General features: G+C 42.5%; 2 protein-coding genes across 9 annotated transcripts; both read left to right on the top strand.

The window, feature by feature from the left end:
* Positions 1-39,859: 39,859 nt before the first annotated feature.
* On the top strand, positions 39,860-92,123 carry SLC22A16 (solute carrier family 22 member 16). The gene is made up of 8 exons (XM_054491726.2): positions 39,860-39,967; positions 60,251-60,730; positions 69,842-69,959; positions 74,073-74,604; positions 78,005-78,132; positions 80,884-80,993; positions 85,552-85,651; positions 91,725-92,123. Exons 1-8 carry the CDS (start codon positions 39,915-39,917, stop codon positions 91,935-91,937), a joined length of 1,734 nt encoding a protein of 577 aa, XP_054347701.2. The 5' UTR covers positions 39,860-39,914; the 3' UTR covers positions 91,938-92,123.
* Positions 92,124-100,987: 8,864 nt separating this feature from the next.
* DDO (D-aspartate oxidase) lies at positions 100,988-128,583 on the top strand. Of its 8 annotated transcripts, none has more exons than XM_054490474.2 (6): positions 101,077-101,315; positions 103,317-103,492; positions 108,457-108,565; positions 111,945-112,121; positions 123,563-123,698; positions 128,072-128,583. In XM_054490474.2, the coding sequence occupies exons 1-6, from the start codon at positions 101,155-101,157 to the stop codon at positions 128,108-128,110; spliced, it is 798 nt and encodes a 265-aa protein (XP_054346449.2). In that variant the 5' UTR covers positions 101,077-101,154; the 3' UTR covers positions 128,111-128,583. The 8 variants fall into 8 exon arrangements, with proteins under 8 accessions (XP_054346452.2, XP_054346449.2, XP_054346451.2 ...); XM_063666492.1 differs by lacking the exon at positions 128,072-128,583 and adding an exon at positions 106,316-106,384 and having other exon boundaries at positions 101,079-101,315; positions 123,563-125,112; XM_054490476.2 differs by lacking the exon at positions 111,945-112,121.
* Positions 128,584-144,179: the final 15,596 nt, after the last annotated feature.

Below are 144,179 nucleotides of genomic sequence, written 5' to 3'. Positions count from 1 at the left end.
CAATTAAGGTGCCTCTCAAGTATTAAAGCATATTATTATATAAAACCAGAATAATTTATGTAGCACAGTGCTGACATATTATAGGCAGCTTGACGGAACAAGGTATAAAATCCTGAAATGCATATCAGACATCGTTTATGATATATACTGTTGTTTTGCAATATGATAACGGTGCATTTCAAATACAGAAGGAAAAAGTGGATTACTTAGTGGAAGTGAGACAAATCAGATACTCTCTGGAAATAAGTTGAATTCATATTTTACATCTTATACCAAAATACATTTCAGATGGATCCAATATTTAAATATACGAAGTAAAGAGAAGTAGAAGAAAATATGGAATGTTTTTATCATGAAATGGGGAAGAAATTTCTGAGCATAATATGAAACCCAGAAGAAAAGAAAAGAAAAATTTGATCAATTGGACTATATAATAATAAAATAATTCAATATGACAAAAATAACCATAAGGAAAGTGAAAATTCAAATAACAGACTGGGGGGATGTATACAATTTCCATCATATATAAAGGTTTTATATTCCTTATATAAAAAACTCCTACAAACAGTGAAAAATACCAACAACCAACAGAAAAATGAAAAAAAAAAAAAAAAGAGATGTGAACTGTAGAAGAAAAACACAATACGGTCTTAAGTATATGTAAAGATGCACAATTACATACATAAGAAAGTATGAGAAAATACAAACTATAAAGTAGTAACATTTTACATGCCAATTTGGCAAATCTCAAAAGTTTGCTAACATACTGTGTAGGTGAAAGTGAGAGAAAAATAAACAGTATTACAACATACTGAATGGAGTGTAAATTGGCACAATGACTATGAAGAGTAATTTTGCAATATCCATCAAGATTATAGATATAAATATACTTTCACCCAGCAACTCACTTCTGGGAATTTACCCAACAATAGCTCTCATATGTGCAAATAGCACATATTATTATGGCAAAATTATTCATGGTAGCTTTATTTGTAATTGTGAAAGACTGGAAACAATCCAAATGTTCAACAATAGAAGTTTGGTTACAATGTTTTTGGTTACTGTTTCTTTTTTTAAATAATGGAAAAATATTGTGCAACTATTCAGAAAGAGAAATATAGTGGTTTGAACTGTCCTCTAAGAGAGTAGAGCGAGTTGCAGAACCATTTATGTAAAACAAGGAAAGAAACAAATATATTGATTTTTTTGCTTATTTATGCATAAAATATTTCTGAAAGGATACCCAAATACCTTAGTTAGCTGGGGCTGCCATAACAAAATACCATAGTCTAGGTGGTGTAAACAACAAAAATTTATCTTCTCACAGTTCTGGAGGCTGGAAGTCCAAAATCAGGGTGCCAGCATGGTTGGGTTCTGTTGAGGGAGAGAGCGTATGAAAGCTCTTCAGTCTTTTCTTCTTCTTTCTTCTTTCTTCTTTTCTTCTTCTTCTTCTTCTTCTTCTTCTTCTTCTTCTTCTTCTTCTTCTTCTTCTTCTTCTTCTTCTTCTTCCTCTTCTTCTTCTTCCTCTTCTTCTTCTTCTTCTTCTTCTTCTTCTTCTTCCTCTTCTTTTCTTCTTCTTCTCATTCTCCTCCTCCTCCTCCTTCTTCTTCTTCTCCTCCTCCTCCTCCTTCTTCTTCTTCTTCTTCTTCTTTTTTGAGATGGAGTTTTGCTCTGTCACTCAGGCTGGAGTGCAGCGGCGCAATCTTGGCTCATTGCAACCTCCGTCTCCTGGGTTCAAGCAATTCTCGTGCCTCAGCCTCCTGAGTAAGCTGGGATTACAGGCGTGTGCCACCACACCTGGCTAATCTTTTGGTATTTTTATTAGAGACCAAGTTTCACCATGTTGGCCCGGCTAGTCTGGAACTCCTGACCTCAGGTGATCCACCTGCCTTGGCCTCCTAAAGTGTTAGGATTACAGGCGTGAGCCACTGCACTCGGCCCAGTATCCCTTCTTCCAAGGGTACTAATCCCATCATGAGGGTCTCATCCTCATCAGCTCATCCAAACCTAATTACCACCCAAAGCCTTCATCTCCAAACACCATCACATTGTGAATTGGGGCTTCAACATATTAATTTGAGGAGGACACAATTCAGTCCACAGTACCAAGTATTTGATCATAGCAGTTGCTGCTGGGCCCAGGGAGGAAAGCAAGATGTAGGAGAATAGAATTGGAAAGGTGATTTTTCACTGTTTGCTCTTTGTACCTCTGTAATTCTCTATCTGATATCAACCGAGTGTCCAACAACTCAATTCAATTCTGACCCACTGTGTTACTGACCACATGTTCTTAGACTCTCAATAGAAAGTGACATGAGGCTGAAAGAGTTTTTCCAGATAAGACTTCATTGGAGCTTATGCCCAGACAGGAAGGCAGCATGAGAGACAGAGAGAGACATTGGGGTAGATTATGCAGGTTGAAGGGTAGGGTATGCAGGTCAGCATTATCTGCTCAGGTTGGTTATCTTGAGTAATAGACCACCTGGTGGTCTGGCCAGCAGCAACAAGGCTGTAATCAATTGTTCAGCATTCCTTCCCAGGTGCGACACTCCACAACCTTGGTTTGATATGTAGATTTCCTAAGGGCAATTCCTAGAATTCTTTAAGTAAAAGGCATAGTTCAACATTATGTAGGAGGAGCCACATCCCATTCCTATTCTATCTCATATATACTTAGGGTTACTGTCAGATTCCATAAGCTAAAGAGCTCAGCCCCACAAAACCGCCCCAACTTCAGATGCTGGTCTTAAGTCATGGGCCACTCATACCTTTATTTTATTTTATTTTTTTTTGAGATGGAGTCTCTCTCTGTTGCCCAGGCTGGAGTGCAGTGGCATGATCTCAGCTCACTGCAACTTCCGCCTCCCAGGTTCAAGCGATTTGTCTGCTTCAGACTCCCAAATAGCTGGGATTACAGGCATGCACCACCATGCCTGGCTAATTTTTGCATTTTTAGTAGAGACAGGGTTTCACCATATTAGCCAGGCTGGTCTTGAACTCCTGACCTCGTGATCCGCCCATGTCGGCCTCCCAAAGTGCTGGGATTGCAGGCATGAGCCACCGCACCCGGCCCCATACTTCTGACTAGCTATAGATTGGTGATTCCCATGAATCCCTCCTCAGTTTGAGTATTTTGCTAGAATGTCCCCCAGAACTCAAGAAATCATTTTACTTATGTTTACCAGTTTATTATAAAGGACCCAAGTGAACAGCCAGAGGAAGAGGTACAGAGGGTAGGACCCAGCAGGGTCCCAAGAGCAGAGGCTTCTGTCCTGTGGAGTTGGAGCCAGCCACCCTCCTAGCGTGGGTTGGATGTGTTCACCAGCCCAGGAGCTCTCCAAACCCTGTTGTTAAGGGGTTTTTATGGAGTTTCTTACATAGGCATGATTGATTAAATCACCGGCCAATGGTGATCCGATTCAATTTCCAGCCCCTTTTCCCTTTCTAGAGGTTGGAGAGTGAAGGTTCCAATCACCTAATCAAGACTTGGTCTTTCAGGAGAAGGGCCCCTATCCTCAAGCTATCTAGAGGTCCTCCAGGAGTCACTTTATTAGCATAAACTCAGGTACAGTTGAAAGGGGCTTGTTATGAACAGTAAAAGATGCTCCTATTTTCCCTATCACAGAGGAAAACTCCAAGGGTTTTAGGAGCTCTGTGTCATGAACCAGGGACAAAGACTCAGTATATATTTTCTCTTATATTTTACCACAGTGTTAAGGAAAAGGGGTCCTGATCAACACCCAAAGAGAGGCTTCTTGAATCTCATGAAAGAAAGAATTCAAGGTGAATCCATAGAGTGAAGCAAAAGTAAGTTTATTAAGAAAGTAAAGGAATAAAAGAATGGCTACTCCATGGCAGAACAACCCTTGGGGCTGCTGGTTGCCCATTTTTATGGTTATTTCTTGATTATATGATAAACAAGGAATGAATTATTCATGAGTTTTCTGGGGAAAGGAGTGGGCAATTCCTGGAACTGAGGGTTCTTCCCCTTTTTGGACCATATAGGGTAACTTCTTGATGTTGCTATGGCATTTATAAACTGTTATGGCACTAGTGGGAGTGTCTTTTAGCTTGCTAATGCATTATAATTAGTGTATAATGAGCAGTGAGGATGACTAGAGGTCACTTTCATCACCATCTTGGTTTTGGTGGGATGTGGTTGGCTTTACCACATTATTTTATCAGCAAGGTCTTTATGACCTGTACCTTGTGCAGACCTTCTATCTCATCCTGTGACTAAGAATGACTAACCTCCTGGGAATGCAGCCCAGTAGGTCTCAGCCTTATTTTAACCAGCCTCTATTTGAGATGCAGTTGCTCTGGTTCGAATGCCTCTGACAACAGTACCTTTTGAATTTTGACCTATGTATACAAACACACACACACACACACACACACACAAACACAGAAGTATTAATACTGAGTAATACTGAGAGTTGGGGGGATGCTCAGAAAGACTGAGTTACCCAAGTTCACATAATTTGCCACTGTCAGAGATGGACCTCAGGTTTTCTTACTTCTGTTTGAAGGTTTTTTCCAATATGCTGTGATTACTTTCTCATCTCTTTGAAGATGTTTACTGCTTTCATGACTTCAGAATGTCTGCGTATTCTAGTTTTTAATATTTAAAGGGGAATCCTTTAGATTTAGGGGCATGGGGGCCACTTGTGGGAGGTCAATGATGTTTCCTCACACATTAATGCAATTTTTCTCCAATATTCAATGCAAGATATGGTATATAGAGAGGCAACCATGTATATCATGCAAATTGAGAAAGACTTGGAAACTGTCCCATCCAAAAGTACTCATCTATTAATCTGCTCAAAGAAATATGAATGAAAACTTAGAAGAAATCCCACTACTGTGTAGTATCTCTTAAGTAAATTGCAAATATTTCTGGGAGAGGTACTCTTGAAATGGGAGAGTTCCCTGACCACCCTTACAGGACATGCAACAGGGGTGTGGCTCATGTGTTCGGTCGTCACACACTCAAACCCCTAACAGGAGTGGGAGCACACAGAGGGGCAGGAGAGGGAGCACACAGGAGCTGGGGTGAGTGCTTTGAGGCTCCAGCCCCATAGCAGCATCTGGAGTGGGTGCTTGTGACTCCCAAAACCCAAGTGGGCATGGCATGTGTTACAGTGTGCTCTTTTAGCTTTGATGTCCACAGATGGTGTAAGTGTTAACCAGCTCAGTGGATCCTCTGCCTTTTTGCAAGGGCAGAGGGCCAGTGTGACAGCTTACTGTATCCCAGGCTCCTGTCTAACATCCCGGAAGAATCAGGTCACACATGGACTTAAAGAGTAGTGAGTGTGGGGGTTTTATCAGGTGGTAGAGGTGGATCTCAGTGGAATGGATGGGGAGCTAGAAAGGAGATGGAGTGGGAAGATGATCTTCCCTTGGAGTTCAGATGCTCTTTCTCTGCCACACCATTCTGCTGTTCTTCTGCTCTTCTGTTCATCTTCTCATTTCCTTGTCTGCTCATCTGCTTCTGGAACCTGAGGTCTGTGGTTTATATGGGTACAGGATAGGGGGGTCAAAAGACAACTTTTGGGGCATGAAAACAGGAATGCTGGTTCCCATTTAGGGCCATGAGTATCCAGGCTTGAGGATGGGGCCTTTGCTGGGGAACCACCCTCTTCTACCCAGTATTTTTCTGTCTCCTGTCCATATCACTCTTACACTGTCAACAACTATTATTAACTCCTGAAAAAATGAATTTATCAAATTCCTACTTGCAGGTCAGATTCTAACAGCAGGCTCCTACAGAAATGGGACAAGTGGTTGATGAAGAGTCACATTCTGTAAAATATTTTAAGAGATTTATTTTGAGCCAACTTTGAGTGACCATAGCCTATGAAGGAGCTCTCAGGAGGTCCTGAGAACATGTGCCCGAGATGATTAGGCTGCAGCTTGGTTTTATATATTTTAAGGAGACATGAGACTTGAATCTAATTCATTTAAGAAATACATTGGAGGCCAGGTGCTGTGGTTCATGCCTGTAATCCCAGAACTTTGGGAGGCTGAGGTGGGTGGATTACCTGAGGTCAGGAGTTCGAGGCCAGCCTGGCCAAATGGTGAAACCCTCTCTACTAAAAATACAAAAATTAGCTGGGTGTGGTGGTGTGTGCCTGTAATCCTGGCTCCTCAGGCTGAAGCACAACAATCGCTTGAACCTAGGAGGTGGAGGTTGCAGTGAGCTGAGATTGTGCCACTGCACACTCCAGCCTGGGCAACAATGTGAGACTCTGTCCCCACCCCCCACAAAAAAAAGAAATACATTGGTTTGGTCCTGAAAGGTAGGATAACTTGAAGCAGAGGTTTCCAGCTTATAGGTAGATTTTTAAATTTTCTGGTTGGCAGTTGGTTGAGTTTATCTAAAGACCTGGGATCAATAGAAAGGAACGTTTGGATTAAGATAACAGGTTGTGGAGGCCAAATTTCTTACTGGCAGAGGAAGCCTGCAGGTAGTAGGCTTCAGAGAGAATAGGTTGTAAAATGTTTCTTATGAGACTTAAAGTCTGTGTCGATATTAATGCTGGAGAGGTATAATGAGCCATGTCCAACCACTACTTCCCATCATGGCCTGAAACAATCTCTCAGGGTAAATTTTAAAAGAGCCCTGGCTGAGTAGGAAGTCCATTCAGGTGGTTGGGGGGTCTTGGAATTTTTTTTTTTGGTTTACAAAGGGATAATAAATTTTGATTTAAAAAACAAAACACCTGAGGGGTGGGCTCAGTGGCTGATGCCTGTAATCTCAGCATTTTGGGAGGCCAAGGTGGGAGGATCACTTGAGGTCAACAGTTTGAGACCAGCCTGTGCAACATAGGGAGACCTTGTCTCCACACACACACACACACACACACACACAATCTGAGGATCTTCGTTGTCTTTTTCTTCAAAGACAGAGTCTTACTATGTTACCCAGGTTGGATTTGAACTTCTGGACTCAAGGGATCCTCCCATTTCAGCCTTCCAAGTAGATGAGACCACAGGCATGCGCCACCACACGCATTCTCTCGGTTTTGTCATCTGTAAAACGAGTGAGCTGGACCAGTGCGTCCTCAGATTTCCTCTGTCCTTCAGAGCTCTGTTCTGGCTAAATGATTTTTCAAATCCCTTGTCTCACTTGCATCCCATGGAAAACCTGGGAAGGGCAGGAAGGACAGGGGAGACTATTTTTCTTACTTGTCAGATAAGGAAGCCAAGATTCAAGAGTTCCGTGATCACCAGCTATCTTAATCCATTTGAGCTGTTATGACAAAATGCCACAGACTGGGTAACTTATAAAAAATCAGAATTTATTTCTCACCGTTCCTGAGGCTAGGAATTCAAAGATCAAGGTGGCAGCTGATGAGGTCTCACTTCCTCTGCTTCCAAGAAGGCACCTTGGGGCAGTATCCTACAGAGGGGATGAATCCTGTCCCCTCACATGGTGGAAGGGAGAAGAACAAAAAAGGACTGAGTGCTACATGGAGCCTCAGGGCTTTAATCCCATTCACAAAAAATAATCACCTCTTAAATGTTACACCTCTTAATACTATCACAAGAACCATTACGTTTCAACACATGAATTTTGGAGGAGATCACTGAAACCATAGCACCAGGCAAGGAGCCTGTTTAGCATGGGCACTTAACTCCAAGTATAGTGGCCTTTCCACTGTATCATACACATTCATTCATCTTTTGAGTACAAGGTATTATGCTGTGTGCTGGGGATGCAAAACCAAAAAGATAAGCCTCCTGCCCTCTGGGGGCTGACAGTGGCTGGAGAAAATGAATGCTTAGAGAGCCTCATGGTCAGCTCCCTGCTGGACACAGAGATGGAAGAAGGAGGACAAAGAGTATCGGGGACAGAGCAAGTTTCCTGGGAGAGGCCCATCACTGAAGCTGAATGAGGAAGGATGAATAGGTATTTGGTATAAAGAAAGGGAGGGCCTGTGCTCTCAGGAGACAATACTTCATCCTTAAGTGGGATACTTAGGGTGCCATGTCAGTTGTCTGTGGTAGACTGGGATACAGAAACTTTTGGGTAGAGGAGTCTTTCAACCCTTTTTGGTCAAGATTGTTTGTCACTGCTGAGACCAGCTCAGTCGGGGAGAACCTAACCCAGTGGCGCTAGAAGAATTAAAGAGACAAACACACACAGAAATATAGAGGTGTGAAGTGGGAAATCAGGGGTCTCACAGCCTTCAGAGCTGAAAGCCCAGAACAGAGATTTACCCACATATTTATTAATAGCAAATCAGTCATTAGCACTGTTTCTATAGATATTAAATTAACTGAAAGTATCCCTTATGGGAAACGAAGGGATGGGCCAAATTAAAATAATAGGTTGGACTAGTTAACTGTAGCAAAAGCATGTCCTTCAGGCACAGATCACTCATGCTGTTGTTTGAGGCTTAAGAATGCCTTTAAGCGGTTTTCCACCCTGGGTGGGCCAGGTGTTCCTTGCCCTCATTCCCATAAACCCACAACCTTCCAGCATGGGTGTTAGGGCCATTATGAACATGTTACAGTGCTGCAGATATTTTGTTTATGGCCAGTTTTGGGGCCAGTTTATGGCCAGATTTTGAGGGGCCTGCTACCAACATGTCCCCCTTCTCTGATTTGCAAATCAATAAACTCAAAGGCAGCTTTGTCATGGTGAGCTACTTCTTGCAGGAGTCAGGATCCACATCTGCAGACTATACAAAGACAAACAACACAGATTAAAAGCACAATCATCATTGAAATCACAGAGCTTCCAAGTGTTTTTAATCAATTTTCAGCTCCTTTAAGCACTCCAGTTCCTGGCATTAAGGTCACGTGTGCCTGGGATGCTTTAAATATTTGTTCTTTTAATTTTAAATCCTTATGCTAAGCTCCTAGAGTGGGCCATATCTTTTGAGGTTGAGGTGTCACTATACTGCCATGGTTCTAGATAATAGGAACTCTTGCCATATTATTATATCTACCATCTGACCGTTTTGTTCAGACCAGCTGAACATAGTGTGGCCATGGCACGCAGACTGAGAGATGCAATTCGAGCTGAACATCCCCTTAGGGGACCAACTAATAATGATTCCATAGGAATCATTGTGCAGCACCTCTGCCTGTTCTGCAATGCAATCTTCCTAAACAAGTATGTTCATTTTTTCTAACTGGGTCCAATCCTGTTTACAAATAGGTTTTTGAGGGCAGTATGCCTCAATTATAGGAGCAGATTGATTATGGTAAATACTGAGATCAGAAAGCATGTGTAACTGTGTCATAAAGTGATTGCATCCAGGCATTATTGCCAGCCAAGATTGATAAATATACCCAATAAGTATAATTGTTCTCTGTGTCAGCCCTTATTGAAGGAATACTCATGACAGTGGTGATAACCACTATCATAGCTACCATTAAATTATTTGTTGTGACTGGTTGTCCCGCTTTCCTCAAGTTTCCTTCCGCCATCTGTGACAGCTTCTTGATCTGTCCCCAGGTGGGTGACTGTGTTCAATGGGAGTTGCTCATGACAGTTGGGTCCTCCTCAGTGTCAGCCTTGACATGGCTGCAACCGGGGGGTCCTCGGGATCCTCCCGGAATCTCTTCCTCAGCATCTGGCTCATGGTAAGGTTTCGGGTGTCTTGATGGTATCCAAATTTGCTGTTGATTTTGGCCTGTACCCCAAGTTATTATTTTACCTATTTCCCAACTTTTTGTTATCAGATCTCTCCACCAAATCAGTTGTTCTGTTTCTGTCTTTGCAGCTGGTTTCTGTAGATGCTGTTCAGCTGCTGATAACATCTGGCCTTTGAGCAGGCTCAAAAATTTTAAAGTTAATAATGCTAGGTTCAGTTGCATCTGTGGGGTTCCATATTGTCTGTCTCCCCCTTTCTGCTTTTGCAACTTCTGTTTTAGGGAGAGATTCATTCTTTCCACTATGGCTTGTCCTTGAGAATTGTATGGGATACTAGTAATGTGTTTAATATTCCACATAGAGAAAAATGTAGCTAGAGCTTGGCTAGTATAGCCTGGGGCATTATCTGCTTTAATAGAAGCTGGAATGCCCATCACCGCAAAACACTGCAAAAGATGACATTTAACACAGGCAGAAGACTCTCCTGACTGGCATGTAGCCCAGACAAAGTGAGAAAAGGTGTCCACACATACATGTACATAAGCTAGTCTCCCAAACAAGGGAACATGTGTGACATCCATTTGCCAAAGTGAGTTAGGTTCCAGTCCTCGAGGATTAACTCCTCCTGTAAAAGATGAGGAATGTACCATTTGGCAAGTTGGGCATCGCTGGATAATATTTTTAGCTTCTTTCTAGGTAATGCTGTATCTGTGTTTGAGACCAGAGGCATTAACATGGGTTAAATTGTGAAAGTGTCTAGCATTAGATATTGCATTAGCAACTAGGTGATCAACCATTTGATTCCCTTCAGTCAAAGGTCCTGGAAAAGCTGTATGAGCCCTAATGTGAGTGATGTAAAAAGGGTGCATTCTACTCCTAACTGCTGTTTGCAATTGGGTAAATAAAGTCATCAGTTGTTCATCTGTATGAAATCGCAACTGAGCATTTCAATTAATTTTGTGGAATGAACTACATATGAAGAATCAGAAATCACATTAATAGGTATATCAAAAGCAGTCAATACCTCAATTACTGCTACAAGCTCTGCTTTTTGAACTGAAGTATAGGGCATCTGGAACACTTTATTTTTGATCCAGAATAAGAAGTTTTACCATTACTAGACCCATCTGTAAAAACATTCTCAGCACCTTCAATTGGTTTAAATTTAGTTATTTTAGGGAGAATCTAATTAGTTAATTTCAAAAACTGAAACAGCTTCATTTTAGGAAAATGATTATCAACAATACCCACAAAGTCAGCTAAATGGGTTTGCTAAGTAAGACTATTTATAAAAGCTTGCTGTATTTGTGCCTTCATGAGAGGGACAATAATTTTTCCAGGATCATATCCATGTAATTTAACAATCCAAGTTCTCCCAATCCCTATCATAGTAGCGATTTGATCTAAATAAGAAATTTGAGTCCATGAATTAGTATGTGGAAGAAAAAGTCACTTTACTAAGTCCTGTTCTTGGACAAAAACACTAGTAGGTGAATGCTGAGTTGAAAAAAAAAGCAAATCTAGAGTCTTCTCTGGATCTATTCTATTTATTTGAGCTTTATGGACTTGCTTCTCAATCAATTGTAACTCTGCCTCAGCCTCCTTTGTTAATTGCCAAGGGCTAGCGAGACTAGGATTTCCTCTAAGGATAGAAAACAGATTACTCATGGCATAGGTAGGAATGCCTAGAGCAGCTCGTATCCAATTAATATCCCCTAGTAATTTTTGAAAGTCATTTAATGTTTTCAGTTGATCCCTATGTATGGTTACTTTCTGTGGCACAATGGTAGTGTCATTTACTAAGGTCCCCAAGTAGGAGTAAGGAATAGTAGTCTGAATTTTGTCGGGAGCTATAATTAAACCAGCATGAGAAATCAAATTTTGCAAGTGATCATAACATTGGAGTAATATTTCCTGAGTGGGGGCAGCACAAACTATATCATCCCTATAGTGAATAATTTAACACTGTGAAAATTTTTTACGAGTAGGTTCAATTGCTTGCCCCACATAGGCCTGGCAAATTGTGGGACTGTTTAACATGCCCTGTGGCAACACTTTCTAATGAAAGCGCTTGCAGGCTGCAGGTTGTTTACTGCAGGAATTGTAAATGCAAACCGTTCACAGTCTTGCTCAGCTAAGGGGATAGTAAATAAACAGTCTTTTAAATCTATGACTATTAAAGGCCAATTTTTTGGAATTATAGCAGGAGAAGGCAATCCTGGCTGTAATGCTCCCATAGGTTGTATAACTGAATTGATAGCTCTTAAGTCAGTTAACATTCTCCATTTACCTGATTTTCTCTTAATTACAAAAACTAGAGAATTCCAAGGGGAAAATGTTGGAGCTATGTGCCCATTTTCTAATTGTTCAGTAACTAATTTCTCTAAAGCCTCCAGTTTCTCTTTACTTAGTGGCCATTGTTCTATCCAAATTGGTTTATCTGTTAACCATTTTAAAGGTATATATTCTGGAGGCTTAACAATGGCAACCATCAAAACTTATTTCCTAATGTTTGGCGGGAAGTTTGATTTTCCGCTTGAAGTGGTTCTTTCAAAACTTGCAGATTTTTTTCTAGTCCCATACCAGGGACATACCCCATTTCATCCATTGTATGTTGACTTTGAGGGCTACATAATTGTTCTGGAATTATAACTTGTGTTCCCTATTGTTGTAATAAATCTCTTCCCCATAAATTTATAGGTACAGAGGTTATACTTTGTTGAATAGTCCCGGGTTGTCCATCGGGCCCTTCACAATGCAAAATATAACCACTTTGATATACTTCAGGGGCTTTACCAACTCCAACTATGTTAAATTGAGTGGGTTGAATTTGCCACGCGGATGGCCAGTGCTAAAGAGAAATGATCGAAATGTCCACTCCTGTATCTACCAAACCTTTAAATTTCTTTCCCTGAATGGTTATTTCATAGGTAGGATGTTTATCAGTAATTTGATTTACCCAATAATCTGCTTTGCCTTGTTTATTTGTGCTTCCAAATCCTCCTGTTTGTTTAATTTCACTTTTTCCCATTCCCACATACGGCACGATCAGGAACTGTGCTATGTGCTCTCCCGGCTCTGCTTTCCAGGAAACAGAAGTAGATATAATAATTTGAATTTCCCTATTGTAATTTGAATCAATGACTCCTGTATGTATTTGTACCCCTTTTAAACCTAAACTAGACCTTCCTAAAAGTAATCCTATTGTCCCTGCTGGCAAGGGTCCACAGACTCCTGTTGGGACCTTTTGTGGGGGTTCCCCAGGCAGAAGGCTTACAGCTTTTGTGCAGCATAAATCTACTGCGGCACTACCGGCTGTGGAGGGGGACAGACATTGTACAGGGGTGAGGGAATGGCCTGAGCCGGAAATGCCCAGGTTTAGAATGGGGCCCTGGATGGGCACCTCATGGCGTTTCCCGAAATCAGGTTCCCTTCTTTATTAAACTTAGAGTGACACTGATTAGCCCATTGTTTTCATTTTTTACATTTTGGACATATTTCAGGATCAGCAGTTTTCCTTTTTCCCCTATCTGACGGCCTGACTCGCTGATTTTTTCTACATTCTTTTTTAGTATGACCATGCTTCCCACAGCTAAAACAAGCTCCAGGAAATGGAGTATTTCCTTTATCCACTCTCAGTCCTGCCATTGCCTGTGCTAGCAGAGTAGCTTTATGCAGATTACCTCTGATACCATCACAGGCCTTGATATAATCAACTAAATGTGCTTTCCCTCTGATAGGTTGCAGAGCAGCCTGGCAATTGGGATTAGCATTGTCAAAAGCTAATAACTGCAGCACTATATCCTGAGCAGCCAAATCTGCAATCATCTTTCGAAGAAACTCCTGAAACTGAGCTATAAAATTAATGTATGGTTCTCTTGGTCCCTGTTTTATAGCACTAAAGGAAGGGTATTGTTCTCTACCTGAAGTGATTTTTTCCCAAGCTCTAATGCACACTCCTGTAAGCTGCTCTATGGCATCATCCTGCATGACCACTTGTGAATCTAAACCAGCCCAGCCGCCAACCCCCAAAAGTTGGTCTGCAGTTATATTAATTTGAGGTTGGCCCTGGGCATTGTGAGCAGCCTGAATGGTAGCTTCGTCTACCCACCAAGTTTTAAATTGTAAGAACTGAACAAGAGTTAGACAAGCTGAAGTAAGAGCGTCCCAGTCAGTAGGGATCATCTGACTGGAAACAGCAACATTCTTTAACAGTTCCATTAAAAAAGGAGAACGTGGTCCATACTGATTTATAGCTTGTTTAAATTCTTTGAGTAATTTAAAAGGAAAAGGCTGAAATATAGCTACAATATTTCCCTGTTGATCTGGGGGCTGTATTCTAACAGGGAACTGCCAAGCCTCTAAATCACCCTCCCGTCCAGCTTACTGGATTCCTGCCTGAATAGAACTAAGAGCGGTCGCTCAAGGCACTGCTCAAACAGTCACTGGGGCAACTACTTTTCGCCCAGTGTCCTCTGGAAAAGAAAGATCTGGAGGGTCATTTTCTTCAAAATAATAAGGAGGGGGTGCAGAAGTGTAGGGATGAACCTCTCCCTCCTTTGCCGCTTTAGCTTTAGCTGGTAAATAAACATGCTCTGTAACCTCTTCTGTTACTTTGCTATACTCTTGTTCCTCCTCCTCATCAGTGTGAAAAATTTCCAAGATGAAACGAACCAGACCCCACATCTGTCCCATCATTACCCTGAAGCTTCTGAGCTCCCCTTCTTACTCACCATGGGGATTGCTTTAAGAGTACTCGGGTGTCCTCCAGCTAGTTTTCCATTCCAACTGTTGCTCTGGCAACCCTTGAACCTAGATTTGAGCCCCCACAATGGATGCCACTTGCTGAGACCAGCTCGGTCAGGGAGATCCTAACCCAGTGGCACTAGAGGAATTAAAGACAAACACAGAAATATAGAGGTGTGAAGTGGGAAATCAGGGGTCTCACAGCCTTCAGAGCTGAAAGCCCAGAACAGAGATTTACCCACATATTTATTAACAGTAAACCAGTCATTAGCATTGTTTCTATAGATATCAAATTAACTAAAAGAATCCCTTATGGGAAACGAAGGGATGGGCTGAATTAAAGGAATAGGTTGGGCTAGTTAACTGCAGCAGGAACATGCCCTTAAGGCACAGATCGCTCATGCTATTGTTTGTGGCTTAAGAATGGCTTTAAGTGGTTTTCCACCCTGGGCAGGCCAGGTGTTCCTTGCCCTCATTCCCGTAAACCTACAACCTTCCAGTGTGGGCATTAGGGCCATTATGAACATGTTACAGTGCTGCAGAGATTTTGTTTATGGCCAGTTTTGGGGCTAGTTTATGGCCAGATTTTGGGGGGCCTGCTCCCAACTGTTACTACCGTATTAATGTCTGTATCAGATTTTCAGGGTCATAGGCGCCTTCTAACTTGCTGTTCTGCCATCCCCTATGTGGTCTTTATGCAAGAGGCTACGTTGTGAAAGATTGAAGCTGGCAGACAAATAATAGGCCATGCCATAACTACTTCTTTGGGTGGTTTATAGTTGGTTTTACTTCCCAGATTATGAAGAGGGGCATTAGCATTCCTGTTGAGATTGTCAAAAGACTCAGTAACACACCGAAGTTTCAAAGGTGAAACACAAGAGCAAATTTTCATCACTGCTTTAAAAAAATGTATTGTGGCTTCTGCCTGGGCTGAGGGCTCCCTGGAGCAGGGACAGGTTGCTTCCAGGTAGCTTCAGTGCATCACATTTTGCAACCCTCTGCTTCACACCCCAGCCCCTTAAGAAATACACTTTGGAAGCAGAGCTGGAAAAATTTCTCTGTTGCCTTCATCAGACCTGCTCCTTATTTTTTGATAACTTTGGTCAGTGTCACTGTGAGAAGAAGCTAGCTATCTCGAAGGTGTTAGTTGTTATTCTTCAGCTCCTCGAAGGTGTTAGTTGTTATTCTTCAGCTCACTCACAGACCTGTAAACACACACACACACAGATGCACACACACCTTGCACCTCTCTACTGATGCTGGCAGAACCCATCTTCTGCTACATTCTTTGCATTTCTAACATCAACATGTTATAACATTCAAGGTTCCTAGGCCAAAATTTTATCCATTTCATGTTCTTTGAAAGAGACTGATAGTAGCTGTTCCAGGTCTTTTGCACATTCTACAGATCCCCTGTTTGTTTCTTTTCCTTTTATGCTAAGAGGGAAAACATTTCATTCACTGGAACCTTTCTTAATTTGCTGCATTTGTTTAGGAACCAATCCTTTCAAAACTGCTCCAGGTAGAGCCCTCAGCAGGTGTGCACGTGAAATGCATCAGAGAAAGACTGTGCTGTCCAGGATAAGAGGGAAACATGCATCATTTTGAAAGAGAGTGGGGAGGGAGGCAAAGGTGGAAAAGAGGGAGGAGGAAAGAGAGAAGCTGGAAAGGTCAGACCACCATTCTCTCAGACACTCAGGCTTGTAACCTCCTCTCCCCTCCTCACATTTATTTGCCGACCCCAGGGAGTAGGTTCCCATAGCCTGTCATTCTTCTCCATCATTGAGTGAAGCCCTTTATTCTGTGTCTACTATCATCTCTTTAACCTGGATGCTGAATACTAAGCTCCCAGAGGATCTTTCTGCCATCAACTTCTCCACCCTCCTCCACTCTCTGCCACACCCCCATTATCAGACCAATCTTCTGACAGCACCACTCTGGACAAAACCTTCAGTAAGCTCCCCACTGTCCATTAACTAAAGCTCAGTAGTCTTGGCCTAGAATTCAAGGCTCCCCTCCTTGTGGCCCCAACTTTATTGAGCACTTATCACAAGCCAGGTACTCTGTTAAAAGCGTCTAAATGTTAATTTGTCCATCTAAAATCCTTTTCCAGGAATGTGCTTTCTCCCCCACTTCCTCTCCCACTCTCTGAAGTGTTGTGCTGCTATTGAGGAGAGATGAGCATATGATGCAGGCCAGCCAGTCAGAGCATTTCACAGCCTGGCCACAGGCCAGCCAATCAGAACCCTTCACAGCCTGGCCATGCGCCAGCCAATGAAAGACTTTCACAGCCTGGCCACAGGCCAGCCAATCCGAGCATTCTACCGTCTGCCACCCCACCGCCACTCTCAGCTTTCTTTCTTTCTTTCTTTCTTTTTTTTTTTTTGAGATGGAGTCTCGCTCTATCGCCCAGGCTGGAGTGCAGTAGTACTATCTTGGCTCACTGAAACCTCTGCTTCCCGGGTTCAAGCTGGTCTCCTGTCCCAGCCTCCCGAGTAGCTGAGATTACAGGCACGTACCACCGCGCCCGGTTAATTTTTGTATTTTTAGTGGAGACAGGGTTTCGCCATGTTGGTCAGGCTGGCCTCGAACTCCTGACCTCAGGTGATCTTCCTGCCTCAGCCTCTCAAAGTGCTGGGATTACAGGCGTGAGCCACCGCGCCCAGCCCCATCCTTAGCTTTCTGAAATGTGATGTGTAGGTGTGGTGGAGAGGGGGCTTCTCTCATCTGGGTTTGAAATCTACACAGAGAAGCAGAGAGGAGAAGTGATGGAGAATGAGAGAGAAGGGGAGACCTGATGACATTGTCTCTCTGGATCCCATGGCACGTGGGGCTCGTTCCACCTCTGGACTTTTCCCAGAGGGAGTCAAAAACGTCCGTTGTTTTCTTCTGCCTGTTTGAGTTAGGTTTGCTGTTACTTGCAACTGAAGCCATGAAGAAGGTTTCGGGGGCGGGGACGAGCAACGACTATCTGGACAGGTGGCGGGGAGGTAAAAGAATTTACCAAGACAGTCCGGGTGCGATGGCTCACGCCTGTAATCCCAGCACTTTGGGAGGCTGAGGCGGGCGGATCACCTGAGGTCAGGAGTTGGCGACCAGCCTGACCAACATGCAGAAACCCCGTTTCTTCTAAAAACACAAAATTAGCCAGGCATGGTGGCGCATGCCTGTAATCACAGCTACTCGGGAGGCTGAGACAGGAGAATCGCTTGAATCCGGGAGGCGGAGGTTGCTGTGAGCCGAGATTGCGCCATTGCACTCCAGCCTGGGCAACAAGAGTGAAACTCCGTCTCAAAAACAAACAAACAAACAAAATTTACCAAGACAGTTGTAGGTAGAAAAAGGCAGATTCATTAGAGAAAGTATGAAAATACCTTTCAAGGAAGCAACGGGCAGGCTCAGCAGAAGAGGCGCAGACTGCAAGGAAACAAAGGCTTGCTGGAGGTTTTATAGGTTGGTTCTGAGGCTGCAGAGTGCCGCACTCAGTACTGATTAACGCCAAGGTTGCAGGGAGCTAACTTGCATTTTATCGTATCAGCTGAAGGTCTGGTGATAGCTGGATCTAGGAAGATTGCGAGTTATTTGTGCAGGAGGGCTCTGTGTCCTGGAGCACATAGAAAGGCAGACTTGTAGCTTATCTGCTTCTTTTTGCTTTCCCCTGCTGCCACCAGCCTGACTCCCTTTCCCTAATTAGGACGCCAGAGAGAGCACTTAAGAGGGCCTATGTCATTTGATCCTCATGACCACCATGAGGCAAGACTGTTAGTTCACCATTTTGATGGGGAAGTGACACCTGAGAGATAAGCCAGTGCCCAAGGCCTCACAGTTTTTAAGTGGTAGAGACGGAATTTACAGCCAGGCCTCTGACTCCGAGGCTGCTCTCTTAACGATGAGTTCCAAGGCCTTCCAGGAAAATGTACCCGGTATTTCCTATGTGCCAGGCACTAGGCTAAGTGCCATACACTTGTCCTTTCCTCATCTGCTGCTGTTTCCAGCATGTTCCACACGCCCCTCAAACAGGCCCTGGGTTTTCCCACATCTGCCTCTTTACCTGGAACATGCTCTTTGCCCCACCTCTGCCTGGCAATATTTACTTATCTTTCCAATCTTGGATCAAATGTTGAATCTTTCTGGAAGTCTTCAATACCATACTCAGAAGCAAGTACTTCCTCCCTGGAGTCTTAAGGCTTTTGATTTAACCCCCAGGCCAGTCGGCTGCCTTTGAGCGCTGATGGTGCAGGAACTTGTAGGCATTTCTTAGGGAGAGTGGGGAACTGACAGTTTGAAGTTACCAGATTTAGGTTCTAGTTATTTTGGTGGCATCTCGGCAAAACACCACATTTTTCGATAACAAGAAATGCCACTGTCATGGAATGGGCTGGGTTTGAAGCTGGCTCTGCAACTCTAGAGCTTGGGTGACATTAAAAAGATTACCCATTCTCTCTGAGTCTCATTTTTCTTATCTGAATATGAGGATGAGAGCAGTGTTGATCTTAGAGAGTTGAGAGAAGTAAATGGGATAATGAATGCTAAGGGCTTAGCACAGTGTCTGGTGCCATTTATGTATGTTTTTACATAAGGGATTACATCTTAAACTCATTTTTGCCCCTGCACGCAGAGCAGATGCAGGTAACACACATACTTATTAAATGAAGAACCAAATCTTATGAATATCCCTCCTTTAAACCTCCTAGTCTTTGATAGCAACTGGCCACCTGTAGTTGCTTAAAGAAGCTAAAGAGAATTGGAGCAGCAAGATGGAAGAGAGGTAGAGGGAAATGGGAGTCAGAAAATAAACGTCCTTTTAAGAAAGGCTATCATAAGAGCAGTGCAGGTGTTCCAGCGAGGCAAGAACCAGGATTAGCTTTGTTCCTTAGATGACCCACGCTTCATTCCTTACTTTGTCTTTTCTTAGAGGACACCAGGTGAGATGACCAATGACATAGGCTGCATTGTTCCTTTTGGAATTGTGCAGTGTTCCCAGTTCAATCTTCCTCATGAGCGGGCGTGAGGCAGTGGTGCAGTGGTGGTGCTGCCATGGTGGTAACAGCAGCTGCCCAGCAGCTTCCTGACCTCGGGGTTGAAACTCTGGTGGTGTGACCTTGAAACCAGTACTCATGTTATGACCCTTGACTTCTCCTCCAGCCCTTCCAACAATGCTGAAAGCATATAATTATTATCTTTCTTATATCCCTCTCTGCTTGAAATACTTGGAGGGGTTTCTGTGTCCACTACTTAGCTCTGATTAATACACATAGCATATAAAAACAAGCATATTAAATATTAGCTTTAAATTGGGTATGGTCACACTCCTATAGTCCCAGCTACTCAGGAGGCTGACGTGGGAGGATTGCTTGAGGCCAGGAGTTTGAGGCTGCAGCAAGCTATGATTGCACTGTTACCAGTGGAAAATATCAGAGTTACCGGTGAATCTGTACGGGTCTGCAGCAACCTCAGTTCTTCCTTTCTCAGAAGAAAGAATTCAACCGAGGAGCATAAGGCAGAAAAAGAAACTGAAGCAAGTTTCAGAGCAGTTTATTTAAAAAGGCTTATTTAAAAAAAAAAAAAAAAAAGTCTTTAGAACAGGAAAGAAAGGAAAATTCACTTGGACCCAAACAGGTACCTGAAGGTCTAGTGCAGTGTTGAACCTTGATCCTAGGACTTTATAGGCTGGCCCGTTTCCCATGATTCTTCCCTCAGAGTGGGCTGCCCGCATGCACAGTGCCCTCCTTATCTTTGGGAGATGAGCATTCGCAGTGCTTAGGAAGTTGTACACATGCCCATCTGAAGCTTTCTTCCCTTTCCTGGTGGAGTGCCCTCAGAAGGTCATCCTTTGCCATTTTGTCTCTCTCTCTCTTTTTTTTTTTTGAGACGGAGTTTCACTCTTGTTGCCCAGGCTGGAGTACAGTGGCATTCTCTCGGCTCACCATAACCTCCGCCTCCCAGGTTCAAGTGATTCATTCTCCTGCCTCGGCCTCCCGAGTAGCTGGGATTACAGGCACGTGCCACCACGCCTGGCTAATTTTGTTTGTTTTTTTTTTAGTAGACATGGGGTTTCTCCATGTTGGTCAGGCTGGTCTTGAACTCCCAACCTCAGGTGATCTGCCCGCCTTGGCCTCCCAAAGTGCTGGGATTACAGGCATGAGCCACTGTGCCCGGCCTCCATTTTATCTCTTAATGCACATGCCCAGGAAATTGTGTCTCCCTGGTGACTGCACTCAATTAACACTTCAGTGCAACAGGTGTGGGCCATCAGGGAATGGCTTCTCCCTGGTGCCGGCTGCCAATGTATCACTTTTAGAGAGGCAATGTGATCATTGCCAAAACATCACCTGACATTCCTAGCGGGTAGGGGAAGAGCCCTCTCCAGCCCCACTCATGCTTGTCTAACTACCTGTAACAGCGCTGCTTGCATTCCAGCAGCCTGAGTGTCAGAGCAAGGCTCCATCTCTTTTAAAAAAAGAATTTTTACAATGTGAGTCAATTTATTTAGAAAATTATAGAGATATGACAGATACAAAGGTGGTCATCAGTGGTGGGATGCTGAAGTGTGGGAAACACTGGTCTTATTTAATAATCATAACCAGGTAGGCACTATCGTTACCTTCAAGAGAAAGAGAGGCTAAATGAATCCCTCAGGATTACATAGCTGTTAGGTAGTGTTTCTGACTCCACAGCTCACTTTCTGAAGCTGGAGAAAGGAGTTGGAATTTTATCTGGTTGTCCTCAGAGACCAAACATCAAGTGGCACTGTAACTGCGTCCTGAAGAATGAATAGGATTTGTCCAGTGAGGTGGGGAGGGATTTCCAGGCTGACAGGCTGACATGGACAAAGGTGTGGTGGTGTGAGTGGGCACCATGCGTCATGGGAACTGACGGAGCCCTGCAATTCTAGAGCAGAGGAGTTGTATGGGAACGTGACTGGAGGTGATACCTGAGAGGGGAGCAGGAATCTAGTCCTGGGAGTCCTTCAAAGCTATGATGAGGAGATGACACAATTCTGAAAGCCAAGGATCCATGGAAGGATGTTAGACAGGGTGACCTATTTGCATGGGAATCTTAGAGAGGTTACTTCATCCAGTGGAGAGCTGGGGCTTAGGATCTAAGCCGATGAGGAAGAGGTGGGCTGAGGAGCCTGTAGGTGTGTGAGGAGAACTGAAACTATTTCCCTCCACACAGCTGGCTGTCTACATTGACATCATTTTACTATTGCGCTGTCTTCATTAACATGACTTTACTATTCCAGGAAACTCTTTCCCAGAAAGATATAAGTTACGAATACCTTGTGGTTCATTTCAGGAACTTCCCAAACTCATTTAAATGAATATCAAGGGTTAAACTTTTCAGTAGAAAGTGTGAAACAACAGTTTGCTCCCCAGAATCTTTTGAACCCCTTGCCTCAAAATCCCCACCTCACTGTGTCCTCCAATCCTAAACTCATATCAAGATCGTCATCAAACCCCAATCCAGCCCCTCCATTGAAATACCTGCCTGGAACCAGACTCCAAAACATCATCTCCTTTCGTCCTCTGCTTTCTGAACACTATTAAGACTCTGGCAAGGTTGTTTTCCCTTACTGCTGTGAGGCTTGGCTTTATCAAGCAGTAGTGAAACCGCCTTTGCAAAAATTATGACAGTGAGAGAAATCTGATGTAGCTGGCGTCATCTGGCTTCTAGCCTCACAAGCTAATCCCCTTTGTTAACTTTAAAACAAAGAGAATAACAGCCTCTTCTAATAACAGCGAAAACTAATATTCTCCTTGCCCAGGAACTGAAACAGTCTTTGTAAGACTCCTGAAAGTCTCCAAGGTTAGGATTATGGGAGGGGCCTGAATTCTGCTAAAATGTAGGCATAGTTAAATGATTACCAGCTATTGTTCCCTAGCTTGCTTTTCTGTAAGTCCTTACAGCTCAAGAGTAACGTAGCTGGTAGTTGGAGGGCACAAGATTTGTAACTTCCTCAATCCCAATTGCTCCTACAGATAACGTCATTATTGTCAAAACCTAAAATTGATCTTTGAGATATTTTTCAGACTTTTGTATTCTGGCAACCAACTGACTCCACCTGGACCCGTGACTCATATCAAGGAATGTGACACCCACACAGAAACTCCCATCCAGAAACTAACTCAGCATGCGAAGACACTTCGGACACTAATATATTTCATTCCCAATCAATCAGCAGCACCCATTTCTTAGCCCCCTGCCTGCCAAATTATACCTAAAAACTCTAGCCTCAGAGCTTTTGGGGAGGTGAATTTGAGAAATGTTTCCTGTCCTTCTGCTTGGTTGGTGATAATTAACTTTTTTTTTTAACTTTTTTTTTTTTTTTTTTTTTTTAGACAGGTCTCACTTTGTTGCCCAGGCTGGAGTGCAGTGGTGCAATTTTGGCTCACTGCAGCCTCAATCTTCTGGCCTTAAGTGATCCTCCTTCCTCAGCCTCCCTAGTAGCTGAGACTACAGGTGCACGACCACCATACCTGACTAATTTTGTTACCGGAAAGGGGTCTCAACCCAGACCCCAAGGGAGGGTTCATGGATCTCACACAATAAAGAATTTGAGGTGAATCCATAGAATAAAATGAAAGCAAGTTTATTAAGAAGGTAAAGGAATAGAGAATGGCTACTCCATAAGCAGAGCAGCCCCAAGGGCTGCTGGTAGCCCGTTTTAATCATTATTTCTTGATTATATGCCAAACAAAGGGTGGATTATTCATACCTCCCCTTTTTAGACCATATAGGGTAACTTCCTGACATTGCCATAGTATTTGTAAACTGTCATGGCCCTGGTGGGAGTGTAGCAGTGAGGAGGACCAGATATCACTCTCACTGCCACCTTGGTTTTGGTGGGTTTTAGCTGGCTTCTTTACTGTTTTATAAGCAAGGTCTTTATGACCTCTATCTTGTGCTGACTTCCTATCTCATCCTGTGACTTAGAATGCCTAACTGGCTGGGAATCCAGCCCAGCAGTTCTCAGCCTTATTTTACCCAGCCCCTACTCAAGATGGAGTTGTGCTGGTTCAAACATCGCTGACATTTCCTGGCTTCCTTTTATAAGAGAACCCTTAATCCTAAGGGTTACAGAGGGATGAAGATCTATCTTCTGTAACTTCATGCTGAATAGGTGTGATGATATTTCTGCCTAACTATTAGGGTTTCTTGTATTTGGGGTAGACGGGAGCTCAGTCAGAAAGTGTTGGTATGGCAAGAGTCATTTGTAACCTTTAAGTTCTGACAAAAGGTGATATCCAGAAGACTAATAAGTGTTCAGTTTAAGAGATCATTGTGTAAACTTATCCTGCACGCCTACACATAGAGTACAACGGCAATATATTCCACAAGAATAAAGCTAAATAAGCAAAATTATCCCAAGTAAATGAAATAAGAAGCCTTCCCATGAACTGGGCAACTGTTGAAACCAAGCTGATATGATATGGTGTTGCTAGATGATTCCAGTATGTGCCCAGAATTAGAATATTGTTCCAGATTTTTACATTACTCATTCCTCTTGTTTCTTCTGAGCAGCAGCCACAGATCACTAGTTGGTTATATAAGTAGAGTTAATCTAGATTGCAGAAAAAAAAACCCTCAAAAACAACTGATGAGGCTAGAATCTAATAACAGGTGTACCATAGTTCTTGAAAGATAATTTTTTCTCTTTCCAGTCTCTCATTTTTACTAAAGATGAATCATGGTATGACTGATTTGCTTTATTGTATTTGGCCTGATTATTTGTATAAAGTATAGCAAGAATAATTTTTCCCATAGGCTTTTAAAGTTGGCTTTGTTCCATAAGGAATCTCACATAAGATTTCTTTTTAAAGCTGAGCCCAGCCATGGGTTTGTACCCTCAAATACCTATGAGTTGGGTAAATTCCTCTCCTCTTGAGGTTCCAAGATAACTTGGGGCTCCAAGGCCTGTCAGAAAGTGACATTCTTTACTTACCACAGGTCAGGAACCCTATATAGGGGCTGTGTAGACAAGGTATGAGGTCAGTTTTCCCAAGGGCTTTTATTGGCTCTGTAAGTCGTTTGATTCCTTAAAGAAAAGCATGCCATTCCAGTCAAAACCTCAGTAAAGTAACCAGTTTCTCCAATTGTGTCCTGTTAGAAATGAAAATAGACGCCTATTGCACTTCTGCAAATAACTATATTGCCATAAATTAAGAATACTCACAAACAATCTTCAAGTTCTGCAGAAATCAGGTAGAGAGAAACAAATATGCTCCAAATTTTGTTCACAGGAGTATACCTTACTCAATTGTTAAAAGCTGTAAATAGCTCAAAGGAAAAGTTTTCTTGACTCTGAAAAAGAAAACAAAGAATCAGCAATTTTTAAAGCAAAAAGTCAAAAAAGATTCCAGTCTTCTATTAGTTCAGTCTATTCAGTTAACTCCTGTTCTGCTTGATATTCATGAACATTTCAGTTTTTCATGAGTCCTGAAAGTTTTTTCCTCTATCCTAATGTCACAATCTCCAAAGTTGCCAGAAAATGTACATTTAAGAACATCTTTTAGAGTTCTATAGTTGATTATAAACCGCCTTCTGAAGAGGATTAAAACAAGACAGCAGTTGTCTGTGAATGACAAAAAGCCTTAGGGCAGCCACAGTCAAAAACACAATTGAGGCCGGGCGTGGTGGCTCATGCCTGTAATCCCAGCAGTTTGGGAGGCTGAGGTGGGTGGATCACTTGAGGTCAGGATTTCGAGACCAGCTTGGCCAACCTGGGAAAACCCCATCTCTATTAAAAATACAAAATTAGTCGGGTGTGGTGGCTTGTGCCTGTAATCCCAGTTACTCAGGAAGCTGAGGCAGGAGAATCACTTGAACCTGGGAGGCAGAGGCTGCAGTGCCAAGATCACACCATTGCATTCCAACCTGGGCAACAGGGCAAGACTCTGTCTCAAAAAAACGAAACAAAACAAAACAAAAACAAAAACAAAAAACCACGATTGATAAAGAAATTTGTTACCTCTGTGGCACACAATAATTTAACGTAAGAGTTATTACTGATAATGTATACTAAGTCCAACCAGAATTATAGGAGTTTCACATAACTTTTGAACACATACCAGTAAGATATTTATACAAATACAGCCCAAAGAAAGTCAAACACTGTTTCATATTTGACAATGCTTCCTGTATAATTTTTATGCCAAATAAGCCAAATTATGTTATTTTTGGACTTTAGGAAACCTAATATCTTAAAAGATTAATTAGGTCAGAAAAAGACATAATTTATAATTTTTGTTAAAGAGCAGATCGGTGCTCTAAGAAAAACCTGTTGTGCTTTTATTCCAATATTCAATTTACTGAAAAACTGAATATTATTCCTTTAACTTTAGCCAGTATGTTCACACACGTAATTTCTTTTGCAAGACCAATTTTTCAGAAACCTTCCAAAAAGTCAAAGAAGCAGTTCATTACCTTAAAGCATTTAGCAAACCTAATATATGACCTGCATAATTTAGACCAAATGTCTACATTTTTGAAGATATTTTTATTTCACCAATAATCTTTAAAACCATTTTTATTTCTCAAAGATTACTCAAGTCATGTGAACTAAAATGCATCATACTTTTTACTTTTCTGACAAAATATTTGCCTACCTAGTTACTATACACCAAAGCTCTCTCATAATGGGAAGTAATTTTTAATACCCCCAAAAGTAAAAAATGTCAGTTAATGCAATGCAAAACAGTACAAAGCCTTAGATTTTGAGAGGAATCTATCCACTTTTTAATTCCTGGGGTTCCATGAGGAAAACAGAGGTTTTTCCCAAAATGGGATCTGTGGCTCCTCCTATGTTTTCTCCAAGGATTTCCAGGCTGTTAGAGCTTGAATAAGCTGACTTAATCACAGTGCTCTTTTAAAAAGTCCTTTTAAATCTCGTATCACCAGACTTTAGCCAGGCCAAATGGCCAAGATTCCTGGCTTTTGAACTTTAACAAAAGCAACCTCACAGGTGAAACCAACAAGTCTTAACTAAAGTTATGGCTTAATCACGAGTGTATGAGGTATTTTCAAAAAAGGTGGTAAGCAGTTTTTACAAGATCTAGAATCTCCAGTGGTAGCTAAAAGAAAGGAAGATTCAAGAAGGGAACCAGAAATTGTACATGGAGGGGAAGAGAACCAACAAATGTTAAAGGTCATGCAGAAATCAAACCAGAAAGGAATCATCTCCTAAGCTGGAATTGAACCCGGGCCATCATTGTAAAATGGTGGAGACCAAGAGACAGTACTGCCACATGGTTACAAGGTCAAGCTCCCAAGGACATGAAACAAGATGAGAGGGAAACTTTATCCAGTTTTTTTGGTTTCAGAGACCTGCAGCAAAATTTGTAACTGACCAGTTTGCTGGACCATCTTGAACAGTGGGTTTACAGGGGTCCTAGGCTTGCATTCTATACTACGGTACCCATCTTTATGACAGAACAATACAGAAAGACACACAAAGCACACCAGATTTGCTACAGCATAAGATTACCCTCACAAATCCTTTTTCTCATTAATCAAAACTTTGCAGAAGATAAACAGAGATTTTTACCATTCATTCAATCAGTTTGAACAGCAAGAGAGAGAGAGAGGCCAGAAGTCTGACTGGTAAGAAATTCTTACTCTTTTGCCAGCATGCCAGGCTTCTGGGTTCCCTTTCCCTGAGTGGCCCTAGTGACCTGGCTTGCTGCACCATAGCCCTGGGGGCCAACCCTCAACACAAAGGAAAAGTATCTTTTTCCATTCTGGCTGGAGCAAAATACGTGTGACAAAATACAGACATCAGCCACTCTGCTTAGCACCCAATATCAAACTGGCAAAGCTCAAACTTGCCCCCAGTTGGCCCCGTAGTTGTTAATCCAACCTCCAACCAGGAGTTTCAATTTGTGGTGTCTGGGCAAGATGGTAGCCCTGGGTAATAGAAAAGATAAGAAAGAGAAAGGAGAGAAAAGGAGTGAAGCATAGTCTGCAGTAGGGTGGGGAAGGTGAAGAGCTCAGAGAGGCCAGAGAAAAACCCACCCATCCCAGTGATGCTGAATCAAATTTCAGGTGGCTGCTTGTCAGTCACGAAGGGATCTTTTCCAGCAGTTTCACCAGCTCTCAAGTTTCCTCCTTTAGGGAGGAAAAAGCTCCCCATGTCCCATGATCCTGTACATGACTAATTCTGTCACTCACAGCCATCAACAAAGAGTGCAAGGCAGACTTATCCAAAGAAATAGCAGTTACCATCCTGTAGGGCCAAACCTGTTCTTAGCTGAGAGGGACTTTTTACCAAGACAGGCCTCCAACCCCCTAAATTTTAGGAAGGACTCTAATCTTCCTAAGTTGGGCCGTGAACCCAGGTTTGGTCAAGCATCCTTGCCTTTTCTTAAGAGGGGTCTTTAACTCTCTCTGTCTTAGGAGAGACTCTAACTCCCCTAAGTTGTGTCTCTAACACAATCCCATCCTTTACCTGGGTACTCCACCATGTACCCAAAGTCAGCCAGTCAGTGCTAGTCTATTTCCTTTGGGCCAAGAGTCTCCTCAGTATAGTCTCTTCATGGCTCTCAGAAAGATGTTACTGGAAAGGGGTCCTGATCCAGACCCCAAGAGGGGGTTATTGGATCTTGTGCAAGAAAGAATTCAGGGAGAGTCTATAAAGTGAAAATAAGTATATAAAGAAAGTAAAGGAATAAAAGAATGGCTACTCCATTGGCAGAGCATCCCCAAGGGCTGCTGATTACCCATTTTAATGGTTATTTCTTAATTATATGCTAAACAAGGGGTGGATTATCCCTGCCTCCCCTTTTTAGACCACATAGGGTAACTTCCTGACATTGTCATAGCATTTGTAAACTGTCATGGCGCTGGTGGGAGTGTAGAAGTGAGGATAACCAGAGGCTACGCTCATGGCCATCTTGGTTTTGGTGGGTTTTAGCTGGCTTCTTTATTGCAATCTGTCTTATCAGCAAGGTCTTTATGACCTGTATCTTGTGCCAACCTCCTATCTCATCCTGTAAATTAGAATGCCTAACCAGCTGGGAATGCAGCTCAGCAGGTCTCAGCCTTATTTTGCTCAGCTCCTATTCAAAATGGAGTTGCTCTGGTTCAAACACCTCTGACAATTTTATTTTTTGTAAAGATGAGGTTTCACTATGCTGCCCAGGCTGGTCTCAAACTCCCAGGCTCAAGTGATCCTCCTGCCTTGGTCTCCCAAAGTGCTGAGATTACAGGTGTGAGCCACCATGCCCAGCTGATTAAACTGTTTATTTGCTGCAACACCTGATGTTCTTAGTGCATTAGCTTTTCTGGACAGTGGGCAAGACGAACCCATTAGGTTGTTACAGTTTGGGTGGTATTTTCTGGGATCTGGACTTGGAGAATCTGCTCAATCAGAAGCGGGAGCCAGCCATGGTGGCACAAGCACCTGTAGTTCCAACTACTTAGAAGACTGAGGCAGGAGGATCACTTGAGCCCACGAGTTTGAGTCCAGCCTGGGCAACATAGTGAGACCCTGTCTCTAATTTTACGAAAAGAGAGAGAGAGGAAATAGGGGAAGAAGAGCCAGGGATAAGAAATGCAGGGGACGGCCGGGTGTGGTGGGTCACGCCTGTAATCCTAGCACTTTGGGAGGCTGAGGTGGGCAGATCATGAGGTCAGGAGTTTGGGACCAGCCTGGCCAGCGTGATTAAATCCCGTCTCTACTAAATATACAAAAAAAATTAGCTGAGTGTGGTGGCATGTGCCTGTAATCCCAGCTACTTGGGAGGCTGAGGCAGGAGAATTGCTTGAACCCAGGAGGCAGAGGTTGCAGTGAGCCAAGATCGCGCCATTGCACTCCAGCCTAGGTGACAGGGTGAGACTCTATCTCAAAAAAAAAAAAAAAAAAAAAAGAAAAAAAGAAATGCAGGGGACATCAACATTCAAAGGCAGTGGGGGAGCCAAGGTAATTTTTTGACAGAGACTCCAGTGTTAGCCTAAATTCCATCTAGATTCACAGGCCCCGGAAAGCAGGACTTTGAGAGATGGAGAGGAGGTAATTTGGAACCAGGAGCCTTCAGATGGGTAGAACACAGTGAGTGCTAGGTACGGGTGAGGGTGGCAATTAGAAACCAGCCCCAGCCTGGTGCATGGTGGGACAGAGGTGATGGGGTGTCTGGAATTGGAGAGAAGTGTGGGAAGTGAAGTGAGAGGGTGCTGAGACAAACTTGACTCTGGAATTTCCCCAGGCAGGCTCTGACTGGGCTCTCCTGAGGAAGGACTTCGGCTTGGTAGCTGGAGCAGGCTCCCTGGGCCAAGGGGAGGACAGGGTGGGGCAGAGCCTATGAGAATGGCTGCAAGACTCTTACTGCAAGAACTCAGTGAGCTGCCATCGTCCCCCTCCCCCACCACACAAACTCCCCTTCCCGCTTTGTTGATGATTTCTTAGCTCTGGATGCTTCCGGTCCATTTATAGCTAACCTTATAATCGGATGCATACTTGTCATTTTATAAGTATGGCTCTGGGTCACTCTTTGCCCATCAATTAACTCAATTATGGTGTTTGTTGTCTGTCCTATTTCTACTTTCTGGATACCTTGTATGGACCTAGATGTGGTTCCAGGGACACTTTGAATAGAAAGGCCAGGCTGAGATGAGGGTTGGGCCTGGAGGCCCCTTGGACCACAGGACATCAGAACATTTACTCACGTGCCAGGGACTCTAAGTCACCCAACTGAACAACTACACCTTCTAGATTTAGAAGAATGCACATACATAGTTTTCTCTCAGGCCCCTGCTTTCTCCCCTCCCTCTCTTCCCACCTCCCTTCCACTCACTGGCAGAAATATATCCACCCTGTATTGTGTTAAGATGACTTTATTGTATTTCTAAAGGGCAAGTGTGTTGTTGATAGGCTCCCTTTTAGGAAGCCGAAAGGCTTGCCTGAGTGTTGGGTGGGGTTAGAACCAGGCCCCCAGTCTTCTTCAATTCATGTGTGGAGAAACTGCTTTTAGGAAATTGCTTACATTTTGTTTTATTATTCCCTATGCTTGGACTATGTCCATTCATTCATTTATTCAACATGTATTTATTGAGCACCTATTATATGTCAAAATGCTTGCTCTCGTGGAGCTCATATTTGAGAGTAATGATATCAGAATGCACATATTATATATGTATTATATATGAATGTATTACATATATATAATTAGGTTGAAGAAAAACAAAACAAGGTAGCATGGTAAGGGGCTAGAAAGTGATGAGGACTGATATTTTAGGAGGAGCAGAGAACAGTGACCTGACTGAAGTGAGGAAATGAGCCACGTGGCTCTCCAGGACCAGAAGTTTCAGGCAGAGGAATAGCACATGTAAAATCCAGAGACAAGGGAGGTGGGTGTTTATTGTGTTTGCTGTCTTTGAGGATGAGCAAGGATGCCAGGGTGGCTGGAGTGGAGCAGGAGTTGAGAAAGAGTGGTAGGGAGGTGCGTCAAAGAAGCAGCCAGAGCTGTGGCCGGACTTTGCATTTTGTTCTGAGCATGATAGGAAGCAGCTGAGCAAGGGAGGGACTTGATCTGGATTCTATTTCTGATGAGCACTTTCCTGCTATGTGGGGTGAGGGAGGAAGCAAGGAGAGCAGCTGGGAGAGACGGAGTATAACAGAATCAGGGTCTATTATAAAGGAAGAGCAACGAGAATTTTCTAATGGAAAAGGATATGGAGTGTGAAAGCAAAAGAGGAGTAGTAAAAGACACCAAGGGATTTGGCCTGAGCAACTCAGGGACAGGGGTGTCATTTACCGAGATGGGAAGTGCTGGAGAGGAACAGGAGTGAGGGTGGCCATGGTGAAATGTGGCTTTGGGATGTGTGGTGGAGATGTGGAGAAGGTGGAGGTGTTAACAAGTCTAGAGTGCTGGGATGAGGTCAGGTTGAACATGTAAATCTGGGGATTATCAATGTGTATTTTGAAAGCCATTAAGATTGTCTGTAAAGAACCAGATGGTAAGTGTTTTAGGCATTGTCCCAACCACTCAACTCTGCCATTATAATATGAAAGCAGCCATAGACAATATGTGAATGAATGATCATGACCATGTTCCAATAAAAGTTGATTTTAGAAAGCAGATAGTGGATCAGATTTGGCCCATAGGCTATAGTTCGCCAACTCTTAGACAAGGTGGTATTACCTAGGTAGACTGTATAAAGAAAAGAGAAGAACTCAGAGCCTTGGGGCACCCAACACTTAGAAATTGGGAAGAGGAGAGGGATCTAAGAGAATGAGATATAGCAAGCAGCAAGGGAACAGGCAAATTAAGAGATTGGGGTGGTATGAGAGATGGAAGATGTTTCAAGAAGGACAAACCAATATTATAGTGCCAATAAATGTTGTGAAATACACTGAAATGGACAAAAAAATTGAGTATTCTGTCTAGTATACCCTTCAGGGTTATATTTATTTTTCATTGCTTTTGAGCTATTTTACAACTTTTTAAGTTGTAGAAAACTGACAATAATGCAAATGATTCTTGTCTATGAAAACAAATTATGTCCAGTTCAATGCAATTAATTGCACTGGTGGAATTGGTAGAATGCAATTACCCTGTGAATAAACCAGTTTTGCATCTATAATCATGTGATGCTTGACCACAAGGATATGTTCTAAGAAATGCGGTATTGTTAGGCAATTTTGTCATTGTACAAACATCATACAGTGTGCTTACACAAACCTAGATGGTATAGCCCACTACACACCAGGCTGTAGGGTAGAGCCTATTGCTTCGAGGCTACAAACCTGAACAGCATGTTACTGAACTGAATACTGTAGGCAATTAGAACACAGTGGTGAATATTGCTGCATCTAAACATATCTAAATATTAAAAAGGCACAGTAGAAATACAGTAAAAAAGATTTGAAATGCTACATGTGTGTAGTGCACTTACTACGAATGGAGCTTACAGGACTGGAAGTTGCCCTGGGGGAGCCAGTGAGTGACAGATAGTAAATGTGAAGGCTTAGGACATTATTGTACCTGATGGTAGATTTTATAAACACTGTACACCTAGGCTACACTAAATATATTTAACGTGTTTTTCTTTCTTTAATAGTAAATTAACCTTAGATTACTGTAACATTTTTATCCTATGAACTTTTAAATTTTAACAATATTGTTGACTGTTTTCTAATAATATTTAGCTTAATACACAAACACATTGTACAGCTGTACAAAAATATTTTTTCTTTATATCCTTATTCTATGAACTTTTTTAGTTAAAATTTTTTTTTTATTTTTTAAACTTTTTCGTTAAAAACGAAGACAGAAACACATACATTAGCCTAGGCCACACAGGGTAAGGATTATCAATATCACTGCCTTCCACCTCTACTCCTTGTCCCACTGGAAGGTCTTCAAAGGCAATAATATCCTTGGGGCTGTCATCTCCTATGACAACAATGCCATCTTCTGGAGCACCTCCTGAAGGACTTGTCTTAGGCTGTTTTACAGCTAACTTTTTTTTTTCTTTTGAGACGGAATTTCACTTTTGTTGCCCAGGCTGGAGTGCAATGCGTGATCTTGGCTCACTGCAACCTCTGCCTCCCGGGTTCAAGTGATTCTTCTGCCTTAGCCTCCCGAGTAGCTGGGATTACAGGCACCTGCCACCACGCCTGGCTAATTTTGTATTTTTTGTAGAGAAGGGGTTTCTCCATGTTGGACAGGCTAGTCTCAAACTCCCAACCTCAGGTGATATGCCCGCCTCGGCCTCCCAAATTGTTGGGATTACAGGCGTGAGCCACCAAGCCCAGCCTACAGCTAACTTTTTTTATAAGTACAATGAGTACACTCTAAAATAATGATGAATGTACAGTATAGTAAATACGTAAACTAGTAATACAGTTGCTTATGATCATTATCAAGTCCTATGCACTGTACATAATTGTATGTGCTATGCGTTTATACAACTGGCAGTACGGTAGATTTGTTTACACCAGCATCACCACAAATACATTGCGTAATGCATTGTGCTATGATGTTAGGACAGCTATGATGTTACAAGGCAACAGGAATTTTTCAGCTCCATTATACCCTATGGGAATACCAACATATATGGGGTCCATTGTTGACCAAAACGTTGTTTTGCAATGTGCGACTGTATTTGTAAATTTAGAATAGCATTCCTTATTGCTTTTGTATGTGAGATTCATTAACTTCTTTAAACTGGTTGTAACATCTTACCGGTTCCCTCATTAGTGAGTAAAATAAAATCATTTACATGTGTTCATTTTATATTTGTACGTGAGCCATGATTTCACTTTTTGAAATAATTATTATTTGACAGTGGAGATTGAGTAAAATAAATATTAAGAATTAACAAAATTGGCAACATACAGATCATGGTGACTTTGATAAGAACTATTTTGGAGTAGGAAGGGTGAAAGATTGATTGGAGCAAATTGTATAAAGCTATAATAATAAAGACAAATGGGCACAGGGGTAAATAAATAGACCAATGGAACAGAGTTAGAGATCCCAGAATAAACCCACACATAAATAGAAACCTTATAGACAGCAGAGATAGTAATGCAGGAAAAGGATGGAGTAGTCAATAAATGGGGCTGGTACAATTTGTCATCTATATGAGAAAAAAACAAAACTGGATCTCTACCTCAAACAAATCAGTCTGTTCCAGTGGATTTAAGATGATATGGTTTGGATCTGTGTCCTTGCCCAAATCTCACGTCGAATTGTAATCCCCAATGTTGGAGGTGAGGGCTGGTGGGAGATGACTGATCATGGAAGGGGATTTCTCATGAATAGTTTAGCACCAACCTCTTGGTGCTGTTCTCCATGATAGTGAGTGAGTTACTGTGAGATCTGGGCATGTAAAAGTGTGTAGCACCTCTTTACCTCTTGCTTCACTCTGGCCATGTGACGTGCCTGCTTGCCCTTTGCCCTCTGCTATGATTATAAGTTTCCTGAGGCCTCCCCAGAAGCTGAGCAGATGCCAGCACCATGCTTCCTGTAGAGCCTACAGAACAGTGAGCCAATTAAAATTCTTTTCTTTGTAAATTGCCCCATCTCAGGTATTTCTTTATAGCAACGTGAAAAGGGACTAATACAGACTTTTAGAAGAAAATAGAAGGGAATATTTTTGTGGCCTCATGGTAATGAAAAAAGTTTTAAAATAAGACACAAAATCACAAACCTTAAAGGAAAACATTTATGAATTTGGCACCATTAAAATTTAAAAAACTTTTGATTGTCAAAAGACACATTAAAGAGATTGAAAATACAATTACTCATAACACTTAACTGACAAAAGATAGGTATCCAGATTCTGCAAAGAACACTTACAAATCAATATAAATAAAAATAACTTAATAGAAAAATGTGCAAAAAATATGAATAAACAATTATCAGAAGAGAAAACTCAAATGATCAATGAACATATGAAAAGATGTAAAACCTCACTACTAATTACGGAAATGCAAATTAAAACACCAATATAATACTATTTTACATCTCTTTAATGGACTAATCTTTAAGAGTCTGATGATCCAAGTATTGGCAAAGATGTGGGGACATTAGAACTTTTATACTGTCTTGATTGGAAGGTAAATTGTTATAATCACTTTAGAAAGCAATTTGGCAATATTTAATATTTTAAGTTTTTCTAAGCAGTTTTCCAGGAGTTGTTGTGTTACAGGGTATACATACAACACAGCAACTCCTGGAGATATACCTTAGAAAAACTCACAAATATGTACAGAGGGACAGTTTATAGCAATGTTGCTGTAGTAAAATTTTGGCTATAACCTACCTGTCCATCAATAAGAAAATGGTTAAGTAAATTGTGGTTTATTGGGACAATGGAATACTATGTAGCAATGAAAAAGAATGGATTAGAGCTGCATGTATCAATATGGATGAATTTCACAAACAGATGTTCAAGGGAAAGAGCAAGTTGCACAATACATGTTCATACCTAGTTTTCAGTGTACAGATCTTGCACATTTTTGCCAGATTTATCCCTACGTATATTTTTAGTGTTATTGAAAATAGTATTTTAGGCTGGGCCTGGTGGCTCATGCCTGTAATCCCAGCATGGCTTTGGGAGGCTGAGATAGGAGGATTGCTTGAGCCTAGGAGTTCAAGATCAGCCTAGGAAACATAGTGAGACCTCCACTCTACAAAAGAAATAAAAATAGCCAGGCACAGTGGATCATGCCTGTAATCCTATCATTTAGGGAAGCAAAGGTAGGGGTATAGCTTAAACCCAGGAGTTTGAGACCTGCCTGGGCAATATAGTGAGACCATGTTCTCTACAAAAGGGGGGAAAAAAGAAAAAGAAATAAAAATTTACAAAATTAGCTGGGCATGGTGGTGCATGCCTGAAGTCACAAATACTCAGGAGGCTGAGGTGGGAGGATCACTTGAGCCTGGGAGGTTGAGGCTACAGTGGGCTATGATCATTCTACTGCAGTCTGGCCTGGACAACACAGTAAGACCCTATATCAAAAAAAAAAAAAAAAAGAAGAAAACAGTATTTAAAAAATTCCAATTTCTAATTGTTCCTTACTAGTATATAGAAATACAGTAGACTGTTGTATATTAATCTTATATCCTGTAACTTTGCTAAAATCACTTATTCTAGTAGCTATTAAAAATATATTCCATCAGATTTTCTCTATATTTGACCATGTCATCTGTGAATAAATACAGTTTTATTTCTTCCTTTTCAATCTGAATGCCTTTTTTTCCACCTAATGCTCTGGTTAGAACCCCCCATACAAAGCTGAATAGAAGCAGTGAGAACAGACATCTTTGTCTAGTTCCCAATCTTAGGGAGACAACATACAGTCTTTCACATGAAGTATACTGTTAGCTATGGGTTGTGTTTTGGAGATGCCCTTTATGAGATGGATATAATTCCCTTCTATTCTTAGTTTGTTCAGCGTTTTTATTATGAAAAGGTGTTGGCTTCTCCCAAATGTGTTTTTGCATTGACTGGGATAATCATGTTTTTTCATATGGTCTGTTAGTATGGCAAATTATATTGCTTGATTTTCAGATGTTAAATCACTCTTGCATTCTTGTGATAAATCTCATGTGCTCATGATGTACTGTTCTTTTAAATATAAAGAGACATCCAATTTGCTAAAGTTTTGTTGAGAATTATTGCATCTATGTTCATATAGGTATATTGGTGTATAGTTTTCTTGCCTTGTAAGGTCTTTACCTGGTTTTGATATCAGAGTAATGCTGGACCATTCAGTGATTTGGGAGGTATTCACTCCTCTTCAACTTCCTTGAACAGTTTGTGCAGAATCAATATTATTTCTACCTTAAATGTCTGACTCTGGGGCTTTCTTTCTTTTCTTTTTCTTTTTTCTTTTCTTTGAGGCAGGGTCTCGCTGTGTCACCCAGGCTGGAGTGTAGTGGCCCAATCACGGCTCACTGCAGCCTCGACCTTCCAGGCTCAAGTAATCCTCCCACCTCAGCCTCCCAAGTAGCTAGGATAACAGGCGTGCACCATGATGCCTGGCCAAATGTTTTGCATTTTTTATAGAGATGAGGTTTCACCATTTTGCCCAGGCTGGTCTCAAACTCCTTGGCTCAGGCGATCCTCCTGCCTCGGCCTCCTAAAGTGTTAGGACTACAGGTATGAGCCACTGCACGTGGCCAACCCTGGGGTTTTCTTTGTGGAAACATGTGTTAGTCTATTTGCATTGCTATAAAGGAATACCTGAGGCTGGATAATTTATAAAGAAAGGAGATTTATTTGGCTCATGGTTCTGCAGGCTGTACATGAAGCATAGTGCCAGCATCTGCTTCTGTTGAGGGCCTCAGGAATCTTCCAGTCATGGCAGAAGATGAAGTGGTGCCTGAGTCACATGGTGAGAGAAGGAACAAGAGAGAAGGAGGAGGAAGTTCCAGACTCTTTCAAACAACCAGATATTGTGTGAACTCATAACTGAGAATTCACTCATTACTGGGGAGGATGGCACCAAGACATTCATGAAGGATCTATGATACAAACCCCTCCCACCAGGCCCCACCTCCAACATTGGGGACTACATTTCAACATGAGATTTGGAGAGGACAAACATCCAAACTATATCAGAAGGTTTTTAATTGCATATTCAATTTCTTTAATAGATGTAGGCCTATTTTGGTTATCTATTTCTTCTTGAGTGTTGTTAGATTGTATTTTTCAAGTAATTTGTCCATTTTATCCATATTGTGACATTTCTATCTGGTGTAATAAGAATAGTGTTCATATCAAAGTTCAGTTTCTCCGTATCTTTTCCAGGTAACTCTCCCTTTGGTGCTTTGAAGCAATATGGCATCTTGACTGGCTGCCATGGGCCCCACCTTTCCTCCTAGGCTCAGCCCTTGACATAACTACTCCTCACTACCCTCTCATCTTCCCCCCACCTTGTATCCCTCCAGCATACCTCACCTGAAGAACTTAGGCTTTCTTAAGTCTCTTTAGTTAGCAGGAAACTGTGTAATTTAAAAACCCTCTCCAAGTTGTTTATTACTTAAGGGATTAGTCCTTCCAAGAGTATTTATGTTTCAGAAGAGAATGTCTAGATAGGATTGTGCATAACAAAAATAAGTCAATTTTTAATGGTGTTATTGTAGGCTCTGTGACAAGTAGGGGAGGGAAGCACTTTGGGAAATAGACTCTCCTCTCTTTCAAATACCATTCAAGTACAAGTTTGCTCCTGTTACTCTTCTGCTTTAAGACTGTCTACAGGGAGTTCCCTTTGTCGTTTGGTCAAAATAAAATGTTCAACACAGCCTTGCAAGATCCTGCCGCTTCTCGGAGCCATCAGACCCACTCTTGATGTTCTGCTCTGGTGGAGCTCTATCCTGGCCCTCAAACTGTTGGACTTCTCTGAGAAAGCGATATGTGTGCTCATATTTTAAGGATGAGGTGGAGAAGTTCAAAGAGAGGGCATTTGCTATGGAACTGAGGCTACCAAAGTGACGAAGAGAACACATCCCTGTTCTCTAGGAGCTCAAGGTTTAGTGGCCTCAGAGAGTGGAATAGCACACCAACAGTGGGGCCAGTGACTGCCAGGCTGACTAGAGAAGGCAACTCTCACTGTGGATATAGTCGGAAACTGGCTTTTCTGCTTCAGCGCTGTGGACCAGCCATTGACCTTTCTTCCCTAAAGTTCATTCACCTGATACCTTCCAGAAGGAAAGTCACCCCCTGCCTGGGTTGGCTATGGGCCAAACCCCTGCTCACTCCAAAGTGTGGCTTGGAATGACGTGGTCTGCTTATTAAAAATCAGATTTCGGCAGGCTAAGGCAGTTGGATCACGAGGTCAGGAGATCGAGACCATCCTGGCTAACACGGTGAAACCCCGTCTCTACTAAAAATACAAAATATTAGCCGGACGTGGTGGCGGGCACCTCCCAGCTACTTGGGAGGCTGAGGCATGAGAATGGTGTGAACCCGGGAGGTGGAGCTTGCAGTGAGCTGAGATTGCACCACTGCACTCTAACCTGGGCGACAGAGCGAGACTCCGTCTCAAAAAAAAAAAAAAAAAAAAATCAGATTCCTGTTCCCTAGGCATCCTGAATCATCAGGGATGGAGTCTTGAAATAAATGTACATTTATTTATTTTTTATTTTTGTATAGACAAGGCGTCGCTATATGTTGCCCGGGCTGGTCTCAAACTCCTTGGCTCCAGCAATCCTCCCGCCTTGGCCTCCCAAAGCACTGGGATTACAGGCCTGAGCCACCGCGCCGGCCTAATTGTACTTTTTTTTTTTTGAGACGGAGTTTCACTCTTGTTGCTCAGGCTGGAGTGCAATGGCACGAACTTGGCTCACTGCAACCTCCCCCTCCGGGGTTCAAGCGATTCTTCTGCCTCAGCCTCCGGAGTAGCTGGGATTACAGGCATGTACCACCACGCCTGGCTAATTTTGTATTTTTAGTAGAGACGGGGTTTCTCCATGTTGGTCAGGCTAGTCTTGAACTCTCGACCTCAGGTGATCCGCCCGCCTCAGCCTCCCAAAGTGCTGGGATTACGGGCGCGAGCAAGTGCGTCCGGCCTTAAATGTACCTTTTAAACCAAGTTCTGCAGTAGATTCTTAGGCATTAAAGTTTGAGAGCTGTTTCTGAGGGGCGTCATGCTGAAGGCCATATATTCTTGCGGACCCCGGACCGAGCCCAGCCTTTGCATTCCCACCCTGGGCTCTCTCTCAGTGACAACTTTTCCCAGGCGTCGGGGCTTCCCTCGAGCGTGGCGATCCCGCGGACACGGTGCCAAGAGCCAGGCTGGGCGGCGGGGCGGGTGGGAGAGCGGCGGGGCTAGGGGCGCGGGCACCATGCGACCGCGGGCGCCGGGACCACAGCGCGCCGGGGAGGAGGCCGAGGCGGCGGGAAAAAGCCGAAGATACTTGTGGGGACCGAGAGGCCAAGCGACGGAGGGAGAAACAGAATACAGCCTCGCGCTGGTCCCGAGCACTAGGACGCGCGGGGAGCGCAGGAGGCCGGGCGGGGAGGTTCCGGGCGGGGCGGGGCGGGGCGGGGCGCGCTACCCGCAGCCCCCGGAGCTCGGCTAACTCGGCGCCCAGTGCACTGCCGCACCATGGGGTCCCGCCACTTCGAGGGGATTTATGACCACGTGGGGCACTTCGGCAGGTATGGGGGCGGGGTGGGGCGCGCCACGCGGGAGGCGGCGCCGAGGGGTCTGTTTCTTTCCGTTGCGGCGGGGTTCTCGCGCGGCGCTCGCGATCCGAAAACATCTCCACTCCCTCCTTCCCCCGCGCCGTCGGGACACAGGCGTCCAGACGCCGGCCCCGAGCTGGGCTTCTCCTCTACGCCTCTGGCAGCGGGACCTGGCATGGTGAGGAGAGGCGCTGGGCTCGCTCGGAGTGCGCCTGCTGCCGGGCAGGAGCGACCTGGCGCGTGCTCTCCGCGGCAGCAGATGCTGGAGGCCCCCCTCGAGGGGCCAGATCTCACGCGTAGGGGTTGCCTGTGCCTGGCCGCCCGTTTCTCTAATCCGCCGCCACTTCCCTAGACGGCTGCCTTGGGGCCTCCCTCTGTGCCTGGCAGGTATTCCCCAGGGACAACCGTTAGTCAGAGTTGGTTGCCGTTTATTAAAACCTAATACGTGCCAGGTACACTGTACCTGGCGCTTACACATAGTTCTTCATTTGCTATTCACCGGGACCCTGCAAAGGAGGTGTTCAAATCCTTATTTTAGTAATTGGGAAACAAGCTGGCGGGGTCAAGGACTCATAGCCAACGCATGGTGGAACCACGTTTAACCTTCGTACACCCTCTTTTCATTTGTCAAATTGATTTAAAAATTTTTAAATTATTCATTCGTTCTTTCACTCATGGACAGAGCTCCTCTATCTGACTTAGAGTGTTTTGAGAGGGGAGGTAGCCGGGTGAGGGGCCATGCAGCGTGATGGCCGGAGATTTGGAGCTGCGTCTCAATCCTGGCCTGCTACTTACCTCTGATATGATTCAGGAGATACTTTGTGTCTCAGTTTCCTATCCAGAAAACGGGAATCAGGCTTAGCGAAGAGATGATGTGGTGCTGTTCTTCAAGGTGGAAGGTTGCATGCGTTTTTGTTTTGATTCCCAGTGTCTGCAAAAAGGATAGAGGAAAGGGGCAGGAAGCCCCAGCTGTTTCCTGCTTCCTCTGCTTGCATCATTGAACGCTGCCTTGTGCCTGGCTCGGTCATAAGCCGTTGGTACATGTTACTTCCTTTAATCTTCACTACAGCCTTATAAGGTTGGTAGTATCACCCTCTTCTCACAGATGAGAAAACCAAGGTTTCTGCCTAAGCACAAATCTAATACTTAGCAGGGCAGAATTGGATGCCATTGGATGCCCATCACCTCCACAGCCCACACTCTCAACCATGATGCACTCCTGAGCACGGTTAGGTGACGGCTCCTTGGCTGGGCCAAGCTCTTTATGTATGATCTCATTTCATCCTTCTGGAAGCAGAATAGCACAGAGGTTAAAAGATCAGTTTTAAGGCTGGATGTCTAAGTTCCCATTCTGGCGCTACCACACATTAACTATATGGTCTTGAGCATTTTATTTACCACTTTCTTATCTGTAAAATGGGGCTAATAATAGTACAAATGTTTTCAAATAGGAGTAGTGAAAATGTGTATATGAGGACTCTGCATGCAGTTTCTCATCCTTACAGTAACTCAATGAGGTAGGTGGTGCTAACACCTTAGTTCCCCTGTGTTTTTTAGGGATTAGCTGAGGTAATTATATTAGTTGGTGTTTGACTAAGGTGCCCTATCAAACAGATTCCTCAAATGGAAGTTTATACCTCTCCAGTAACTGCCCACAGCAGGATCTGTGCCACGAGGCCATTCAGGGACCCTGGCAGGTGGGGCAGCTCTGCCATCCACTGCATGGGGCTCCCTGTCTGTGCCTGGAGCAGCTGCTCACCCATGGTGACAGCTCACTACGGTGAAGAGGGGGCAAATGGGTTTGAGGAGACAGCTCTTAGCTGGCCACCATAATGTATGCAAAAGTCTTATTATTCAGTAAGTTCTCAATAAGTCATGGCTATTATCGTTACCTGAGTTCCCATATTGGTGGTCAGGGTTGACTCGTGAAAGCAGCTTACAGGAGGGAAAAGGGTAACAAACCACTGCTTATATAGCAGAAGATGAAAACAGTGTGACTGTAACACAGTACCCCATTTTTCTCAGATATTTGTTCTAATTGGTCTCTATTCTTTATAAACAGAGGAAAGTTATTGTGATGATTATTTAGTCCTCTCTTTAAGGGAGCCTAGTGAAAGTATTAAGTAGAGCAGTGGTCCCCAACCTTTTCAGCACCAGGGACTGATTTTGTGGAAGACATTTTTTCCACAAACCTGGTCCCTAACCTTTTTAGCACCAGGGACTGGTTTCATGGAAGACATTTTTTCCACAGACCTGTGGTGGGGTCGGGAGGATGGTTTCAGGATGAAACTGTTTCACCTCAGATCATCAGGCATTAGATTCTCACAAGGAGCACTCAACCTAGATCCCTCGCATGTGCAGTTCACAATGGGGTTCACGTTCCTATGAGAATCTAATGCTGCCGCTGATCTGTAAGGAGGTGGAGCTTAGGAGGTAATGCTCGCTGGCCGCTGCTCACCTCCTGCTGTGTGGTCCGTTTCTAACAGGCCATGGACCAGTCTGGTCTACGGCCCGGGGCTTGGGGACCCCTAAAGTAGAGAACCCTGATTACCTCTCATTTCTCATTGGTCATTTCTAGAATAAGGAAGCAGTATTCTAGTCACCTTTAAAAGGGGAAAACAGGCCAGGTGCGGTGGTTCATGCCTGTAATCCCAGCACTTTGGGAGGCTGAGGCAGGCAGATCACGAGGTCAGGAGCTCGAGACCAGCCTGGCCAAGATGGTGAAACCCCGTCTCTACTATAAATACAAAAATTAGCCATGCACAGTGGCAGGCGCCTGTAACCCCAGCTACTCCGGAGGCTGAAGCAGGAGAATTGCTTGAACCTAGGGGGTGGAGGTTGTAGTGAGCCAAGATCGCCCCACTGCACTCCAGCCTGGGCGACAGAGCGAGACTTTGTCTCAAAAAAAAAAAAAAAAAAAAAAAAAGCTGGGCGCAGTGGCTAACGCCTGTAATCCCAGCACTTTGGGAGGCTGAGGCGGGCAGATCACGAGGTCAGGAGATCGAGACCATCCTGGCTAACACAGTGAAACCACATCTCCACTAAAAATACAAAAAAATGAGCCTGGCATGGTGGTGGAGGCCTGTGGTCCCAGCTACTCAGGAGGCTGAGGCAGGAGAATGGCGTGAACCGGGGAGGCAGAGCTTGCAGTGAGCCGAGATTGCGCCACTGCACTCTAGCCCGGGCGACAGAACAAGATTCCGTCTCAAAAAAAAAAAAAAAAAAGGGAAAACAGGATACCTGAGAAGAACTAAAATACCATTCGAGGATTTCTCCTGAAACCATATCGTAGTTCCATAAACTTCACAGCTTAAGCTCTATATGAAAAGAAATTGAGGAGACTGAAATTTAGGCACCTGTGTTGGGAGGATCTGAACCTGGATCCCTGAGTTAGTTGTCCTGGGATAAGAGGAGAGACGGTTTAAAAGTTTAGAGTTGAAATGTGGAGCCTGTGGCAGACCCTCATCGATGGATAGAGGTAGGGTTTTGTTTTGTTTTGTTTTGTTTTGTTTCAGTATATAGAGTTTTTCTGGCTCTTTTTTGACTTCAGCGTATGAACATCATAACATCTATCATTTATATACAGCTACGGTGTGTCATACAGTGCTTTCCACGTGTTAACTCATTTCATTCCCATAAAGCCCATAGTTTAGATGAGGAAACTGAGGCACAGAAAGGCTAAGGATCTTGCTCGTGGTCCCTGGTGGTAAGTAACAGGGCCAAGATCAAACCTTGGCAGTCTGGCTCCAGAGTCCATGCTCTTAGCCACAATGGGCTCCACCAGTTACGCTTTTATACAGAATGGTATAATCTAGGACTGAAAGCAATTTTCTTCATCCGTCACTCAGACTGCATGGGTCCATTCCCTGGGGCTTCTGGCCGCCTTTGCTTTTCCTCGCCTCTGGGTTTTCTGCCGATTGTGTTTGTGTGATTATTTTTCCATTAGTGTGTCATATCTATAAGCCTGTTGTCCTGGTGGACCCCTAGGTTGGGTACATGCATGACACCTCTGAGGGCCAAGAATCTTCGTAAAAGAGAGAGTGATGTGTTAGAATGCTAGACGCCTAAGGAAATGGGGTTTGGTTTTTTTTCAAGAGGTTATTCTTGCAAAAGGGAAAGGGAAATTTGAATTGAAGGAGTGCTTAGGACCTTTCTAGCACATGGAAAGCGCGTTTATGTGAACTAGCATGGCTTGATTGGGGGCCACTTAGTGGTTTATTATTTTGGGGGTATAAAGTATGAGAGTGAGAGAGGCAGGAGGTAAGCTTACAGTCATCTCCACGAGTGTTTTTGTAGGTCATGCTGCAGAGTTGGGGTGTCAGAAGATTACTGTGCAGTGCAGAAGGTGGATTGGAGGGTCAGCGAGTGGGGCAAGGGGGCCGGTGAAGACCTAGATAAGAGCCCAGGTGAGAGAGAAAGAGGGTCTGGAGAGTAGGAGTATGGGCAGGGAGAACCAGACAGTTTTCGCAGGTGGAGTTGATGGGACCTCTTGGCCCTAAGGCATGAAGGAGAAGTGAATGGGACCACATGCCCCTCCTAGCCCACCCCATGTCCCATGCCCTGGATTTCTAGTTTGTGTGGGTGACGGTAGCCTAAACTCAGACAGTTACCCTCCAGGCGGGGCAGTCCTAGATATCGAGCTCAGTTTGAGATTGGTTTACCTTGAGTTCCTTGTGGGAATTCCAGGTGGAGGCATCCAGTAGGAAGTTGGGTAGATAATCTCTCGCTCAGGGAAAATGCCCCCTTGTCAATATGGATCAGGTGGCCACCCAGGGCTGCAGTCCAGCTGGCCCAGTGCCTCGTGGACAGATTAGGCATGCCTGGCATCTATTCCAGCTGTGCCTCAGAAGGGGCGTTGCTGAATACTTTTCCCTCTCCCTGGGCCCTGTAGATAGAAAACTTTTAAATTGATATATTACATATATGCAGAAAAGTGTCCACCATAATCTACAACCTGATGAGTTGTCATACAGTGAACACACCTGTGTTAACCCCACCCAAATCATCTCCTCTTATGCCTTCTCCCAAGCCCTACTCCGTCCCTGTCCCCCAAGCTCACTACTGTCCTTACATCAACCATACTAAATGTTACATAAGTGGGGTAAAAGGCACTTGCCCTTTGGCTTCTTTTGCTCCACACTGTGTTTGTGAGATCCACCCATATTGTGTGTCACAGAGGTTAGTCGATTTTCATGGCTACATAGTATTTAATGGCACAAATATTTCACGGTTCATTCATTTACTGTCAACAGACGTTTAGACTGTCTCCAGGTTGGGCTTATATGAGTTGCCTTTCTTGCATTTGTCTTTTAGGGTAGGGTTATATGTTGCTTAACGACAGAGATACTTCTGAGAAGTTCATCGTTAGGTGATTTTGTTGTTCTGCAAACATCACAGATTATATTTACACAAATCTAGATGGTACAGTCTGCTACACACTTAGGCTCTATGGTATAGCCCACTGCTCCTAGACTACAAACCTGCACAGCATGTTATTGTACTGAACACTGTAGGCAATTGTAACACAATGGGAAGTATTTGTGTACCTAAACATGGAAAGGGTGTGGTAAAAATATGGTATTAATATTATTATCTTATGGGACCGCTGTTGTATATGTGGTTCATCATTGACTGAAACGTCATTTTGTGGTATGTGGCTCTACTTGTGTATGCATTTCGCTGGGTAGATACCTAGGAGATGCTGTCACAGGCGGTGCATGTGGTCAGCTGCCAGAGAGTTTTGCCAAGTGGTTATAACAAATGTCACCCTCACAAGCTGTTTATTGGTTTTTCAGTTGCTCCACAACAATTGTCCAGTATTTTGAATGTCAAACCTTGTACCAGTACATAGTTTAACCAGAAAACTAGATATCCTGGGGCAATGTTTTCATCCGTATCAGCATCTCCTAAGAAGCTTCTTAAGCTTGTAGAGGCCTTGACCCCACCTTAGACCTCCTGAATCACAATTGCTAAGGGGGGGCAGAAAAGACAAATCCTAGCTTCAGAGGCCTGCCAGGGTGGGTGCTGTGTTGGGGTGTGTGTGTGTGTATGTGTGTGTACAAGAGAAAAAGAGACAAAGAGAGAAGGAGAGGGGAAGAGAGAGAGAGAATAGTTCTCGTGATGACTGTGGGGGTCACTGGCTGAGGAAGAAAAAAACTTGAGGCCAGGAAGGTGGAAACAAACCGAAGAAGCTGGTAGGATCTGAAGACTGGACGTCTGAATGGTGCTGGAAATGGGGTCAGTGGGAAGGACGGGGGAAGTAAGAGGGTGGGAGGTCATGCTCAGAATGTGAGCTTTTCAGTGGTGGAGCTGTTCCAGGTAGAGACTAGTTAGGGAACAAACCCAAATGCCTCAGGTAAATTTTAGGCAAGTTAAACATGCCTGCTGTTTGCAGGGGCTGTGTTGTCATTTGCTGAGTTGAAATTTCAGGGATGGGAGTCAAATAATTATAAATATGTGCACCATACATACATGATTTATGTTCTATTTCCAGTCATGTTCATCTGGGATTGTTATTATAAGGTGCTCCTTAGGCTCTCAACAAAATTTAGTTTCAAGAGGACGTGATTTTCATGCCCCTTATTGCCATGGTGTCTAGCGGGTAGATGCTGGTCCACCACAAGCCACACTGTAATGATCTGGATGGGGTGATTCTCAGACTAGGAATACTCCTTTAGTTAAAAACTACATGCTACCCTTTCCCTCTGGGATCTCCTAGGAGTATCTATACTTTTATCATACTTTCACTATAATTTCTTTAACCAGTCTCCTGTCAATGGACATTTCAGTTTTCTATGTTTTGCAGTTACAGACAGGGCTGAAAATAAAATTTATAAATTAACTTTGGGAGAGTTGATATCTTTGTGATGTTGACTACTGGTTACTTTTAGGGAAGTCAAGTTTTATTATTAACAAGAGCAGACAGTAACACCCATTAGTGTAATGTCTTTTAGCAAAGCAGAGACACCTAGGTGCTTGATTTTACAAAAAATTAGTACATATGAACTGTATTCTTAAGCAAGATTAGTTTCCCATTTTATTTACATCAGCGATTCACTAAGCAAAGATTTTTTTTAGTTTGTCAGCTGGCTCACAAACTCTGATGTATGTTGGGATGATTAAATGAGATAATGAGTGTGAACATGCTTTAAAGTATGATCCAATGTAAGGTGTTAGTATTTATTTATTTTTGATACAGGGTCTCTCTCTGTTGCCCAGGCTAGAGTGCAGTGGCGTGATCTTGGCTCACTGCAACGTATGCTTCCAGGTTCCAGCTATTCTCCTGCCTCAACCTCCTGAGTAGCTGGGACTACAGTCGCCTGCCACTACCTGGCTAATTTTTGTATTTATAGTAGAGATGGGGTTTCACCATGTTGGCCAGGCTGGTCTTGAACTCCTGACCTCAAGTGATCCGCCTCAGCATCCCAAAGTGCTGGGATTATAGGCACGAGCCACTGCGCCCAGCCTAAGATGTTAGTGTTATAGAGTATGCACAGTGACCAAGACAATGCTGAATAAGCTGCTATGTACAGCACAGGCAGGAGTGAACAGAGTAGAGTGGAGAGGGGAGAATTGACTTCTGCTGTGTAAGATGAAGCCCATCTACAATCTGTGCAATAGAAGCAGACTGGATGGCACTGTAGGGTCAAGGAGTCTCTTAAGAGAGCCATTCTTATTGACTGGAAGATGCTTCTTGAGAAAATGCCAGGGAAGGAAGAAACACCTCCTGAATGGACAAGCCTGTTTCCCAAGGGCAGGTGACCCACCAGCCATGCTAGGTGCTCACACCCATGAGGCCACAGGCAATATAGCAACCCCAAGGCTCTGTGGTGACATGGCAGCCAGTGCAGGGGCTGGGGACGAGGGATTCTGACCTGCAGATGTGAGGGTCAGCACCACTCATCTTCAAGCCAAGATGTTAGCCTGTGGGGTCTTTTGAGCAAGAGCATCACAGGCCTGTCTTCTCAGCCTACTGTTCCTGCCCAACCCCTCTGTCTAGGATGGACTGAGGCTGATTTCTTTTTTTCTTTTTCTTCTTCTTCTTCTTCTCTTTTTTTTTTTTTTTTTGAGACAGAGCCTCGCTTGCTTACCCAGGCTGGAGTGCAGTGTTGCGATCTTGGCTCACTGAAACCTCCACCTCCCAGATTCAAGCAATTCTCCTGTCTCAGCCTCCTGAGTAGCTGGGACTACAGGCACGTGCCACTATGCCTGGCTAGTTTTTGGTATTTTTAGTAGAAACAGGGTTTCACCATGTTGGCCAGGCTTGTCTGGAACTCCCAACCTCAGGTGATCCACCTGCCTTGGCCTCCCAAAGTGTTGGGATTACAGGCATGAGCCACCATGCCTGGCCTGATTTCTGATCATTTTACTACTGGCAGGGACATATTAATGTTTTTGGAAAAAACAGAGCTAGCTCCCATTAGCCCATCAAGCACTGGGGCTCCAAGCTCTTCTCTTGGCTGCTCATCCCAAAGAAACCCTAAGAATAGGAATTAGTGTGTTCTTTCTCATCCTGGAGCTAGAAGAACACTACTTATTTCCCGCCTGCATTTTGCTTTGTAGTTTTCTTTCGTGGACTAGCTAGCTACAAGGGCCAGTGCCATAGATAGAGTTAAGTTTTGAAACTGTGGCCAACATGACCAGCCTGTGGTGTCCTGATAGCCACAAGACTTGAAATTCATTCCATTTAACCTATTATTTATCTACATGAGGTTCTATGAGAAGTGAGGAATGGTGGCTACATGCCAGCCTGGCAGTTATCTGTGAGGACTTGGAGAGGTCACTAGGTTGTGATAGTCTCCAAAGTGGGGTGTGTTCACCAGTGGGCGGTAGAGATGATCCCTTGGACTGCCACCAAAAAACACCCATTTTATATATGAATGTGTGCATAGAAGTCAATATGTACAAGTGGAAGTTTATATTTCAATATACATAATATGTTAATTTAGCATTATATGAATATGTGTGTGTATATATGTTCACTTTATATGTCTACATGCACATCTGTGCACACATACACTTTTTAAAATTTAACTGATGGGGGACCCAGGCTAAATTTTTGGATACACTGGCCTGTTGAACATCTCTCTTTAGCAGGGTACTGAGCATGAGTCAATTTCAGCACTGTTCGTTTTCAGCCCAAGGTATTCTCCAGCATTCTATAGCCACTGCACTACACACTGTGCTGGGTGCTACAGGAGATACTAAAGTGACTGAACCACAGTTTCTGCTCTGATGAGACTTTAACTCAACCTTTTATAGGACTTCTGTCGTTGGTTTGGTAGAGAAATAGAAAACATTCACCTGGTGTTCTTTAAAAAAATCAACATAAGTAACAGAATGGTACTTCAGCTGCATATTGTGTTCATAGAAGAGAAGGAAGAGAAGAAAAAACGGGGACTAGAAAATGCATAAACGAGTGAGAATGGGAAAGGCGGAAGCAAGTAAAAAGACAGGACTGAGAGAAGCTGGCAGTGAAGGATAAAGAGACTGAAAATTAGGCATTTAGGTTGGAGGGGAAAAAAAAACGTGGAGAGAGAGGAGTATGAGAGGAACAGGCTAGACCAGCAGGTCTCAAAACGTGAGAATTCTTGTAGGTCTTTGAAGTCTGCAAGGGCAAAACTTTTTTCTAGCAATACTAAGATATTAGCTGTCTTTTTAGAAACTCTCATTCTCTCATGAAAGTACAGTAGAGTTTTCCAGAGGCTAGATGATGTGTAACAACGCATCAGATTGAATGCAGATATGTATATATATCACATTTTCTTTATCCAGTTAACCGTTGATGGACTCTTAGGTTGATTCCTTGGCTTTGCAATCGTGAGTAGTGCTGTGACAAACAGACAAATGCAGGTGTCTTTTTGATATAATGATTTCTTTTCCTTTGGGTAAATACCCAGTAGTGGGATTGCTGGATCAAATGGTAGTTCTATTTTTGTTCTTTGAGAAATCTTGATAATGTTTTCCATAGGGGTTGTACTAATTTATATTCCCGCTAACAGTGTATAAGTGTTCCCTTTTCTCCACAGCCTCGCTAATATCTGTTATTTTTGACTTTTTAATAATAGCTATTCTGAATGGTATGAGATGGTATCTCATTGTGGTTTTAATTTGCATTTCTCTGATGATTAATGATATTGAGCATTTTTTCCTGTTTGTTGGCTGCTTGTATGTCTTCTTTTGGAAAATGTCTGTTTATGTCCTTTGCCTACTTTTTAATGTTTTTTTTTTTATTAATTTGTTTGAGTTCCTTATGGATCTGGATATTAGCTCTTTGTTGGATGCATAGTTTGGTTTGCAAATATTTTTCCCATTCTGTAGGTTATGTACTCTATCAATTGTTTCTTTTGCTGTGCAGAAGCTTTTTAGTTGAATTAATTCCCATTTGTCTATTTTTGGTTTTGTTGCATTTGGCTTTGAGGACTTGGTCATAAATTCTTTGCCTAAGCTAATGTCCAGAAGAGTTTTTCCTAGGTTTTCTTCTAGGACTTTTAGAGTGTCAGGTCTTACATTTAGGCCTTTAATTCATCCTTAGTTAATTTTTGTATATGGTGAGAGATAGGGATCCAGTTTTATTCTTCTGCATATAGCTAGCCAGTTTTTCCCAGCACCATTTATTGAATAGAGAGTCCTTTTCCCATTGTTTATTTTTGTTGATTTTGTTGACAATCAGTTGGTTGTCGGTGTGTGGCTCTATTTCTGGATTCTCTATGTTGTTCCATTGGCCTGTGTGTCTATTTGTGTACAAGTTCCATCCCGGTTTGGTTACTATAGCCTTGTAGTATAGTTTGAAGTCAGGTAATGTGATGCCTCTGGCCTTGCTCTTTTTGCTTAGGATTGCTTTGGCTATTTGGGCTCTTTTGCAGTTCCATGTGAATTTTAGAATAGTTTTTTCTAATTCTGTGAAAAATAATGCTGATTCTATAGGAATTGCATTGAATTTGTAGATTGCCTTGGGCAGTATGGTCATTTAAATGGTATTGATTCTTCTAATCCATGAGCATGGGATGTTTTTACATTTTTTGTGTCACTTCTGATTTCTTTCATTAGTGTTTTGTAGTTCTCCTTGTAGAGGTCTTTTACCTCTTTGGTTAAGTGTATTCCTAGGTATTTTGTGTGTTTGTGTGGCTATAATAAATGCGATTGACTTTTTGATTTAGTTTGCAGCTTGAGTGTTGTATAGAAATGCAACTAGTTCAACCCTTGTGGAAGTCAGTGTGGCGATTCCTCAGGGATCTAGAACTAGAAATTCCATTTGACCCAGCCATCCCATTACTGGGTATATACCCAAAGGACTATAAATCATGCTGCTATAAAGACACATGCACATGTATGTTTATTGCAGCACTATTCACGATAGCAAGGACTTGGAACCAACCCAAATGTCCAACAATGATAGACTGGATTAAGAAAATGTGGCACATATACACCATGGAATAGTATGCAGCCATAAAAAATGATGAGTTCATGTCCTTTGTAGGGACATGGATGAAATTGGAAATCATAATTCTCAGTAAACTATCGCAAGAACAAAAAACCAAACACCGCATATTCTCACTCATAGGTGGGAATTGAACAATGAGAACACATGGACACAGGAAGGGGATCATCACACTCTGGGGACTGTTGTGGGGTGGGGGGAGGGGGGAGGGATGGCATTGGGAGATATACCTAATGCTAGATGACGAGTTAGTGGGTGCAGTGCACCAGCATGGCACATGTATACATATGTAACTAACCTGCACATTGCGCACATGTGCCCTAAAACCTAAAGTATGATAATAATAAATTAAAAAAAAAAAAGAAATGCAACTGATTTTTGTACGTTAATTTTGTTTCTTGAAAGTTTACTGAAGTTGTTTATGAAGTCTAGGAGTCTTTTGGAGGAATCTTTAGAATTTTTCTAGGTATAAGATCATGTTATCAGGGAACAGAGAAAATTTCACTCTTTTTTTCAGTTTGGATACATTTTGTTTCTTTCTTTTACCTAATTGCTATGTTTAGGACTTCTAGAACTGTGCTATTTAGGAGCTGTAAGAGTGAAATCCTTGTCTCGTTCTCGTTCTTAAGAGGAATGCATTTTACTTTTCCCCAATCAGTATGATGTTGGCTATGGGTTTGTTATATATGGCTCTTATTATTTTGAGGTATGTTACTTTGATGCCTAGTTTGTTGAGGTGTTTTTTTTTATCATGAAGGGATGTTGGATTTTATCAAATACTTTTTCAGCATCTATTGAGATGACCTTATGTCTTTTGTTTTTAATTTTGTTTATGTGGTGAATGACATTAATTGACTTGCATGTGTTGAACCATCTTGGCATCCCTAAAATAAAACTCATCTGATTGTGATGGATTATCTTTTTGATGTGCTGTTGGATTCATTTTGCTAGTATTTTGTTGAGGATTTTTGTATCTATGTTCATCAGAGATATTGGCCTGTAGTTTTCTTTTTTATGTGTTCTTATCAGATTTTGGTATCATTATGATACTGGTTTCACAGAATTATTTATGGAGGAATTCCTCTTCCTTAATTTTCTGGAATGGTTTCAGTAAGATTGGTTCCAGCTCTTTGTACATCTGATAAAATTCAACTGTGAATCCGTCTGGTCCTGGGCTCTTTTTTTGCTGTAGTTGTTATATTTTTTTGTTACTGATTCAATTTCATTACTCATTATTGGTCTGTTCAGAATTTCTATTTCTCTTGAGGGGTTGTATGCTTCCAGAAATTTATTCATGTACTCTGGGTTTTCTAGTGTGTGCACTTAGAGATGTTCATAGTAGTCTCTGATGATCCTTTGTGTTTCTGTGTTATCAGTTGTAATGTTACTTTTATCATTTCTGATTGTGCTTATCTGAATCTTCTCTTTTTCTTTGTTAATCTAGCTAGCCGTCTAACAATTTTGTTTACCTTTTCACAGAACCAACTTTGTGTTTTGTTGATCCTTTGTATGATTTTTTTGGTTTCAATTTAATTGAGATCAAATCTGCTCTGATCTTTGTTATTATTCTTTTCTTCTGCTAGCTTTGTGTTTGGTTTGTTCTTGATTTTCTAGTTCCTTGAGGTGTGGCATTAACGGTTGTTAATTTGAGATCTGTCTTTTTGATTTAAGCAGTTAATGCTATAAGCGTTCCTCTTAGCACTGCTTTTGCTGTATCCCAGAGGTTTTGGTATGTTGTGTCTGTTTTCCTTCATTTCAAAACATTTTTTTGATTTCTGCCTTGATTTTATGGTTTACCCAAAAGTCATTCAGGAGCAAGTTGTTTAGTTTCCATGTACTTCTGTGGTTTTGAGAGTTCCTCTTGGTATTGATTTCTAATTTTATTCCACTGTGGTCCAGGAAGATCCTAATATGATTTTGACTTTTTTTTTTTTGCATTTATTGAGACTTGCTTTATGGGCAAGCATATGGTGAATTTTAGAGAATGTTTTATGCACAGATGAGAAAAATGTATATTCTGTGGTTGTTGGGTGGAATGTTCTGTAGGTGTCTCTTAGTCCATTTGGTCAAGTTTATATAATCAAATCGACAGATCAAGCTCAATGATCTGTCATCATTGACAGCTTATTGCTGTCAGTATGGTATTGAAAGTCACTCTCTCTTTTATACGACTGTCTATCTCTTTTTGTAAGTCTAGTAGTATTTGTTTTATAAATCTGGGTGCTCTGATGCTGGGTGCATATATATTTAGGATAGTTAAATCTTTTTGTTGAATTAGACCTTGTATCATTAGATAATGCTGTTCTTTTTTTTTTTTTTCTGTTGTTACTTTAGAGACTGTTTTATCTGATATAAGAAGAACAACTCCTGCTCCTTTTTGTTTTCCATTTGCATGACATATCTTTTTACACCCCTTTACTTTAGGCTATGGGTATCTTTTCATATTAGGTGGTCTCTTGTAGGTAGCAGATTGTTGGGTCTTTTTAAAAAAAATCCATTTTGCTAATCTATATTCTCTAAGTGGAGCATTGAGGCCGTTTACATTTAGGGTTAATAATGATATGTGAGGTTTTGTTCCTGTCAGAGTTTTGTTAGCTAGTTGCTTTGTAGTCTCAATTGTGTAATTGCTTTATGGGATCTGTGAACTTTGTACTTATGTGTGATTTTACGGTGGCAAATATTGTCCTTTCATTTCCGTGGTTATAACTTCTTTAAGCAGTTCTTATAGAACTGGTCAAGTGGTGATTAATTCCCTTAGTGTTTGCTTGTCTGGGAAAGACTTTATTTCTCCTTCCTTTATGAGGCTTATTTGGCAGAAATAAAATTCTTGGGAGGCTTTTTTCTTTTTTCCTTAAAGAAGGCTAAAAGTAGGCCCCCAATCTGTTCTGGCTTGTAAGATTTCTACTGAGAAGTCTCGTTAGTCTGATAGGATTTCTTTTATAGGTGACCTGACACTTCTCTCCAGATGCCTTTAAGATTTTTTTCTTTAGCATTAAACTTGGATGGTATGATGACTATATGCCTTGGTGACATTCATCTTTTATAGTATCTCCCAGATATTCTCTGAATTTCTTGCATCTGAATGTCTACCTCTATAGCAAGATCAGGGAAATTTTCCTGAATTATTCTCTTAAATATAATTGCTTACTTTTTCTTCTTCTCTCTCAGGATTACATATAAGTCATACATTTGGTCCTTTTACATAATTGCATATTTCTCAAAGACTTTATTCATTAAAAAATTGTTTTTTCTTTATTTTTGTTTGACTTGTTTAAATAGAAAGATTGGTCTTCAGGCTCTGAAATTATCTTTTCTGCTTGGTCTAGTCTTTTACTATAGTTAAAGTTTAATATATCTATTTTGTCTTTCATGTCCTAAGTTTTTGGGGGTTGATTTTCAACTTTCTTTTGCATCTCAGTGAGCTTTCTTACAATCCATATTTTGAATTCTTTATCTGTCATTTCAGAATTTTCATTTTAGCTAGGATCCATTGCTAGAGAGCTAGTATGATCCTTTGGAGGTGTCAAAACACTTTGTCTTTTTGTATAGCCAGAGTTTTTATGCTGATTCCTTCTCATCTGAAGGAGCTTGATATAGTTTGGTTCTGTGTCCCACCCAAATCTCATCTTTTAACTCCCATAATTCCCACGTGTTGTGGGAGGGATGTGGTGGGAGATGATTGAAACATGGAGGCAGGTATTTCCTGTGCTGTTCTCGTGACAGTAAATGGGTCTCACAAGATGTGATGGTTTTAAAAATGGGAGTTTCTCTGCACAAGCTCTCTCTTTGCCTGTTGCCATCCATGTAAGATGTGACTTGCTCCTCTTTGCCTTCTGCCATGATTGTGAGGCCTCCCCAAGCTTGTGGAACTGTAAGTCCAATAAACCTCTTTCTTTTGTAAATTGCCCAGTCTTGGTATGTCTTTATCAGCAGCATGAAAACGGACAAATACAGAGCTGTTGCTTCCTATTTTTGAATTTGCCAACATTTGAATGAGACTTTTAAAGTTTGTATTCTTTTTTCGCTTGAGGCTGTGGCTGTAGTATATATTGTGTATGATTGTTTGGCTTTGTTTCTGGGTGCTTTCAGGGGGCCAAGGGTCTCTATGGGTTCCTTGGTTATGGATATCATTTGTGTGGTGGCTTTCCCAGATGCTGCTTGTTGTAGTGATGTGTAGGGTGTATGAGCTGACACACTATCTTCTGTAGGGCTAGGAGTGTGGAGGTCTCAGGAAGCTTATCTCATACACTAGCACTGTGCTCTTCTGACAGCAGGTTTTTTGTTTGATGATGCAGTTCAGTCTCTAGTCCAGTAAGTGACGCTTGAGGGTAAGAAGAGCTAGCTCACCCTCAGGTCATCCGAAGGTGAGTGGAAGCCCCTTCCTTGATGGGGGGGCTGAGGTCTCAGGGGTAGGGGCCAGCAGGGGCTGCACCAGCTCCTCATCCTGGGCAGGCAAGAACATGATCCACTACCTATCATGCCCCTTTCACAGCACTCATAACCCTCAGTTCTTATAAACACTGTACTTTGGCTCCTGGCCGCTCCTGAGGTCTGTGAGAAGGCTTCGATTATGGCTACCACCAAAATGGCCTCGGGTCAGAGCCTCTTTCCCCAGTCCAGAACAGTCAACTCTGTGGCTTGTCTGTCCTCTGTTCCAGGGACATTGCTACTTTGTGTAGGGAGCGGTAGATGGGCCCTGCCTTTTCTGAAAGGCCAGGCAGTATCACCTCACTTTCAGTGGGGATGCAGCCACTGTGAAAAGTGCTAGAAAGCCTTTCTTCAATTGCACAAATGCCAGCTCCCAGCAGGGAAAGCCTCTGCTGCATCTGCAACAGTGAATGGGTGGAGTAGGAAATAGTCCCGTCTCCATGTCCCTTCCCAGCTACTACTACCGCCCCTTTCAGAGATTGGTCCTGTGCCTGCATTTCCTTTGTCCCAAGGAGCACTTTGGTGGGCTGTGCTCCCCCCTCCCCTAGAAGCAACCTGCACTGAGGACTAGATTTCTGGGGTTCCTGCAGCTCCCCAGGGTCCTGCTGGTCCCCCATGGTTGCCAAAGTCAGAGTGATTATGGGGTATGTTTCTGGGGTATCTGGTGATACAATATCACAAAGGCTGAGGTTGCTTGGGCAGGGCAGTGGCTCAGAACAGGTGCACAACCGGTATGGTGCCCACTATCTGAGTTCAAGCCTGAGGGGAGTGCCAGCACACCTGCATGAGTTGGTCACCTGGTACTCTATTCTCAGAAAGTTCCCAAATCACCACTGACAGCATTGCCCAGGGTCATGAAGGCAGAGGGGCTCTCCCACAATTAGGTAGTCAGCAGTTTGTTACGGGGGTGAGGTGAGAAGGGATGCACCCCATCTGCCCTTTCTATAAGACTCCAGGCTCCCCAGGGGCCAGTCTCTGCCAGATTCTTGCTGTTTTCCTTTTCTCTGCCCCAACTTCTTCCTGTGGGCTCCCTGGCAGACCCTGGCTCTCTTTCCTCCTCTCCTTCTCCATTTTAATTTCTAATACATAAATGGTGATAAATATGATCCACATAAAGAAAGGCCTTTTGGAATCTTCAAAATTTGTAAAAATATAGAGGCTCCTGAGACCAAAAGATGTGAGAACTGCTGAGCTGAGGGATGGTCAGAAGCATCTTCCAGTGACAGGGAGCATCAGGATGCAGTGGGGTGGGCAGGTCTGCAAAGGAAGAAGGGCGATGGACATCGCATGTATCAATGGTGCAATTTGACCTCAGTTTGATCGGACAGGACCTATCTCCTACCTCCTGTTTTAATGATTTTATAGGAATGTTGGTGATTGCCTGAACTGATTCTGTTTTCAATCTAAATAATTAAGTCACCTGTTCAAAGGTCTGCTATGCCTCTTAATTTCAGGGGTTGGAATTTTGTGGGGTAATCCAAATTTTATCTGTTCTATCCTGCTGTCCTGTGGGCATAATTGTCCTTATGAGGCAATTTTTTATTTCAGAAAATATGTAACTATTGGTTTGAGTCTATAAATTTGGAGACTGTATTTTTTTAAATTTTTAAATAAACTTTTTATTTTTTGATAATTTTAGATTTATGGAAAAGTTACACAGATAGTACAGAGTCCCCATATGACCCTCACCCAGTCTCCCCTATTGTTAACATCTTACATTACCATATTTGTCAGGACTAACAAACTGATATTAATATGTTACTATTAACTAACTATATACTTCATTTGAATTTCGCCAGTTTTTCCAAGTGTCCTCTTCCTGTTCCGGGATCCAGTCCCAGAGCACCACACTGCCTTTAATTGTCTATAGCAGTTTCTCAGTCTTTCTTTATTTTTTGTGACCTTGGCAGTCTTTAGGTATATTGGCCAGGTAACCTGTAGATGACCCCCAATCTGGGGTCTTTTTTTAAATTATTAAACTAGGGTTATGGTTTTCAGAAAGAAAACAACAGAGATGAAGTGCTCTTCTCATCAGATCATAGGAGGGATACAGCATATCCACATGACGTCACTGGGGATGTTAACCTTCATCACTTGGTGACTTTAGTGTTTGCAAGTTTCTAGGTTTCCCCACTGTAAAGTTACTATTTTTCTTCTTTTCCTGCTTTGTTCTTTAGAAGCAAGTCACTAAGCCTAGCCCACCCTTTAGGAGTAAATTGCAGGAATTAAACTGTACTTCCTGGAGAGAGGGAATGTCTACAGTTAGTAACTGAATTCTAATGTAAGAAAGATTGGTCTCTTCTCCCCCTTTTATTTTTTCATTTATTTATTTATATGAGTATGGTGTATTGTATTTGTCAGGCTTCTCCAGAGAAAGAGAACAAATAGGATACACACACACACACACACACACGTACATATATATGAGATTTATTATAGGAATTGGCTTACATGATTATAAAGGCTGAGAAGTCTCATGACCTACTATCCGCAAGCTGGAGAACTAGGAAAGCTAGTGGTGTAATTCAGTCCCAGACTGAAGGCCTGGTGTAAGTCTTCATCTAATTCCAAAAACCCAAGAAACAGGAGCTCTGATATTTGAGAGCTGGAGAATATGGATGTCCCAGCTCATGCAGAGAACAAATTTGCTCTTCCTTCCCCTTTTTGTTTTATTCAAGCCCTCAAGTGATTGGATGATGCCCACCTCAATTGGTGTGGGTGATCTTTACTTAGTCTACTGATTCATATGCTAATCTCTTCCAGAGACACTCTCACAAACACACCCAGAAATAATGTTTTGCCAGCTATCTGGGCTTCCCTTAACCCAGTCAAGTTAACACATAAAATTAACCACACAGTATGGATTCATGTATATTTATTTTATGCTTTGGGATATACTATGCCATTTATTTTGTTGCTCAAATTGTTTCAGCTTCCAACTGGCTGTAGGGGCCAGCCCTACAGGGTCTGTGGGTTTTTCTCCCCATGTGCAGAGACGAGAGATCGTAGAAATAAAGACACAAGACAAAGAGATAAAAGAAAAGACAGCTGGGCCTGGGAGACCACTACCACCAAGACACAGAGACTGGTAGTGGTCCTGAATGTCAGGCTGCGCTGTTATTTATTGGATACAAGACAAGGGGGCAGGGTAAGGAGTGTGAGCCATCTCCAATGATAGGTAAGGTAACGTGGGTCACGTGTCCACCGGACAGGGGGCCCTTCCCTGTTTAGCAGCCGAGGCAGGGAGAGAGAGAGAGAGGAGACAGCTTATGCCATTATTTCTGCATATCAGAGACTTTTAATATTTTCACTAATTCTGCTACTGCTATCTAGAAGGCAGAGCCAGGTGTATAGGATGGAACATGAAAGCGGACCAGGAGCGTGACCACTGAAGCACAGCATCACAGGGAGACAGTTAGGCCTCCAGATAACTGCAGGTGGGCCTGACTGATGTCAGGCCCTCCACAAGAGGTGGTGGAGTAAAGTCTTCTCTAAACTCCCCTGGGGCAAGGGAGACTCCCTTTCCCGGTCTGCTAAGTAGCAGGTGCTTTTCTTTGGCACTGACGCTACCTCTAGACCATGGTCGCTTGGTAACGGGCGTCTTCCCAGACACTGGCATTACCTCTAGACCAAGGAGCCCTCTGGTGGCCCTGTCCGGGCATAACAGAAGGTTCACACTTGCCTTCTGGTCACTTCTCACCATGTCCCTTCAGCTCCTATCTCTGTATGGCCTGGTTTTTCTTAGGTTATGGTGGTAGAGCTAGGATTATTATAATATTGAAATAAAGAGTAATTACTACAAACTAATGATTAGTGATACTTATATATAATCATATCTATGATCTATATATATCTAGTATAACTCTTGTTATTTTATATATTTTATTATACTGGAACAGCTCATGCTCTCGGTCTCTTGCCTCGGCACCTGGGTGACTTGCCACCCACAGCTGGCCACTGGGAACTTTTTCAGGTTGCTACTTGGGCCCCTTTCATATGCCCTTATCCTTTTGTTATTTGAGTATTTCCTTACTTTCTGGTATTGTAAGATATTCCAGGCTTATTTTGTATTCTTCTTGTCCTGGCTTTAGAATCAGCCACTTTTGCTGGCTCCTGTCATTGGAGAATGGTATTTAGAAACTAAGATCTGGGCAATGGGTGTGCTTGCTGCTATTGGGATGTCATTGCTTCTAGGACTTCTCAGTAGATGGAGCTAGGTAATATATTTATATATACTAACCCATAGATATAAATACATCTATAATTATTTCTATATTTATCCATTTGTGTATATGTTAAGATAAACATGACGGAGACCCTTCAAATTTGCTTATGTTCTTTTTCAGCCTATAGACCAGATATAATAATTAGCTTTTCTTCTCTTGCAGATTCCAGAGAGTCCTCTATTTCATATGTGCCTTCCAGAACATCTCTTGTGGTATTCACTACTTGGCTTCTGTGTTCATGGGAGTCACCCCTCGTCATGTCTGCAGGCCCCCAGGCAGTGTGAGTCAGGTTGTTTTCCACAATCACTCTAATTGGAGTTTGGAGGACACTGGGGCCCTGTTGTCTTCAGGCCGGAAAGATTATGTTATGGTGCAGTTACAGAATGGTGAGATCTGGGAGCTCTCAAGGTGTAGCAGGAACAAGAGGGAGAACACATCGGGTTTGGACTATGAATACACTGGCAGTAAGAAAGAGTTTCCTTGTGTGGATGGCTACATATATGACCAGAACACATGGAAAAGCACTGCGGTGACCCAGTGGAACCTGGTCTGTGACCGAAAATGGCTTGCAATGCTGATCCAGCCCCTATTTATGTTTGGAGTCCTACTGGGATCGGTGACTTTTGGCTACTTTTCTGACAGGTAAAATCAAATATTTAGGATTGTTGTATCAGTGTAGGGTTTATTTTCCTATCTGGTTTTCTTGGGACACAAGGAATTATGTTTAAAACTTGTCATTTTTATACTTCCTGTCTAAATACCTACCTCTTTGCTGATCCATTATTTAGGGACGTATAATGATAAGGATAGGCTCTGAAGACAGTGTACCTGGATCCAAATCCTGGTTCTACCACTTATTAACTGGGGACCCCAGGCAAATTGCCTAACTTACCTGTGTTTCAGAATCTTTGTCTATAAGCTGGTGATAAAAAATAATATCACTTACTTCAAAGGATTATTGCAAAATTAATACAGAAAAAAGGTACCCTGGACATATAATCACTCAATAGATACTGTTTATTACTTCGAATATTTTCTTCTCTTTAAATAGACTTGCTTTTTAATAGGAGTAGCCTGATCCTAAGCAGTATATCTGTAAAATTATGGGCTTGATATAACTGCCCCTTTTAGTCTTTTTGTGTTGCTGTAACAAAATACCACAGACTGGGTAATTCACAAACAACAGAAATTTATTTCTGATAGTTCTGGCAGCTGGGAAGCCCAAGATAAGGTGCCAGCAGGATTGCTGTCTGGGAAGGCTGTTGTTTGCTTTCAAGATGGTGCCTTATTGCTGCATCCTTTGGAGGGGATAAATGCAGTGTCCTCACATGGAAGAAGGGATGGAAGGGCAGGATAGTGCTCCCTTCAACCTTGAGCCCTTTTCTAAGGGTGCTAAGGGCTCTGCTGTCATGACTTTATCACCTCCCAAGGCCACCCCTCTTAATACTGTTGCACTGGAGATTAAGTTTCAACATGAATTTTGGAGGGAATACTATCATTCAAAGCATAACCTGGCCATATATTTTTAAAAATTTACATTAAAATGGATATGTAATTCTTAAAATAAAGCAAAGTTTATCTCTGTATGAACATGGACCATACCAAAGCACAGAGATGAACTTATTTGGTCTCCATAGTTGTGGATTTTACAGGCATGTGGTGGGCACTGAGGACCTAAAGACAGTAGCTTAGACCAGAAATCCCTGCCCTTGAGGTATACCAGTCTAATGGGACTGATAAACATGTCAAAAGAAAAATGATAGGGCTTTGTTATGGGCAGGGCCATACCTCTCATAGTATGTCAAAGGTGCTAGGTATTAGTGTTTTCATTCAGCAAGCTGTTACACAGATTATCACTTGGGGCTTTTCTGTTGAAATGTGTTCACTGCTTGACTCTTGAAACTCAAAATATTTGCAACTACCTGTATGAAATGTACTAAAATATATTTGCTGTATGACAAAAATGGGATATAAATAATGCTTATAACACGGTCAGAGTACAAAATATGTTAACTGAAAATAAATTTAGTTCCTTTGCCTGAACTTGGTATAGTTATATAGACATGTATTGAACACTTACTTACAGTCACTTTGATAGATGCAGAGATGTGTGTGTGTATATATATATATATATATATATATAAAAGATATAAATAAAAAATATATTGGTGAAATTATATATATATTTCAGTGAAATATATATATAAATATTATATATATATATTAGTGAAAGCAAGTTTATTAAGAAAGTAAAGGAATAACGAACGGCCACTGCAAAGGCAGAGCAGCCATGATGTATATTTTTTAAAGTCCTTGAGAAGTTGCAAACCATTAACTGGTATTCATTTGGATGTGTAGCTTGAGTTAAAATTACTTGGGAGCTCCAGAAAAACCTTAAGCTAAAAAATTGGTTTGACATGGTCCATGACTCCCAGTGTCTGTATTCTCTCAGCAGAATTTGTTGAAAGAGACAGCCTCCTTGAACCTCTTGTAGTCCTCTATACTTCTTGCTGGATGTGCCAAGATGGCAAGTCCCTGACCACTTTTTTATATGGGCCATTTCTCAGAGTTGTCTATGCAGCCAGTACCTTAAAAGATGAGTGCTATGGCTTAGATATGATTTGTCTGTTCTCACCAAGGCTCATGTTGAAATTTGATCCCCAGTGTGGCGGTGTTGGGAGGTGAGGCCTAGTGGGAGGTGTATGGGCTATGGGGGCAAATCCCTCATGAATGAATTGGTGCTGTTCTCATGGCAGTGAGTGAATGAGTTCTGGCTGTCACAAGACTGCATTAATTCTCGCAGGAATTGATTAGTTCCTGCAAGAGTGGATTGTTTTAAAGTGAGGACGCCCCTCAGGTTTCTCTCTCTTTACATGTGTCTGCTTCACCTTTGACCTTCTCTGCCACGTTGTAATGTAGCATGAAAGCCCTTGCAAGAAGCCAGTACCCTTGATCTTCCCAGCCTGCAGAACTATGAGCTAAATAAACCTCTTTTCTTTATAAATTATCCAGTCTTAGGTGTTCTTTTATAGCAACATAAAATTAACTAATATGATGAGATAATGTCCCCTCTCTGCCACAAAGAGTAGGCTTCCTAACTGCTTGCTACAAAACCGGTGGATTCCCCACATCCAGTGCTCCTCCTCTCGAATTCAACCCACTATCTGTGAAGTGTCATCTGGGCTCATTGTGGGACTTGGGGATTAGAGGACCTGAGACAAAGATGCTGCTGCCCTACTGCTTGCTAATGAAGTAAGTAATGAAGTTCTTTGTCTCTGACCCAAACATCTTTTGTTTTTGCCAGCATCCCTTAAACAGTACAGATTAACATATTAACTTAGAGTAAAATAAAATTTAATACTCTTTGTATACCCTCATCTTGGGCCTGAGAGGATTCTCATAAATTATTTTTCAAGGTGAATAAGTAGCTTAGTGAAAACCAAAAGACATAATTAAAAGGGACCATGAGTGAGAATCAACAGAAACAATTGGCAGCAGCAGCAGATTTCTGCACAAAGACTTCAAATACTAGAATTATCAGGCACAAATAATAAAATAACCACACTTAGTATTTTTAAAGAAATAGAAGACAAGCTTAAAAACATTAATAAAAACTGGACATTGTATTAAAACTAACATAAAATTGAAGAATACCCAGGACATCTAGAAATACAAAGTGAAATAAATGAATAACAAATCACCTGGATAGTTTTAACAACCTGTCACACACAGCTACAAAAAATTCATGAAATGGATGATAACTCAGAAAAAGTTATCAATATTAAAGCTCAGAGAGACAAAGAGGTGCGAAATATGAGAGATTAAAATTCATGGAGGCTGAAAAGGGAAAAGGTCTGAAATCTAATATTAGAAACTAATCAATGGTATTTACCACATTAACGTATTAGAGGACAAAATTCATACGATCAACTCAATACATATAGGAAAAGCATTTAATGAATTTCAAAATCCATTCATGATAAAAACTAAAAATAGAAGAATGCCTTTAACCTGATAAAAGGGTTTCTACAATAAGATTTACCATGAATATACTAATTGTGAAGTTTAAAATATTAATTTCTTTTTTCTTTCTTTCTTTTTTTTGTTTAGAGACAGGGTTTTGCTATGTTGCCCAGGCTGCTCTCAAACTCCTGGGCTCAAGCAATTCTCCTGCCTCAGCCCTCCCAAGTAGGTGGGATTACAGGCATGCACCACTGCACCCAGCTCTTAATTGTGAAATGTTAAAAGCTTTTCCTTTGAGATTAGGGACAGACGAGGATGTATGAAACATGTCTTCTACTTAGCATTGTACTGGATAGTCTAGCCAGTGCTGTAAGGAAAAAGAGAAAGAGGGAGAAGGAAAGGAAGCAAGGAAGGAATAATGATTGGAAAGGAGAAATAAAAAGTCATTATTTGTAGTTATTACAATTTTGTATGAAAAAAGTCCTACATATGAGTTATTAGAATTAATGAGCATTGAAAATTATATTTCTATATACCAGTAACAAATATAAAAATTTTTAAAATGTCATTGCAGAAGCCTAAAAATATGAAATATAAATGGTTAAATATAACAAAAAGTGAAGAAGGCCCTCTGTGGAGAAAATTATAAACTTTAAGAATCAAATCATTACAGTAAATAGATATATCACTAGACAAACAGATTGAGGCTCCCTTAGAGGTTCCTGGAATAGACTTGTGCATTCATAAACATAAGTATAGACACATAAGGCATTTTATATTAACAGGAAAAGGATCAATCAGTAAGCGGTGCTGGGACAGATGTCTAGCCATATAGAAGGAAATACAACTGGATTCATTTTCTAACATTTTACAGTAAAACAGCAGTTCCAGAAGGACTAAACGTGCATATGTGAAAAGCAAAACTATACAATTTTAGGAAGATAATTTAGGAGAATATTTTCAGGACCTAATGGAAGAAAGGGTGATTTTTCTAAAACACAAAAAGCATTGACCATGAAAGAAAAAAGGGATACATTTGACTTCATTACAAGAATTTATGTCCACCAAAAGACACCATTAAAAGAGGAAAGACATGAATGTGTGCACACAAGAGATAGAAAATATTTGCTTTACATATAACTAAATTATTAGTGTCCTGAATAATCAAAGGATTTTTACTTACATCAGTGGGAAAAAGACAACCCAACAGAAAAATGGGAAAAAGATTTGAAGTCACTTCATAGAAAAGAAAATCCAAATGGCTAATGAAAAGATGAATTGACAGTGACATATAATCCCACCATTTTCTTTTGACCAGTTGTCAAAAGTCAGAAGTCTTGTAATACTAAGCGTTGGTGAGGATATGGAGTAATAGGATCTCTCATCCTGCTGGTGTGAATGTAAATTGAGAATCCAAATTGGGTTAATCTTGAAGACTGATTTGGTATCATATAGAGTTGGTGATGTGCACAGCCACATGCTCTGGGGCATATACCCTGAGCATGCTCTTGCACAGGTCCACAGATGTACATGCATAAAAGTGCTCTCACAGCACTGTTCCTAACAGCCCTGTACTCTAAACAACCCAGATGTCTTTCAATAATCTCATGGATACATGTATTGTAATATATTCTTACAGTAGGATATGTGGGCATGAAAATGAATGAGCCACAGCTACATGAAACAACATAGATGAATCTCCTATACATAATGTTTGATAAAGGAAGCAAGTCATAAAATACTACATGTGGTATTATCCTGTTATAGAAAATTTAAAATCATAATAGCAAAACTAACCTATACTGTTTATAAGCAGTAACCTGTACTGTTTAGCATTGCTTATAAAAGTAGTAAAATGAAACAAAAAACGAGATTATCACCAAAATTAGAAAAATGTTTCCTCCTAGAAAGGGCAAGGGATTTGTAGTCACAAAGAGAGGTGGAAGAAGCTATCAGGAGGCTGGCAATCATCTCTTTCTTGCCTTGGGTTGTGATTTCTAGGCATTTGATTTCTTATTATTCTTGGAACTGTACATATTTTATGCATGGTTATATATGTATAAAATATTATAATAAAAAAGCAAATAAATAAGATACGATCCCACCCTTAAGGAGCTAACAGTGGAGAATATAGACTTTTAAACAGACAATTTCAATGAAATGTAGTAAATGCTTTTTTTTTTTTTTTTTTTTTGAGAAGGAGTCTAGCTCTGTTGCCCAGGCTGGAGTGCAGTGGTGCGATCTTGGATCACTGCAACCTCTGCCTCCCAGGTTCAAGTGATTCTCCTGGCTCAGCCTCCCGAGTAGCTGGGACTACAGGCATGTGCCACCATGCCTGGCTAATTTTTGTATTTTTAGCAGAGTAGGGGTTTCACCATGTTGGCCAGGCTGGTCTTGAACTCCTGACCTCCAGTGATCTGCCTGCCTTGGCCTCCCAAAGTGCTGGGATTACAGGCATGAGCCACCATGCCCAGCCGGTAAATGCTTTTAAAATAATAAAAATTTGCATTTATGGGCAATTTATTATACACTAGGTACTATTCTAAATGTCTTATATATCATCTCATTTAATTATTTAAAGAGGTCTGTGAGATAGACACTATTGTGCCCCCCCTCCTTTTTTTTAACCAATAGGGAAAAGGAAGCATAGAAAGTTCACATGGAAAATAAGGGATGGAGCTGGGATTTGAGCCCAGGCCAGCATCCCCAACTACTGCATCACACTGTTTCTGAATTTTTGCTATGAGACCCCAAAGAATGATCATTGGAAGTTGTCAGATGGAGAAGGCCCCTAAGGGAAATGAATAGCTTTGTGTCATGAAACAACCTGACATGTTCAGAGAATTGTGGGAAAGTCAGTGTGGCAGAAGTAGAGAAGGGCAGATTGTGAAAGGAAATGACAAGAGACAAAACCACAATGGGGATTATTTTATTTCTAGGAAGTGTGGGAGGTGTACTGATGTGAGGTTAGGAAGACCAGCTGGGAAGCTAGTGGGATGAATGGTGTAAGAAATGGTGAAGACTTGAGTGAAAGCAGGAAAAGCAGGGAGGAAAAGATGAAGACATATTTGGGAGACATTTGTAAACTCACATAATTTGATGACGAATATGCAGGAGGGAGCAGAGGAATGTATTAAGGTTTAGAAGCCTAATGGAAGGGGATTTTGCTAACCAATTCAGGAAATACTAGGGAGAGAGCAGTTTCAGAAGAGAAGGGAACATCTTTGGATATATTTCAATGAGCTTGTCCTATCCGTGTATTAAGAAAAACAAAGTGAAGATGTATTCAAAGTTAATACCAATTACAACAGCAATAAGAGATTGTAGCTCTGCAGGACATTAAAGCAGAGAAGAGCAACTGGGGCCTGATGGTGGGTGGGGAGTTAATAGCCCATACTTAGGAATCAGAGCCAGGGAAGTGGATGAAATCGCAAGGGCAGAGTGTGCAGCAAAGGACTTCAGGGAGTGCCAGCATTGAGGCAGGCGGGTCATCAGGGAGGTACAAGCAGAACCAGGTGAGAGGGATGTTTTACAAGCCAAGGGACAGCAGGGGTCTGATGAGTAGGCATGGTCAGTGGCATTAGAGAGGACAGGCAGAAAGGACCAGGGGAGGCAATGTGCAGGACCCTGGTGACTGCAAAGTGAGCTCAGAAAAGTTGATTGCACCTGGTCATCATTGGCTGAGGAAACAAGTAGGAGTTGAGGAAGGAAATACTCCCTTCTGATATATCTGTCAAGGGAGGAAATGCAAGGTGGCTAAAGGAGAAATGGGGTCAAGAGAAGGTTCTTGTCTTTGGTTGGAGGAGACTAAACTGAAAGGAAGAAATCAAAGGAGAGGGAAAAACAAAGGAAAAAGAAGTGATGGGTTTCAGAGGAAATGGGAAGAGGCACAATCCGATACAAAGATTGCAAAATGATATTTGGAGAGAAAGGGGCATGTGTCTTCAGAGAGGCAGGAAGAGAAGGCGAATGCAGATGCAGGTCGTGTTGGTAAGTGGACAGAGTAGGAAGTTGTGGGTCTTCCTCTTTGATGGTCTCTGTTCTCTGCAGGAGATAGCTGTTCATCTACAGAAAGAGAAGATGTTTGAGGTGGGAGAGAGGGTCAAGCAGTGATAGGTAAAAATAGTTTTAGGTGGCATTCAGGGCTAAAATTAGATTGGGGAACATTCATATATGGGGCCAACAATCTCCACTAATGTGCAAAGGAGCAAAGAAGGCTGAAGTGTGAAGACGATGGTTTCTTATTTATTTGCATATCCTCTGCTGCACCAAGCAAACCTGTTGGTTGGACTCTCCAGACAATATTCTTTTGCCTTAAACTATTTGTCAGAGGCAACCCATAGGGAGAATATATTTGCATATTATATATCTGATAAGGGTCTAGTATCCAGAATATATGAAGAGCTCTTTCAAATCAATATTAAAAAAGCAATAGACTAATTCAAAAATGGGCAAAGAATTTGGATAAACGTTTCTCTAAAGAATATATGCAAATAGCCAATACACACTTGAAAAGATGCTCAACATCATTAATCATTAGAGAATTGTAAATAAAAACCACAATCAGATACTACTTCACAGCCATTGGGCTGGCTATAATAAAAAAGGCAGACAGTAACAAGTAGTGGGGAGAATGTGGAGAATCAAAACCCTCATACATTGTTGGTGGGAATGGAAAAATGGGGCAGCCATCTTGGAAACCAGTTTGGCAGTTCCCCAAAATGTTATACATAAGAGTTACCATAAGACCCAGGAATTTCACTACTAGGTATGTACCCAAGAGAATTGAAGATATAAGTTCACACAAAATCTTGTTCATGAATGTTCAGAGCAGCGTTATTCATAATAGCCAAGAAGAGGAAAATGAGCCATCAACTGATGAATAGATAAAATGTGGTTTATCCGTATAATGGTGCTACTCAGAGAGAAAAAAGGAATGAAGTGCTAATACATGCTACAGCACAGAAGAAGCTGGAAAACCTAATGCTAGGGAAAAGAAGTCAGACACAAAAGGCCACATATTGTTTGACTCCATTTATGGGAAATGTCCAGAACAGGCAAATCTATGGAGACAGAAGGTAGATGAGTGGTTGTCAGAGACTGGAGGGAGCAGGGAATAGAGGGTGGCAGCTTCTGGGCACAGAGTTTCTTTTGGGAGTGATGAATGTATCCTGGAATTAAAGAATGATGATGGTTGCACAACCTTGCAAATATACTAAAAACCACCAAATTGTCTACTTTAAAAGGTTGAATTTTATGGCATTTGAATTATATCACAATTTTAAAATCTGTCAGAAATATTATTTGTTTTTTAAAAAAGAGATGCCTCTTTCAATTATGAAAAGATAGGGCAAGTAAGCACATTATTCTAGAAGAAGAAGGTAGCAAGTCCTCTGTTTTTAGAGGGGCTTGGCAAGAGCTGTCATAGCCTTGGTGGACAGAGCCAGCCTGGCAGGGAAGATGATCCCACAGAGAGCCAAAGTCCTGGAAGGGAGAGGACAAATTCTCCCCTCTCTTCCCCCAATCCCAGGTTAAGGGGTCCTGTGGGGATGACTCAGAGTGATCAGGTACGTATATTAGCAGCTCAGGTAGAGGCCTCTCCACTGAACAGCTGGTCTTTTAAAGAAGCTATGGAACTTATGGTTTGCTCAAAATGAATAAAAGAAAAACAATCAATACATAAGCTATTCAAGGTATATAGGTAACGCCTATCTTTTATGAATTGGAGTGGATGTTTAAACTGTTACAACTCTACCTTGCCTCTTCCACTGTGTGACTCTTATTTTTCAGGCTAGGACGCCGGGTGGTCTTGTGGGCCACAAGCAGTGGCATGTTTTTGTTTGGAATAGCAGCGGCGTTTGCAGTTGATTATTACACCTTCATGGCTGCACGCTTTTTTCTTGCCATGGTGAGTTGTGTTTTTTACCTGTTTAATTCTGCTGCAGTATTTTCACAGGAAACCTTAACTCTCATCATTTTGCTCATTTAAGATCTAGTGAGCAAGATCAAGGACTCATCTTTGTCCACTCCACTGCAGAAGTCTGTCTACAGAATACCAATGCCTTATGTTTAGAATGGAACTCATTAAAGTGAAAAATTGTTGCTGGCTAGGCAGAAGTGTGTTTGCCTCTGTGTCGGGCATGTGGTTCATATGTCACAATTACTAATACATTATTTTATTTCTGAGTAATTATATTGGTCTAGTCAGGGCCTGTTCACATGAGCAAACAGACAGTTAAGGTGTGTGGTTAAAGTCACTTGTATAATGTACAGGAAGAATGAAAACAGGAAGGCATTAGGTCCTTATGTTACCAGGAACAGCAGTTCAGTGGAAAGGGCATGAGTTTGAATACCAGCTTTGTCATATATTGGCTTGTTAGTTGTATGATCTTGAGCACACTCATTAACCTCTTTGAACCTTAGGTTGTAGTCTGTAAACCGTAGAAAAGAATCCATGTTTATTATTATTATTCTCAGGATTCAGTGAGATTAAGTATAAACAACCGCAGTACAGCACCTGGTTACAGTGGTAACTGTTACTAGAAATGGACTAGCGAGCGAGGAAGCTGTTTCCATGCTCAGTGAGGCTTCCAGATAGATTTCCAACTATCAAACAACATCAAGAATAATAGAGGGAAGTTTCCATCTGGAGGAGGAGCCTGTGATCTTGCTAAATGAAGAGCAGCAGATTGGATGGTCTGAGGGTCCGGAGAGAAGCAAAGGGCTTCAGTCTCTCTGCACCCCCTCGGAGAACAAGATGGTCAGTTTTGGAGTCTTTTTTGATGGATAGAAAGGGTTTCTAGCAAACCATACAGATGGCCAAGGATAAGGAAGATGCATAAAAATAAATCTAGGAGACTAGAAGTGTTGTACCTCACTAAAAAGTAAATACATATATTTAGGAATGTAAAGAATTTTAAATACAAGATAGCAACCAGTAGTTCTGTTTCCACTGAGGACATAACTCTGTGACTGTAGAGTGAGATTTCACGAGAGAAACCTTCTGGTGGGACTGAAGTTTCCACAAAGGCACAGGTACTGAGAAAGTATAAATGTCATCCTTTGGAAGACTTAAGAGGATATTTCTGAAAATATCTGTTTCAGTCTTGCAAAATACCATGCGTTGGCTTCTAGACCCAAGAAAACAAGGCCACACCCATAGAATACATCTGTGAAATGTGGCCTTAATTTTCTATGACTGTTTCCTTTGATGTTCATGGGGAATGGATTTGTGGTGGAATTCTGTGGATGGGAGATGCAGGCAGATTCATTTACTCAATGCATTTATTGATCTGTCTACAGAGTGTAATGCTAAGTAAACCAGACCCAGCTGTCTCAATAAGTCTAGTAGGAAAGGCAAGATGTTGATCAGCCATCTTCAAAAATAAAATGTTGACAGTGAGGGCATAACATCAGTGGGTCTGGAGGGTTCACCAGGGTCTGGAGGGTCAAGGGCTTTCTCATTGTGAGGGATGGGTGAGAGAAGAACATTCCAGCAAAGATAGAAGTGGATGAAAGGGCCCTGAGATGAGAAAGAAAAGCCGGAATGTCTGGAGAATAGAGAGGAGAGACGCATTGATGAGGCTGAAGGGATCAAGGTGGTTAGGTGGGGCTTTGTAGGATTGGCAGGATTTTGCTCTATCTCCTAAAGGCAATGGCAATCCACAAAAGGGATTCCAGGAATTCTGGCTGCTATGAGGTGGTGGATTCCGAGAAGATGTGAGGAGTATTATTGGTGGAAGGGATGGGTGTGAGTGGATTCACAGAGTGTTTTGGAGTTAGTTGTATATGAATTTTCTGAATCCAGTGACAGAGGAAGTTGTAGCTGACTCATGAGAAATAATTAGCATTGAAAAACCTGACAGGGACAAATGTTACGGCCTAATTTAACTGGGAAATTTATAGTATTTGAAAGTTATCACAATCTTTGTTAATGTAACAGCAGCGCTTACCAAAAGCAACTTCTGGATTCTTGGATGTAGGGTCCTGACAATCTGAGTCTTGCCATTACAAAGTTGCACAGGGAAATAAAAGCTGTTGTCACAAAAATATTAAACTGATTATGAATACAGTAGTCCTCATCAAGCACCTCCCTGCCTCCTGCTAGTGTCAACCCTTTCTGACAGCAGGAATATCCTTGTAGGCCGGCCTCTTTGTGACTGTCCGGTGCAAGGAGAAATTGCAGTTATTACAAGGGACACGTGTTTACAAAAAGTCTTTAAAAGCAATGAGGGAACACGGGAACACTGCCTGAATCCTGCCCACAACCTTTGGCCAGTTGGGATCTGGCAGAGAAACCTGTTAACTTTTGAAGAAATTAACATCTGGAAGGATAATCACATAATGAGCCTTTGAAAGAGTATGATTCAAATATCTAATGATTAAGAGAGGCCTTTGGGGAGTGGTGCTCTCGAATAATTTTACAAAAATTAATTTTTTATTTGTGTTGTAGAAGTACAAATAAATTTATGATTTGTGTTGTAGAAGTCAAATATGAAATAATTTTGTAGAAAAAATTCTTCTCCTCCTCTCAAAAAACCCATCATTGGACTCATTCTTTGTTTATTCCAAGAATGGTCACATATTATATTCTAATCACATATTGTAATCTAATTTTTATTAAAGGTAGGCATATTTCCAAAATAAAGTTTTTCCCCAGTTTTCCTTCTTGTGGTAAAGTACACATAACACAAAATTTACCATCATAACCATTTTTAAGTGTTCAGTTCAGTGATATTAAGTGCATTCATACTGTGGTGCAATTATCACCGCTGTGCATCTTCAGAACTCATTTTCATCTTGCAAAACTGAAAGTCTGTCCATTGAATAATAACTCTCTACTCCCTGTCTCCCTAGCCCTTGACAACCACCATTCTACATCCTGTCTCTATGAGTTTGGCCACTCTAGGTACCTCATGAAAGTGGAATCATACGATATTTGTCTTTTTGTGACTGGCTTATTTCACTTAGCATGATATTCATTGTATGCATAGACTACATTTTTCTTATCTGTTCATCTATGGACAGACACTTGGGGGGTTGCTTCCATGCTTTAGCTGTTGTGAATAATGCTATGAGCAGGCGTGTACAAATATCTCTTCCAGACCCCACTTTCAATTCCTTTGGGTATGTACTCAAAGGTGGAATTGCTAGATCATGCTGTAATTGTTTTTTAAGGAATCATCATATTGTTTTTCCTACAGGCTGTACCATTATACATTTCTCTCACACATTACACATGGGTCCCAGTTTCTCTACATTCCTGCTAAAACTTGTTATTTTTTTTTTAATTAGCCACCCTAATGTGTATGAGGGGTTATCTCTTTGTAGCTTTGATTTGCATTTCTCAATGATTGGTAAACATTTGTATTTCTTCTGTCTGAAATGTCTATTCAAAGCCTTTGCCCATTTTTTAATTGGATTGTTTGTGTTTTTGCTGTTGTTGAGTTTTAGGAGTTCTCCATAAAATCCCTTATCAGATATTTGATTTGCAAATATTTTATCCAGTTCTGCAGGTTGTCTTTTCCCTCCATTGATAGTGTTCTTTGATGCACAGTTTAATTTGTCTACTTTTCTTTGTCTGTCAAAATAAAATTTTAATTAAATCAGTTTTTCTTACCACTAGTTAGCGTAAATTTTTTGTCTCCATTTAGCAATTAGGATTTAACAATAAGGACCTCCTGGATACAGATAACTTGATGTATGCATTTACAAGGAATAGAGAAATACATCCACATTATAATGGAATATTTAGATGAAACAAAAGGCAATGTCTAACATTTATATCATAAATAATCTCTCAAGTTTTGCCATTTGGGGCAGGGAGGATGAGGGAAGATGAAAGGACCTATAAGAAAAAGAGATAGATCTGATTGAATGTCATTTTATACATCTGACAGGGGTTTCAGAAAGCAAGTCTTTGTCATTTTCTTTTTTGCCTATATGTGATTTGCAATGGGGTCAGACTCTTCAATAGTTATAAGTGTGACCTTGAATATAGATCCTATTATTTGTTTTTCAGGTTGCAAGTGGCTATCTCGTGGTGGGGTTTGTCTATGTGATGGAATTCATTGGCATGAAGTCTCGGACATGGGCGTCTGTCCATTTGCATTCCTTTTTTGCAGCTGGAACCCTGCTGGTGGCTTTGACAGGATACTTGGTCAGGACCTGGTGGCTTTACCAGATGATCCTCTCCACAGTGACTATCCCCTTTATCCTGTGCTGTTGGGTGCTCCCAGAGACACCTTTTTGGCTTCTCTCAGAGGGACGATATGAAGAAGCACAAAAAATAGTTGACATCATGGCCAAGTGGAACAGGGCAAGCTCCTGTAAACTGTCAGAACTTTTATCACTGGATCTACAAGGTCCTGTTAGTAATAGCCCCACTGAAGTTCAGAAGCACAACCTATCATATCTGTTTTATAACTGGAGCATTGCGACAAGGACGCTTACCGTTTGGCTAATCTGGTTCACGGGAAGTTTGGGATTCTACTCCTTTTCCTTGAATTCTGTTAATTTAGGAGGCAATGAATACTTAAACCTCTTCCTACTGGGTAAGTAGTTACAGTATATTTAAATTTGGCAGTGAAGTGAGATTTCTACCATTTGTGTGTGTGTGTGTGTGTTTCTGTGTGAATTTGAGAAAAAGAGTATGTTTTTAATAGGCCCTTTAAAACCAGGAACGATACTGCCAACCATATTATTATGATATCTCTTAGCATTATGTTGTAACACATGTACATATGAGGGGACTTCAACCAGTTCATGGAAAAATGGAATTAAAAGACAAAAATTTAAAACATAAACTTTCTCAACATGATTGCCATCAAGGTCAAGACACTTTTGTAAGACATCAACCATTTATTCCATCCCTAAAGAACTGAGGGTCCTGAGAATGTAGTCATGTCAATGCAGTCTTATTTACACTATTAACTGAAGAAAAATGGGTGCCATGTACAGATTTTTTAAGATTAGGAAACAGAAAGAAGTCAGAATGAGCCACCATGAGAACTGTTAAGGTGGCTGCCTAGTGATTTCCCACCAAAACTCTTGCAAAATTGCCCTTGTTTGATGAGAGGAATGAGCATGCCCATTGTCATGGAGGAGAAGGACTCTCTGGTGATGTTTCCCAGGCATTTTTCTACAAAAGCTTTGGTTAACTCTCTCAAAACACTCTCATCATAAGTAGATATTTTCATTCTTTGGCCCTCTAGAAAGCTAACAAGCAAAATGCCTTGGGCATCCTCAACAAACGTTGCCATGACCTTTGCTCTCGACTGGTCCACTTTTGCTTTGACAGGACCATGGCCCCCCTTGGTAGCCATTGCTTTGGCTGGGCTTTGTCTTCAGGATCACACTGGTAAAACTGTGTTTCATCTCCTGTTACAATTCTCCAAAGAAATCCTTCAGGACCTTTATCCCACTTGTTTGAAATTTCCATGGGAAGTTCTGCCCTTCTCTGCAGCTGATCTGGGCACAACTGTTTTGGCACCCGTTGAGTGGAAAGTTTGCTCAACTTTAATTTTTCAGTCAGAATTCTGTAAGCCAGACTAATTGAGATATCTATGGTATTGGCTATTGCTCTTGCTGTTAATCTCAGTCTTTGTCAATTAGGGCATAAACAAGATGTATTTTTTTCCTCGGTGTGGATGCTCTGCCACTGTGGTCTTCATCTTCAATATCATCTCGTCCTTTCTTAAAATGAGTTATCCATTTGTAAACTGCTGATTTATTTGGGTCATTGTGCCCATAAACTTTTCATAAAGCATCAATGATTTCACCTTTCTTCTACCCAAGCTTCACCATAGATTTGATGTTTGTTCTTGCTTCAATTTTAGCAGAATTCATGTTGCTCTAATGGGAGCTCTTTTCAAACTGATATCTTATTCTTCTTAGTGCCTCAAACTAGCTCCTCTTCAGACACGTTCTAAGAAGTTAGTACAAATTTCTTTTAGTGCAGAAAAAATCTGAAAACACGTGCATAGTTTTTTCATAATATGCACTTTCCATTAACTTTTTTTTTTTTGAAACGGAGTCTTGCTCTGTTGCCCAGGCTGGAGTGCAGTGGTGTGATCTCAGCTCACTGCAATATCCGCCTCCTGGGTTCAAGCGATTCTCCTGTTTCAGCCTCCTGAATAAATGGTATTACGGGCACATGCCACCATGCCCAGCTAATTTTTGTATTTTAGTGGAGACGGGGTTTCACCATGTTGGCCAGGCTGGTTTCGAACTCCTGACATCAGGTGATCCACCCGCCTTGGCCTCCCAAAGTGCTGGGATTACAGGCATGAGCCACAGCACCCCACCGTCCATGACCTTTTTGAAAACTCCTTGTATTTTCTATTTGAAAAAAATGCATCAGAAGAATTTAGTCTCTCCCTTTCTGCCTTCTCTCCTTGCTCACCTTCTTCACACCCATCCCCAGCCCAGAGCTCTTCCCAGGGGTAACTTCTATAATGTTTGGGTTGTGACCTTTCGGATCTATTCCTATGCATTTGTGCCGGACATGGTGGCATGTGCCTGTAGTCCCAGATAGTCGGGAGGCTGAAGAGGGAGGATTGCTTGAGCCCAGGAGTTCTGGGCTGTAGTACTCTATGCTGATCAGGTGTCCACACTAAGTTCAGTATCAGTATGGTGACCTTCTGAGAGCGGGGAACCACCAGGTTGCCTAAGGAGGGGTGAACCGGCCCTGGTCGAAAATGGAGCAGGTCAAAATTCCTATGCTGATCAGATCTGTTTCTATGCATTTCCATATATTTGTGCATATAAATGTTTTATATTTTAATATAAATGAGATCACTCACTATATATTGTTCTTTGTAAGTTGCTTCCCTTTTAAAATTTAATATGCCTTGGCTATCTGGCATCTCTCAACCTTCAGGTGTCCTTAATTTATAAATTTTAGTTGGTAAAATAACTTTTAAATACATGCAACTCTAATTTATGTTGTCGTACTTCTTTCATTTTAATGGCAGGTTAAATCACTTTAGATAGCTTGAGATGTGACTCCTAGTGTAAACCAAATTTAAACTAAAACATGAGAGAAATATTAGAAACCTCTTTTTATCCATCTAGTCTTCACTCCTGCTTATTTCTGTGTAGGCTGCCTGTATTTTATATTATCCTCAAAACATCTTACTTCTAAATTTTTATACGTAGACATCGTGCCATCTCATTAAAGTGCTCTGATGGCACATCTGGTTATTTTTTCTGATTTCCTCAGCAGACACATCTGTTTTTGTTTGTTATAGCTCAGCAGGAATTATGAAAGAAGTCGTTTTAAGAAAAAAAGATTCACTCTTTTTTTTGAAGCAAACTAACAAGTTTATAGAAAGGGCCTCTCTTGACTTCAAACTCATTCTCTATGACAATTTGCGATGGTGCAGTATCCCTAGAACAGAGTGGCCAGTGGTAGGTGGGATGGAGTGGGGATGCAGAAGCTTAGGAAGGCTAGAAGTTTAGATCTTCATGACATAGTTTTTTGCTTTTGCCAAAGACATAAATTGTCAAAAAACTGGGCAATCTCATAAATACAAAAATGTTTCCAAAGACAAACACACATGGTTTTATATTATCTACCGTTTTGGATTTTTCGCTAGTAGTCTTGCAGACGGGTGCTTCTGCTCAATAGTTCTCTGCTGTGAAATTTTTGAACAAGTTTTTATCTCCTGAGACGGTTTGGGGCTGGTGGGAATTTGGGCTCTGGCTTTGTGCCATTTGCAGGTGCCAGGCGGATTATGAGCGTTAGAGCATTTCACAGGAAACGCTCATCTTCACTGTAGTGAGTTTAAAAGTGGCGGGGCTGGCTGCCTCGTAGCAATTCTTAGAGAGTCTCTAAAGGCCCCGGAAGTGAGGAGAGGGCTGCTCATGCCTTTTGGGTAGTGTGTTAGAAGGCGGGGTCCCCTTTTGCAGTCGGGTGCCTAGACTTATAGAGGGCTGCTTGCTCAATGACAGGTGTAGTGGAAATTCCCGCCTACACCTTCGTGTGCATCGCCATGGACAAGGTCGGGAGGAGAACGGTCCTGGCCTACTCTCTTTTCTGCAGTGCACTGGCCTGTGGTGTTGTTATGGTGATCCCTCAGGTGAGTTATCTTATGTTTTATTTAGGGAATTGTTAGTTATACTGTGACAGTTTGATGGGAAGAATTTAGCTTATTACAGTTAAGTATGAAGGTCAATTCAGAGTATGATTTGGACAGAGTATATAATATTTAAAAATATGTTTTCTTTAAAACATTCTTTTTCTGTTATATAAGTAATATATGTTCATTTTAGAAAATTTAAGGAGAAAAGCATAAAAAAAAATGCCTAACCTGGGTGCAATGACTCACACTCATAATCCCAGCAACTCAAGAGGCTGAGGGTAGGAGGATGGCTTGTGTTCAGGAGTTCAAGGCTGCAGTGAGCTCTGATCACTGCCACTGTACTCCAGCCTGGATGACAGAGTGAGACCTCATCTCAAAAAATAAAAAATAAAAAGTTCATAATCCTAATTCCCGGAGACGACCAGTGTTGTATTTTGTAAACGCAATAATCTTGTTTGAGGAAAGTCGATCACACCTTCCAGCATCATCTTACTGAACATTCAACTCATTTATTCATTCAACAAACATTTATCCACCATCTTGTATGTGCCAGGTGCTGGGAACACACAGTGCATCAAGTTTCCGTAAGTGTTACGAGAGGGCATATGGCACCCGTGTGTACTCTTTTGTCTAGGGTGGTCGAGGATGGTGTGCCTCTCAGAGGAGGTGATATGTAATCAGAAACCTGAATGAGGGAGGCAGCCATGGAGATATCTGAAGGATATGAGTCAGATATTCAAGACTGTTAGAGTTTCAGTGCACTGTTTTTCATTGCAGGAGATTAGTAGTTTCCAATGTCTGGTGTGCATAAACACCCCGAGGAACTTGTTTTTAAAAACAGTTTCTTAGTGAGAAACACTACCCAGAAATTCCTGAAATGACTTTCACATTCCCATATTTTGGCAAACTGCATCCCCGCAAAATCCAGAAGTGCTTCCCCTCTTCCCAAAAAAATATGTTTTCAGACCTGTATTTTAATTCTTGATTTGCAAAATGTCACTATAACAGTACTTAAAATATTTTATTTACATGTTCTCCTGTGATTATATAATCATTAAGCAATAGTATATCAACATTTAGAGCAAAGCATTTTAAGTTTTGCATATCGTTTGAAATTTAATTTAAGCTAACGAGTGTCTTCCTTTTATAATAGCACTTTACTTAATGATTAGGATCAGTGAGCCAAATATTTTATGTAACAAAGTTTCCAGGTGATTGATACACAACGAATTGAATGCAATAAAACTACTCAGGACAAGGAGGTCTCTGCCAATTTGAGAGAACTTAATCCACATCTTTAAAAAAGTAGTTTGCAGTGATGGTAGTTGAGTAGATGGCAGCTGCCTTTAAGTTGGTGAGGAGTTGGGGAACACCAGAACCTTTGAGTTCTACACTAACAGGGAAGATGAGAAAGAGGCTGATGGAGATTTCTAGAAATAGAGCATTAACCCACAACCACAAATCTCTCCCCTCCAATAAATTTTTCCCCAAGTGATAATGTCAACACAATACAAATACTAATTTAATTAACAATTGTTAATTAATTTAATTTACAATTGTAATTAAGGTGACATTAGCTCTTTAATAGAGGCATCCCAGAGTCTCAGTGACTTAACATAAAGGATGTTTGTTACCTGCTCATAGAAAGTTCCATGTATTTGTACCTAGTTGGCCAAAGTGGGAGTGGTGAGTGGGTGTCTGGGTCCATGGAGACATTCAGGGATGCAGGCTCACAGAGGCACTGCCGTCCTTAACACATCAGCCCCAAGGCCACCCTGGGCCTCAGCATCCAGCTGGCAGATGGGGGAGGAGGGAGATTTCGGAATATAGGGTGTCTTTATTAGTTACCTTTGGAAGTGGAACACATTAGGGAGAATAAAAACCGAGGTGGAGATAAAGGTTTTGCCATTGAGGAATGTATCAGCTGCAAACAAACAAACAAATGAACAAAAAGTCTGTATTAATAGTTCAGTTACCGCTTTCAAATTATTTTCTGAAGATAATTTATAAGCCAGGGATTACTGCCACAAAGGGCACAATTTGTTTTGTTTGTTTTTTTTAAGAAAAGTAAATAGATTAAATAGAGACAAGATCTCACTCTGTCACCCAAGCTGAAGTGCAGTGGTGTGATTATAGCTCTCCGTAATCTCGAACTCCTGGGCTCAAATGATCCTCCTGCCTTAGCTTCTCCAGTAGCTGGGACCACAGGCATATACCATCACACAGAGCTAATTTTTTTGTTTTTCTGTGGAAATGGGGTCTTGCTATGTTGCCCTGGCTGGTCTAAAACTCTTGGCCTAAAAGTGATTCTCCTGCCTCAGCCTCCTAAAGTGCTGGGATTACAGGTGTGAGGCATTGGGCCTGGTCCACAATTTGTTTGTGTGGCTTCTTGATTCATTCTGCTGGATCAGTCCCAGAAGGAGTGGGGAAATTCTTGGTGCCACCAGCACTATCTGGGCGTGTCTCCTTCCAAAACAGTCTTCCCAACTGGCTTTTATCACAGTTCAAACCCTCCAAAGTGGATGGGGAGGAGAGACACACTGAAACTTTCCTCTACATTTCGTAAAGATGGAAAGCTTTCTCAGACTGTGAGTAGAGTTTAATACATTCAAACAGAAAAATAAGTCTCTTCATTGTTCTGAAAAAATACTGAAGGAATTAGAATGTTTTAAGTAATGATTTTAAAGATTTTCTATTTTCCTTTAAAAATACTACTTGTGATGATTTATTCTGCTAAATTTTTTTCAGAAACATTATATTTTGGTTGTGGTGACAGCTATGGTTGGAAAATTTGCCATCGGGGCAGCATTTGGCCTCATTTATCTTTATACAGCTGAGCTGTATCCAACCATTGTAAGGTAAGGATGAATTATTTTCTGGTTGTTTTCCTGTTATCTTTCACTTGTGTGTCATTTCATTGTATTTGCCTTCACATGTAAATGCTTCTTTTTCATAGAAGTTACCTGGATCTCTGAGATGGGAAAATGATACTCATTTTGAGTCTGAGGCTTTGTACCATATTAGCGAGGATATTAAACAAATTATTTTGAAATAACACTCTATAATTCCAAAAACATTTTAAGTTTCAAGTACCATAGACTTCCACTGAGTCTCTGTATTGACTCAAAGCTAATTTCTCAGGATGTGTCTCTTGATGTTCTGATGCCAATTGTGTTAGTCTGCGTGGGCTGCTGTAACAAAATACCACAGGCTGGGTGGCTTAAACAATAGAAATTTATTTTCTCACAGTACTGGAGGCTGGAAGTCCAAGAACAAGGTGATGGCAGGTTTGGATTCTCCTGAGGCCTCGCTCCGTAGTCTTCAGGTGGTGCCCTCTTGCTATGTCCTCAAGGGGTCTTACCTCTGTGTGCACCGCTGATGTCCCTCCCTCTTTGTATAAGACACCAGCCATATTGGATTACGGCCCCACCCTAACAGCCTCATTTTAACTTAATCCCCTCTTTAAAGACCTTATCTACAAATGCCATTACATCATAAAGTACTAGGGGTTCAGACTTCAACACTTGAACTTTGGGAGGCACAACTCAGCCCATAACATCAGTAATCATTGGCTCCCTGAGATTACCTCATCTGGAGGTTCTCAAAGCTGGCAGCTCGTCAGAGTCATTGAGGCATTTCATAAAAAATACCAGTCTTGGGTCCTTACACCAGACCTGCTGGATCAATTCAAGAATGACACTGGGGATTTTTTTTTCTTTTTTTGAGATAGAGTCTCATTCTGTTGCCCAGGCTGGAGTGCAGTGGGGTGATCTCGGTTCACTGCAAGCTCTGCCTCCTGGGTTCAAGCAATTCTCTTGCCTCAGCCTCCCGAGTAGCTGGGATTACACGTGCACGCCACTACACCTGGCTAAGTTTTGTATTTTTAGTAGAGACGGGGTGTCACCATGTTGGTCAGGCTGGTCTCGAACTCCTGACCTCGTGATCCACCAGCCTTGGCCTCCCAAAGTGTTGGGATTACAAGCGTGAGCCACCGTGCCCAGCCGAGACTCGGGATTTTTAACAAGTCTGCAGGTGACTCTGAGTTGCCACCTCCCCCCCTCTTTGGGAATGTCTGATGTGATTCCCACTGATCTGGGAACCTCGGGGACTTTCAAGCTTTTAAAAAGCTTTTCCAAACACATTTTACTTGGAAACTCTTTATGTGGTGAAGAGGACAGAGGTCCTTTGTGGAAGCTCTGCTGAGTACCTGGAATCCCCCCAGTGCTCCTGCCTTCTTGCTCCAGGGGGCTGCAGCAGAACTTCCAGGCCTTAACAGTACATCCTTTGTAAACCACACTTCTTGTTGCAGCCCTCATGTCCAGATAAGACAGCTGAGACCAGGGAGATCAAGTACCTGGCGCAAGACACACAGCTGGGACCCCAGCTATAAAGGGAAGGGATCCTTTCTCTGATTCTCCATTGGATTTTATTTTGTTTTTTTTGAGACAGAGTCTCACTCTGTTGCCCAGGCTGGAGTGAAATGGTGTGATCTTGGCTCACTGCAACCTCTACCTCCCAGGTTCAAGTGATTCTCCTGCCTCAGCCTCCTGAGTAGCTGGGATTACAAGTGTGCACCACCATGCCCAGCTAATTTTTGTATTTTTAGTAGAGACAGGGTTTCACCATGTTGGCCAGGCTGGTCTCAAACCCCTGACCTCAAGTGATCCACCCTCCTTGGCCTCCCAAAGCGCTAGGATTACAGGTGTGAGCCACTGCGCCCGGCCCATCAGACTTTTTGACTCTTTTTTTTTGCAAAATGAGCCTGTATTTTAAAGTGTAAATAGTGATTAGGGTCACACTGCTGGCAAGAGATGCTTGTCCCACAGATCTCCCTCTGCGAAATTCTGTAATAGTTTCCTATCTGCAGTCCTCCCTTAAATCCTCCAAGTGGCATTTTCCTAACACCTGCTTTATCAACGGAAGTTTTCATTTTCTAAGGAAAAAAATTTGTTAGTGAGCTTGCATGATTTCTTAGCCTATTAAAGACCCAATCTTAATGGCAACAAATAAACAAACAAGATATTAAGGTTTTTCACAGGAAACTTTTTAAAAAATCTAACTGCTTAGCTAGTGGGTTCATCCCTTTTAGGAGTACATTATTTGTCATGTGTTACAAGTGTGAAAGGCAAGTGACTTTCTGTAGAGATAAGTCCATATAACACCAGCCCAGAGATGCCTCCTCCTTGTCTCCACAAGCAGGAGGGATGTAGGACCTAGAAAATCCATTAGTCAAGAGATAGCATAAATCCTTCCCTAGGAATTTTCCACGCCCACACACCTGCCTGCTGAAATGCTAGGGCAGGCAGCCCTGTGGACCAGGATGGGTAAATACATTTGTGTTGGCTGTAGATAGATTAATGGATATCTAGATGGATGGGCGGATGGATGGATGGAGGGATGGAAGAATGGATAGATAGAGTAGGTACACATATATATCTAAGAAAAAAGTTTATCAGACTAATATGTGACCAGGGGTATAGAATAGCAGAGGAATAACTCCCTATGTAATTGTCTATTAGCCCAGTTGTCTGAGAGTAGAGTTTTTCTTCTTCCTCCATACTTCCCCTCTAGGTCACCCAGAGTGCTATTATTAGACCGCTCTCGCAGTCTAATAAAAATACATCTTCTGTCCATTTTACAGGTTGTGGAACTGGAATTCACACAAGATTAGGGTCGTGGCCAAAGGCACCTGGCTAGTCAGTGACCCATCAGAACTCAAATCCACATCTTTTGGCCCTTTCTGTCACCCAGTGAAATACATGAGAATTTTTATGGGAGACAGTGCTTAACATTAGCGAGGGATGAGTTGCTAGCAGTAGAGCTTTAGTAGCAGAGAGGAAGAAGGTATTTTGGGGTAAGGGCTTTGTGGACTCTTCTCAGATCATATTGTGAAGGTGGCAGCCCTGTGAGGATGTACAGTAGCAGACAGGCAGAATAACAGATTACATTCTAGCACTTACAGGCTGACAATGGTGGAGACTAGTTGAATGCAATAGAGAGTGAAGTAGCATAATTGCCAACTTGCGTTGTGGCTTTGGTTCCCTTGTGGCTGACCCAGGGAAGAAGCTGCTCTAAATCAGGGAGAATATCTTTGTCATGTCCTGTGGGACCCTTCTGGCCTCTCAGGTGGATTTCTGCTCAGCCAGGAAAAGCTTCAGATTTTCCCAGTTCAGAATTCAGATGGGACCAGATCCATGCAGTGGCATGTATTAGACTCTTGACACACATGTGCTGAGTGAATGTATGTTATACGCTAAGAAGGTGACAATCCAGTCAAATAATGTCAATGTGCATTGCAATTATGAATATTATAGTATTTTTTAAGATCTTTTCTTTGTTGGCTTGGTTGTTGGTTTACAACCACAGGTACATGACCTCAAAAAAATCCAATATGTAAATGTTTAATACAGGAAATCTTTAACCAACTCTATGAGCTCCCTAAACACCCTAACACTGCATGCAAAACTTTACTTATGTATGATTTCTTTCTCAGAAGAATGCCATACTTTTTATCAGTTCTTTATAAATGTGTGTGACCAGAAAAGATGAGGCACCGTTAATTTATAGAGGTACTTACTCACATAAAAGGACAGTCTTTCCTTACTAACATTCTATACATTTTCTCTAAGTAACCTTTAAAGAAAAGCACATTAAGATATTCCTTGACTCTAAAAAGTTGAAATAGAATAGTCCACAGTATACAGATACTTTGTTCTCTCAAATTCCCACTCCCTACCTGAAACAAATTCCTGCTCTAGAAGACCTTATTATTCTAAATGTTAGGCTGGATCAATACACACAAGGGCCTCACCTGCACAGCAGATGAAGAATGGCTTACCTCCACACTCCTACCTTTTTTTGTCATGAATTGTCTTGAATTACGTGCGTGCTTCTATACCCCACTGTTTCACACAATGTAGGTATTGTGATTCTTGAAAAATTTAAGAAAAATTATTTTCAAGCTTACATTTTTTTTACGGTCATGTGTTGCTTAATGATGGGCACACGTTCTGGGAAATGCATCCTTTGGTGATTTCGTGGTTGTCAGAACATCATAGAGTGAACTTACACAAACCTAGATGGCCCAGCCTACTACACACCCAGGCTCTGTGGCACAGCTTATTCCTCCTCAGCTGTGATCCTCCACAGCATGTTACTGCACTGAATACTGCAGGCAGTCGTAACACAATGGTAAGTATTTGTGTATCTAAACATATTGAAAGATAGAAAAAGTCGAGTAAAAATGTGCTATTATAATCTCGCGGGGCCGCTGAGGTTGACCGAAACGTTGTAATGCGCTGCCTGACCGCACTTATCCTCATTGGGGAGGGTGGGAAAGGAGCTGCAGGAAGTAGGTCCCTCAATCCCCAGGTCACTTGTGCCTTACTTGTCTCGGCCTCTCTCCTCTGTTTCCAGGTCGCTGGCTGTGGGAAGCGGCAGCATGGTGTGTCGCCTGGCCAGCATCCTGGCACCGTTCTCTGTGGACCTCAGCAGCGTTTGGATCTTCATACCACAGGTGTGCTTCAGTTTGCAGACCCTTCCCAAGGGGGCATGGAGGCAGTTTCTAATTGCCTATTAGCAACTTCTCTATTGTTATTTATTGAAAGCCAGTACATCATTTCCTAATGGGGTTTGTAGAAACAACCCCATTACCAACAGCTGGCCAGTCGGTGAGTAGGGTGGTGGCTGCTGTGCGATTGGCCATTGGTGGCCGTCCACCACTGCTGAGCTGTTCATTACAACTCTGCTTGCCACAAAAGGGCGTGTCCTAACCCTTCCCTGGAAGCCAGGCCTGGGGAAGGGAGAGCTCTGGTCTCTGTCCTCCTCAGGGCATCTGCCCCCACGCCCTGGCCCGGCCTTGCCTCTGTGTTCCCACTGAATGCCTGCTGGGCAAGGCGAATTCTGTGGGCTGCCTGCTCCAAAAAGATTCTGTGGTGCCTAATGGAGAGCGTTAGGAACCCATGGTTCTCAGTTGACCTGAACCTGAGGGGCTCCAGCAGTGTGAGCCATTTGCCTGGCTTCAAAGAGTGAGAGCAGGGACACTTAGTTTGCAGATCCTCAGGTAGGGGCTGAGAGGCTGGGAAGGCACGTGAGCTCTGCTGCACCTGGCTTTAGTGGACTCTTCTGCTCAGGAAGAAGATGTGGGATGGGTGGAGGGCAGGTGTGATTTGCCAGCCTGCAGCTCCTCCCTCTCCGTCCCCTCCAGTGCCTCCTTTCTCTTTTCTGATTGCCCCTTAGACTCAGGCTGCAGGATTCCCTCCCGGCCTCCTCCCCGCCCTCTGCACGCATCACCTCTCCTCCCGGCTGCAGGCGCGGGTTTCCTCCAGCCTCATGGACATTCTCCCTGGATGTCTCACCGCAAACTCAATGTCTCCCAAGTAGAGCTGGCCAGTGACACCTGTCTCCCACTTTGGTTAAGGATAGGTCAGTGACTTCAAGCATGACACTGTGGCATCGGCTTCTTATTCATCCTGTTCTTTCATCACCAAATCCTCACATTCTCCTTCAAAACCACCCCTGCATGCCTGGCTCCAGTGCCTCCCAGTCTTCTCCTTGCGCTTCATCCCCCACCCTGTCTGGATAGCATAGAAGGCACCATGGCCATGACCCAGTGCCCCCATCAGCTTCAGAATAAAAGTCCAAACTCAGCTGATATCCAGGGCCTTTCCCCATTGACCCCCTGCCCAGCTCCCCTGTTCTGTTCCTCATGCAGCTTCCCCTCCTCTCCACACTCAGCCCCACTGCAAGCCTTCCCCTCTCCTCCCTGTCCTCACCCCACCTCCTCCCCTTCCATGCCACTGCCCAAACGGCCCCTCCAAAGACAGCGCTCCTCTCTCATGTATCTGTTAGGTAGCCTTCCAGGTATCTGCTTTCCAGGAGGCCAGCCAGATCTAGTGACCCCACCTCTCCTTTTCTCAAGCATGTCTGTACAGCATTTAGCGGGTGCCTCTTTCAGTTGCTGTCGCAGTGTGGCTTTATTATTTGCGCTTGTGTCTTTGTCGCCCCAGTCAGCCTGTTGTGCTTTGCAGAGCAGGACATTTTGCATCCCTACAGCTGGGCTTAGCCAAGAGTTTCCCTCAGCTTGTGTGCCACCCATGCTGTCATTCACCTACTATTTTAAATCAAATAGATTGACTTTTGGAAATTAGCTTTGTCCTAAACAATAGTATCAGTGAGGTCATGGGTGTTATACTAATTATGTGTTTTTCTAAAAGACACTAACATAATCTCACAAGTAATAAAACAGTGCTTGGTATCCCCTGGAGTTGCCTTGTACACACAGCAGGTACACATACGGCTCTTTGGGAATCGCTGGCTTGGCATGAGTGTCTCCCACGTCCCCGGAGCAGGTGCTCAGTAAAGCGCTTGGATGTGCCATTGGGGTGTTAGATCCCAGCCACTTTCTCAGGCTGACTCTGAGGTTAGAAACCATATGGGCTGTGTGGGAGGTGTTTTGGAGGAGTCTGCCATGCTTTTTAGGTCATGAACTTTTCTAGAAGAATCTCCTTTGTGCTAGCACTTGTTTTCCTTATTATTTTTTTCAAAAAAGATAAAATGAAAAAGTGTTTATTAAAATAATAAGTTGAAACATGCAAATATAAAATAGGTAAATTTATAAAAGGTAATTACCAGAAATAAAACCAAATAAATATATTTTTAATGGATATCTGTAAGGCTCAATTAAGGACTACGGACTCAGAAGGGATCTCTAATTTTATTTAACAGATATTTAAACAAGCTCCTTTTATTTTTATTATTCTTCTGAGACAGAATCTTGCTCTGTCGACCAGGCAGGAGTGCAGTGGTCTGATCCCAGCTCACTGCAACCTCCACCTCCCGGGTTCAAGCAATTCTCCTGCCTCAGCCTCCCAAGAAGCTGGGACTACAGGCGTGCGCCACCAAGGCTGGCTAATTTTTTAAATATTTTTTAGTAGAGACGGGATTTCACTATGTTGGCCAAGCTGGTCTCGAATTCCTGACCTCAGGTGATCTGCCCATCTCGGCCTCCCAACGTGCTGGGATTATAGGCATAAACCACCATGCCCTGCCTAAACAAGCTCTTTTGGAAAATGCTTTACAAAAATTAGTCTTCATATAATGCAGATACGGTTGTTCTCTTCATTTTACAGATGAGGCGACTGATGGACAGAAAGTAATTATTAGCCCAGGGTCACACACCTTAAAGGTGACAGAGCTGGGATTTGAACCCAAATACCACGCTCCCTTGCCTTTTACACGAGGTCCAACAAACAATCTATACAAAAGCGAGCACAGAACAGTCAGCTCCTTGTCCAGCCTGGCCCTGAGTGGCCCGTCCCTTCTCTAAGACAGCCTCTGGCCACAGGGTGTGGTGTATATTTGTGGAAGTAGTCTGTGAATGTGCTTCCTTTGGATCTAAGGAGTATTACCTATTGTTGGTAAAGAGTCAAAAAAAAGAATCAAATTTCCCATTAAACTTGTTTATGGATGTCAAACTGCCTGGGGAGCCAGTGTTTTCATTTTGAGAAATGAAAACTCTGATCTGGAAGATATTTGTATTTTCTCTTTTGAAAAGAGGCACATGAAAAATCACTCGTTCTGATGCTTTTATTATTAACCATTATTTTCTAGTAATCTAAAAAAGGTGGACACGTAATTAGCTTTTTGTGTGCTCATTAACTCATTTGGCAATTGTTGACTGAGTGTTGGTTTTGAACTAGCCACCCTGCTAGGTGCTAAGGAGCAGATGAAAGAAATAGCCTGTCTTGAGAGACGCCCAGACTGGTGGGAAAGGCAGGAGAGCAAACCATCACCAGCCCGAAGAGAAGGGCTGGAGTGGGGAAATGCCAGGTATGGTGATTTAAAAGATACAACAGCAGTAATGATGGAACATTAAGAAACATCTTGCTTTTCAATATATAATAGCAGTAGGGCAGGCGCAGTGGCTCACACCTGTAATCCCACACTTTGGGAGGCCAGGGGTTTGGGACCAGCCTGGCCAATATGGCGACACCCCATCTCTACTAAAAATACAAATATTAGCCGGCCGTGGTGGTGCGTGCCTGTAGTCCCAGCTACTCGGGAAGCTGAGGCAGGAGAATCGCTTGAACCCAACTGCCTGACTAGTCTTACTACCAAGCTAAGAATATATATACATATATATATATGCAGTAATGAGAGCTTACATGTATTGGCTACTTACTGCAGCCAGGCACTGTTCTAAGTGCCTTTTGCGTAATATTTAATTTCATCCTCTCAACAGTCGTTTGTGACAGATACTATCCTTTCATCCATTTTACAGAAAAGGACTCTGAGGAGCAGACAGGTTAAGTAACTTGCCCAAAGCCACACAGGTAGCAGGTGGCAAGTACCCAGGCAATGTGGGTATGGAGATTATGAAAGGGTCAAGAACATTTCTTTTTCTTTTTCTTTTTTTCCTTTTTTTTTTTGAGACTGGGTCTCACTCTGTCACTGAGGTTGGAGTGCAGTGGTGCAATCTTGGCTCAATGCAACCTCTGCCTCCTGGGCTCAAGCGATTCTCCCACCTCAGCCTCCCAAGTAGCTGGGACCACAGGCATGTGCCACCACACCTGGCTAATTTTTATATTTTTCATAGAGAGTTTCACCATATTGCCCAGGCTGGTCTCGAAATCCTGACCTCACGTGATCCACCAGCCTTAGCCTCCCAAAGTGCTGGGATTATAAATGTAAGCCACTGCACCCAGCCTTTGAGAACTTTTTTTTTTTTTTTTGAAACGGAATTTCACTCTTGTCCCCCAGGCTGTAGTTCAGTGGCACAATCTTGGCTCACTGCAACCTCTGCCTCCTGGGTTCAAGCAATTCTCGTGCCTCAGCCTCCCAAGTAGCTGGGATTACAGGCATGTGCCACCTCGCCCGGCTACTTTTGTAATTTTAGTAGAGACAGAGTTTCTCCATGTTGGCCAGGCTGGTCTCGAACTCCTGACCTCAGGTGATCCACCCACCTCAAGCCTCCCGAAATGCTGGGGTTATAGGCATGAGCCACCATGCCCGGCCCTTTGAGAGCTTTTCTTTTTGCCAAGGGAAAATAGCCAGCAGAAAGGAAAAGATAAAAAATATGTGAGAAGGAGGTTGGACGATGGATGGAGGGAGATCTCTGAGGAGGAGGTGAGAGGCGATGGGGTCTGGAGAGCGTGAAAGGACCCGCCTGGCCAGGAGGAGGGAGGGGTGGGAAAGGGGGGACTTATTTCGAAGTTTGGTTTGGGGTCTGGGGGGTTGTGGGGAGCTGGTCAGGGGAGCAGGAGTGAGGAGGAGGTGGAGAGGTATGATTTGTTTCCTGCCTGACTAGTCTTACTACCAAGCTAAGAAGAAAAATTCCATTCTGTTCTGCATCTTCCATTTGATTGTATTTTGCTTTTAGACTTACTCAGTGTTTTTCAGACCCTGACTTAGGGCTCTTCTGGGGTTTCTAGATCGCTGGATATACTTGCCGTGTCTTGAGAGACCAGAAAACGTCTTTAAAATTCCTTTGGAATGTCACTTGAAATTCTGCTACTGCATCTGGGTTAAGCTTACTCATATATTTCATATATTTCTAAGAATTAGGTTATCAGTGCTCTGCAAAACAAAATAAAAAACTGCCTTCCCAGGTCTCGTCTGTTATGGATGTGATCTGGCATCACTTCACACTTGCTCTATGTATTTTATGATTCTCATTCTCAGAGGCTATAAACATACCAAGTGTGTAGATTTATCAGAAAAGCCATACCTTAATTTATTTTTATAGGGTCTTTCCAGCAAATATATTTTGCTAAAGGAGTTTAAATTAAGTAAGGACAGATTGTGTTTTTACGGATTGTATAGAGATTTAGCTCTGTTAATAAAAACCACCCAGCATCTTCATGATGATGAACAGAGAATAGATATGCAGACTTTAATTTTTAATGTGACCTGCATTTTTAAAAGCAAACGCCTTGGCGCTAGTCTAAAAGGCTGCCTTTTATGTGTCAAAATCTGGAAAATAAAGAAATCACACCGAACTGTATAGGAAATTATATGGATCCCTGCTCCGTAAAGTAGCAATTTGTTTTCACTGCCTTTGTTTAGCTTCCCCCAAATTCCGTAGATTCTGGTTGATTGAAACCTGTTTTCATTCATTCATTCCCTATCATTTACTGAACTCTGATAGTGTACTGATTATTGGGGCAGGGACAAGATTGACTAAGACAGTCCCTGCTTGGCATGTCCTGACCCAGGGCTCAGTTGCTTGTCTCCTCCACAAGACTCTGGGGTCTGGAAAGATGGGGCAAGGGTCTTTTTTCTTTCTGACCACAGCTCCTAGGACAGCACCTTCAGGACTAATAAGGCAGGCAGTAGCTGGCAACTGAGGAGGCACTCCACGGTGGGTCATAAAGGAATGAATGAGTGAGTGATGACATTAAGCCTCATTGATGAGGAAAAGAACTCGAAGTCCAGCACAAGTAACCAAGGTCTCACCGAGTAATCACAGTGACAACTGTTATGTCAAATTCAATTCCATTACCCTCTGAAAACAGTTAGGAAATTCTGTTCTCCGAAGCGTGCGTTCCTTTCTTGATGTGTCACTTATCATTATTTTTAATTCCTTCTAGTTGTTTGTTGGGACTATGGCCCTCCTGAGTGGAGTGTTAACACTAAAGCTTCCAGAAACCCTTGGGAAACGGCTAGCAACTACTTGGGAGGAGGCTGCAAAACTGGAGTCAGAGAATGAAAGCAATTCAAGCAAATTACTTCCCACAACTAATAATAGTGGGCTGGAAAAAACAGAAGCGACTACCCGCAGGGATTCTGGTCTTGATGAATAAATGTGCCATGCGTGCTGTCTAGCACCTGAAATATTATTTACCCTAATGCCTTTGTATTAGAGGAATCTTATTCTCATCTCCCATATGTTGTTTGTATGCCTTTTTAATAAATTTTGTAAGAAAATTTTAAAGCAAATGTGTTATAAAAGAAATAAAAACTAAGATGAAAATTCTCAGTTTTAAAAACTGCTTTCTTATTGCTGCAAAATATTTTTCAACATTTGTTTTTCTATGTAGTTGATTGTCAACCTTTCCCCACCACCCCCTACCATGCATGCCAGAGGGAGTTCACCTATTTCTTTTCTTTCTTTTTTTTTTTTGAGATGGAGCCTCACTCTGTCGCCCAGGCTGGAGTGCAGTGGCGCGATCTCGGCTCACTGCAAGCTCCGCCTCCTGGGTTCACACCATTCTCCTGCCTCAGCCTCCCGGAGTTCACCTATTTCTGTCTGCGCCAGTGCCCCCCTCCAGGCTTCCCAAAAGAAGGAGCATGTGAGAATGCATTTCTTTTGACAAAGCTACTTGCATATTCTATTTCTGATATTTTTTCCCCTTTTATGAGAGTCATAGCTCTAAAAACAAGTCTTCTTCAGAAATGCCCTCTCAAAAAATGCTTGCCTTCACAGTTAAACCATAAAAAATCAGAGCTACAAAAATGATGTCTTGCTTCCCAGAACCTTGAGCCAAGAAGGCTTGAATGTGCAGACAGTTGTGCTTGTGTTTGGTTCAGATAAGGGACACACACCTGCCAGGGTCCAAGAGTGAGCTTTCTAGTCTGGTATTCTTATTTTTCCCAAATTTACCAAATTCTCTCTGTAAGTCTCCTTTACAGCCCAGAGAGGCTGTGAGTTTTTAACCCACTGCAAACTTTTTCAGTTGGCAGATCATCCAGGAAACTGACTTTAAGTACCATCTGGATTTATTGCCATTGTAAAAATGTTTGTAAGTATTCTTGCCTTTAAAAAAATAATTTACATGAAGATTTTACTCTTTTGTTTTACTATACATTTTTCCCAACTCTACTTCAAACCATAGTCTTTCAAAAACATTAATATCCTGGACACTTCAACTGCAAATTATGTCATCATCTTATCTGTGGAAGAATGCATTTCAGATTTACAGTCAGTTTCCCATAGGTTTTGGGTTTTTCCTTACTGTGGTTTCATCATAAGTTCATTATTTTTTTTGTTGCTCTTGAGATGTTGCTGTTAGGTATGTCTTATATCCTGCATTTGGATTGGTGAAACATTAGCATTATCTGCAGAGGAAAGTAAAAGAAGGCAGTTATATAGATGTTGTGAGTTTAAAAAACATTGCCAAAGGGGAAAAAAAGGAGGGATTTAACCTGCATTATTGATTTTTTATATGAGTTTAGTTCCCTGGGTAATTGCTTAGTTCTTCACTTGGTCTTTCCATTAACAAAGAAAAAATAAAGCCAAAAACTTTTCTTCCTTTATAAAAGAAAATAACGTATATAGGAGTTTATGGAGAAAAAGGAGGAAGACATTTCTTGAGCCTTTCTCTTATTTCTTATTTTGTCTCTTTTTTTTTTTCCTCAGCCCATTTTTCTACTGCCATTAAAATTTTTCCTCTTAGTTAACATTTGATACCTTCTTTCTTTCCTTTTTTGAGACAAGGCCTGGCTCTATCCCCCAGGCTGGAATGCAGTGGGCTCACTGCAACTTCCGCCTCCTGGGCTCAAGCGATTCTCCCACCTCAACCTCCCGAATAGCTAGGACTGCAGGCGCCTGCCATCATGTCCAGCTAATTTTTGTATTTTTTGTAGGATTTGTATTTTTTGACAGGATTTCACCATGTTGCTCAGGCTAGTCTCAAACTCCTGAGCTCATGCAATCCACCAGTCTTGGCCTCTTGAAGTACTGGGATTACACAGGTGGGAGACACCACGCCTGGCAACACTTTCTTGACTTTACTTTTATATTCTGTTAGTTTGCTAAGGTGATCATAGCAAAATACCACAGACTGAGTGGCTTAACCAAGAGAAATGATTTCTTCACAGTTCTGAAGGCTGAAAGCTCCAGATCATGGTGCCAGCACGGTTGGTTTCCTCTGACACTTCTCAGGCTAACAGTTGGTTGCCCTCCTGCTGTCTTTTAACATGGTCATCTATTTGTGTATACACACCCCTGGCTGGTATCTTTCCCTATTCTTTTAAGGCCATCAGTCATATTGGACTAGGGCTCCACTCCAATGACCTCATTTTAACTTAATCACCATTTGAAGATCTCATCTCCATATATGGTTGCATTCTGAGGGTTGAGATTTCAACATATGAATCTTGAGGCATTTCTTTACATTTTTACTGCCCACTATCTTTGTCAGCTTGAGCTGCTATTCAAAAAATACCACAATCTGGTCAGCTTAAACAAGAAATTTATTTCTTACAGCTCTTGAGGCTGGGAAGTCCAACATTAATGTGACAGCAAGGTAGGTTTTATTCCAGGGCTTTTTCTCTTGACTTGTAAGTGACTGCCATCTCACTGTGTGCTCACAGGACCATTTCTTTGTATGCACAGATGTGGAGAGACAGCAAGCTCTCTGGTGTGTCTCTCATCATAAGGGCACTAATCCCATACAAAGGCCCCACCCTCAGGACCTCATCTAACTCTAATTACCTCCAAAAGACCCATCTTCCAATATCATCGCATTGATGGCGGGTAAGGCTTCAACATACGAATTTTCAGATCATGACATCTACATATGTATGACTGTATCAGTCAATGTCTAGTCAGGAAAACAGAAACCACTGGAGATAATTCAGAGAGGAATTTCATGCACAGTTAGTTATAAAAGTGTAGGAAAGACTGGTGGAACAAAATGCAGAAGTTACCTAGGGATCAGGAAGCCGCTACCATGGCTGGGTTGGGAGCCCACAAGCCTGCACTTTCTGCTTCCACTGCTTGGGCTGAAACCACGTTTCTGCTGCTGACCAGAAACCTAGGAGCCCACACCCCCCCTGATTCTACTGAAACTGCCTATTATGCTTTCAACTGGAAGGGGCTGAATTTTTAGATTAAGTTAGGGAAAATGCACTCTTTTTTCCGGTATTGACTCTTCTATCCATTATCATGGGTTATCTCTCTCCATTTACTTAGGTCATCATTAATATCTTTTAATGAAGTATATTTTTTTCCATAAAGGTTGTACATGTTTTTTGTTATATTCTTATATGTAAATTTCCATTATAATTAGAAATGAGAAGTTTCTAATAATTATATTTTCTGACTGTATATTGCTGGCATAAAAGAGATTGATTTTATATGTTGATTTTGTATCCATCAACCTTGATTAAAGTATTTTTAATTCAAAAGGAAAAAATTTTCTTTATTGGGGCAGGGTGCAGTGGCTCATGCCCATAATTCCAGCACTTTGGGAGGCTGAGGCAGGTGGATCACCTGAGGCCACGAATTCGAGACCAGCCTGGCCAACATGGTGAAACCCCATCTCTACTAAAAATACAAAAAAATTAGCCAGGCATGGTGGTGTACACCTGTAAGCCCAGCTACTCAGGAGGCTGAGGCAGGAGAATTCCTCAAACCTTGGAGACAGAGGTTGTAGTGAACCGAGATCTCACCATTACACTCCAGCCTGGGCAACTCTGTCTAAAAAAAAAAAAAAAAAAAAAAATTTTTTTTCTTTACTGGAAGAAAAATTAGGCTTTTTGTTGTAAAAATTCACAAATGTTTATCGTGCAGGAAGCCAAACATACTTTGTTCCTTCAGCATTTCTTAATATGTGCAACCTTCTGATTTTATACTTGGAAAATGGTGATGATCTATAATAGTTGGAACCTAGTCATAACACGTCTGATCTGTCTCTGATTGCAAATATTTCAAGGAGTACTTTACCATAGCATTACAATGAACAGAGAACAAACCACACACAAGTAGGTAAACTTCAGATAGGTGACCTTGTTTCTCAGTTCTATGTCACTGAGGTTAATGCACTAACTTGACTTTGACAGGCTACGAAGTGTGAGAGACAATGGAAGCCTGGAAATAAAAAAGCCCTGACTATAAGCATTCTTGCTTAAGCAAACCAATCTCTCTTTGCCTCAATCTTCTCATTTGGAAATTCAGGATTATCATACAATGTCCCTCTGGGAATGGGAAGATTAAATGAAATAATATATTGACACCATTTAATGCCACTTGGCACAGCCCCGATATTTTACAAGGCTATTTCTCCATTCACTGTATGTGATTTCACCCTCATTAGGTGTCCTGCCCAGTATTGGTCTTGGCCAGTGTGCATGAGGGCCCCATCTATCAGTGCTCCACATGTGTCACTGTCCTGACTGTGCCCTACCACACACTGTTGTCCTCCCTCATGGACTCTGCAGTTTAGCTACCTGGAGATACTTCTGCAGTTTCCCTTGTGCTCCAGTGGTTAGTTTCAGTCCATGATAGCTGCAGGGGAAGACTCACTGAAGCTAATGATGCATAAACTTCAGGCTCCTTCAGTTGGACAGGCTCCTGTGATGGAGCTTAGTAATGGGTCCACTTGGACATAAGCTTTCACAGAATTTTGTACATTTTGCAAAAGTAAGATCTAGTCACTACAATCAGCTGAGACCACCATCTTTTTCCACTTGGTTTTCCCTTCTATCACATTCCTCCTCTGTCAGATGTTATCAAAGTGGTCACAGGCATTCTTTTCTTTTCTGATTTTGTATTTTTTTTCCTCTAAAGAGGGCTCTTGAAACTGTACAAACTTCAGACCCCACAAAAGCTGAATCTGTCCCCTGAATCACTGTTAAAAGGTGTGCTGTTAGGGAGGTTCATACTCAAAATATGCTCTGAATGTACTCAATTAAATGTTCTGTTCTGAGGGGCCCACCTGTGCCCTTTCTCTCACTCCTATCAAATATGTAATGAAAACATACTAAGTGCAAAATGGTGTAGGCAAAGCGGGTACTTAATAAATTCTTGTATATGGTGAAGAGGAGTATTTTCTTATCGAAGATGGTAAAGCTGACTATGGCAGCCAACGTCTTTGTCAACTTCCCCCAACAGAATGTCTGGAAGTTTCGATGTTTGTTGTTTTACTTGAATTTGCCAGAAGTCAGTGATGGCTGCTGTTTTTATGTCTGAAGTCTACAGTGCACCAACATTTCACTGGCAACTGCTTGTTCTCTAAGTAAACTTTTTTTAATTCCCGGCCTCTCTCTGGGCTCACCCATGCCAGTTGGTGTCAGCCATTCTGCTGAAATTGAGGATCTGAAGAACATCTTAAGCAATTCTTGGGTAAAAGATCCACTGTCAGAGATTTTATCTGTAGGAACAAGTTGGGGGAGCAGGTGGTCAGCATGCTTCCTGATTCTTGATTAGTTAGCGTTTCAAGGGAGCAGGTCAAAAGTACACCAACCCACCCTGGTCAATGTCTAACTAGAATTCTCCATAAAGCCTGGCTTATAATCTCATTAACCCTATGAGGACGATTTCACTGTCCTACTTCCCTGCTCCAAACTGCTGTACACATGGGAATCCCTGGCCCCTGAGCTTAGTATCTTCAATAGTCTTCTGAAGAATGCAGGCTTAGGTCCTGCATTTACTGGCCATGGACACACCAGCAAGGCTAACGCCCTGCAAACCAGAAACACCCATGGAGAGCACAGCAGGAGGGGGAGGGTGGCTAGAGAAACCCTAAATGTGCTGCAGAGGTGAGGCCCTGGGGACCTCTGCAGCCCAAGTTTAAAAGTCTCTGAAGAAGCGTTGGGAAGATGATGAAGCCCAGCTCCCCTGCAGTCTCAGGGAGATCACGTCAACTCTTCGGACCCCAACCGCTCACCTGGAAAACAACAACACTAGATTCTCCCCAGGTGGCTCCTGAGGCCCCTTTTAGAAGTCACCCTCCATGATACCTAAATCAGTTTTCCCACCCATTTTCTGAAGGACCCTTCACTTAAGTCATAGTGCTAGAGCTCTGCGTTTAAAAAAAAAAAGGATTTATTAGTCCTATCTGTATAGACTCTGCACTACTACAGAGAAGCTTTCTTTCTGGGTTTCATTTCTGAGTATGTCCTCCTCTTCTTGCTTTTCAGGAAAACATGGAGTCCTAACCTGGGCGGGGAGGGGGGAAGAAAGAGCCTTCTCAGATCTCTTCTGTGTCTCCCATTACTTTTTGAACACAGTCTTGCATCCTAGCCAGATTTCCAGCACTTTCACACCCTGGTCTTGCACAAACCTCCTCATGAACCCCCTACTCTTTCCTCAGCTCACTTTGAACTTCCTGCCTCTGTGGCTTTGTCTCTCCAGAGATTTTTCTCCCTCATCTTCTTTGTCCATCGAAATCCCATTGATTGTTTGGGGCCTTCCTCACTTCCCATGTATGCTCCTGGACTAGCCACTTGGGTCCACTGTACTCCTCTCTCTCCTGATCCTTCACAGCACCTGCAGTATGAGCTGTTGGTTAGAGGACAGTCTTATTCTGCCTTGTTTCCTTTCTTGAGGGAGCAAACATCTCAGAAGTTCTTAAATCTTTTATAGCCCTTGCAGTATGTCTTGGACAAAGTGCCTGCTCCATAAATGTTTGGTGATTGATTTTTATAGTAGGTGCTCAATAAAATATGTATACCACCTGTGATACTGGGAACTATGTATTTGGTCTTCATTCCCATTTCCTGATATATAGCTCCTAAAACCCTTGGAATCTTCAGAGTGATAAGAGTGTCTTTTGTATGCTAATGAGATACCTGGTGGCTGGGGCCCCCTAGTAAGCTTCAGGATGAGAGTTGGTCATCTGGAAACAACAAGACATGATTAGAGAGTGGGGATTTTCAGCCCTATCCCCAACCTCTGGGGAGAAGGGGTTGAAGGTTAAGTTGGCCACTAGTGGCCAATGTTTTAACCATCATGTCTACGTAATAAAGCTTTCATAAAAAAAAGAAAAACACAAGACAGTGTTTGTAGAGCTTCCAGATGGCTGAATATGTGGAGGTTCCTGGAGGTGGTGCCCCCAGAGAGGGCACAGGAGCTCCTTGCCTCTTCCCACATGCCTAGCCCTGGCCCTGTCTTCCACATGGCTCTTCATCTGTATCCTTTGTAATATCCGTATTAATAAATGGGTAAAGGTAAGCAAAATGTTCTGAGTTCTGGAGCCACTCTAGCAAATTGAACTATTATTAATTGAACCTGAAAAGGGGCTTGTAGGGACCCCGATTTATAGCCCATCAGTCAGAAACCCACAACCTGGGGCTTGTGATTGGCATCCGAAGTAGGGTAAGTCTTGTGGGACTGAGCCCTCAACCTGTGGGATCTGACATTATCTCCAGGTAACTGGTGTCAGAATTGGATTGAATTAGAGGACACGCACCTGGAATGTCTGCTAGGGAATCTGCGGATTCTTGGTGTGTAGGGAGACAACCCCCACACACCTGGTCACAGGAACTGTTCTGTATTCAGTGACTGTGACAGTATTGAGCATAGCCGGAGAAAAAGCTGCTTTCCTCCACCACCCCTGCACCAGCCCTCAGACCACCTTACAAATAATTATACATATCTCAACTTATTAGTGACCTACAACAACTTGCAAGGGATTCTTAGTTCATTCTTGGTTTTCAGATGGGCAATCAAACTCAGAAGTCAGGTGATTTGCTCAAGGTAAAAATGCAGGTCTCCTGGCACCAAAGTTTGTGCTTTGGTTAAGAGCTTGAGCTTTGGCCAGGCATGGTGGCTCACACCTATAATCCCAGCACTTTGAGAGGGTGAGGTGGGCAGATCACCAGGTCACCAGATCAAGATCATCCTGGCTAACATGGTGAAACCCTGTCTCTACTAAAAATACAAAAAATTAGCCAGGCGTGGTGGTGGGCACCTGTAGTCCCAGCTACTTGAGAGGCTGAGGCAGGAGAATGGTGTGAACCCGGGAGGCAGAGCTTGCAGTGAGCCGAGATCACGCCACTGCACTCCAGCCTGGGCGACAGAGCAAGACTCTGTCTTAAAAAAAAAAAAAAGAAAAAGAAAACAAAAAAGAACTTGAGCCTTGATATCAGATATCCAGACTGGATTTTACCATTTAAGAGACCCTGGGCCCTTCCTTATTGTCTTAGAGCCTCAATGTACTCATCTACAGAATGGGGATAGTGATAATAGTACCTTCTTCATAGGGTGGTTGTGATACATGATGTCATACATGTGTCTAGCACATGGTTAATACTAAATATACATTATTGAAAATATTACTGTCACTATTTTGACACATCTCACTGCCTCCCTGGAAACAAACTTGTTAACTGTAAAGTGCCTCATGCCTAGAGCTCAGTAGACACTCATCAAATATTGAATCCTTTCTTTGAATATGTGGGCTAAAGCAGGGATCCCAAATCCCCAGGCCACAGACCACTACCAGTCCGTGGCCAGTTAGGAACGGGCCTCACAGCAGGAGGTGAGCCGTGGGTGAGCAAGTGAAGCTTTGTCTTCATTTACAGCCACTCCCTATCATTTGCATTACTGCCTGAGCTCTGCCTCTTGTCAGATCAGCTGAGGCACTAGATTCTTATAGGAGCACAAACCCTACTGTAAACCGCGCACACGAGGGATCCAGTTTGTGTGCTCTTTACTGAGAATCTAATGCCTGATGATCTGTCACTGCCTCCCATTACTTTCGGAGAAAACCATCTAGTTGCAGGAAAACAAGCTCAGGGCTCCCACTAATTCTACATTATGTTGAGTTGTATAATTATTTCATTATACATTACAATGTAATAATAATAAAAATAAAGGGCACAATAAATGTAATGCACTTGAATCATCCTGAAACCATCTCCCCATCCCCAGTCTGTGGAAAAATTGTCTTCCACGAACCAGCCCCTGGTGCCTAAAAGGCTGGGGACTGCTGGGCTAAAGAATCATGTGGTTCTGTCCTAGATTATCTCCTGAATAGTGTTTCCAGCTCCAATCAATCAACAACATTACTCAGCCCTCACCCCCTCCTTCCTGCTTCCCCCACCAGCTGACCCAGCAGAGCCAGGCACCCGGCTAACTGTGGGCAGCCAAATGAGGTTGGAAGTTGGACAGGCTCACCCATTATTCACCATACCTACAAATCAGCTGGAGAAAGCCCAGGCTGGCGGCCAGACAGAGGGCTCACGGGCCAGAAAGGGAAGGGCTTGGCAGAGACAGCGCCATGGAGATGACAGGTTGAGGTCACTTGCTCCTTTCTCCAGGGCAATGGGTGACAGAGACAGCCATGCAGGCCAATGGAAAGGAAGACCAGGGGGAATGTCCTGAATCAAGTCACCAATGGGAAGCAGTTTCGCTTTCCCTCTGTCCCTCAGGGCACGAGACGAGCCAGGCACTGGGAAACAAGGTTTGGTGCCAGAGACTTTGGTGGCTTCCAAGACTGCTTTTTCAGAGACAGGTACTTGAATTCTTGCTTTCAGCTGAGGGGTCATTCAGTCCGTGGTCTGGGAGTTTGGGGGTGTGTCTGAATAGGGTCAGGGGACAGTGATGGACAGGCCACTCTGCCAGGACACACCACGTTGCTTGCTCACTCCTCCTCCCTGGCAGTTGGTTATTCTTAGCCACAGATTGCTTGCCCTTTCAACTTAGTTTATTAGAGCTGTTTTGAGAGAGTTGCTGGACACGGGAGGCTGATGTGAAACAGTGAAGTTAATAAGGTCATCGGTGGCTGCAGGGCAGCTCTCCTCAAGCTGGCCCCCACCAGGCTGCTCCGGCCTGGGCCCCTTGCCTTCTCTTCCCTCAGCCCTGGCAGGCCCACTCTCTCTCAGCTGACCAGCTTACCGTACGGCAATCAAATTAACGTATCAAATTAACACAGAAATGCATAGACTGCTCGAGGAATAGGAATAACACACTAAACTTCATTGGAGGGCTTTAAAATCTCATAGTGCGAGAATCTTCAGAACTGGAAGAGAAAGCAGAGGCCACTAACAACAAAGCCCACGTTTTTCCTGCCAACAGCCCTTGCTGAGGAAGCTGCCCACCCTTCCAGAGGAAAGGTGAACCTCTGTGTGTGGGTGACCATGGTTTGTACCATGTGGCCCAGTGCCCTGATTACTGTGCTTTGGACAGAGAAGGGCAACTATGCCAAGGGCAGACTCAGAGGCTGGTTTAGCCCAGCAAGCTGGCCTGGTGCTAGAATTTTGTCTAACAGGGGATGCAATGACCAACTGGTACAATTGCATTTTCTCTCTCTGGAGTTTAAACCTGAGCCATACAGAGAGAGTCAGAGCAGGAACAGATGAGGAAAGCCAAAAACAGGGAAACAAAGGCAGGCGGGGATGCTAACAGTGGAGCAAAGCTCCATGGGTGACGGGTGGGACGCCGGATGCCAGCCCTAGGACACCCGGCCCGGGCTCCTGGATGTCTGTCCCCTGCATTTCCATTTGGACTCTCCCAAGGAGCCCCCTTTATGAGACCACCTTACTGGGTCTCTCCTATTTACCACCCAAAGGAGCAAGTAATCCATCTGTTCTGTGTTACAGATGAGGGAGTGGAGGCTAGGAGACCATGGGCTGGTCCTCAGGTTACGAACCAGTCCAGAACAGAGAGGGGGCCGGTGACAGTGGCAGATGGCAGAGGAGACTGAGTTCAGCTGCTGAAACTTTCTGTAATGTCCTTATTATTAGAAACAAGTTTGTAGACAGAGTTGAGTTTTGAGTTGCTCATGGGTCATGCACCTCACCACTGTTCCTCAGGTAGTTCTGGGAGCAGAGACTACAGCTCTGCGGTTTTCTGTCAGCCTTCCCTAGGTTGTGCCCATAGGGAAAATGGTTTAGGAAAGGGGGATGAGGCTGGGCACAGTGGCTCACACCTGTAATCCCAGCACTTTGGGAGGCTGGGGCCGGCAGATCATAAGGTCAGGAGTTCGAGACCAGCCTAGCCAACATGTTGAAACCCTGTCTCTACTAAAAATACAAAAATTAACCTGGTGAGGTGGTGGGCACCTGTAATCCCAGCTACTCAGGAGGCTGAGGCAGGAAAATTGCTTGAAACTGGGAGGTGGAGGTTGCAGCGAGCCGAGATCTCGTCGCTGTACTCCAGGCTGGGCAACAGAGCAAGACCCCATTTCAGGGGGAAAAAAAAAAGGAAAGGGTGAAGAATGAGTAGAAAACTCCTCCAAATGCAGACCTACTTACTGGCTGGGTGTTCTAAAGGCAAATCCAAGCCAGTTTTGTGCTACTTTCTAAAAGCCCATGGAGACCTTCTTGCTTATACCCCAATATTTAATGGAAAGTGAGCTTGTGGAGACATCCTCTTTATCCCACAAGAAACACCAATAGGCTAAGTCTTATTCTGAGCAGCTGAAGACCTAAGGAAAAAACTGTCAAGACCAAACTTTGTCTGGATGGGAAAATCCTTAAAACAAGGTGTATAGCCCCCATTTCCCTCCTCACAGGCCCATGGACACAGCACGGATAGCAGTTGTCGGGGCAGGTGTGGTGGGGCTCTCCACAGCTGTGTGCATCTCCAAACTGGTGCCCCGATGCTTCGTTACTGTCATTTCAGACAAGTTTACTCCAGACACCACCAGTGATGTGGCAGCTGGAATGCTTATTCCTCACACTTATCCAGGTGAGAGATTTCAGCTCCTCTATCAGATACAATAGATGTCAGATAGAATGATGTTAGTGGAATTCTATTGACAAAGATGGCTGGCTATAGGTGTAAGTGTAATATGCAGGTTTTTTCTTTTTCCTTTCTTCCTTTTTTTTTTTTTTTTTTTTTGAGACAGGGTCTCACTCTGTCACCCAGGCTAAAGTGGAGTGGTGCAATCTTGGCTCACTGCAGCCTCGACCTCCCAGGCTCAAGTGATCCTCCCATCTCAGCCTCTCGTGTACCTGGGATTACAGGTGCACACCATCATGCCTGGCTAGTTTTTTATTTTTGTAGAGAGAAGGTGTTGCCATGTTGCCCAGGCTGGTCTCCAACTCCTGACCTCAAGCGATTCATCTCCATTGGCCTCCCAAAGTGCTAGGATTACAGTCGCCATGCTTGGCCATAATGTGCGGTTTTAACATCCTGTTGGTTCATCTCTTAGGACAGCCTCAGTTATGCCGCAGGACAGAAACAACATCCAAATCTTAGCAGTTTAAAAGGCAAAAGTTTGTTCTTGCTCACACTACATGTGGATTGAGCATCGGCAAGGGGCCAGCTTGTCATCAGGGACCTAAGCCAATGGAGCAGTTGTCATCCTGATTGTCATCAGCGCATGTGCCCGGGGCGGAGGGGAGGGGACCTCTGAGGTTCTTGCCTCTGTGATTAAACACTCTGGACAGGAAGCGACTTTCAACGCTTCTGATGATGGCTCATTGGCAGAGCAGGCCTCATGTCTCCATCCTCAGCAGGAGGCCAGCAAGTGTGATTCTATAGTTCCCAGAAGATGGATAGCAGAAGCATGCAATGAACAGCGCTGACAACTACATGATTGGCGGCTCTGTCTTCCCACTGACAACAGTAATGACTATCAAGCCAGAAATTACTTGTAAGGGAGCTAAAATTATCCTAACTTCTAAGCCTGTATAAGAACAATTATCAATATGTTTGTAATCAGTCAATCATAATTAGTTAATATGTATTAAGCCCTGAAGATGCATGGATTTTTTTTTTTTTTAAGACAGAGTCTTGCCCTGTCACCCAGGCTGGAGTGCAGTGGCACAATCCTGGCTCACTGACTCACTGCAACCTCCACCTCTGGGGTTCAAGAGATTCTCATGCCTCAGCCTCCTGAGTAGCTGGGACTACAGGCATGAGCCACCATGCCTGGCTAATTTTTGTATTTTTAGTAGAGACAAGGTTTTGCCATGTTGACCAGGCTGGTCTCGAACTCCTGGCCTCCCAATCCTCCCTGTTACAGGCATGAGCCATCGTGCCCCACCAATGCATTGATTTTTGAACATGTCCATGCATCCTTTCCTTTCTGTATTTTCCACTTGAAATGGGGGAGAAAGAAAACAGCATTAAATAGAAACCAAAATCACGCTGCAGTAATGAAGTTTATACTCACTGTCCCCATTTCCTCATTTCCACTCTATTTTTCCTCTTTAATTTTATTTTTTATTTTTTATCAAAGTTATATATGCCCATAGTTTAAACCATCAAACAGGTTACAACATTGATTACAAACCCCAGCAATCTGGAATATAAAAATTGCCCTGTCCTTTTAATCTGGAAACTTATGTTCTTCAATGTAAGAAGCAGTCTTTGAGTTACTCAGTTGTTAACTTCCTCCCTTCTGAAGTCCTTTTCCCTCTTTCTGGAAAAGTTAATATGCTGGACCTCCCAGACTGGTCCTCCAATTCTTTTAGCTTTGTCCTCCTCCTATTTATCTCTCTCTATTTTACTTTCTGGGAGACTTACTCAATTTTATTTTTTACCTTGCTATTGAATTTTTTATTTCTACTATAACGTTTCTAATATTCCAAAGCTCTTTTTTGTTCTCTGAATTTTCCTTTGTTATAACATCTTATTTGTGTTAGAGGATTGCAATGTCCTCTCTTATCTTTATGAAGATACTGATAACAGTTTTTAAAAACTTCCTCCCTGAATAGTATCTGAGTATCTGTCATCTCCAAATTGTGGGAGGTTTTTGTTTTTGTTTTTTGATTTTCTCATTTTTCATGATAGAGGTTTTTCTTGGCCGTGTGGTATTCTTTACCTGTCTGCTGATGTTTATGAGTGGACCCTGAATAGCAGATGGGAATTTCTGAGTGTGTGCATAGGTCTTGTTGCCGGTGAGCTCGCTGGAGTAAGAGGGCAGGGCCATTTATTTGGGGACATCTGTGATGTCATTCAGTTTAAGTTTTTCTTCTTGGGCGGGTCATGTTTCCTAGGGAAGAGGGTTCCATGTCCTGCCTGGGGAAGGTGAAGGCCCGGATGCCAGCTGGCATTTGAGAAGGTGACAGGGGAAGAGGCTGGGGTCCTAGCATCAAACTTGCATGTGTTTCCTTAACACTCTTGTTTTCAGCACAGCATCCCTGCCTTTGCTGGTGCTTTGTGTTTTCCAGTCCAAAGACCCCTAAGAAAGAATAGACATATCTTTTATTAGGGTGGTAATAGCAGTGGCCTTGGCATTGCAGGTTCAGGAGCTTGGCTGGTCAGCTCCTGGGAACTGCCTCCCAGGAAACAAACACAGGCACCTGGTGTACCCACCAGATACCAGCTGATATAGTTTGGCTGTGTCCCCACCCAAATCACATCTTGAATTGTAGTTCCCATAATCCCTACATGTCGTGGGAGGAACCTGGTGGGAGGTAGCTGAATCATGGAGACAGTTACCCCATACTGCTGTTCTCGTGATTGTGAGTGATTTCTCAGGACATCTGATGGTTTTATAAGGGGCTTTCCCCACTTTGCTCAGCTCAGCTCTCATTCTTCTCTTCCTGCTACCATGTGAAGAAGGACTTCTTTGCTTGCCTTTCCACCATGATCGTAAGTTTCCTGAGGTCTCCCCAGCCATGCTGAACCGTGAGTCAATTAAACTTCTTTCCTTTATAAATTACCCTGTCTCGGGTATGTCTTTATTAGCAGTGTGAGAACAGACTAATACACCAGCTTACACTAAGTGCTTTTCTTGTGACGAGAGTTCTTGGGACCATTTTCCAGGCTCTCCCTTGCCTATACCAGGCCTGAGTGAGTGTTCAGAAGGCTGCCAGCTAGTCATGGAATCATCCCTCAAAGGCGATCGCTCATCTGAGGGCTCATAGGGCCATCGAGGCCCGAACTCTCTCTTTGGCCAGGTGGCTGGGTCTCCTGGACCAGGGTTTTTCTCTCTGTGGTGCTGCCAGATAAAGACTTTGGTCTTCTCTTTGGGTTTCTTTCCTAGACACTATTCAGATGAGCTCCAGTCATAACTATCTCCTGTGCTCATAAATGTCAATACCATATGGAGGCCATGCCTGTCCCATAGGGTTGTTGTGGGGTTTAAATGAGTTGATATATGTAAAGCATTTAGAACAGTACCTGGTACATAGTAAATGCTATATTGAATTTGCTATTGTTTCCACCATTCCAGCTATAGTTCTGTTTTACCAGGACTTGAACATGAATTAGGTCACCAGGCTTCCTAGACCCACTGTTGGATGGGAATTATCTGTTCTTTGGGATGACTTCTGCAGCATATGAATCTCAGCCACCATTTTGTTTTTAAGGTTTGGGGTGAGAACAGGGAGTTGCATTTTAATACAACCTCACACAGTGGCATAAAATCTATTTGAGTTGGGTAAAATCTATTTGAGGCCTAATTTAGTTCTCTCTGCAGCTTATTATTTATTTATTCCTTATTTCTAAAGCAGCATCCCCAGTGTGAGATTTTGGAATATAGTGTTAATTTCACATGGGCACATGTTTAAAGATGGCAGTATAGATTCGCTACTAAAGAAATATTTATTGGCCCTATAACAAGCAAATTGTCTGAAAATCCCACTACTGACATGCCTTCAGTGATCTGAGGGCTTTGCCTGGGAAGCAGGATGTCTCCAAAGGTATTTCTATCTGTTCCTTGAATTTCAGGGACACCTCTCCAAGTGAAACCAACTTAGCACCCTCTCTGCCTCAGTTCCCTCATCTCCTCTGTGGCTTCCCTCATAGCAGCCCCTGAGGCTTATTGTTCCCTGGTCCCTGGCCTAACCCTAGTCACTCTCTCATGATCCTTCCACAGGAATCAGACGGCCACATACTTCAGCCACAGCTGAATTTGTGATTTTGGATCATTCCTGCTCTCTCTGTGCCTACACTGGACACTATTATTTTGAGGCTTAAATGCTGCCTCTTGTTTCCTCCCCAACAGGCCTGGCACTCTTCCAAAAGTTGTGTCTGGGTCCAACCCCATGTGCTCTGGCAGAGGTGCCTGGGGGATGGTATAGTCCCTGCACGCCCCTGCTGGTCTCAGGAGTGCTACTCTGGCTGGCGCCTGATTCCATGGTGTGGAGGGTAATGGCAGCCCCTGCTGGGAGGTCTGGCCTGCAGGGGGCTCGCCTCCAGCATGCAAGCCTTGTTTCCTTGTACCAGGAGGCAAGCCCCTGGGACTCCCCATCGAGGTGCAGTCTGTTCTCTGTCCCGGTTGGCCTGGGCCCCACAGACCTGCCTATGTCATCCACTATGTTTTCAGCCCCCAAGAAAGAGGCCCTCCGTCCTTGGTCCTATTGTCTCAACTGTGTGGCCAGCTGGATCCCGCAGCCATGAACTAAGCTCTGCTCAGGTTGGTTATAGACCTGCGAAGGACGTCTGGAATATACCTAGTACCAAAAACCACCTTCCAACTAGCTCCCAGGCCAGGTTTTGCCCTTATTGGCCTGTTTTCCCTCAATTGATTAATCATATGAGCAGATTTGAACAGCGTGTGTCAACATGTAAATCTCTTGTTGCTGACAGATCCTCTGCCACAATGTGACACTTTATATTAATGTTCCTCCCTGCCTCCTTATTTTATTTTTGCCTCTTTATTTTTTTTCCAAGTTTCTAGGAAGGAGCTTATTTGAAGCACTGTCATTATCATCATTTTCCTTTCTGTCCCACTTTGCTTTTCTCCATGATTACAGATACACCCATTCACAAGCAGAAGCAGTGGTTCAGAGAGACCTTTAATCACCTCTTTGCAATTGCCAATTCTGCAGAAGCTGGAGATGCTGGTGTTCATTTGGTATCAGGGTAAGTGAAGAAATTTGAAGTTATTTTAGAGTGTAGCATGATCTTAACAGGCATTAGAGTTCAACATAAAATATTTACTGAGTAGCTGCTGTGAGCAGAGTGCTGACTTAGATGCAGGAGGATTCAGAAAGAGCATTATAGGCTTTACCCCAAAGAACTAAAGAAAGACAAGTTATGGTATTAGACTTTTTAACAATAAACAACAATCATAGTTTCTCATCACAAATATGATTGATTTTGGGTTTCCTCAGAGACCATGCAGTGATTTGCAAATTTGGTTAAAAAAACACGCAGGAGGTAAATGCTGGGTTTGAGTGATGTGGGGATGGTACAGCTGATGGAAAGCAAACAGGTATGATGTTGGGATGGCTGCAGAGACCTAAGGGAGAGAGACTTCTTATTTATTCGGTGTTCTTGGAGAATGAGATATTCCAAATAAGGAAATTTTGTAGGTCACTAAACTTGCCTTTTGAAGTGCCATTTGGGAAAAAATATTTCTGAAACTGTTAGCACACTTGTATTTCATTTTTAATGTATAATTTCAGTAGGCATGCATAATTAAATGAAAATTTGAGAATAAATGCTATTTAACATTTCTATTAGTAAGACGAGCACTTAAAACATGACATCTTTTAATATCTTCTTAAACTGAGATCACTTAATATTCTATCACTTTTGGCTTACATCTCAGTGTCATTGTAACATACATGTCATTGGTGCATATTACACTTGTAACATACGTATGTTATCCTGTGTGATAAAACAGTCTTTCCGCGGCCTTCTGAAAAAATGTGTCTTATCTCCTCTTTTGATGTCAGGCTGCCCACTGATGTTTTCTGCTAGTCTAGTATACACACTTGCATTGGGTGAATTTCTACCCTTTTTCTCTTCTTGTTTTTCCTTACCATCACAAACACCAAGATGATGCTGACGTCAGTAATTTCCCAAAAGCCCCTCCCCAAAGTAGCAGCTTTGCTTTTCTATCAATCTATGGATTGATTCTTCTGTATAACTAAATCTAGAGCCAGTTGATGAGCCAAGTAGAAAAAACATTTTCTTTGATTTACAGTCACACTCTGTGTCCAAAACCAACATGAGTCAGTCTAATTCACAAATTTTGGCTCTAAGTAATTTTTGGGAACAGCCATGTCCAAAATTCAAATCCCCTGTGCATCTTTGGCATAAGTATATAGCCTTATTCATCTATTTATTCCTTCAAAATGACATATTCAGCATTCTTCAGTATCAGGTTCTTTCTTAGGTATTAGGGATATAGCAGTGAGCAATTTAGTAATACCACTTGGCATACAGTACATACTTAACAATTATGTGTTGAGTTAATTTTTAAGGAAGACACAGTCCTGCCCTTATGTAGCTTATGGTCTGTAGGGAATGCAGTAAATCAAATGAGTTACTAAACTCAATGGGACATGAGTTACCAAAAGGAAGAGGCCAGGGTGCTAAGGAAGCATATGTCTGGAGAAGAAACTTGCTCTGGGAAGTGATGAGAAGCCACCCAGATCAAGGTGTTTCATCCGAGACCATCAGGAAGAGTGTAAGTTAGTCTAGTGATGTTGTAGAGGTGAAGTGGGGGCGAGGCAGGGCGGGAGATGAAGGAGACAGCATTCCAAGTGGAGGAAACAGCTTACACCTAGACCTGAGTCTAGGGCGACTGTGGTGTGTGGGAGGGACTGAAGGAAGTCCAGAGAAATGGGAAGCCATTGAGGGAGTTTACACAGTGAAGTGACTGGTCATAATTGCATTTCAAAAATATGTTTTCTATAGTGTGGAGAATAGATTTGTGGGAAGAGATGATGATGAGATAGATTGGGCGTAGATCGTAGAAACAGAGAGTAGATGGACTTGAGAAATGCCTAAGAGGAGATGTGATAGGACTTGTCAGTTGATGGTGTATGAGAGGTGAGTAGGGAGAGAGAATCAAGGATGATTCTTGGGTTTCTGGCATTAGCACCTGCATGGACGGGTACCATTTTCTGAGTTAGGTAGGATTGGGAAAAGAGTGGATGTGTGTGTGTGCGTGCATGCATGTGTGTGCAAATGCATGAGACTTCTAAGTGGACTTATCTAGTGGGGAGTAGGTAACATGGGTCTGGATCTGTTTTTGGAGCTCAAGAGAGAAAATGGACTGGAGATATCACCTTCTAAGTGCTCAGGACTGGAAATGTAGCCTTCTAAGTGTCTGGCCTGTAGGTCGTGGTGAAGATATGGAAGAGGGCAAGCTAGCCCAGGGCAAGAGTGGGCCAGCACAGAGCCCTGCAGTAAAGGACATTTGTGCCTTCATGGGGACTGTTCTGAATCAATTACCTAGAGATACATATTCCGATGTGGGAATTATTAGCAACTATGCATAGCATTCAAATTATTTTCCTTGCTATTTTTGAGCAATGATGATTTATAACATTTTTTTTTGAGGCAGGGTCTCACTCATCTAGGCTGGAGCGCAATGGTCCAATTCAGTTGACTGCAGCCTCGACCTCCCTGGGCTCAGTTGATCCTCCCACCTCAGCCTCCCCAATAGCTGGGACTACAGGCTTGCGCCTCCATACCCAGCTAATTTTTGTATTTTTTGTAGAGATAGGGTTTCACCATGTTGCCCAGGCTGGTCTCGAACTTCCCCTCGGCCTCCTAAAGTGCTGGGATCACAGGTGTGAGCCACCACGTCTGGCATTATAACATTTATTCATTTACTGATGAAAACAACCCAATATTTACAAATCTAAACATTTGCATAGCAGCTATTAGTAGTACTATTACAGCCTTCTTGTTAACAACCAAATCTAGGCAGGAGCTTTTTAGAAAAGGAGTATTAAATTCCATCTTTAAAAAGCATGTTACTTTTAAGATGTTTTATTTGCCCAGTCACCAACATCTGCTATTTAGCTACTGAGTTATCTGAACCTAAAAGAATAGTAAAATAGATCATTTTCTCTTTGTGTTTATAGAAACTAAATTTTTAAAATGCTCTAGGCCAGGTGTAGTGGCTCATGCCTGTCATCCCAGCATTTTGGGAGGCCAAGGCGGGCGGATCACTTGAGCCCAGGAGTTTGAGACCAGCCTGGGCAACATAGTAAGACCCTGGCTCTACAAATAATTTTAAAAATTAGTCGGGTGTGGTAGCAAGCACCTGTGGTCCCAGCTACCTGGGAGGCTGAGGTGGGAGGATTGCCTGAGCCCCGGAAGTTGAGGCTGCAGTGAGCCATGATTGTGCCACTGCACTCCCGCCTGGGTGATGGAGTGAGACTCTGTCTCAAAAATAAAATAAAATAAAATAAATGCTCTAGAGAATGTCATGTGAAGTTTACTAGAAATATGTTATTTCACAAATTTCAGGAAAAAATTTTCACTTAATATGTTTGAGTTGGCAGATATTTCAGAGCACTCCTACCGAAGAAGTGCCATTCTGGGCTGACGTGGTTCTGGGATTTCGAAAGATGACTGAGGCTGAGCTGAAGAAATTCCCTCAGTATGTGTTTGGTCAGGCTTTTACAACCCTGAAATGTGAATGCCCTGCCTACCTCCCGTGGTTGGAGAAAAGGTCAGTTGAAATGCTCCCTGCTATTTCCTTATCTGTCATAGCCATAAATCACTTCGTAGCTATTCATAAAATACATACTGAAAAGTCTCTGGCATTCCTCAGAGCTCTTTTGCATTGCGTTGCCACTCACAAATGGCTAGGGCTTTGTAAAACAATCTGAAGACAGTGTTTGTGTCACAAGGACTAAGTCACACCATGCTTCTAGTAATTTATTTTCTATTTTTGGTGTGTACTTTGAAGCCTGACTTATTCCCTACCCTGCTTGCCCCAGGTAAAACCCTCTTATTGAAACAGTATCTTAGTTTTCCTCACCTGTAAAGTGGAACAGTTTGGAGAATATATTTCCAGCTATAAAATGATATGATTTACTCTAATTCTTTGGATGAGAGAATCTTTGCTTATTGTAAATTATTTTTGAATTTTTTCTCATTTGTGGTAAAGAAAAAAAGTTTCATTATTTCCTTTTGTCTTAAATAAGAACTCTGAAACTCAGGACCTATCCCAATTATGTCACTGCTTCCTCACTAAGTTCAGCCTGTGATACCTTGAACTTGCATTTTGGCTTACTTTTCAGGACTTTCAGGAAACTAGTACTTAGTTTCCAGTTAGGAAACACATCAAGAGTATCTTCATTTGAGATATATCAATAAATCTGTCTTTAGTTCAGTCTGGACTTGCAGGCATGTTTGAGAGTTGTGAAACATTGGTCTTTTTAATTCCCATATTTGTATATTTTGGTAAATAGGAACTATGTGACTTATTGTGTAAACGTTGGGAAAGTGACTTGAAGTAGGCCGGGGCAACAGTGATCTGGTTACCAGATGTAGGTTATAGGACAATTGATTCATATAATTCATTAATTACACAACTTTTTGTTGAACACTTGTATATATCTGGCATTATGCTAGAAGCTGGTCCAAAAGAAGGATAAAATGTGATTTCTTTTTAAAATAATTTCATGGTCTATTGCAGATGACTGTGTGTGTATGTGTTTGTATATTAATTAACAATGACAGTAACACACATGGTAAAATAAAGTACAGACTTATGCAGGTTGGAATGGGAGCAGAAAGGAGGAAGCCCAGATCTGCTAGGCACATGTCAGTGGCATCATGATCTAGTTTTGTAGCTTTTCAAGTGCTCTTCTCACTTTTACCTCTTAGCAATTTATATGGGACATTTTTCTTCTGTAAGTTCTAGTTTCATAAAACCCATGCCCTTTTGTGCCTTGTTCACCAGCCCATAAACCACTGTTTACATGCCAAGTTTGGACTTGTCTACATCAGCTGATAAATGTATATTTTGAGCTACCACATGATGGAGTTGCCTACCAGCCAACAAGCAAATTTTAGCAGCATCACCATCTTTCCTGAGTGGCAATAGTGTGCAGTGTTGAATTTTCCCCCTTCTAAAAATGACTAGAAATACAATATTGGAAGCATTGATGCTAGTGATAAGGAATTGAGGCATCATATAACTTATCTTAATAAAATCCAGAATAAAATAAAATAAAACAAAATAAAACAAAAAAAGTTAGAACATGTGGAAAAAGGCAATAAAATAAAATAAAATTTAGGTAAGTGGAAATTATTAGGCATGGCAAAAAATGGTAGAGCTTCCTTTCAATACAATGCATAATTTTTTAGATTATGAACCAAAAAAAAGCTCAAAATGGAAGAACATGTACAAAATATTGTGTATAAAAGGTGAGGTGTCATTAAGGAGTTTAACTTTTTTTGGTATTATTAGTGGTTTGGGCTGAAGTTTCATTATTACCCCCAAGTCCATTGTGTGGCTTTCTCATCTTGGATTTTTATCTTAATGATCAGTAAGTTTTCTAGAAAACTTGGCTGGAGCCCTGTGGTCTCCAGCAGATCACGAAGAGGCAGATGAGTGAGAACCTAAGAGTGTTGTTCTCCCTCAGAGACATGGTCAAAGGCTGATTAAGGGCTTTCCTGGGTGGGGATGGCCAGGGGTATGTGTCAGGGATGGTAATGTGTCAGGGATGGTAATAGACACAGAGCTAAGGGAGGTAGAGAAACTCTAATAAACTCTTCATACAGATTCCTAACATTTTGCTTCATTATTTTTGCTTTCTTTTTACTCCTTATACATATTTTCTTTCAGAAGCATTTGAAAGTAAGTTGCAGTTTTCCTCTTGTGACTCATGCTGGAGTGCAGTGGCGTGATCTCAGCTCACAGCAACCTCCCGGGTTCAAGCGATTCTTCTGTTTCAACCTCTCAAGTAGCTGGGAATACAGGTGCCTGCCACCACGCCCAGCTAATTTTTGTATTTTTAGTAGAGACGGGGTTTCACCATGTTGGCCAGGCTGGTCTCGAACTCCTGACCTCAGGTGATCCACCCATCTCGGCCTCCCAAAGTGCTGGGATTACAGGCATGAGCCACCATGCCTGGCCCCATGTTTAAATATTTAAATACTTGTTCTCAGAACAAGGGTATCCTCTTACATAAACACAGTAGTATAATAAAATCAATATCATTATATTGATACAATGCTATAATCTATGGACCTTATTCATATTCTGCCAATTGTCCAAATAATGTCCACATATAAATATAAACACACACAACACATAATTTTTTTCCAGTCCATGATCCAATTACAGTCACACATTGTCTTCAGTTGTCATGTCTCTTTAGTCTCTAGTCTGTCTTTGTCTTTTATTACATTTACAAGTTTGAATAGTACAGACCAGTTGTTTTGTATAATAGAATGTCCCTCAATTGGGGTTTGTGTGATGTTTCCTGGGGATCGGATTGAGGCCCTGCATGTTGGGGTGGAAATGCATAAGAAGTAGTGTTGAATCCTTATTGCATCATAGCAGGAGGCAGATGATATCAGTTTATCCCCTTATTGGGGCTGTTAACTTTCATCACCTAGAATGCCAGGTTATCTCTACTGTGAGGTTACTACTTTTTCTCTTTGTAATTACTAAATATTTTGTTGTGATATACCTGAAACTATGTAAATATCCTATTCCCATTAAACGAGTTCCTATGAAAATACTTTCACCTACGAGTTTTAGCATCCATTGATGATTCTTGCCTGAACTATTTATTACTGTGATGTTTTCCAAGTGATCATTTTATAACTCCATCTATATAGTTTGCTTTCTACTGTAAAGAAGTTTTCCTTTTCCTATATGTATTTATATCAGGACGAACTCATTGATACCTATTTTATTCAATGAATTATAACTAACCGCCCCCCCCCCGTCATTTTGATGTTCAAATTGTCCAAGATTAGCTGAGTAGGAGCCCCTTCAAACTGCTTTTGTGTCTTTTTGATATGTTCAATTGATTTGCTTTTTTTTTTTAAAGCACTTTTTTACTTTGGGGCACAACAAAATTCCACACACTCCAAATTTGGAGAAGAAAAACATTTTCTTTTCATGAATATTTTCCACCATCTTTCCCTTAACACAAACCTGCTGCAATGCCACAATTTAAATTTATGAATTCAGTGCAGAAAGAAACTGTCTTTTCTCTTTTTCCATTCTCTTTTCCTCTGTCCCCTGAAATGTTCACTCTGTTGCAATGTGAATCCTGATTTGAGGTGTAGCTAAAGAACACACCTCTACCACGACCACCAGGAAGGCCAAGTTGACATTTAGAATTTCTAGATTCCTAAGAGTCCTGCATCTTCACATGGCAGCAAAGGGGCCCAGGAGCATGCCGGGAAGCACCCGCGCTCTATCCATACCTTCCCTGAAGACAGTTGTCCTTGGCCACTCCTTGGGCTCCGGGGTGCACACAGTGGCACAGTCTGCCCCTGGGAGGAAGACAGTGCAGGTCCTGGAAGAGGACAGGGAATATGGGGATCCTGGGTCCCCAGAGGACGGGCTGGAAGTGAAGGGAGAGGGCTCTGGCTGGGCACATGCCCGAGCCCCACACACTCACTTCCTCAAGAAGAAAGCATGGCTGGAGAAGGGCCAGAGCGGGGTCCTCTGGGTGCCCAGCTGAAAGAAGGTGCGGCTCAGATGAGCCAGAGTAAGTTTTGAGTCCTAGTGATAGCCTTGAGCTTATGGGTAATCAGGGAAGGGTGTGTGAAGCGTTTCTTCACAAACTTTCTCCGGCCCAAGCTTTCATTGAAGCATTGTCTCTAAAGTCTAGAAGTGAAATGCAAATGCTTAACTCCTCCTGGGAGACAGGGCTCATTGCTTTCATCTTGCTTCAAGGGGCGAATTGTTGATAAGGCCCTGGGGAGATGAGGAGAGTTCTGGAGGGGGCGTGAAGGCCCAGGGCACCTGAAGAGGTGTCACTGTGGGAGGGGGCAGAGGCAGGGACTCCAGCCTCCCCCCCAGTACACAGTCACCTCCTCTGAGGAGTCCTCACAAGTCTCCCAGCTGTCCTGGTGCCGCCCTGCCTCGTGGGCAGCGTCCTCCACTGCGGGGGCTGGGGGTCCCCACGCGGGACCGTGAGTGGGCGCCAGTCCCCGCCCCGGCCCGCTCCTGCGCACCCTCCCAGCTCCCACTACTCCGAGAGAGAGTGTTTTAGCTCCGGGCAGCCCCCGTCATTTCTACGCCGAATCAAATATTATCTGAACGGTGTCTTCTTCCTGCTTCCAAAGCATCGCCTTCTATAAGACAGGCCCCGTAGTTCCATCATCTCTGTGCTTCCAGGCCTGACCCCTGACTGCGGGAGGAAGGCCTGGGTCAACCCTGCCACCCCGTCCTGGGATGCGGGCCTGCGGTCAGCATTTCCCGCCACTTAAAATGACCCCCCGCCAGGGAGCTTGGGGCTGCGAGGACCGCAACGCCATCGGCCTGAGACCGGCGGAGGGGCGGTGCCTGGGAATACACCGCCTCCTGGCTGTGGGTCTGTTATGGGCAGCGAGGAGGAGAGGACCGAGGGCTGCCCTCTTACCCGAGTCCTGGGGAGACCGTCTTCAGTCCGTTTGTTTGATATTCGTGCCCGCCAGGAAGGCGGCTGAGACATGAGTGCCTTAGACAGAAGGCACAGGGTGTGCTGCGGGGGAAGACTTCAGTGCCTCTGCTCCTCACCCCCTTGTGCCCCTGAGACCTGGCTCCCTCCTGACCCCGGTGTGGGGCCTCCACAGACAGCGCCCGGTGGCCCCTGGCCATGCAGATCAGCTCCCTGCAGCCCGGAGCCGGAGTCCGACCAGGCTGGTGGAGGAACAAGGCCACGTGTCCCCTTTCCTCCCGCAGGAAGCTTTGCAGCACGGGACTCCTCTCAGCCGAAGTCGAGCCTTTCAGGGCGAGTATTTCAGGCGGGGTGGGAGGCAGGGCCGCGTCCCGGTGAGGGGGCGACACCTGGGGCTCCCTGTGGGCTGCCACCCACTGACCTCCCGCCAGGCGACCCAGATGGGACTCCACACAATCTCTGTTTGCTCCTCACACTCAGGGTCTATTTTGTTGCCACCTACGCCTCTTCCACACAATGTGAGTGTTCAGCCTTCAGTGTTCTCATTCAAAAATAAGCATTTGTTCAGCAAGCCACACAGCAATGGCTTCAGCCTAAGCACGATTCTTCTGAAATAATACAAACTTCCACAAAAAAATTTTGTACTACAAATTAGATCTTTATTATTTTTCAAAAGATAGAAGAGATCATCTCCTTCTCAAACAAAAAGTAAAACAATAATGCCCAATAATATACAGAAGAAACACAAACAAAAACCCCACAGAGTTTGAATCACCCACGCAGGTCATATTTCATATCATATTCTGCCAGTGGAGTTAAATTCTGCTGCTTTATTACTGGCTCCTTCCAGGAAATGAGTCAGCGAGGCATTAAGTCTTCCTCCAGGCAGCCCACCTAAATCAGTCCTCCCAGAGGGACCAGGATTGTCCTGCCTTTGACAACATTCAGAAAACTGGGTGGCCCATTTCTGTGCTGGGCCCTGTAACATGGACACGTTGATCTCTTTCCAAGAGGCCATGCCTTATCCTGTGTCCCCAAGGAGGCCCCATGCTGACAACAGCACTGGCCACACTGAGCTACTTGCCCTGTACTTTCCTCGCCCTTCCTCTGATGAGGCCTCTCTGTAACTTTCTCTGGGAGCGTCCTCTAGTGCCCACCTTTTTCTTCTCCTGTATCTTGCGTTCTCCTGCTCGGCCTGACTCACAGCAATGCCTACGAAAGAAACTGGCTTCCTCGGCACCATCATTAGCCCCATTAGCCAGCCATGTCTGCCCTGGAGCTCACCAGGAGCTTGTCTTTTCCCCTGTCCCCGCTGCCAGCCGTGGGCTGTCCGCATCACAGCCCCCACCTCCGTGTTTAGTGCTACCTGAGACTCCTTTCTCGCCATGGCTTCAGCTTCAGTGGAGTATGGGAATTGCCTCTGATTCCAAGAGCAGAGAGGGGATGAGGGGACTCTGCTCCTGGGAGGCCGAGTGTGTGTGTGTGTGTGTGTATGTGTGTACACGTTTAAGATTTGCTTAGTGGACCCTTATTTTCCTCAGGGGCACAGCCAACTCAATTTACCTCCTTGCTGAAACTCCCAATGAGGTGAAGGAAAGGCGCTGAGGATGACCATCTCCATGTTTGTGGGTCAGGCTGATGCAGTCCAGCAGAGGGCTAACTTAAGCTTGGGGAAATGGACACTCTTATGTTTTAGGGTGATGACCAGAGGATGCTGGGGCTATTTCGTGAGCCCTGCTTCTTGAGTGCCCCTAACCCTATTTCCTCATGGGAGGTTGGGACAACGGTATTCTCTGTCTCCAGGATGAGGTTTTGCTCAGTTGCAAGAAGCCTCAAGAGGAAAGTCATCATGCTTCTTGTACCTCCAACCATGTCATCCCAAACTTCCAGAATAACTACCTCATATGGTCATAAAAGCAGCCTGGCAGGCACTTAGTCACCTAATTTAACATCTGACTTCTGGGTACAGTTTCCTCCTATGCATTGGTGCCATCTTATGCATTGCTCATGGGATACATAATAATGACTGGGCCTCACTATGTGGTTGCATTACAACAGCATAAAAGTGACCAGTCTCCAGGCACATTTAGTGAGTTTTCCTCTGGGATCCAAGGTCTGGGAGCAATCCAGCACAGGAAGCCTGACAAGGCCTAGCCACTAGGATAGCTTAAGAAGTCACCATGCACAGGTTGGACTTTTATCAGTAGCTTGACCAGCAGGGAATCCTTGAAATGGAAAAGAAAAGACCTTTGCACTTATTGAATTCTTGCATAATCATCGTAAAAACCCTATAAGCTAGGCATTCTTATCCCTAGGAAACAATTTCAGTGAGTTTTAAAAATTTGCTGAAATCCCAAGGCTGGCAGATTCTCTTATTCCCCCAAATTATGAAAACAATTCTGAGTTTTAATTAATTAGGATATCTGGAGCACAGAACATAATGTTCAAATATTAACACATGGAATCTACAATGTCAGAATAAAAAAACCCCACAAAATCAAAATAATGTTCAAATAATGATCAGTTAAAACTTTTCAAAATTGAAATATCATCCTTAATGAAACATAAGTGATATACAGGTATGGAGGGTAAGAATACTCATAGGTAATGCACTGGGTCTTGTATTTTACAGTAGTATGAAAAACCCCTAAGCACTTCTTTTAAAATAAAAGGTCTTTATTGAGCAGCTATAGTGTGTTAGACACAGTGTTATGCTTTTTCCAGATGTTGTCTCATTTCATTTTCACAACGAGCCTAGGGAGTCAGTATTATTACCCCCATATTACGGATACAGGATTAAAGCTTAGAGAAGTGGAATAACTTGGCCGAGATCATAAGAATGGTAAAGGACAGAGGCCTCTTAAGCTCTTTTTAAAGCTCTTTTCTTCGTGTTCACTTTTTGAAAGATTATAAACACACTGAAATGTGCTGCTCAGTATTACTACAAAACTCCAATTTACTTTTCTTTCTATGCCAATGTTAAGGGGAGAAACAACCTTTACAGAATTATTTTACCTTTAAAAACATTTATCTATTATTACATGTTTAAGAACATAATTTAAGCTTCTAAATTGGTTATTCTTACTGAGAGAGCCAAAAAAACAATCTGTCCCCATAAAATTTGCTATATTTAATACTTTTTATCTATGAACAGTTTTACTTATAAAACAAACAAACAAACCAACAAAACAGTAGCTCCAGCTTCATTCTCTCTCTTTTAACTACTTTTAATTACACCAAAAAGTAATCCATTGGCTTTATTGGTTCTCTGTGGCCTCAAAGTGTAGATGCTTGCCAGATTCTTTTCTCTGGTTTCCTTGTCTCAGGTAAACAATATACTCCCTTCCTTGGACTTTTAGAATAAAAAGCAAGCAAATTTAGGTTCTGTTTGAAGCATTGATGCTGGCAATGCAGCTTGCATTTAACAGGAAGTGCAGTGCAGGTTCATGTGATCTCAGAGCAAGCATAGCCTCTGAGTTCTTCTTGCCTCCTAATGGTGCTGGGTACAGTACAAGCCCTCAACAAATACTTGTTGAATAATCAATGAGTCTAATCCAGGGGTTTCAAGCTGTTCTTGAAACTGCTCAGTGGACATACTTCAGAGGTCTCTGCAGAGGGAGGGAGTGTGAAGAGACTGAGCAGATGGAGCTCTGCCCAGCAGCTTGACCTTCAGTCAGATGCAGAGAACTGCAAAGATGCTGAGATGACAGCCTGTGGCTTGTACTTGATGAAATAGGAAGCTGAGCTATTGGGATCAGGGTCTAAGATGCCATTGAGTAGCAATCTTGGTCTCTTCCATGCTCATCAACGTGAGGCATTCTCTCTTTCTCTCTTTCTTTCTTTTTTGAGATGGTGTCTTGCTCTGTCTCCCAGGCTTGAGTGCAGTGGTGTCATCTCGGCTTGAACCTCCACCTCCTGGGCTCAAGGGATCTTCCCATCTCAGCCTCCTGAGTAGCTGGAATTATAGGCATGCACCACCACGAACATGAGACATTTTCTAGAAATGCAATCCAGCATCAGAAGGCCAGTTTTCTGCTGATCTTAATACAAGTTTCAGTTAAACTTTCCAACCAGGAAGTGGGGTGGAAAGTTAGAATCACTTCAAAGAGTCCCTCCTTGCTAAGTTAAAATTAGTTGTCAAACCCATGCCATCATTGACCACCATTACAGAAGTTTCTGTCTTTTCTTATTATTTTCCTTCACATTAAACCTGTTTATCTGGCCTTGAAAGTAGATAGCGCTCAGAACTGCTGCGATGATCACTTCTGCTCTCTTAGGGGCATGCAGGAAAAAGCATTCTGCCTCCATTTTCAAGGTCAGCCCTTCCCAGTTTCTCCCTGAAACGGCTTGGATTGCAGCAGTCAGAGAGAGAAGATGCCAAAGTTCTGCCACCCTGTATTTCTCTCCAGACAAAAAGAATGAGTAGGATGTGTAAGATCGGCAGGGTGAGTTGGCAGGCAAGCAGGAGACCCAGGAGAGCCGATGGTATAGCTCCAGTCCAAAGGCCAGCAGGCTTGAGACTCAGGAAGAGCCAATGTTTTTGTTCCAGTCCAAAAAGAGGAAAAAGCCAATGCTCCAGTTGGAAGGCAGTCCAGCAGAAGGAATTCTTTCTTCTTTGGAAAAGAGTCAACTTTTTTGTTTTATTCAGGCTTTCAACTGATAGGATGAGGCCTACCCACATTAAAGAAGGCAATTAGCTTTACTCTGCCCACTGATTTAAATGTTTTTCTCATCCAAAAACACTTTCTGCAGAAACACACAGAGTATGTTTGGCCAAATATCTGAGCACCCCATAGCCCAATCAAGTTGACACATAAATTAACCATCACAGGTCCAAACCAGGATTTCATATTGTCTTTAGTATTGGCTAACACTTACTTCCAGTCCACTTGGTGTGGGGCACTTAGCTGGGTCATAGGGATGATAAGAAGCATAAGATACAATCTCTCCCCTTGAGGAATTTGTGATTTATTGATATCAGTCCTCTAAAATGTATTGTGATTGATGACTGTTCAAAGTTGTGGCCATTATTTAATTGGAACCTCACAACCATCCTGTGAGACAGGCAAGGGAGGTATCCTCCCCATGATGCAGATGAGGAAACTGAGATTTGGAGAAGCGAGGTGAGTTGGCCAAGAGCTCAAAGCTAATGTGAGGCAGAGCTGGGACATAAAGCCAGGCTTTCTGATTTCACACCACTTCTCCTGTAGAACTTAGTCCATTCTGCCAAGCATTTACGCTTCTGTCTGCCAGTTCCTCTGTCAGCCCTTGAGGAAGGGCACTGTCACTCACACCCTTCTGGTCCCTCTTAGCAGCGCCCTGCATGCAAGCATTCGGCCTGCATCTATTGAACAGAGCTGCTGATAGTCTCTTTCTCTATTCTACAAGTGACCTGTGAATAAGATTACAGGTCCTGGGGGTTATTGTTTATTGGGTAGACTTTCCATTTTGAGAGATTAAAAAAGTTCTGGAGGCCAGGCGCGGTTGCTCATGCCTATAATCCCAGCACTTTGGGAGGCGGAGGCAGGTGGATCAACTGAGCTCATGAGTTGCAGACCAGCCTGGGCAACATGGCAAAACCCTGTCTCTATCAAAAATACAAAAAAATTAGCCGGGCATGGTGGCACACACCTGTGGTCTCAGCTACTCAGGAGGCTGAGGTGGGAGGATCACTTAAGCCCAGGAAGTCAAGGCTGCAGTGAACCGAGATCATGCCACTGCACTCCAGCCTGGGTGACAGAGTGAGACCCCATCTCAGAAAAAATAAAAATATTCTGAAGATGGATAGTGCATATGGATGGTGATGACGGTTGCACAACAAGGTAAATGTGCTTAATACTACTGAACTTTACACTTAAAAATCGTCAAAATGATAAATTTTATGTTATGTGTATTTTACCTCAATTTAAATAAAGACTACAGGTACCGGATAAACCATTTCTTTTCACTATTGATATAGTTGGTCCAAAAAATATAATAATTACCAACCATAGCTGCCATTTAGCTCATCAGCTACAAATATTTTGTGTTCTTCTTGTGCTAACATAGTTGTAGACATAAAGCTGGTGGGGATATGACGCCTGTACCTTTTAGTTAGGGAGACCAGGCTAATACAAAGGAGCATGCAAGAGTTAACAATATGAGATAAAATGTTTAAGGTAGTAAATTTAGGTGTTAAATAAGTGGTATAAATAAGAAATGCTTGGACATTTAAAATACCAAGTCAACTTGGCATTTATTCAGCATCTAGAATAATATAGGAATTTTACAAAATTTTAAAAGGCAAAGCGTATAATTTCCTTTGTTTTGAATTTTCAAGTAGTTTCCATTTAGATTCAACTTTAGAAATCCCCAGTTCCTAGGATGTGAAGCAGTTGATGGCTAGAATTTGGCCTGATTGGGCCCTGGAAGCTCCTGAGGTGTTTGTTCATCAGATCATCGCCTAATTTTTGTTCCTGGGTTCCTTTTCTTTACTTCCTGGAAGTAGTTGGTCAGGATGCTAACAAATGTTCACTTCATGGCCTCTCTTCCATAGGATAAAAGGAAGTGGAGGCTGGACACTCACTCGGCGAATAGAAGACCTGTGGGAACTTCATCCGTCCTTTGACATCGTGGTCAACTGTTCAGGCCTTGGAAGCAGACAGCTAGCAGGAGACTCAAAGATTTTCCCTGTAAGGGGCCAAGTGCTCCAAGTTCAGGCTCCTTGGGTGGAGCATTTTATCCGAGATGGCAGTGGGCTGACATATATTTATCCTGGTACATCCCATGTAACCCTCGGTGGAACTAGGCAAAAAGGGGACTGGAATCTGTCCCCGGATGCAGAAAATAGCAGAGAGATTCTTTCCCGATGCTGTGCTCTGGAGCCGTCCCTCCATGGAGCCTGCAACATCAGGGAGAAGGTGGGCTTGAGGCCCTACAGGCCAGGCGTGCGACTACAGACAGAGCTCCTTGCGAGAGGTGGACAGAGGCTGCCTGTAGTCCACCACTATGGCCATGGGAGTGGGGGCATCTCGGTGCACTGGGGCACTGCTCTGGAGGCCGCCAGGCTGGTGAGCGAGTGTGTCCATGCCCTCAGGACCCCCATTCCCAAGTCAAAGCTGTAGATGACATAAAATGACAGCAAATAGACTGAGAGACTGTTGATCAAAGCACAGAACAGGTTCAAATAATTTTTCCACTGCATGAAAGTTTAACTAGACATTTCTTTGTTTTCAACATTAGAAGTGGTGTAACATGTAAGCTGAGCACAGTGGCATGCCTATAGTCCCAGCTACTTGAGAGGCTGAGGCAGGAGGATCGCTTGAGCCCAGGAGTTTGAGTGCGATCTGGGTAACATAGCCAGATCCCACCTCTAAAAAAACCACCAACAACAAAAGAAATGATGCGACATGTAGGCTTACTTAGGAAGTCTAGCATTAATGGCATAGGGCATAAAGCTCTATTTTTTGTTAAAAATACTTCTTATAGAGTAAAATTTCTTTAGAACTGATGTCCAAGGACCTATGCAGATTTATATGAATGTTGGAAGCTATAGAGATTTTGATATCATTTGGCTTATAAATCCACAGGAGGAGATAATGTATGGAAAACATTTAAATCACTGTCAATTGCCGAGCTGCCTGTGATCTTCTTAGGTTATAGCCAAGTCAGCAACATAATTCCTCTAAATAAAATTACATTGTGCTCACACAATGCTGGATTATTATGTTTAATTGAAGACAAAGCATGCTTACTCCTAGTACTAGCAGCAACCTTTTCCTCCCCTCAGCTGGTAATGATGGTAGGAGACAGAGATGAAGTTGCCTATGGATGTCATATCAATTCAATAGCTGCCTGGGGTCAAACACCTAGGGGTTGTACATTCCATTACTGTAAATGATTGAGAGCTGGTTTGCGGTATGGTTGGCTTTGCCTAAGCATTTTTGAAGATGAACAGCATGTGTAGCCAAAGAACTCATTTGCTAATTAAGGTGGAACAATCATTCTGAATGAAATATAATCAGAGTACTCCGCAGTTTGTTAAGAAGTATTGGGGAGGAGGGGAATGTGTCTCACAATAAAATGACTTGGAATTGTTGAGTTAAATGAATTTAACCTGTTTTTTGACTCAGGCCTACTCAGAGCCTTTAATGTGTGCATGTGTATTGTGACTCCTCTAGAGAGCTTGGGTGGATGGAAAACGACGTGCTGGTATTGAGGTAAAGAGGCTTGAGGAGGCTGGGCATGGTGGCTCACGCCTGCAATCCCAGTACTTTGGTGCAATCCCAGTACTTTGGGAGGCTGAGGTGGGTGGATCACTTGAGTTCAGGAGTTCAAGACCAGCCTGGCCAACATGGTGAAAGCTCGTCTCCATAAAAATACAAAAATTAGCTGGGCATGATGGTGGGTGCCTGTAATCCCAGCTACTTGGGAGGCTGAGGTAGGAGAATCGCTTGAACCCAGGAGATGGAGGTTGCAGTGAGCTGAGATCGCACCATTACACTTCAGCCTGGGTGACAGAGCAAGACTCTGTCTCAAAAAAAAAAAAAAAGGCTTGAGGAGAAATGGATTTAATTTTAATTTTTGGGGAAGATGACTTCTGTTAAATTATACAGTAAGTTATATTTTGGACATCCTGAGTGAGATACAGGGTTGCCAATGAAAGTGTGGGAAAGAGAAAGCTCTCAGCACAGCTACAGCTTTACTGTTGTGTTCATTCAGAACGTGCGTATGATTTTGTTTGCAGAGAACATTCTGCTGGTAGAGAGTGAGAGAAGCCCACTAGTGTTTTATGCAGTCATAATCATTCCTTGCAGTATTAACATTCTCAAGTAAAATCAAGTGTGGGCTCTTTTCTATAGATTTCCACCAGGGGGTGGTGGTGTATCAGATTCAGATACATTGGCACATTCAAAAATTTAGAAATGACTAAAAATAAAAGATGGATACCTGGTATATAGAGTGTGTGTGTGCTTCTTTTGAGGTTTTGGAGTTTATATACCCCAAGTGCAACTCTTCTGAATTCTGTTTTAAGTATTTGAGAAATGTGTAAGTTTAGACAGACTGGAAGCACACATATGCATCATACATAATCTGTGAGAAATAAAAGGTTATGATAAAACAGCATTTTTTAAAGGAGGAAATAATTTCTTAATAGTTAAAAATAAAAATGAAGGCCGCTGTTCAGAATAGGTAGAATTTCAGTCATTTCGAAGCAGCTTTAAGTGTACTCCTTTGTTCACTATGCCTGTGGTTTAGATCCTGTGGCATTTTTATTGTGTGGGGTGGGCTCACCTTCTATGAACTTTGCCTATTTGTTACTCTAGCTCAGCTTCACTCTGCATTTTATATTTCTAAAGTGCAACGCTACAAGAGTGCAAGACTGGAGGCTTCTTGAGAAAGTAGTTGTGGCTGCATGCCCTGATTTCATTTTCACTAATTGCTAAATATTTGTTCCCAGTGTCTCTGAAACATTATTCATTTTGGTCAGTAGCTGCCAACCTGGGCTGCACCTTAGAATCACCTGGGAAGTTTTTAAACAATGTTGATGCCCAGCCCTGCTTTATGAAATTAGAATCTCTGGTGGGTGGGGCGGAGCTGCTGCATCAGTGTTTACTTAAAGCTGTCCACAAAGTTCTGAGAGCCAGGCCTGAGAACCACTGAGCACTCCTTCCCTCCCCTCCTTCTAGGCCCCCGCTGCTAGTGTCACCATTATCCTTCCCTTCCTTCCTCGCCATCTTGGGGCATCGAGTTCAGAGGGATGTGCTCACTTAGGCAAGTGTGTCCTTAGGCACTTCTGGGCAAGGTGGCCTAGAAGAATTAGCTGTCCCAAAATAGCTCTCTAGAAATACTGGAATCACCTTGCTGGCTATCGCTCAGCTGCTCCAAGACAGCTATCTGTCTTTATCTGAAAGACAACAGACTGAATGTACAAATGGACAATGGCTAGACCACATATAAAAATAGAACTCTGGCCCACAAGCTGCAGCAACCTGCCCAGGAAACCAATTCCCTTATCTACAATAAACGACACAGGAAGCCAGCCTGCTATACAAGTATATCAGACTTGCAGGAAGCCATATTGCTATCTCTAGAAATAATCCAGAAAGATAAACAACTTCTATAACAATTCGCACAAAATGGCCAGGACTTGATTAATAATTGACAGCATCCCTAATTTTTGCCCCCACCTCTAACTTAGAACAAATCAGAGAAAAAAAAAATGCTTGCCCCCACTTCTAACTTAGGACCAACCACATAGGACGCTTTGCTTCTAGTTAACTTGCCTACAGTGTCCCCATGCCTATCAGGACATATGCGAAGTCTTCTCTTTTTTCTGTTGTGAAGCTTTCTCACCCCTCTGCCTACCTTTGAATCTCTGCCAAATATAAGTGTGATGGGCTGACTCCCTTGCTATAGTAAAATCTAAAGAAATAGTCTTTGCATTTCTCATTTGACTGGTATATAAGTCAGAGTTCTCCAGAGAAACAGAACCAGTAGGACATATGTAGACATATAGAAAGAAATTTCTTATGAGGATTGGCTCACACAATTATGGAGGCTGAGAAATCCCATAATCTGCTGTCTGCAAGCTAGAGGCCCAGGAGAGCTGATGTAGTTCTAGTCCAAGCCTGAATGCCCGAAACCCAGAGGAGCCAGTGGAGTAAGTCTGAAGGCCACAGTGCTGAAATCGAGGGACAGAGAAGACAGATGTCCTAGCTCAAGCAGAGAGCAAATTTTTCCTTCCTCACCTTTTTCTTCTATTCAGGCCCTCAACAGATTGGATGATGTCCACTCAATTGGTGAAGACAATCTTCTTAGCTTACTGATTCAAATGCTTCTCTCTCCCAAAGATATCCTCATATATACACCCAGAAATAATGTGTTGCCAGCTAGCTGGGCACCCTTAGCTCAGTCCATTTGACACATAAAATTAACTATCACAGCTGATCTTCATTTACTTCAAAGATTTCAATGTTTATATAAGTTGAGGTCTTCCTGGGTAATCTGTGCTACTGCCTGAGAATAGACTGCTTTATTTTTTCTTTCTTGTTTTCTGTTTCAGAACATCTTTTATTTTTTTCTGAACATGAAGAACAACTGATTTCCTGCTTAAATCTCTGCTTTCAAGTGTCTGGCCTTTGTGGCTGAGTGTCTGCCTGCTGTGTCTGTGACCCAGAGGAACGAGGCTGCTTTGAGCCCTGTCATTGCCAGCGTGTGCTTCTTCAGCAGGCAAAGGTTATGCACAAACTTTTAGGATTTTTTTTTTTAACTTTTGGGATTTTATTTGCTTACGAAGAAAAAAAAAAAGTTAAACAGAAAGGCCATAGCCCAGTTGGACACAGTTGTATAGCAGAAAGGCTATTTTTAAAAATGACATATATTCTCCCTTTTATTGAATAATGCATTCAAATCAACTGATATTTGAACCAGTTTTTCTCAATCAATTAAAAGCTTTTAGAAAAAAGGAAGAAAAGGATGGTGGAACATGTGTCCGCTGGGAGTTGTAGTTCTTAGAAACCTATTCCAGGACTTTCATAACTTGTCAAATATTTGAAATAAATGTAGCATTTTTTTATTTCTCTCTTTTTTCTTCTTGAGGGTGTGAATGATGGAGACACATTTGAAACCTGCTTCCTCAGGATATCATTCACTCAAGAAAAGCCAATTGAGATATTTAAGTCGTCCCTTTCTTCTTGAAAAATCTCAGCAGTTTGCCACCAGGCCTGGGGGTTTTATTATCCTAAGTGACTTTGCTGCCAATAAATCACAGCCCTAAGTAGCCAAAGGGAATGCGTTAGCCAGATCTCTTATAAATATAACCAATGTTTCTTCAATTATTAGCAGAACAATTGACTTGCATCTACTCAAGGCACCTGTCAACCTGGCCTGCAGCCATGATTCCCACAATTCCACCTCCCAGAGCCTGTTCCCCTTGAATTATAATTTTTTTTATACTGGTGCATGTTCTGTGGTATGAGCCCAGGACCCAATTTTTCACGTATCCCGGTATTTCTCTTCCTTGTAGATCCAAGTCATCTGTCAATGGAACTCAACCATTGTGGCTGAAACTCCACATGGTCTTCTTTCTCTGCCCAGGACTCCTTTCCTGGGAAATGTGCTCAGACCTGGAAGATTCACTGTGTGGGCAGTATCCCTCAGGCCCTACCTCTCTGATCACAGCTTATTGGAACAGAGGAAACTGTCAGGTTTAGGCCCCATTGCAGGTCTAAACCCCCTAAATATTTGCTTAAACAAGGTGGGCATGTATTTTACTCACATAAAAGAAGCCTAGATACAGGCAGTTTAGGGCTGTTGTGAGGTCTTCAATGGTCATCAGTGATCCAGGCTCCTTCCAGCTCATACGATGCTATTTCAAGTGTGTGGCCCTTGTGCTCACATCCAAGATGGCAGTCAGAGCTCCAGCCATCACATCATTACATCCACCCTCCAAGGACGCTTCCCAGAAGGTTCGCATAACACCTTTGCTTGTATCTCACTTCATAGGATTTAGCCTCAGGGTTACACTGAGATTCAAGGGAAGCTGGGAATGTAGTCTTTTGTCTTGGTGGCAATGTAAAAGTCAAGGTTTTAGCAGGCTCTGCAAAAGTGTCAAACTATAAATTGAGTTAGGCCAGTGTTTGGGCTCAGAAACTGAAACCCCAGAACATGGCACATTGACATGCTGAACTGAAGAAGTCTCCAGGTCTGTCTGACCTTCTCTATCCCATTCCTCTGTCTCTCCCAAAGCACAGGATGCAGCTGTTCTCTGAAGTTCCATTATCTGCCTGAAGTCCAAACCACCAAAGAAAAGAATCAGTTACCTCTGGTACCTTCCCTGAGTTTTCATGAACTGAACTCATATGACAGGGAGAAAGATTGAAGTCTGTCAACACACCTGGACAGACTTCTGTCACAAACCATTGTCTGCTCCGCAGACCCAACAAACTTTGTCCCAGGCCATCATATGTTCTTTAAACCCATTGAATTCCCCCAAAGATCATTTACAACTCCCCTAAAATCATCCACACTTCTCCATCTTCCTTTCCCCTAAGAAGAAGGGTATGGAACCATCTGTACCCCACTGGATCATGGGGACTCACTCTAATTCACCCTTGTGCATGTTAAGAAATTTGTATGCCTTTTCTCCTATTAATCTGCCTTTGATCAGTTGATTTTCAGTGAACCTTTAGAGGGTAAAGAGGAAAACTTCCCTTGGCCCCTACATTAGTCAGATTAAGACTTTGTACTAAGGATTTCCTGGTGATGGTAGGCTCTGGAGACATGTAGACTGGGGCTTGGCAATCTAGGTTGTTTAGGTTTACACAGTGGAAGCCAGGCAAGAGAGAGGAAGAAGAGAAAAGGCAGAGACGGAAGCACCAGGGCCCACGTACTGCTGGGGAAGCAACGAGAATGACCTCGGTTCTGATCCAGCCCTCTTTCTTATCTTCTGTCTCACTGCACAGTCAATTCTATATTCCCCAGAAACCCCACATTTTAAAAAAATGCTTTTAAAACAATTATTGTTTTAGGAAAGTAAAAAAAAGTGGGACCTGAAGAATTTCAGGTTCCCAACAAAGTAGTTGCTTTTTCTGTAATAATTTCAATAATAAGAATGCTTTTTATAGCTGTAGAGTAAAATCTAAACATCACAGATCAAATCCAGCATTTAGCAACTTTTGCTTAAAAATCTTGTCCCTTCTTTTCCTATCACTAACATGATATTTTACAAGTCCTTTTTTCCTTTATTGTTATAACCCATTGTTAAGATAAATAAGGTCAAAACTACCCAAACAAAGCCTTTGCATTGCTCAGGCAACAGTTTTTTGTTTTTGTTTTTGTTTTTCTCAATTGGTGCTAGCTTCTAAATGTATTATTATTTCCTAGTCAAGATCTTGTTATAACCAATGGTGACCTCAGTAATGCAGATTATTTTCTTTAATTAATAGAACTGAGTTATGGCCAATTTGTGTGGCAAAACTCATATTTTAGGAGTAATGCCTGTATTTAGTTTCTTGTTCATGAATTCTGTTGGGGGAATATTTTATCATAATCCTCCTTTTTCCTTGAGCCCATTAAGTGGATTATTTCCTTTCAACCAAAAACCCTGTATAAGTCAATTTATAAAAAACAAGTGGATCACTGTGATAGGAAAGCAGAGTTCAACTATCCACTAGACCAAAGGTCAGCAAACTGCCTCTGTAAAGAGCCCAGTGGTAAATATTTAAGGCTTTGCAGGCTACACGATCTCTGTTGCAACCACTCAATTCCTCAACTTTACCACTGTAGTCTGAGAGTGGTCATAGATAATGCATAAACAAATGATCATGGTGTGTTTCAATAAAACTTTATTTAAAAAAACAGGCAGCATACCATATTTGGCCTGAGGACTATAGTTCACCTTATATTAGACAATAAGCTCTGTGTGGTCGGGGAGATGTCTGATTTAGCACTTTATAGCCAGCTCAGGCACCAAGCCTGGTACTTGATAAACATTTGTTGAGTGATTAGGTAAGTGAACTATTAATCCAACATCAATGGATAGATTATCCCAATTTAAATTTGATTTTTTTAAAAAAGCAAGCCCCATTCAACAAGCTCTTGTTTTGGCCTGCTGATTGATTTTCCTTAAAATGTAAAAATCTATCTACTACTAAAATTTCACAGCTTGACTATACCATTGAGAACACATTCATGGCCTAGATTCTCAGGCAGCTGAATTATCTAACCAGCTAGAAGGAACAGGCTGTAGAAAACTTTCTTGGGAGAAAAGCCAGCATGTGTATGCCTTCACTCAGGTCTGCATATCTTCCTGGCATTACTCTACTAAGCCATGAAGCAGGGGCCATGAAGCAAGGTAAGGGTGCCTCCGGTAAAGCAGCAGCTGAAAGCCATGTCTTTTCCCTGTTTTTATGCCTTCTGCAGCCTCCAGGCATGTTGTACCTAGGATTTGGCTCCTGCCACAAGAGCAACAAGATAATAGATTTTTTTTTCTTTATGTCTTCTAAAAAAAAAATCGGGATACATGTGCAGAACTTGCAGGTTTGTTACAGAGGTATACGTGTGCCATGGTGGTTTGCTGCACCTATTGACCTGTCCTCTAAGTTCTCTCCCTTCAACCCCCACCCCCCAACAGGCCCCTCTCTGTGTCCATGTGTTCTCCATGTTCAACTCCCACTTATGAGTGAGAATATGCAGTGTTTGGTTTTCTGTTCCTGTGTTAGTTTGCTGAGGATGAAGGCTTCTAGCTTTATCCATATCTCTGCAAAGAACATGATCTCTTTCCTTTTTATGACTGCATAGTATTCCATGGTGTATATGTACCACATTTTATTTATCCAGCCTATCATTGATGGGCATTTGGGTTGGTTCCATGTCTTTGCTATTGTAAATAGTGCTGCAATAAACATACATGTGCATGTGTCTTTATAGTAGAATGATTTATATTCCTTTGGGTATATACCCAATAATGGGGTTGCTGGGTCAAATGGTATTTCTGGTTCTAGATCCTTAAGGAATCACCATGCTGTCTTCCATAATGGCTGAACTAATTTACATTCCCGCCAATAGTGTAAAAGCATTCCTATTTCTCCACAGCCTCACCAGCATCTGTTGTTCCCTGACTTTTTAATAATTGCCATTCTAACTGGCGTGAGATGGTATCTTATTGTGGTTTTGATGTGCATTTCTCTAGTGACCAGTGATGATGAGTTTTTTCATGTTTGTTGGCCACATAAATGTCTTCTTTTGAGAAGTGTCTGTTAATATCCTTTGTCCACTTTTTGATGGGTTGTTTGGCTTTTTCTTGTAAATATGTTTAAGTTCCTCATAAATTCTGGATATTAGATCTTTGTCTGATGGGTAGATTGCAAAAATATTCTCCCATTCTGTAGGTTGCCTGTTCACTCTGATGACAGTTTCTTTTGCTGTGCAGAAGCGCATTAGTTTAATTAGATCCCATTTGTCAATTATGGCTTTTGTTGCAATTGCTTTTGGAATTTTAGTCATGAAGTCTTTGCCTATGCCTATGTCCTGAATGGTATTGCCTAGGTTTTCTTCTAGGGTTTTCATGGTTTTGGGTTTTATATTTAAGTCTTTAATCCATCTTGAGTTAATGTTTGTATAGGGTGTAAGGAAGGGGTCCAGTTTCAGTTTTCTCCATATGGCTAGCCAGTTTTCCCAGCACCATTTACTGAATAGGAGATCTTTTCCCATTGCTTGTTTTTGTCAGGTTTGTCAAAGATCAGATGGTGTTTTTGTCAGGTTTGTCAAAGATCAGATGGCGATGTGTGGTGTTATTTCTGAGGTCTCTGTTCTGCTCGCTTGGTCTATATGTCTGTTTTGGTACCAGAACCATGCTGTTTTGGTTACTGTAGGCTTGTAGCACAGTTTGAAGTCAGGTAGCATGATGCCTCCAGCTTTGTTCTTTCTGTTTAGGATTGTCTTGGCTATATGGGGTCTTCTTTGATTCCATATAAAATTTAAAGTAGTTTTTTCAAATTCTGTGAAGAATGTCAATAGTAGTTTGGTGGGAATAGCACTGAATCTATAAATTACTTTGGGCAGTATGGCCATTTTCACGATATTGATTCTTCCTATCCATGAGCATGGAATGTTTTTCCATTTGTTTGTGTCCTCTCTTATTTCCTTGAGCAGAGGTTTGTAGTTCTCCTTGAAGAGGTCCTCACATCCCTTGTTAGCTGTATTCCTAGATATTTTATTATCTTTGTAGTGATTGTGAATGTGAGTTCATTCATGATTTGGCTCTTTGCTTGCCTATTGTTGGTGTAAAGGAATGCTTGTGACTTTTGCACATTGGTTTTGCACTGAGACTTTGCTGAAGTGGCTTATCAGTTCAAGAAGCTTTTGGGCTGAGATGATGGGGTTTTCTAATATATAAAATCATGCCATCTGCAAATACAGACAACTTGACCTCCTCTCTTCCTATTTGAATACCCTTTATTTCTTTCTCTTGCCTGATTTTACTGGTCAGAACTTCCAATACTATATTGAATAGGAGTGGTGAGAGAGGACATCCTTGTCTTGTACCGGTTTTCAAAGGGAATGCTTCTAGCTTTTGCCCAGTCAATATGATATTGGCTGTGGGTTTGTCATAAATAGCCCTTATTATTTTGAGATATGTTCCATCAATACCTAGTTTATTGAGAGTTTTTAACATGAAGCAATGTTGAATCTTATCAAAGTTCTTCTCTGCATCTATTGATGCAGGGGTTTTGTCTTTAGTTCTGTTTATGTGATGGATTACATTTATTGATTTGCACATGTTGAACCAGACTTGCGTCCCAGAGATGAAGCCAACTTGATTGGGGTGGATAAGTTTTTTGATGTGCTACTGGATTTGGTTTGCCAATATCTTATTGAGGATTTTCGCATCGATGTTCATCAGGGATATTGGCCTGAAGTTTTCTTTTTTGTTGTGTCTTTTCCTGGTTTGATATCAGGATGATGCTTGCTTCATAAAATGAGTTAGGGAGGAGTCCCTCCTTTTCAATTGTTTGGAATAGTTTCAGGACAAATGGCATCAGCTCCTCTTTGTATTTTTAGTAAAATTCAGCTGTGAATTCATCTGATCCTGGGCTTTTTTGGGTTGGTTGGCTATTAATTACTGCCTCAATTTCAGAGCTTGTTATTGGTCTATTCAGGGATTTGACTTCTTCCTGGTTTAGTCTTGGTAGAGTGTACACATGCAGAAACTTTTCTATTTCGTCTAGATTTTCTAGTTTATTTGCATAGAGGTGTTTATAGTATTCTCTGATTGTATTTCTGTTGGGTTAGTGGTGATATCCCCTTTATCATTTTTTATTGTGTCTATTTGATTCCTCTCTCTCTCTTTTTCTTTATTAGTCTAGCTAGTGGCCTATCTATTTTGTTAATTTTTTCAAAAAACCAGCTCCTGGATTTGTTGATTTTTTTTTTTTTAGGGTTTTTTCATGTCTCTATCTCCTTCAATTATTCTCTGATCTTAGTTATTTCTTGCTTTCTGCTAGATTTTCATTTAGTTTGCTCTTGCCTCTCTAGCTCTCTTAATTGTGATGTTAGTGTATTGATTTCAGATCTTTCTAGCTTTCTGATGTGCGCATTTAGTGCTATAAATTTCCCTCTTAACACTGCTTTAGCTGTGTCCCAGAGATTCTGGTACGTTGTCTCTTTGTTCTCATTGGTTTCAGAGAACTTCTTGATTTCTTCCTTAATTTCATTATTCACCCAGGAGTCATTCAGGAGCAGGTCGTTCGGTTTCCATGAAATTGTGTGGTTTTGAGTGAGTTTCTGAATCCTGAGTTCTAATTTGATTGCACCATGGTCTGAGAGACTGTTTGTTATGATTTCTGTTCTTTTGCATTTGCTGAGGAGTGTTTTACTTCCAATTATGTGGTCAATTTTAGAATAACTGCCATGTGGCACTGAGAAGAATGTATATTCTGTTGATTTGTGGTAGAGAGTTCTGTAGACGTCTACTAGGTCCACTTGACCCAGAGCTGAGTTCAAGTCCTAAATATCCTTGTTAATTTTCTGTCCAGTTGATCTGTCTAATATTGACAGTGGGGTGTTAAAGTCTCCCACTATTATTGTGTGGGAGTCTAAGTCTCTTTGTAGGTTTCTAAGAACTTGTTTTATGAAACTGGGTGCTCCTGTAATGGGTGCATATATATTCAGAATAGTTAGCTCTTCTTGTTGAATTGTTCTCTTTACCATTTTGTAGTGCCCTTCTTTGTCTCTTTTGATCTTTGTTGGTTTAAAGTCTGTTTTGTCAGAAGCTAGGATTGCAACCCCTGCTTTTTTTTTGCTTTCCATCTGCTTGGTAAATTTTCCTCCATCCCCTTATTTTGAGCCTGTGTGTGTCTTTGCATGTAAGATAGGTGTCCTGAATACAGCACACTGATGGATCTTGACTTCTTATTCAATTTGCCAGTCTGTCGTCTTTTAATTGGGGCATTTAGCCCATTTACATTTAAGCTTAGTATTGTTATGTGTGAATTTGATCCTGTCATCATGATGCTATTTGGTTATTTTGCACACTATAGTTGATGCAGTTTCTTTGTAGTGTCATTGGTCTTTATGTTTTGGTGTGGTTTTTGCAGTGGCTGGTAATGGTTTTTCCTTTCCATATTTAGTGCTTCTTTCAGGAGCTCTTTCAGGGCAGGCCTGGTGGTAACAAAATCCCTCAGCATTTGCTTGTCTGTAAAGAATTTTATTTCTCCTTCGCTTATGAAGCTTAGTTTGGCTGGATATGAAATTCTGAGTTGAAAATTATTTTCTTTAAGAATGTTGAATATTGGCCCCCAATCTCTTCTGGCTCATAGAGTTTCTGCTGAGAGGTCTGTTGTTAGTCTGATGGGCTTCCCTTTGTATGTGACCTGGCCTTTCTCTCTGGTTGCCCTTAACAGTTTTTCCTTCATATTGACCCTGGAGAATCACATGATTATGTGTCTCAGGATTGATCTTCTCATAGAGCATCTTAATGGTGTTCTCTGTATTTCCTGAATTTGCATATTGGCCTCTCTTGTTAGGTTGGGGAAGTTCTCCTGGATAATATCCTGAAGTGTGTTTTCCAGCTTGTTTCCATTCTCCCCATCTCCTTCTGGTACTCCAATCAAGTGTAGGTTCAGTCTTTTTACGAAGTCCCATATTTCTTGGAGGCTTTGTTCATTCCTTTTCATTCTTTTTTCTCTATTCTTGTCTACATGTCTTATTTCAGTAAGGTGGTCTTCAAACTTTGATATCCTTTCTTCCACTTGGTCAATTGAGCTGTTGATACTTGTGTATGCTTAACGAAGTTCTCGTGCTGTGTTTTTCAGCTCCATCAGGTCATTTATGTTCCTCTCTAAACTGGTTATTCTAGTTAGCAATTCCTCTGATCTTTTATCAAGGTTCTTAGCTTCTTTGTGTTGGGTTACAACATGCTCCTTTAGCTCAGCGTAGTTTTTTATTACTCATCTTCTGAAGCCTGCTTCTGTCAATTCGTCCATCTGATCCTCCGTCTAGTTCTGCGCCCTTGATGGAGAGACATTACAATCATTTGGAGGAGAAGGGGCACTCTGGCCTTTTGGGTTTTCAGCATTTTCTCACTGATTCTTTCTCATCGTTCTGAGTTTGTCTAGTTTCAGTCTTTGAGGCTACTGACCCTTGGATGGGGTTTTTGTGGGGGCCTTTTGTTGTTGTTGTTGTGGCTTTCTGCTTGCTTGTTTTTCTTTCAATAATCAGGCCCCTCTTCTGTAGGGCTGCTGCAGTTTTCTGGGGGTTCACTTCAGGCCCTATTCATCTGATTTGCTCCCGTGCCTGGAGATGTCACTCAAGGAGGCTTGAGAATAGCAAAGATGAGTGCCTGCTCCTTCTTCTGGGACCTCTGACCTCGAGGGGCACCAACCTGATGCCAGTTGTATCACTCCTGTATAGGGTATCTGACAACCCCTGTTGGAGGGTCTCACCCAGTTGGGTAGCACAGGGAGCAGGACCCATTTAATGAAGCACTTTACCCCTTGGTGGAGAAGGTGGGCTTCGCTTCAGGGAAATCCACTCATCTGGGCTTCCCAGATTCCTCAGAACTACCAGGACTCCGGAGAGACTAAGTCTGCTGGTCTGCAGAGACTGGGGCCACTTCTCCCTCTAGGGGCTCAGGCCCAGGGACATCCAAATTCTGTCCCTGAGCCTCTGGCTAGCATTATTGGAGATCCTGCAGGGTAGTCCCGCACAATTAGAAAGGATGGGTTAGATCTGAAGAGGCACTCTGGCCGCAGACTGCCACAGGCGGTGTGTTGGGCTGTGGGGATAAGTCTTGAGACCAAACCATTCAGCCTCCCTGGCTCCAGCAGGGGAAAAGTGCAGCCTGGAGGTATAGAGATGGGTGCCGCCATTCCCCTGCCCAGGAGCTTAGTGTGTTAGGCAATTGTGAGTCCCAGTGCTGGCTGCTGCCCCGCCCCCAAAGAGCTCAAAGGGCTTAGACAGCAGGCAGCTGCAGCCCCTGCTGGTCACTCCTCCCTCAGGGAGTTTGGTAGGCTTAAGCAGATTCCAGCTGAGAGGCCGTAAGAATCTGCGTGTTCCAGGGTTAGGATGCTAGGCCTGGTAGTGTGGGTTCATGAGTGAGAACTTCCGATCCATGAGTTGCACAGTTCTGTGGAAAAAGCACAGTTTCCCCTGCTGGGTAGAGTGTTCACTCACTGCTTCCCTTGGCTGGAGGAGGGAGGTGGTGGTGAGGGGGCCCAAGGGTTCCCCTTCCCTGTGTGGCTCTCAGGTGGGCTGCCCACCACACTGCTCTTCTTTCTCTCTGTGGGTCACGCCAGCCTTCTAGTCAATTTTGATGACAGAACCTAGACACCTTGGTTGCTGGTGAAGAATTCATACACTTATTATGGCTTATTTTGGATGGGAGCCTCTGAGCACTGCTGCTTCTAGTTGGCCATCTTGGCCCCCAAGATAATAGATTTTAAAAAGTCAGACCTGTGTCAACAAATTGCTTTGGCCAGAAAGCCTTCTGTTGAGGCTGTTGGCTAGTCTCTGCCTGGCCCTTCCCACACTACCCCAGCGCACTGCTGTCTACCTGGCCCACCAATAGCCCTTCAGTATGTCGGATCTTCCCCAGGGCTTGCCTTGTCCTGGCACTCACTTAAATACGAGTTAACTTCCCTGAACAAAATCCTCTGGAGCAGGGGTCTTCAACCCTGACTGTGTATTAGAATCACCTGGGCAGCTAAAACCAACCCAAAACCAACCAACTGAACAAACTAAAAAACATACCTGGGTCCACTGCCAGACCAAGAGAATTAGAATCTTTATGATGCAGATGGCAAGTATTAATATTTTTTAAAAAACTGCTCCCACCCCCACCTTGGTGATTTTAATGTGCATCCAGGATTGAGAACCACAGATTTAGATTTCCAGTCCTGGTTATACATTAGAATCACCTGGGGGGGGGGGGGGTTAAACATATACAGGTGCTTAAGCTCTATTCCAGACCTCTCAGATCAAAATCTCACAGGGTGGGAACCAGGAATGTCTACGTTTGACAGCTTCTCTGGGAGCTTCCTGATGAACAGCTAGGGCTGAGAACAAGGCTTTAGGCCATGCCAAGAGCATACTGTTATAAAGTGGGCCTGGGCATGGGCATGCTAGAACCTCAGCCACCTGAGCCTGTGGGGAGGACAGAAAACCCGGACTAGGCCAAAAGATGGATGGCGTTGCAGCCCTCCAGCCCAGCTCCCAAAGACCTCTGACCCGGATGCCCACCTCAGTCCCTTGGCCAGTGATGTCCAAGCCTGGCAGTGCAGGGGATGCCCATCATCAACCATGCCCAGGACGTTTAATCAGTCATGGCACTGTATGAGTCTGTTTTCATGCTGCTGATAAAGACATAACTCAAGACTGGGCAATTTACAAAAGAAAGAGCCTTAACGAACTCACAGCTCCACGTGGCTGGGGAGACCTCACAATCATGGCAGAAGGTGAAAGGCACATCTCACATGGTGGCAGACAAGAGAAGATAACTTGTGCAGTGAAACTCCCCTTTATAAAACCATCAGATCTCGCGAGACTCAGTCACAAGAATAGCATGGGAAAGACCCGCCCCCATGATTCAATTCTCTCCCACCAGGTCATGGGGGTTATCTCCCACAACACATGGGGATTATGGGAGCTACAATTCAAGGTAAGATTTGGGTGGGGACACAATGCCTAACCATATCAGACACCAAGGCTGGCATCTGGGAGGCCTGAGCACTTGCCAGCCAGCAGGGCTGAGGCCAAGCTCTGTAGATCTGGCTTATCTGCTGCCTGGGGTGTTCTGGTATATCACTGGTTTCTGTGCCAGAAGTAGGATCCTGTGTTGAACCCTACCTTGTTTCCTTGAGAACTTGAGCCTCTGCTTAGATTTTGCCAACTCCTTTGCTCTTCCTCCCCAGGAGCAGACTTGCTTCTTGTGCCCTAGAAGCACCAGAAGAGATTTTAGAAATATACCTCCTAGGTCCTACTATCTGAAATTCTGATTTATTAAGTCTGGAATATGGCTCATGATTTAGAATTTTGAAGAAGCTCCTCAGGTGATCATGATGCAAAAAAAAAAAAAAGCACTGGAAATTTTGCCTCAACCTAGGATCTAGTCTTCCTTCCCACATTCCACCTCCCCCTCAAAATACTAGGAGCTCCTTTTCCTTAGAGCCACCAATTAGACTGCTTGTCTAAATAGCCAGTCCAGCTGAATTACTCATGCTCCCCTCTCCCTTAATCTGTGTTTTGCCCATGGTCCCCTAGACATGATGCCATAGGATTTTTTTTTTTTTTACCTCCTTCCCCCATTCCTGTCTTCCTAGGTTGATCAAGTTTTCTTTCAGTCCTTCCGCTCTCCGCTGCCACTAGTTAAGATGTTACACTTCACTCCTTCCCTCTCTCTCTTTCTCTCCCCTCCTCCCTTCCTTCTCCTTTCTCCTTTCCTCCTTCCCTTCCTTCTTATTTTCCTTAGTAGTTAACCTAAATGTTTTATAAGCACACTTGACTTAAAAGGTGTAAAGTTAACCTCATCATTTTCCTCCCAATCAATATAAGAATCTTAGAATACTGTAATCCCAAGCACCTCTCCCATCTTCTATGTTATTGTTGTCTTATATTTTGTTTCCACTTGTTTTTAAGTCTTCCACATTCACTATTAAGAATTTTAAAGGCTGAGCGTGGTGGCTCACACCTGTAATCCCAGCACTTTGGGAGGCCGAGGCCAGTGATTACCTGAGGTCAGGAGTTTGAGACCAGCCTGACTAACATGGTGAAACCCCACCTGTAATCCCAGCTACTCGGGAGGCTGAGGCAGGAGAATGGCCTGAACCTGGGAGGCGGAGGTTGCAGTGAGCTGAGATCATGCCACTGTACTCCAGCCTGGGCAAGAAGAGTGAAACTCCGTCTCAAAAAAAAAAAAAAGAATTTAAAAAATCTGTAACTATTATTCAGATGTAACTACAGATTTGCTCGGATATTCATCACTTCTTGTAGTTAACTTCTGCCTGAGTTCAACATCCTTCTTGAAGTGTACTCTTCTTTCCTCAAGGCCCCTGACTGTTAAATTCTCTTGGTAATTAAAAAGTCTTAATTTTGATTCCATTTCTAATGACGGGAGAGTTGTGTATGAATTCTGGGTTTGAAGTTATTTCCCTCTGCTTCTTGAAGATATTATTCTGTTTCTGTAGCTCCCATTGTTGCTATGGAGAGATGTGCTGTCAGTCCAACCATTGTCCTTTTGTAGGTAATTGGTTTTTCCTCTCTGATTGTTTTGAAAAATATTTTATCTTTGTCTTTGATGTTTGTTCTGCAGTTTATTTTAAAATAATATGTCTAGGTGTGGATTCCATTTTTCTAGACTGCTTCTTCAACCTGGGGATTTAGGCCTTTATTATTCTAGAAACTTTTCATCCACTATTTGTTCAAAAATGTCATCTCTTCCTTTCTCTCTCTTCTCTCCTTCTGGATCTCCTATTAGACCTTCTCCAGGCTGCATGCCTATTAATTTCATGTTTTAAAAATCTCTACCTCTTTGTGTTCCACCTGAGTAATTGCTTTAGATTAATTTTCCAGTTTTTAGTCTGTGCTTGCCTGGGTCCAATCTGCTTTTTAACCTATCTAATTAGTTTTACATTTCAGTAATTGTATTTTAATTTTAGAAATTGTATTTAATTGTATTTAAATTCTTTCTTATTTCATTATATCTTATTCTTTTCCTGTGGTACCAATTATTTCTTTTATCTCCTTAATCACTTTGAATATACATATTGTATAATCCAGTATTCAAAAAGATTCTAGTTTAAAATTTATTCTATTATCTGAAGACTTTGGGGGAGGGTGCTAATCTTCCTATTTGATTTATGTGGAAATTAATACATATGGTAGATTACGTCTTCATGTATTTTGTAATTTGGGAGTTGTGGGACTATCTTCAGTTGATATTTTCCACTGTGGAAATCCTGTAGCCTGGGTTGGGGAACTGTCTTTCCAGAAAAGCTTTGAATTGACTTCTGTCAACACAATCACCAATCTAAAACCAGTTTTTATATTAATTTCTCTTTGGGAATTTCTTCATCACAGGAGATGCCCAGAATCCTGTATTAAGGTAAACTTCTTTGAAATTTTCCTCAGCAGATAGATAGAGTTTTTATGATTCTCCTCACAGATAGGCCCACACTTCACGGGTTTCCCATGCCTCATGCAGGTATGTCATTTTTAATCCTTTCTTTGTGCAGCTTCAAGCCCTCTTCCCTTGAACCTTTCCTGGATATTGGAACCCAAACCCCCAGCCATGTAGCCATAGGGTCGTTCTCTGCACATGTTGCTCTAGTATAAACAATCATTTTGAGAGTAGGACAGTCTACACCCAGAATTAGAAAGAAAATGATTTCTCTAATTCTGCAGGGACATAGTTCTACAAATATATACCTTTAATCTGTGAAACAAGACACTTCCATCATGCTAGGAAGCTTTCTTCAGTCTCTAGCATTTACTCCATTCCTTCCAGCAGGGAAAAGGGCTTCTTTGTGATGCTCACCGGTGCAACTCCAATATCTAGTCAGTGCTTGGTACACAGTAGGTTCTCAACCATTATTGTGTGATGAATAATGACCAACAGGTTAATATCCATACGGCTGAGAGAGTCCTTACGAGTCAGTATGATTTAAAAATGGGCAACCCAATAGAAAAATACGCAAATGATATGAACAAGGAGGTCACAGAAGACTAGTCAAGTGACGGATACATCTGTGAAAATATGTCCAATGTTACTTTTATTTAAATAATTATAGCTCAACAATGAGATTTAGTTTTCCACTTACCAAACCAACAAAGATTATAGGGAAAGTTGATTTCCAAGGATGTAGAGAAATAGACATTTATAAACTATAGGTGAATGTATAAATTACTTTTTAGAAGGAAATAGTCTCAGTTGTTTTAAAAATTAAAAAATATTTGTTCCCTTTGACCCTATATTTCTCTCCTAGTAATTTATCCCAAATAAATTTTGGTACATCTACATGATGGAGTACTATGCAATCATTCAAAACATTGTAAATCTATATGTACAAATATGAAAATGTGACCAGGATATGCTAAATAGAGCAAGTTGCAAATAATGACGTACTCTAATATCTTTTTTGAAAAAATATTAATAACAAAGTATAAATATTTACATTTCATTGTATACCAAAGAAGAATTGGAGATATATCCTCAAAATATTAACCTTGATTGTTTTGGAGAAGAATTGTGGGAGATGTTTGTTTTCATCTACACATAGATTTACCGTGATTACATTTTGTGTTATAAAGGGATGTTAATTGCATAATTTTTAAAAAGAATAATATAAAAAAAGAAAAAGACCTACTGTTTTTGGTATTTAGGAGGATACTGGGGACTTTGCCCAATAGTTTCTCTGAGAGGTTGCAAGTGAGAACCAAAATGCAGGGGATTGAGGAGTGAATACGTTGTGAGGAAATGAAAACGGCAAACATAGCTCTTTCAAGAAGCTCATCTGTTGGTTTCTTTTTTGTTTTTTGAGATGGAGTCTTGCTCTGTCGCCCAGGCTGGAGTGCAGTGGTGCGATCTCGGCTCACTGCAACCTCCGCCTCCCGGGTTCTCGCCATTCTCCTGCCTCAGCCTCCTGAGTAGCTGGGATTACAGGCACCCACCACCACGCCCGGCTAATTTTTAAAAAATATTTTTAGTAGAGATGGGGTTTCACCGTGTTAGCCAGGATGGTCTCGATCTCTTGACCTCCTGATCTGCCCGCCTCGGTCTCCCAAAGTGCTGGGATTACAGGCGTGAGCCACAGCGCCCGGCCCATCTGTTGGTTTCTATAGGAAGCAAGGTACAGGGAGAGCCATTTCAGATGGGAGAGACTTGAAAATGCTCAGATGCTGAGGGAAACAGGCCCTAGGACGGGAGAAAAGGAAGATCCAAGCCACAGAGGGTTAATGTGGGCAAAGGTCAAGGGACCTTGATGTACAGAGTCCCTTGCGGAAGGCAGGGGAGAAGATGGTACAGAGAACTCCTCCACTGAGGCAGAGGAAGGCTAGCAAGGGGAAGTGGATGTAAGCACGTTTGTAGGCATGTATAAAGACTCTGCTAGAGTTCTCATCTAATGACCTTGGTTATTCCCTGTAAAGTGGAAAGCAAAATCATTTGCCAATAATGG

The sequence above is a fragment of the Pongo pygmaeus genome, chromosome 5 (assembly GCF_028885625.2).
Source record: "Pongo pygmaeus isolate AG05252 chromosome 5, NHGRI_mPonPyg2-v2.0_pri, whole genome shotgun sequence".
NCBI lineage: Eukaryota > Metazoa > Chordata > Mammalia > Primates > Hominidae > Pongo > Pongo pygmaeus.
Note: the sequence above shows the minus strand (reverse complement) of the source record. Positions and strands in the feature narration are given on the sequence as shown.

What these genes read in the sequence shown, in the direction of transcription:
- SLC22A16 (XM_054491726.2), top strand. Translation starts at nt 39,915, where the DNA reads ATGGGGTCCCGCCACTTCGAGGGGATTTATGACCACGTGGGGCACTTC. An exon ending in TTGTTATGGTGATCCCTCAG is followed by an intron (nt 78,133 to 80,883) that starts GTGAGTTATCTT and finishes AATTTTTTTCAG; the next exon opens with AAACATTATATTTTGGTTGT. An exon ending in TTTGGATCTTCATACCACAG is followed by an intron (nt 85,652 to 91,724) that starts GTGTGCTTCAGT and finishes AATTCCTTCTAG; the next exon opens with TTGTTTGTTGGGACTATGGC.
- DDO (XM_063666492.1), top strand. Translation starts at nt 101,155, where the DNA reads ATGGAAAGGAAGACCAGGGGGAATGTCCTGAATCAAGTCACCAATGGG. An exon ending in GACTGCTTTTTCAGAGACAG is followed by an intron (nt 101,316 to 103,316) that starts GTACTTGAATTC and finishes CCCTCCTCACAG; the next exon opens with GCCCATGGACACAGCACGGA. An exon ending in GGTGTTCATTTGGTATCAGG is followed by an intron (nt 108,566 to 111,944) that starts GTAAGTGAAGAA and finishes AATATGTTTGAG; the next exon opens with TTGGCAGATATTTCAGAGCA.